Here is a 144,179-nt window from a genome sequence, read left to right on the forward strand (position 1 = left end):
TGGAACAGGCTGCCCAGGGAGGTTGTGGAGTCTCCTTCTCTGGAGATATTCAAGACCCGCCTGGACAAGGTCCTGTGCAGCCTGCTGTAGGTGACCCTGCTTCGGCAGGGGGGTTGGACTAGATGACCCACAGAGGTCCCTTCCAACCCCTACTATTCTGTGATATTCTGTGATATTATCCTGGCTGCTTACCCAGGCACACGTACTGCTAGTTGGATAGATAATCTCGTTGGTCTTACCGCTACTACTTCAAAGAGTGGGATTCGCCTAATCTATTTTCAGCTGCCCTAAAGTGTGGTGTGTAGCTTATGTTCTTCTATAGCCTAGGGCTATTCTCCACGGTCAACGGGGAAAACCAGACTCCTCCAGAGGGAGTGATGAGAAAACCCACTGTACTCAAATGGCTCTGAGCTGAGACGTGTCAAAGAGTATTGGTCTGAAAGGCAGCAAAGTCCAACAGCACTGGACAGACAAGAAAGTACAACTCCACTAAAAGCAGAAGGCAGGCAGATATAGAAATTCATCCCGCATGCACAAGAATAGCTTTACATCAGCTCTTGGAAGGACTAGTTTCTCTCCAGTTACTACAGAGATCTTCAACACTTGCACTGACTAAAAGCTTAGTTTTCAGATGGTTAGAGGCAAGTGAAACAAGTACAGCTTTGAAGATCCAGCATCCACAGTTGTGAAGTTAGCTCTTAATCTGATCCTATATTTTTTTTTTGGAAGACTGTTCATGCAGCTGGGATATAACTTGTTGCTGTAGGTACATCCACTTAAAGGAGAAAAAAATGAGGGGCAAGAGTAAGCACTCTGCTTCCCATTTTTAGTTATATACATTTAAATAAATGTATTCAAAAAGGAGACAGCCCTTGCACAGCTTTACCTTTCTCTATCTGACTCCTAAAATACATAGAGAGAAAATAAAAGGAATTGCCAAGAGAAATCTTCTTGTGGTATAGGACAAAAACAAAAAAAACAACCCAAAAACAATAAAGTATGTAGACGAAAAAACAAACCTGAGTTTTGACTATGTACATTTTTGGTAATGATAAGAGGTACTGTCTGTAAACCCTTCTACTGACATAATAATCTCTTTGTAAGGAAACCCTGGACCAGTGTACAAGAACAAACTCTGTCTACCAAGGAAAGCAGAACAATACAGAAGATTTCTGACAATAAGACAACTGGAGATCAAATGCAGGACTCTCAGCATTACCAATTATGACAAATAATGAGAACCAAATGGAACTGAAGAAAGATATGATTTCCTGGACCAAAACTGCTGAACAAGAATTGTTGTCCAAAAGAACCATGCTGAATATGGCATATTATAATAGATTGGAAAACCAACTGAAGTGGAGATACAATCAATTTTTTAAATAACAGAAACATAAATAAAAGAGCAGCAGTACCATGATACCCATCGGACCTGTATTTTGTTAATGAGGAGTAAAGGATTTCTGCAAAACAGGCTGTTAATGTAAAATCTATAACTGTGCCTAGACGTCAGATAGCTGTCTCTGGAACGATAGCTTCTAGTCTTTCCCTAGCATTGCCAAGAATATAAGAATATAAACTATATCCAGAGTGTAGACAATAAAAACAATGCGCCCTTTTTTTTTTTTATGAACAAAATCTTTTATCAATGGACTTGAATTGCAGGCTTTGCAGGCAAAACTTTCGAAGTACTTTTGGAACCCAGTGGGCGATATACACACTGTTCAGAGGAAAAATATTTACTGCTTCAAATAGAATCCACAACTCCTAAATTAAGGCTCTGGAAGTTTCTCTTAAGTGTGAAAATTATGCTCAAAATATATCAAATTAGATGCTCCAAAATACAGACAATGAAAATTTGCTGCTGTCGGTCAACATATTTTTTTATTACTTCAAAGGCATAATTGTAACTGAAGAACTTTGTGCATGCCCTTTCCATTACCATTTGAACTGAAATGTTTGGAATAGGTGCCCTAGCAGAACAGAAACAATCATATGTGCCTGTCCTAACCAATCATCACAATTGTTTTATCGATATAATTCCTCAACTGTAGACTAAAGAATTCAAAACAGTATTTCTCGGATATCACAGAATCACAGAATCACAGAATGTTTGGGGTTGGAAGGGACCTCTGTGGGTCATCTAGTCCAATCCTCCTGTGAAGCAGGATCACCTACAGCAGGCTGCAGAGGACCTTGTCCAGGAGGGTCTTGAATATCTCCAGAGAAGGACACTCCACAGTCTCCCTGGGCAACCTGTTCCAGGGCTCTGTCACCCTCAGAGGGAAGAAGTTCTTCCTCATGTTCAGACGGAACTTCCTGTGCTTCAGTTTGTGCCCATTGCCCCTTGTCTGGTCACTGGGCACCACGGAAAAGAGTTTGGCCCCATCCTCCTGACACCCACCCTTCAGATATTTATAAACATATATTAGGTCCCCTCTCAGCCTTCTTCAGGCTGAACAAGCCCAGTTCCCTCAGCTTCTCCTCCTAGAAGAGATGCTCCAGTCCCCTTTCTCAGCAGCCAGGGCACACTGCTGGCTCATGGTTAACCTGTCATCCACCAGGACATCCAGGTCTCTCTCCACAGTCTCCAACAGGTCCGCCTCAAGCCTGTACTGATGCATGGGGTTGTTCATCCCCAGGTGCAAGACCCTGCACTTGCCCTTGTTGAACGTCATCAGGTTCCTCTCTGCCCAACTCTCCAGTCTGTCCAGATCACGCTGAATGGCAGCACAGCCTTCTGGTGTATCTACCGCTCCTCCCAGTTTGGTGTCATCAGCAAACTTGCTGAGGGTACATTCTAACTCTTCATCCAGGTCGTTGATGAAGAAGTTAAACAAGACTGGGCCCAGTACTGACCCCTGGGGGACATCACTAGTTACCAGCCTCCAACTAGACTCAGCACCGCTGATGACAACCCTCTGAGTTCTGCCATTCAGCCAGTTCTCAATCCACCTCACTGACCACTCATCCAGCCCACACTTCCTGAGCTTCCCTAAGAGGATGTTATGGGAGACCATGTCGAAAGCCTTGCTGAAGTCTAGGTACACAACATCCACAGCTCTCCCCTCATATACCCAGCCAGTCATGCCATTGTAGAAAGCTATCAGATTGGTCAGGCATGATTTCCCCTTGGTGAATCCATGCTGACTACTCTTGATAACCTTCTTTTCCTCTACTTGCTTGATGCACAAGCTGCTCCATCACCTTTCCTGGGATGGAGGTGAGGCTGACCGGCCTGTAGTTCCCTGGGTCCTCCTTCTTGCCCTTTTTGAAGATTGGAGTGACATTGGCCTTTCTCCAGTCCTCGGGCACCTCTCCTGTCCTCCAGGACCTCTCAAAGATGATGGAGAGTGGCTCAGCAATGACATCCGCCAGCTCCCTCAGCACTCATGGGGGCATTCCATCGGGGCCCATGGATTTGTGGGCCTTTAGATCGCTTAAGCAATCCCTCACACAGTCCTCCTCCACCAAGGGAAAGTCATTCTCTCTGAGGTCTTCTTCTCTTACCTCCGGGGCCTGGGATTCCTGAGGGCCTGCCTTGGCACTGAAGACTGAAGCAAAGAAGTCATTCAGTAGCTCTGCCTTCTCTGCATCCTCTGTCACCAGGACACCCGCCTCATTCAGATATGCTTGAATATCTGTTAACTCTCAGGGAACAAAAATTTGTTAATTGATATAATATTAACAGGAAAAGGGAGATGCAACTGTCCAAAAAAGCATTAAAAAATGCATTGTCCATGCACATTGAGAGCAGGGTGGGGAGCCACAACTCTTACCAGACTAAATTTTCCTGGTGAAGAAAGGCAGAATGGAAGCAACTTCAAAAAAGCAGTACTACAGGGAGATTTACCCCCCAGGGAAGGTAGTGCACTTTCCTAAGTGAAGAGAGAGGTGATTTGTGCAGCACTTCAGAAGAACCTGCAGAAGAACACGGTGGGTGCCTAGCCAGCGAACAACCCACCTTGGGGCCATGGATCACTTTTGTCATCTGAGCTCAGGGGGATTTGTGTGAGTACCTGCTGCAGGTTCATGTCCACACAGTCCACCTGTGAGGGCCTTGCTTCTTTCTTCACCTCTTGCCTGAAAGTTGCACTAGATCAAGCAACTGACTCTGGTCACCACTGTGGAAAGAGGGACCTGCTGTGGACAGGCAGTTTGTGAAGCTCAGCTCAGACATTTCAGAGTCTGAAGAGGAGCATTTTGGTGGGAATGTTTTGGTGGGAACTCATTAATGCTCGGTTATTTCTTTAAAGTGCTTTGCATATGGCACAGCTAGCTGTTGGGTTTCTCTCTCTTAGCCATGGCCAAAATAGCATCTGTTGCACAACTCATTAAACAGCATTGCTGTTTCTCTTGAAACTTGGAAATATGTGGTTTGTCCTAATGATTAGTTCTGACCTGGAAGGCAATGAAAGTTAAAGAATCCAAAACAGAATAAAAAAACCCAACCCAAAACCCAAAACTACTATTCTTTAAACTACACAGTAACAGCACAGACAAAAATGGCTATCTAACTTTTTTTCCTGGAAAGGTTTGAACCTGGAGGTTCAAAAAAAGGAGAGAGAGTACGCATTTTTAGGCCGTGCTCCTCATAGCTATTAAACACCCTAGTCCCGATGCAGTCATTGGCTCAGGAATTCCTTTCACCCCAGTCACTGGGAGGTAAGTCAGGGAAGCCGTGTCTGTCCCTCTGTCTGATGCTTTTTTGTTCTCAGAAGAAAAGGCACAGGCAGGGCAGAACACTAGATTACACGGACCTTTGCTCTCAGCCAATATAGCGACACATATTCATAGACCTGTATCATCCATATATATTATTTACGAAAGAAAAAAAAGAAAAAAAAGTTAGATTGCAGAGAATACAAAGAAACTCCTGGGTCTCAATTTCGTGCTTGTTCTGGTCCCATTTGATGGCTGGCGGGTCTTGGGACAAACACGTATTGCCGAACCAGCGCTTGTAGTGGAAGGCACCCAAACTCAAATACATTTGTGGCTTGAACATAAGTAGGGGAAAAATACAGAAGATAAATGAGAGAACTTGAAAGGTTTATATGAACGTTCATTCCGTATTTGTACAAATGAGTGCCACAACAGCTTTGACCTCTTTTCAGCCCAGTCCTAGTCAATATAACTTGTCCCAGGCATCCTTTACCCACCTTCAGGTTCCATTCATCAACCATCAGCTTTCTCCAGCAAGGAGAGATAGGTCTGTCTCTCTGGCATCTTTCTTTAGGAGGACTTTCAGCCTGTAGTTGTGTCTTCAAGTCACCGTGACTTGAAATTCATGGGGACAAAACTCTGTCCATTCTTTCTTCCCGGCAATGACTCTGTCTGTGTATTGCCCTGATCCGCAATTTAATCTGTCTCCTTGCTGTTAACTTTCTTCTTTTCTCCAGCTTCCTAATATAAGCCAGCTTTTGCAACTGCCCTCAGGAAATGTGACCTTTTTTTATTTTTTTTGAGATTTCCTTGCCTCTCCAGGGAGTTGGATTAATTATCCCCCATGGAGACAGGAGCACAGAAATAAGCACAACAGTGGCAGCACTGATGTGTTCAGTTTTGGGGCCTATTTCTTTTATATGGCCTATTGTAGCTTTGTATAAAGGGCTTCATGGTTTGCAAGCTTCCAGTAGCTTGCATTCGTCACAAACACCGGTTTCTGGGTGGGCTCTCAAAAGCCACCTGTTTTTCACCAGACTTTGCTCTCATTAAGTTTAACAGTCCCCTTGGGTACAGCGAAAGCAGGAATCAAGCAGCATAGGTCACGGGCCACCTCTCCACCAGGGTTTACTGGCTTTCCCAGGTGTATTGCTGCAGCTGATGTTCTGCAGCTTGTGTCTCCCATTTCCTCCAGCGGGTCAGCGAAAAAAACACCTCAGGCAAATTTCTCCGTGATGTCAGCACTTGAAAGGCTGGCACTGGAGGTGGTCAGGAGGAGAGACAGCAATATCAGAACAGCATCCCAAAACTGCGGCAGCACAACTTTCCCACTGCAGCGCTCCCTCCTTCCCCACGGCCGGCGGCCAACGGCGCAGTGCTGGTACACAGAGCATTGCTCTTACGTGCTGCTTCCACCAGTAATGCTTCATTCCCTCTCTCACACACACTCATATGCACACACCTATCCACTTTCATTAGAGTGAAAAGGTTTTGTATAAGTCTGGAGGATTGTGTTTTATTTTTAAAATATTTGCAGTAGTACTTCTGAAGCATCCCTGTCACTTGGCAAAAAAGGGAATTTAATGCAAAACCATATTTCAGTCGCTCTCCCAACACTGCTGCTTCCCCTGCAGAAACCGTTTTATTGAATCTGTTTTTTTTGAAATGAATTTGGTATTCATGAAAGAGCTTGGATTGATAGGTTGGAAAGTGACAGCCAGATTTCCACGCAGAACCCAGATAATACAACTGATTTCAGACCCGCTGCAATGACTGCTTAAAAGCTCAGTTTTTAAAGGGGTTCAGCTGGGGGTTTAGTTCTAATCCAGAGAAACATTTCACCAGTGTGCACAACGCCATGCAAGACAGCGTTCCCTCTGACACCCAGGCTTCTTCCCAGGCTCCTTTCAAAGGCTTGGTGCCTGGATTGGGCTCTGTCGGATAGCAAGCACCTCATCCGGTGCCTATGGGAGGCAGCATAATGACAGTCAGTGACCAATAATATGGTCAAACAGTGAATCAAACAACTGATCCAACATCAAAAAACTGATTTATTACCTGACAGACTCAATCTTCTATTTCATCAGTTTAGTTAGAAAGAGAGGAAATGGTTGTATTTTAACAGTAATATTGAAAAATATGGTACAGATGAAATATGAAATAGAAAACTTTTTCTTTCTTAGAGTGCTGGATAGGACTACACAAAACCTTGCACTAGTGGTTACATCCTCCAAAGGACTTCAAAGTTTGCAGCAGCATTTATATCTATCCAAGAGCTACATTCACATGACCCGATATGCACAGCCACTTTGATATGAGTAAACACAGGTGCAGATATGCATCATTAAAAAAAAAAAAAAAATCTGTGTTATGTTTTTCCAGTAGCTCCCTTTTATTATCTTTTCCATTTCCATCTAGCTTTGTTCCAGTTTCAAAATAACAAGCCTTCACTTCATGCACAGTTGTAATATTTGGCAAACCAGGGGCTGGTATGATACCTTACCAATAAAGATGTTCCCATTAGCTATGCATAAGGAAAAGAGGGTTCCATCTTCTTTTGTCTCATTTATATTGGGGAAAAATTGATTGTGAAGTACTGTAGATTTATTACAAGAACCTCCTAATTGTTATTCACTGCTTTATAGATCATTGTTAAAAGTGTTAATTTCAATTATCTAAATGTTTTTCTGGCTTGTATGTCATTTGCAATAAAATTACGAGGGCCAGATTTACTGGTGTACACCATTTGCTGTGTGCAATTCCAGCCTCGGGTTTACGACTGCTTTGTGTTGCTGGAGTGGTGCACTGAGCCTTCTAATGATTCTGGCTTATTGCCTTTTCCCCACACATTCTATATCAATTTATTATTCAATGGTGGATGGTTATATGCTTTCTGCAATTTACTTTAGAAATAGTATTAAAAATGAAGTTGACATGCATTAAATAATACTTTATTGATTTTCTTGAACTTGCAACACAGGAAAGCACCTCTGCATCTCTAGCCCTAAACCATACATACACACATATGTATGTACAGAAAACCACATATATACCAAGAGAAAGCCAGATGAAAGCCATACTAGTTGAACATAAATACATCTCAAACGACATCTTGAAAAATTGTGAGGGGAAAAACCCCATGGTACTGCACCAGTCTGTGCTTTGTATGTGGGCAGATTCACAACGTGAACGAAATAAAATTTCTCCATGAGCACAGCTCCCAGATGAGCCACGCTGTTACAAAGGCTACACAAACCGCTCACCAACAAGCCCAGGAAGGGGAGACGGCCATGTGCTGCTCCCCCTTGTCCCCTCTGCCCAGGGAAGCTGCTGGGTTTCAGACCGTATTTCAAACACAGTGTTGGTGCAGACATCCATCGTCAAGAGCCAAACAGCGACAAATCAAATCTGCATCTGTAGGACTAGATTGTTTCTGATACCCGATTCGACAGGTTTTTTCTAAAGGAGGAATAAGGGGAGTGTCTGGGCCACCAACGAACCTTTTGACTAACGTGTCATGATTTCATTTCTAAAAGTATCAACTCTGAGCGTGGAGGCTAGGTATTTTATTACCCGCATGTGTCTGCTTTAGATAAAGGCTTTATATTTCCATTTTGGAAAGGATTTTGAAAACAACTTTTTGTTTAAAATATGGGTAAAGGAATAAAAATGGGTCAAGGTGGATTCAACACAAGAGATAATTATTAGCATGAGCTACAGCCTGAAGCATTTTAGAGTACACATGCCACTAGATAAATATGACACTGGTGCAGCACTGTACGCTAGCTTCTAAGCTAGCATGCTTTTCATCATCCAGATGCCTTTGTATGATCTAAAGGAGGGGTGCATAAGGCTTGCAGTCAAATGCAGTGCTGTCAGAAAGGTATGATCAATCATCTCTGTCAAGCTGACAGTACAAGGTCTGATTTATCCTGCCTCTGACTCATATATTTATTGTAAAATCAAAGGAAGCTAGGGTTTAGCATCAGTACAAAGTGTTGGAGTTTTGTTCAATAGAGAGCTGTTGCATGTGGAACAAGCATCAAATCTCCTGGCATTTAATGATTCATTTTAAATATATCTGGCACAAGAATTAGCAAACAGAGCTGTGAAATACTAACAGCAGCCAAAAATAATTTATGAATATTGAATTGCACTGTGCAGTATGTCAAGTAAAAATACAGAAAGATCTCCCTTAAAAGCTTCTTTGCCTGTCCCAGCTTTCTGGTAATCAGAATACCTGAGACAGCTGTGCTGAATGTAATGCTCCAAATTCCAAACCAAAAAAAAAAAAAAGATAAAAAAAGAAAGAAAAATAGAAAACCAACTGAAATTTCTCCCTACAAATGGATAACAGATATTTTTAATGAAGCTGTTGGTAATTGAAAATATGCAAGTAATTAAGTGTACATAGATGGCTAATCATAAAACACGCTGCTGTGCACATAGTCGTTCAGTCTGTCCACATCTAGCGATATCCCCACAGAGTTTTCATAATCTCTAGCAGGGTTTGTCATGTGTCCAAATTTTCTAACGCAAGTTGTCCATGTCAGGACCTCTAATAGGGTGTTGCAGTGCAAGTGCAAGGATTCTATTAAAACACTGCAGCACATCTGAGATACCCTAAGGGAGCTGAGTATTTGATGTGATAAGCTTTACAATCCTCCGATTGCAATCTGCAAAAAAACCTGTATGAGCCTGTAAGGGAGTAGCTGCTTGGAAAGGCTTTAGATCCTTATGTGACCATAACTCATGAACATGTTGTTTTTAAAAGTACTGTTACAGCCTGGAAAACTGGTTTTCTATGACATGACAGTTTTCAGATGAGGAAAAATACAAGGCTTAAAAAAATCAAAAGTGGATGGGCAAGAATAGCACCCAGCTTAAAATTAAATACAGATGTCTCAAAAAGCTGGCTTGCAGAGGAGACACTGAAAGGAAATGCTTTCAGTGAAAAGTTATTTGTAACCTTCAGTCAGGGTGAGTGCAGGAGAGAGCACTAGGGAAATGGTAAGAAGAATCATCTGCCTAGGAATTTGTGTTTATACCTCTAAGATTTTCCTCATTTTCTCCCAGAAAATTTGCCACCTGTGGCAAAACACACACATGTACACAGTCCAAAACACCTCAGACTTTGCACCGACTGTGTCCTGAGCTGTGGTACAAGCCCTTTTGAAAGCCTCCATACACTTTCAGCCAGAGATCCCACCTTGATGTTTTTAAACAGCTTGATACATAGGTACAGTGAAAGCTCAGGTTCTCTTGAAGGCTTATTCATCTGTACAAGTCTGTCTACCATGCTATGCATATTCATTGATTAGTACCCTTAGAAATCAGCTGGATGTCATAATTAAGACAAGCCAGCATTGCTAGCAGCAAATTATACACGTACTTTAGATCCAATTACTCTGTAATGACTGAGTGGCAAAGAGACATTGGCAGCTAAAACTGCATCAAATGGCTTTCTTGAGGCAAAGCCAACAGTACAGGGTAAAATTAGAAAACTGTCCCACAACATTTAAACTTCTTATAACAAACAGGGAGGGAAAAAAAATGAAATCCACCAAAATTCCTAGGTAACAATTTTATAAAACTTTGTACGTATGAGTGGTGATTGCAAAATCTAGCTACTTTATAAAACCCAGGACACCAGCTCGCCTTGAACAGAAGAAGCTCCGGGCTCAGCATGGCGCCTGTCTGCAGCTACAGTCACTTGTTAACATCCAAAGCACCAGCTCTGCATGGTGAGGTGCACCTCAAGGAAGGGACGGTATTTCCCTTTCAAAGGAGATCCAGCTGAATTCCTGGGAACAGAAAAAGGACTGCAAAAAAGCTTAGCAGTGGCAAAGTTTTGTGCCTTGCATTGTGAGAAGAGAATGAGCTACAGAAGCATAAAACTGACTGTAGCAACAGTGCTTTTATTACCATGTTGGATCATCATCAATACGATACTTAGAAAATATCAAAGCTTTGGTTTAAATCACAACACAACACTGTAGACATTCCTGTTAGAGAACGTAAAGGGGATGCAAACTCTCTCTTGATAAAGTCAAGCCTTTGTTGAAAAAGGTGTTGTATCCATTTGGCTCTTTACACTTCAAGGAAAAACATTATTTCAAAAGTTTCTTTGAATACAAAGGAAGCAAGAAAGCAAATGTAAACACAATTGGTGTGTCAATTGTTAGACATGCTCCCCAGCAGTTCCTTGGCAAAAAGACAATAACAGAAATCAAATTAAACATGGACTAACACGCAAGAAAAATATATAGGCTTCTGAAAGCTAGCAGGAAGTTCAGCACGAGTTTGCCAAGTCTCAATGAGTCTCCAACCGGTGTTTAAGGCAATCAAACTTTCCTGAGTTACTCCCGACTCATCACCACAGACAACTGGATAAAAGAGTACAGGGGGGATGGCCCAGGGAAAATAAAAAAATCACCAGTGCCATCTTCTGCGGACAAGAGCTGCTACCTGGGCACAGGGATATCTCAACCCTGCCATCTCCCTTTGGCAGCACCAGCCTTCCCTGGGGGCTGATTCTGCTGGGGGGAGAGTCAGGCTGAGATGAGTCCACAGCCCTTCAGGCAGGGTACAAGCTGGCGTGGGCACAAGCGCACCTTCTGAGGATGGTTGTCCTCAATTAGTGTTATGAGTCTTGCGCAAAAAATATCTTTACAGACTGTATATAGAGTGTGAGTCAGTTTAAGAGTATAAGCCAGTTCAAATGCCTGACAGTCCAGTGAAGTTCCCGAACTGGTGTTTGCTACCGGCCTTACCTGTCCCAGCAGTCCTACGGACACTGCAGTTGCTGCAGAAAAGACTCCAACCTTAGGAAGCAGCCCTGTAACCAAAGAGGGGTTATCACACATTGTTCTGCACGTCCCCCTGACCACTTCTTCCTGGGTTCAAAATGCCAGACTTGGTCATCTGCATCCTTCTCAAACGTATATACACTTCTCACTCTAGATTTCAGTGTGTTGCCTGCTACACGCTCTGCTGCACAAGCCGTCTGTGCTCTGATGGTCATTAAACACAATGTTTGATAGGTAAGTTGGAAAAATGAAATATCTACTTCCTCCTGAAGAAAGATCAACATTTGTTTTTGTAAGACCTTTACTGCTTAAAATCTACCTGGATCCTGATTTTTGTTTAATGCTTGAACCAAAAATTCTGGGGGTACTGAATGTTACGGAACGCCCTTTTCATCTTGTTGCATCAACACAATTAGATACCTACCTTGTGGATATAAGTAAATGCTACCTTTTTCCACAGAATAATATTTGAAAAATATTCTTAAATTGAAGGCTGATTTTCCTCTGAAAATCAAAAAGCAGGAGCATACACACTCAGCCAAATAGTTATAATTATACATACATAATCAAAGGCAGATGAAATTCTTGCAAGAAAAGTTTTTTGATTTGGTTTCAATCCAGATTGGATAATCTGGAAAATGTAGTGTGTTCTAGTCACAAGAAAACTCTATTGCAATTGGAACTGAAAATAAGCAATTCTTAGGGGGTAATTGTGATCCCCAGTATCAATCAGTTTAGAACATAAGGGCTTTTAGTAATTTTATTGTACCTGCTGCAGTAACTTAGGGTTAATTTCACTCCCACTCAGCTGTCTGACACAATAAGCATGCCGAAACTACTCATCCGGTCTCCTCCTTCAAGAAAAAACAGAGCTATGAGCAATTCCAGAGATCAGTTCATCTCACCTACCTTAAATACCTGTCTTGGGATGGGATGCATCACAGCTTGGGGCAGATTAGTTTTGTCAGGCTTGTCTTTCTCTAAGCCAGCTTGGCCCTCAGTTTATGATGTCAATCAGATGCATATTTATATCAAATCAGATTAAATGTCTTTGTTACTGTAGACTAGCAATAAAAGACAACTTTTGAAATGCACAAGTGAGAGTAAAATTTAGTAACAATTTCTGCATAAAGTGAAAAATGTACCAAAAATTTAAAAACATGGCATAGAAGTTATGACAGTAGATTTAATTTGAATGGCATTTCCAAAAGTACTTTTAAGTTTTCTTGTAAAAATATAACTTGAACACATTATGGCAATATACAGAAATACATATACATACGCACTCCTATGAGACACTAGGTGTTTAGCTGCTGAAGCCACAGCTCTGATCCACCTACCTCTCCCCACTGCAGAGAGGCTCCAGAGCCAGCTCCTAAAACACCGTGATTGATGGCGCAGTATTTTAAGGCAGACCAAAATCAATGCAGGTTAACTCCAAACTCTACACAGCGAACTGCTGCAGCCTGGGAGCTGATTGACAAGGGAAGGAGCTGGGGACAGGCATCACTCTAAAGCATCTTTGCTCCTTGGCCACAGCTGGAGGCTGTGGTGTCCATGAGAAGGTGTTGCCCATTGGCAGGGTGTTGGCACTACTGCTTTGCAAACGTCACGCCATCATGACAAAAAGCACCCCTACCACTTTGCAGCTGCCAGTCACATCAAAGACCTCGGTGTACTTTGTCTCATAACAAAAATGTCCATGTACAACGACACAGAAAAGGCACAACACCAGTGAAAAGCTCTGTAGGGTGGATCTGGAAGTATTTCAAACAACATACACAATTCCAATTTTATGAGACCGCAGGCACCTCGTTTAAAAAATGAGGTTCTCTCTCACCTGCTTTGATTCATGTGTATAAAGGAGATTATCTGAAGTAGCAGAAATGAATCGTGAAAACCCTAGGTGCAGACAAGGAATGTATTGCTGATGTAGGGAAAGAAGAGGGGACCCTCTGGCTCCCATCCAATAGGGAAAGAAGAGGGGACCCTCTGGTTCCCATCCAATAGCCCCTCGAAAGCCGAGGCAGACTCCTGCGCTGGGAGGGGATGGCAGGGACAGACCTGCAGCGCTTGGCACCAGAGAAAAGGTCAGCCATGCTGTGCCCATGCAGAGCTAGGAGCAGGCTTCAGAAACCAGAACGTGCCCCTCTGATAGAATCATGCCTTAGGCAACATAGCAGTCCAGATCAGGAGCTGCAAAGATAGGTCAGCATCTTCAGAGGCTTCAGATGCTGAACTGTTTCTCTAAGAGGTGTTGTACTAAATCTCATCTGTATTTACTACTCAGATAAAGTGTTCATTCATGTTGCCTTGGGTGACACTTCTGCCTATACCTCAGAAGAGCAACAAGGTCAAAGAAGAAAAACTGCTGCACCCTCCTAAACAAAAAGAAAGAAATCTTTTGACAGAGTCCAGTTGACAAAAACTTGCGATGGGCAATTAAAAAAAAGATTAAAATTAAGGATCACTAACAGTCTCCACAGAAGTAGTCTCATTGGTATGACTACCACAGGCACTACTAAGAAAAATTATATATAAAGTTTATCTTTTATTCTAGAAGAATTTTCTTCATGACTCTTAAGACAATACTTTAAAAGTCTTCAAAAATAACTCAATGCTTTTTTAAAAAAAATTGTAACCTGCTTTTCCTCCATTTGTGAGGATATGCATCACTTCCATGTGTAGAAGAAGTTCTTAATACGAACTGTTATAATGCAGGGGAAACCCAATTACAACATTGTCTGTTGTGGTTGTACGTGTTAAAGAAACTAAACCTGAAATTAGAATTCCTGTGCATTTTGAAAAAGGTAGGTTTTTATTTTGCAGGTAAAATTTTTTTATTCCCAAAATATATAATTTCATGATTTCCTTTGGAACAAATTAACCCCCCTACATGAAAGAATCCTAGTAAAATGTGGTCATTGAATCAGGCTTCAAAACATTTCTAAGCTTGAAGTCCACGGCAGGAAAATAAAACACCATTCAGTTATATTTAGAGAGCCCATTTATTTCTACAAGTTAACACTGCCCACATTTAAACTTTCAAGTAATGTGGCACAAGAGGAGTGAATACATGGAATGAAAGAGTTGTTGTTCACTGTCAGTGATCAGGAGGTTTTGCTTTGGACTAGCTCCGGTGGGATGCCACGCACCCAGCATCCATTAGCGGAGGAGTATGTTAGGTGTGCTTCTGGAGGGCATCAAGCAGTTTATTTTTATCAGAGAGAAATGCAGTTCATGTACTTTGAAGATGCTCCACAATGACACAGGCCAAACCCTGGTGAACTGGGATGGCGGGAGATAGCCTCGAAAGCAGACTTCTGACCCAAATGTAAATACTAATCAAACACATTCACTGTCAAGATAAAAATCTCTCTCCAAATGTTTGCCTGAAAAAGTTTCAAATAACACTTTAAGTTACCATAAATAGAAAACATTTAAAGAAAAAAATTGTTTCCGAACTGTTTTCTGTCTTAAATTACTGCTCTTCTACACAATCAGTTACTCCCATTTCCCTAGGTCTATGAAATACCACCATAGAAATACAAGAAAGAAAAACATGTATAAATTTAAGACATTTTACTGTACACCCTTAAAATGGTAGATATTTTGGATATGTACAACACATATACAATATACAGTCTCCCTTTACTGTAGTGGTCTGGCTACTAGTTGTGCTTTTCTCCCAATTTAGGAAGTTTAATGTTGCTCAGTTCCATAAAAGTTTTCATGAAACGTATGACTTGCTGACAGCAAACAGCTCAAAAAGTAGTGCATTCAATATTTAAGCTTTATATTCTTAACAGAGTGATAATAAACCTTAATCTTAAGGTTGAGTAGTCTTCAACTAACAATATAAAACTGAATTTCTAACCTTTAAAAAATTTCTTAATCTACAACTATTTAAAAAAAAAGGCAAAGCTTCAGCTCATATTTGAACCACATCTCAGCTCAAACATCATTCTGAAGATGAGTTTCATTTGATTTTATCAGGTTTGATGGTCTTTCTGTGTTTCTGATAAAATAAAAGCAGGAAGAAGACATTGTCAGAGCAACTGTCTCTTGATGTTTCAAAACCCTGTTAATTGGAGAGTACTTGCATGAAAAACCCACAGATTAGGTGCATATCCTACTCAAATCAACAAATCTGTTGTAGCTTGCCTTCTACCTTATTCATAAAAAGGTATTGCATTTATTGCCATGTGTATCCAGTAGTCCCACCAGTGATTATTATTCATTTATTGCCACTGACAACAGTAAAAAGCTTTAAAATACGGTTTGCCTGACTGATAACTGCAGGTCCATATGTTTCCGGATAGAAAATACTCATATAGCAATGGAGGTCGCATTCAAATGTTTTGACTCATTTGAAGATGATTACTCAGTTGTCCTATCTCCTACTCATATGTCCACACAGAAACATCAGTAAAAACAGTAATCATTTTCAGACTGGTAGAAACTTTAACATGTATGAAATAATTGCCTCCAGGCTAAAAATCTTCCTGCCCCACTGGGAGAAATATTAATTCTCAGAAGATATTCCTGTTGGCTATCGTACAACAAGTCTGGAATGAAGAAACCTTGAACTTGCCACCACAAAGGTGTGGAAACCTCTGTGCTTCTGCATCAGTGTGCTGGTGCTCCGAGTGAGCCAGAAGAAGTCAAATCGGGCTGCCAAATGGAGTGACAGGAAGAACATTAGTAAGTGAAACTCAGCAGCTTTATCTCACCCTTTCTCTGGCGAGAGCTGGGTTCTCCAGGGACAGCAATCAGGATACATTCTTCACAGTACACCTGACTGCTACTTACACATTGCTTAAACCTATTTTCAGTGACAACGCAACCAAAATCCTAGCTTGACGAACCTACGATTTGTTAAAATATGACACTGTTACAAAAGAAATAGTGAAGAGATGAGTTCCCTCGTAGCACAAGTTCTTGCTTTCTAGGTATAAACCAACCACCTTAAAAGAAAATTTTGCAACTTAGTAAAATACAGTTCTGGTAACTGACTCGCTCGGTATCCATCTCAGCTATGACTTGTTCCTCCAGTTTGTAGAATGTTAGGTAGGGGGAGAAATCTCCCTACCCTCTTCCTCAGGTTGAAATGAAACACCAAGCCAAAAGTTGTACACGGAGATCATGATTTCTGGTCTTCCTCTGATGGGACGACTTCCAAGAGGATTTGCAATGTTACAGTTACCCTGTCTGCAAAGATAAAAGCATACACATGAGAAATTTTTGTGGGGACAGAGAAGGCAGAAGCAGCCAGGAAAATCATCTCAGCTGCTATACAGCCTACTTGCACTTGTTCACAGCGGTCATATATACCAGGAGCATATACCATTTAAATGTCTTCTTCATATTTTTTGTCTTTTTAACTGTTTTCTTTGCCTCTGATCCAAGGCTATGCATATACAATAATAATGGAAGTGCATGGAGGTATAAACTTGTTCAATAAAGGTCTGCATGCATTTAAAGGCAATCTTAAAGCATGACTGCTCTGCACAACTGCTTAGCTTTAACTAACTTGCAATATTGAAATAAAAGTCTGAAAGAGCTTAAAGAAGTTAATTCAGCAGTGCCAAGATCTGCCTAAGCAAAAATAAAAAATAAAATAAAATGAAAGGAAACAACGAATACAAAGCTTCACAGGTCTAAGAATGTCACACATCCAGAGCAACTTCATGCTGTCTTTTTGTCACTCTGGACATTTATTTCCTTCTGGTGGTTTTATTTTTAGGGTACTGATTCATAAATAGCACAGTTAATTTACCTATAGAATAGTAAAAGAGCATTCTCTCACCACTCCTTTCGCTTGTCACTTTTTTTAGTAACCCATTTTAAACAAGCAGGAGTTGTGAGAGAAAGTTATGATTTTCCTTGTCTAGCACAACTTGCTGGCATTTACACCCGTGTAAAGCGAGGGTAAAAGAGTGCAACTCACAGAAGATATGAACCGAAACTACTTTCCTGCTCTCCTGTCTAAGGCAGACTCTACCATCTTTTGGTCTTCTCTGGAGGTCATCAGTTCAGTGCGAAGCCAGGTTGCACTTAGACTGTAAACTGATGGGGTCAGAGAAGCTGAGGGTCAACAGGGACTGCATTTTCCTCCTGTCTCCCTCCCCTACCCGCAGCGGGGACTTCAGTGCTGGGCTGAGCACAGCCGGGGTGAAGGGCAGGAGGAAAGCCAGCAGCAGGAAGCCAGCAGGGCTTTGCCCCTGCCATCCTGTCCCTGCCAGGTTTGAGGCTGAGCAAAGGAAGAAGAAATAAAACAGTCTTTCTGTCAAGCTGAGCTATGGTGTAATAGCTCTTGGAAAAGGGCACGGCAGCAGACGGAAAGCCCGGGCATCTCATGAGCCAGCTGTGATTTTAACGTCCTGTTCGACAAACTGGGCAGAGCGACCCGCAGCCAGACCTTGCACTCGCTGTGGTGGGCGGTGGCTGCCACTCTTCCATTTTGACAGGGTAGTTTTGCTCTGTGCTGGAACGAAGCCATGGAGAAGCAATCAGACAAGTTGGGGGGGGGGGGGGGGGGGGGGGGGGGAGAGGCTTGAGATGCTTGCTTGGTGTTTTCGGTTGCAATATACTCCAGACAAGACTGTGTAAGGAGTATTTTCCCCAAAAAATCTTCCAGTCTGTCTCCAGTCAGTATCTCTATATTGTCCGCTTTGAGCAGTACCCAGAGTTACAGGACTAGCTTCACATTTGTAACAAGACAGCTTAACACATCATGACAGTAAAGACAACTTCCTCCCACACGCACATTTTAAACCATAATTTTCACTTTCAAGAGGAGAATTCACTGTAAATAGATCCCAGGGGGCAATCTTATGAAAAACACAGAGCTGGTATTTATATAAGCACCCCGTAAAGATTGTGTGAGGAAAGAAAGCAGGAATTTACTGCATATATATAAAACTGGACATGAAATCTGCAACAGCAAAAGTCTGAGATGATTTCCTGCAGATCCCAACATCACAAACTCGATGAAAAGAAGCAAACTGAGCATAGAAGGCTATGTCCTGAGCGAGCAAGTGTCATCCGCTGGTGCTTGTAAATAACCCTGAAAGAGACATTTTGTTATATAAACAGATCTCTTTTCCAGCATGGACTCAGGCTATGAAGAAAGCAGGATTCAACTTTTCAGCTACTTGCAATTCTATGCACCATAAAGAAATAGATGCTCTAAATATGAGTCTAAGATTGGGTTTTCAACTGAGGAAGCCCAAACGGAAGTGCTCTGGTGCTGGTGACGCCTGCTTTTACACACTGATCTGCTTTGTAGGATTTGTAGGATTTTCTAGGCTTGACTCTTTTCATTTTCACATTAGTACTACGAAAAGCAAGAAAGCAGAGGTCAAATGAAGCCTGTTCTAGCTGAAAATTATTTGTCCCAGCACATCTGGTGCTACAGCAAAATTTCTGTGGATGAGGAGAGAACAAAATGTTATTCTCACTGCAAAATACCACCCAGACCCTATTAACCCCACAACTGTGAAGTTACTTTTTGTTCAATACAGCAATTTGGTAAGGAAAATGGGTAATGTAAATGCCATTAGGGACAGTCAAAACGAACAGAACAAAGACATTCAGCCTTGGAGAGGATTTTTTAGGTAATCCATTCAAGGACTCTGCTACTGTAATCAGACTGAAACCCCTTTCGTAAACGTACTCATCTTCAGGCTGGGTCTTATATCCGACTACTCATTCTAGCTGCTCAACATCCCTCTCTGATCCTTACTAAACCTATTCTGCATATCCAGTCGAGTCTTATGCAGGGCTGGTCTGTATCCATGTGATTTTGCCCCAGTGCTGTCCTTTACCTAAATAGCACATGTTCCACATAGGTTTTATGAGGAGCAGTCATCTCTCATCACCAAAGCACGTCTGGGGAGCTGCACAAGACCAGTTCCCCAAGACGATGCCTTTGCAGAGGGGTCAAGAGAGCCCCTCAACATGCTGCTCATGCGCTGAGCTGCGCAGATGAAGCAGCCTGGGAATAGTCTTGTTAGCACGGTGCTGCGTTCGGACTAACCGGCTTTGATTCCCCCTGGGTTACTACACAAAATACTTTGCTGAAGTCTAAGTAGATTGGATCTATCACTCTCCTTCGCCTAGAAAAATCTGTTATCTTCTCAAAAAAAGTTGCCCAGTTAATCTGGAAAAAATCTACCTCTTTAATGACAATCACATTTTTTCATGTTGTTAATTTACTTCATGTCTGGAATTACTCTTTCATGCCTATGTACACCTAATGCATATTGTTTCAAGGTTAGAATATCAAGCTTGCAGCTGCCAAATGACTTGACTTTTCTGTATCTCACAGAGGTACCTTAAGTGAATTTATCCTCATTCAATGCCTTTGAAAAATGCTCTCAGGCTGTACACTGGAGCTCCCTTAACACTCACAGAATAATGCCACCTTAATGACTCCACACAGAAGGTTTGTTGCTGCTTCTGAAGGAAAAAAAAACAAACATCTTTTTATTTAACAAGTAAATCTCCACTCTGCTCCACCCCAAAACTGTCAGCATCAGTTTTCTGTCATTACTGTTGTTCTTTTGGGAATAATAATTACAAAGCAAACTGTTTCACCCACTGACTGGTGTCCACTGCTTTCCCCTCTGAGCCAGTACACCGTGTCCATCCGTAGGTATTACACAGGCACCAGGCCTTCTTTCTAGGAGGAGAATTTTGTGTTATCTGAAAAGCTAGAAGATTCACCTTCATTGTCACAGCTGGCAGGAAAAGCTTCACATCTACCCAGTCTACCTTAAAGAGAATATTTTTTCTCTCACCCAAGTAATGTAGTTCAACACTGGCATCCTGTGGCCAGAGATTCAAGTAACTGTATTTCAAAACCTCTGAGACTCCACAGAAAATGCCAAAAATATCCTGGATTTGATAAGGGAAAATATCCTAGTCCCTATATGTCAAGCCTGAGAAATTACAAACAGACAAAAACCCAACATTTTAATAGAATGTCCTTTTGTATACAACTGTTTTCACTTGCACTGGAGCTTTCTACCCATTCCGAGGACATTGCAAGTAATATATAGCTTTATGGATATAAAATTAAGACGACCAGACTGTGCTAGCCCTAAGCTAACATCTTTTTCTGTTAGTAGTTCCCAGCATGAATTGAGAGGGAAATTCACAGACCCTATAACAGATAGGATAAACCTATAACCTAGATTTAGATAGAGAAAATACATATAAAAGGTTACAGGACAAGAACATTCATATAAAAAACCTATTCTTTTATTGTGAGCAGCTCATTTTAAATCATCCCTTAAGGCTGAGGCACGGAAGACAGTATGTATTTTTATTTAGTACCTATACTGATAAAACATTTTTAGCTGAAAACTTTAATGGGTTGAGTTTTTCTTTTGCAGCAGAAGAGATTTAATTTAGTTTTGCTTAATAAATTATCCTTCATTGCTCACATGTTTTGCCTATATTCTTGTTTCATGTTTTGAAATGGCCTCCAGTTTGGAAACCTCCTATCATGCTCAGTAACAAAAAAAGAGAAGAGTGGGGAGCTGTAGTATATGATATTGACTTCTTACCAACTGAAATACTCCAAATAACCCTTCTACAACATGTCATAACTTCCACAAATGCTTTCAAAAAATTTCAGAAATGGTATAAAAATGATTCTCAGTGTATTTGAGGTGTGAAATACTACAGCCAAGCCACTCAGAAGTTGTTTCTCATGAAGCACAGAAACAATTTCCACAGAGGTGTGTCAGGCACGGTATGTTTTGCTATCATTTTGTTGGGAGCCACCACTAAGGACAATCTCCCCATGCCAAGCCCAACGGACCCTGTCCCATTCCAAATACTCCACAGACACGTGGTCTCAGCAGGGAGCACTGAGCTCATCCTGTCATCACAACTATGATGTTTAAGTTCCCAAACCGGTTGTCCTAGGAGTGAAATTCTTTGTCTATTAGCATAGGCCAACAGCCAGGGGAGGGAGATGGGGGATTTAAAAGGAATCAATGTTTGTAGGGGAGGGAGGGGAGAAGGAGGCAGGGGGAGAGGCATCTAGTCATTTGAAGTCAGTCACTAGCAGAAGAATAGGCTTGCTGTAAACGTATCTCGTTAGTTAACGGACATTGATTGTAGCCAGCAAAGCAATGCTAGAGCATGCACTGAAAAGAAACTTGCATTGTCATCCCCAGCTGAGAGCAGCCGAGAGGATCGATTGGAAGGGTTTCGCAACATGGGGAGCCCTGAGAAATTCCCAGAGTCAGCACAGTGGAGAGGATTCCCACCAGGACTTACACAGGAGCTTTCTGAACCACTTTGGCTTCTTGTCCCATACAATAAAGAGGTAGTAGGCAGGAACTCCAGTCAGGGTTATTGCAAATCCAATCCCTGTATTCACTGGATCAGAGTAAAGTGACAGTGCAACCATGAAGAGGCAGGTGAAGGAAAACAACGCTGGAATAAATAGAGGCACCTGAAATGTAACCACACAAAGAACCATTACTTTACATCAACCTTGTTGTTGAATGACTATTGCATTTAATGTTTCATGAAACGTATATTGGATATAACCCAGCAGTACAGGATAGCTCTGGAGAAATACAGGTGTCTACAACATGTGCATGAAATGTCAGTGACTGCAGAAACCAAGCTACGCAGAGTGCTGTGCAATAAGTACCGTGGAAGTATCTTAATTACACACTAAAACACTACAGTTCTTTATGTCCCTTAAAATGTAAGGGCTGTAAATAAGTTACACTGCAAAAGTCCTTCCTCTAATCCTCAGTAAGCAACACTAACGGCAGTAAAGATTTCCTCTTTGATAATTACCTATTAGAAAACATTTTAAAACACAACCAGGAGCTCAAGTCACCTTTTAAAACTATTAAGAACATATTGATTTCCTTCCTAAGGTAAAAATCAAAATCTGGCAGGAAGAGAGCAAATTAAACACCAATTTGACTAGTGATAAAGATATTTGATAGCATTATGCAACAGATAGGTACTGAAAAAGAACTTTCTGACTGTACGACTGATAGCAATATCAGTGTCACTGTTGAAAGTACAAAAAAAATAACAATATCCAATGAAGTCTCCATTTCCAAGAGCAAAACTACAGTCAGTATGTTAGCACCTCTCCGAATGAAACACCTACAGGCACAGCTTGAGATGCTCAGTGTAATGGAGAATCGGAGAATTCCTTGGAGATTATTCTCTTCCTTTCATGCCTTGAAGCATTACTGTTCCTCTTTTGTGCACTGTCAGAGCAATTTTTTTTAATCAAAGCAAAATAGGTTGTGCTGCTGACCTTCTTATTTACAGATATACCTACAAGAATGCAACAGCGCACATTCTTAGTTCTTCACAAAATAGGCTTCTTGGCAATACACAAATAGGGATATATTCCTCCATTTTTTTCATGATGGATGTTATCTTTCTGTATACTCAATGGCACAACTTACTTTGTAATGTTACTTAAACTAAGCAAGAAGAGTGGCAGAACTAAGGCCAAACCAGCTACTGTTCAATGGGCCAGATTATTAGCATTTTCTTTCTGCTTTCACAATAACTGCGCCTGCAAATCCACTGCAAGACCCAAATATTATAATAATAGCACTAACAACTTATTTGCACACCAAATTGGCACATTTGATATTGGATAGGCAAAGAAATAAATGTTTCATATTAATGCTTACACTTGACATGAACTCCGGTGACAAAATTATTCAGGCCTTTATCAAAGAAGACATTAAACAGAGGACTGGCTGTATATTTGCAGTATGAAGCCTACGTAACTACACAGGACTAGAGATATTTTCACACAGCTTGCATCATGCTGCCTCAACGTGACTGACAGACAAAACTGAGCAAACACCTTCACTTTGGCACAGCAGCTTCCGTCGCTGCCCCCCAGGCACCAGGAACAGGCAAGAATTATCTTTCAGAAGGGGCTGCAGCTTGGGGTAGCGCTGGGGAGCTTGCAGGAAAGCACTCGGAGACCCTACAATGCAAAAAAACTCTTTTCTGTTAACTCTGTGTTTCTTGAAAAAGAGGTTAGCTTTCTACATCAGAAAATGCTCCCTTACCGTCTTACTACACAATAGATAGGAGGCAGAAGGATTCATGTAAAACAGCAGAGAGCAGAGGTTACCTTGAAAGGACGAGGCATATCAGGACGTTTATATCGGAGATAAATCAACCCAGCAACTACTAGTCCAATAAAAAGCCACCTGGCAAAACTGAGGAAATTCAGAAGGCTGTAGAGATCCCCGTTGAATAACATTATCATTGTGAGAGGATGCTGCAAAAGAAATTCAGAGCATAAGAGGGGTTTAGTGAAGTGATCTCTAGTATTTTACAGCAATGATGTCAAATTTTTCCATGGGGACAAGCAACGCAACCTTTCATGGAGGCACCTGAGGGCCACAGAATTCAGGCCTGCCTTTGTCATGCAGTCAGGTGTGTGATCAATGCTTAGCTGTCCCCTGAGATCACGTTCCATCAATATACATCTGTCCCGGGTGGCCACACATGATCAATACGTATCTGTCCTCTGTGACCCAGACAAATACACAGGCACACAGCCTGCTGCATCACCAAAATCCTTCAGCATCCTGGGCACCATTCTCATGGGACCTGACAAATATATCAGCCCACTGCAGTTTTACTCACTCATCACCGATGCAAATGATAAAAGCAATTAAATTCCGGTCACATCTGATCATATGAAAGCAAATGTTTCTAGGTGTTTTGTGGAAAGAACAAGTCTTATAGTCCCCCAGGCTGCAACAGGCGAACTCAGCAGAGAGGGCATGGTAAGGGATAGCTGCACACCATGGGATGCCAGCTGGGCACACCGGGTTGCCACCAGCTTGCATTTGCAGTATGCCTTTCAGGCTTGCAGGGTGTAGACTTACCGCACATCAGAAATGCAAACATTTCTAAGCAGAGCGAAGCATTTAGCTGTCACTCAGGTGGCTACTGAACAGCAAGGAGGAGGGCGGACACTAGCGTAAATACACTTCCTCATTAAAAAGCTGTTCTCAGATACAAGGCAAAGGCAAAAGCTTATGTATCAACTAGAGTGTTGCACCTTGGGTTAGATGATTAGGGTAGGCTACAGGGATCTATTTCAGGGCAGCCTCTGAACAAAAGCAGAATATTTGTAGCTTGGATCAATAAGCTACAGTTGTATGTAATACAACAATAAGCCTACAGTTGTATGTGCACATACAGATCTGCAGCATAGCCCGTGCTTCCCGCGTGAGACACCCTGTGCCTGCGATGACACAGGCCTTGCATTTGGGGATGAAGGAATGAGCCAGCTCCACTGTAGCCCTTACTGTTCAGCGAGAGGGGGATCCTGGCAGCGACAGCCTCTCTGGGTTTATAACGAGGCAACAGGTGAAATCAACCACACATGCAGTAAAACACTGGGCTAAATCTTCATGTGAGGAAAACTAACTTGTATTGGTTATCTAGACTCACAGCCTCTCATTTTTTTTTTTATTTCAAGCAGTGAAGACAGCATGGATTTGAACCAGAAGGATGAATATTTCAAATATGGGTCTCTGGTTCCAACCTCTAATGACTTACAAAGTGCTTGGTTCTTTACACACAGATATTAAGCGAACTCCCTCTCTGTAAAGGCCAAAGGAAATTCTACCACTGAATTATACTGGGCAGGAATTCTTCTATATAGACTCAGTCCTTAACAATTTAAAATCTCAGGTATAAGCATGATAATGCAAGAAAGGGCCACAGACACTGAAGGACAGCTATCAAGCAAAAAAAAAAAAGTAGGGTTACAATCAGATTGCATGATTTCTTGGAGTTCTTACGCACACAGCTTTCAAACACCAGGACACACATACATAAACAGATTTCTTAATTCCTAAAACCACTTTTTTATTTAACAAGCCTCAAACACTGGACATGCTCATTTTCTCTGTTTCGCCTCAGGAGCTCTTTCCCTTCTTACAGTGAGTAGACCTTGGCAGGAGAAATACAACAGGAAAATGCTAAAATGCAGACTGTTGATGCAGAATATACCCTGCAACTACTCTAGTTGCAATAAGGTAAGAAAAAAGATACAATCTCTGAAGGAAAGCCATCTCCATATGAGAATCTGACTTTTTCAAAGGAAATCAATGCTGGTGTAACAGGACCAGATGCAACAACAGAAAACATATTTCAGAAAAAAAAATATGGGAGTACATTATGTGCATTTCATTCCACAGAAAAAAATCAATGCAATTTACCTGAAAGGTATGAATACTTCAGTCCAGAAAAACAAAATGCAAAGGAAACATTTATGTAAAACGAATTCCATTAAAACTTTTCAACATCATCACATTGACTAATTTCCAAAATTTGGATGCCTACAGTTGTATGTGCACATATAGAATTCAACAATTCAGCTGGCACTTCAGAAGTCAGCTTACAGTCATCTATAGCAAAAATTGATTTAAATTCCAGTACAAGCATCTGATCTTACTAGCACACACTCATAGCCGCACACACGTCGTCTGCTGTGGCAAGAACTCCCCACAGATGCAAAGGTCTGTCCAGATAGATTACAGTCAGTGGTCTCAAAAGAGGGGCTGAACACCCACGGTTACAAAGACTGCAAGTTAAGTGGAAATCTTCTGGGCACTATGCAAACTGAGTTTTGAGGTCAGTATTTTGACATTTTGTCCTAACATTTTACCATACAAATTAGTCTGCAATGTAAACACATGGTCAACATTTAGCTCTGCCACTATTTTAGAAGTCAGTAACAGGATTTCTACTATAGTACTGGTGGTTTTTTCCTCAGACAATTCACAGACTATTGCCCAGGCACACATTCTCTCATTTTTTAATCACCACTACACTGCACTGCTGAGGGTTCCTCTTCCATTATCTTAGTGCATAATTGTTGGCATTTTTCACTAGAAGGTGGTATAATGAGCCTTTAGGGTGCTCCCAGACGCTGGTGTTTAGCTGTACTTTCAGTTAAATGAATCCCTTTTTTGTTTGTTTGTTTAACTGGAATTTGTTTCTCTGAAAGGGAACTAGCTCATCACTAGATGATTCTTAGAAATAAAGGGCAAGAAGACATGAATTAGGCTGCACTGATAGGCAGTCAAGTGCTACTGACAAGATAGCAAGGAGATGATAGAATAAGAACAACTCCCAAATCTCATTCCTCTCTTTACTGTCCTTTGCCCTGCCCAAAGCCCACATACACATTAATAAATGAGACTCAAGCAGTGCCCAAATTCTGTTCAAATCCTCCAGAGCAAGCCTGTAATAGGAATTCTTGTGCAGGAACATTTGTTTGTATGATTTACCAAAACAATGACAGCTGGCAGAGGAGTGTGCTTGCGGACATGAATCATGGAGAGAATTTCCGGAAGGTGACCCTCGCGGGATGCAACGAAGAACATCCTGGTGGGAAACAAATGTGGACAGACTTTAAATGTGCTCATTACTGTGACTAGGCAAAGTAGCTCATGAAAGTCACAGAGCACAGCAGCACTTCTTAGGCTTGTTTGAGGTATTCTGAATGAAAAGACTAGCAGAAGCAGCCCATACACAGAATCAAAGTCATCTCTGAAGGTGTCCCCTCCTTACCTTACACTCTGATCAGTGTTTGGAATTAGTTAATATTTTCCCTCCAATTTCCCTCCTTCACATGAAACAAAGCAGCCATTAAGTGCTATGCTCAGAGGGACCCATTTCCAAACCATTCAAAGGGTTTTAACAGTAAGTTACTAAACTCAACAGGAACAAAGTGAGAAAAAGCCCCATACCTGGTAAATATTATACTCATTTTTTATTTGCTGCTAAAGGAATGAATCCTACTCTCCCTTCCTCTTGCTTCCTCACTTTCAGTGTATTTCCCACCCCCTTCACTGCCAGTAATATTAGCAACGCTCACCTGGAGACTGCAAAAACGCCGCCATTCATAGACCCAAAGCAGGAGAGAGCAACAAGTACTGGTACAGCTAAAGAAAAGTTTCCCATTAGTCGTTCCGCAAAGGTCTGTTAGAGGAGAGAGAAATACATAGTGATTTTTCAAAAAACATGAAACTAACTTTACTCTAATAACAAATTACGAATAACTATGGTAAGTTTTATCTATGCCCCTTTCTCTGCATCCTTTACTGAAAGTTGTTCTGTGCATTTGTTACCTCTCATCCTGTGACACCAAGGCTACTGCAGATGAGGTCTCCCAACTTACTCCCAACTGTGCATGGAAGCTCGCCAATTGAGGCAGTGCTGTAGAGGTGGAATCAGGCCCTGGTTTATGTCATTTTAGACCATTATGACTCCATAAAAGAAGACCCAGTCTGCATGGATCAAAGTCTGATCTGCATACCTAATACTTTTTTTTTTTTTTACAGCCTTCATCTTACTTAGCTGATGCTACCCATTCGTATAGTCCATTCATTCACACTTTATTGTTCTAGGTTACCAGAAGAGCCTTAATTGGAGTTTTGGGCACCACAGGAGACATGTACAATTTTCTTTGGGTTTGCAAAATGTTTTGTTTGTAAATCTTCCATGAGCTACAGAATTTGGTCATTTTTCAAATGCCACATAAATTGAGATAGCCACAGGCCATGTCACTACTGGAAAGTAAACGAAAATTTGTATTTTCTCATCACGAGTCAGATACCATAAATATAAAAATCAGCATCATCACCACAATACAGCAAGAACAATCAAAGCAGTATTTCCAAAACAGGTTGCCCTGCAAATCCTTCCCAAATGAACTCCAGTATTGACAGCAACCCCCTTCGTAAGTAACTAGGGACTCACGTTGTGCAGAGACAGCGTTACCACTTCTTGCTACCAAAAAAAAAATAGTTCAGAGCTCTCACTTCCACATATATCTGTGTTTTCTGCTTCCCAGGAGTCTGGCCTACAATTTAGCACAGAATTTTTCAAGCAGATACTTGGCTATAAAGTTTAAGTCCTATTGACTTTGTTATATCAGGTAAATAAATACAGTCTAACACGACATTACAAATGCTATCGATGGCCTTAAATGCAATCCCACTCATCAGTCAAAAATCAGACTAAGTTCACTGGGATGCTAATATGTGGTGTAATAGAGGAGCCATAGAAAAGTCCGACTGGATGCATCCCTCCAATTTTTCCCCCTGGAAATAAGAATGTATCAACAAACACAACTGCAGCAGGGATATAGCTTTGTGTTTTTCTTCTGTAACTTACCACTGCTACAGCTTTTGAAAGCAGCAATTCCCCAGCACTGATTGTAGTGAAATAAGCCACGTTTGTTAACACATAGCCAACTGTGACGATAATCATTGAAATGCATATTGCGAGGGGTATGTTTCTGAAATACACAAGGTAGCTCATTATTTTGCAATCTGGTTGCTATTCCCTGAACATGAAACAAATAACATGAGAAGCAGCCACTAATGAAGGTGAACACACATTTAGTGATCCCAAAATATCATAATTAGAAATTACCAGTAAAAAAGTAACATATCATCTAAACAAAACCATCTACAGAAAGAAAATAGATTTATAATGAAGAGGTTGGAAACCATTTGAGGGACGAGTCTCTTGGGGATGCCAAGAGATTGTGGTCCCCATGCTTCCCATGCAAGAAATATGGCCCATTGGATCTGCCTACCCATATTGACTTTCAAGCTGAGCCCAATTGGAAGGCAGCAACTATCAGTGCTTGGACCAGCAACAAGGCAGATGACAGATGCAGGTGATTCAGCTCTCTAACAGGAGAGCAATCACAGTGGCATCTCCAATATACCTCCTGGCACTCAATGACTGCCCAACTGGAGGTGGTTAGACTTCTTTCCCTGGGTGCCAAAAGGTCTAGGATGTGAGATTCTGCCCTCTCCTCCTCTGCTCAGTTCTTCCCTCGCACACCTTACCATATGCCAATTATCTCTCTCACTATTCAGGGATACATGAGGGCAGAATATGACATAGAAATAGGAACAGTATGAATTTGTACTGTTAGTATAGCACAAATAGTACTGCACAGTACAAAACCCCTGACATCTTAGATAAAAGACCGAATAATAACACACAAATAAATAATAATGCTGAACTTTTATACAGCATGTCCTCCCAGTCAGCAAAGCAGAAAAGCAGAATTATCTCTGTTTTAAAGATGAGGAACGGAGGCACAGTGAATTAATCCAAAACCACACTGCAGGCAAATGTTTCAGTTAGGAACAAAATGCAGACACTTCAAGCGTTACTCTAGCCTCTTTCCACTCGATGTCATTGCTTGATGTTATTGATATCTGCATCACACCAAGAAGAGATTCAGATCTGAAACCAATGTTTGGTCCTTTAATTCCAAGTTTGAAAGCTGCAGTTGGAAAGACACAGTATGTGCTTTTCCTCTGAGAGGATCTGAGAGCTCCTGCTTCATGGCTGGTTCCCTCCAGCTGATAATATTAAGATTGCTTTTGAAGACATGCAAAGGTTTACACTTTTAGAGAACTTTGTTGTGAAGGTCACCCCATCAGGTGGGAGAAAGGAGAGACAGAATGAGGGATTCTGGGGTCCCAGAAGAGACCACAAGCACAGTCTTGAAGGACTATTGCAATCACCTCTAAGGAAAAGGTGTTTTGAAAATCAACACAAAGATTCATTATTTTCTGGGTTTTTTTCCAAAAGAAACACATCTGGGTCAGAACTACCAGCTCTTCTTTCTCAAAGAAATCCTTCAAATCACTATGCTTGTATAGAGCTGAAAATAAGCTCTGAACTGAGACTAAATAAATAAACAAAGTGAGGTGGTATCGCTGTTGCACATATTGCCCGTCACAGAAACCACGGTGTCAAATGGTGCCATTAACCCAGACACACAGGTAGGTAAGAGGATCATGCTGCATTGCCAGCACCAAACATGGGTAGACACGATGCTACTGCATTCACCCACTGCTACCTCACCCGCACTGCCTCAGGTGAAGAAGCTTGCAGGACGCACATGTTGATGGAGAAGACAACAGCAAGGACTAGATCAAACAGCACTGAATGCAAGTGCAGTATTGCCGGAAAACCACAAAATTACTGACTCAAGAAATACCACAGAACTGCATGTTGATAATATGCTCATGCAAGAAACGTTTTTGTAGGTCAGCTGCCAAATATTTTGCATCCAGTTTGGTAAACCTTCTTACCTGACCTGGCTGTAAACTGAATTCCATCGACTCAGCATCTGATTTGAAGTAGGGATACCTGGTTTCAGAGCTTCTCAGAACAGAGATTTTAAATAGATCTTCTGTATCATGGATGAATGTTTCACCCACTAAGCTACTGGATAAACCAGAACTTACCCCAACCTTCAAAAAATGTTTCCAGCCAAAGATAGCAAATCTGTACTATTTTCACAAATACCATTTGAATGACTGAAATCACATTATTAAACTACCTTTGTCCTTTCTAACTCTTACCAAACACTTGCTTGCTGTATTTGCTCCAAATTTAAATCCCAGTCTAATTTGTGGCAGTTCAAAACCAAGAGGAGAAAAAAAATCACGCTTCCAAACATGACCATTTTCTTAGCACTGTGGGTCCTGTCTTGTTATGCTGAAGAGCACTACCCCCCTTGGATAGTAATACCACCAACAATAAAAAAGAACCCTCTCAGGAAAAGAATAAAACCCAAAAAATGAGCCAGAACTAGTCAGCAAGCACCATTCATTAACAAACCTGCAGACAGTAACTCATGGCTGAAGCAGTGTAAGGGATGCTGTGACTCCTGAGCTGCTGCGTCCTCGTCTTCCGAGAGAAGCAAGCGCTCAAGTTGCACCTCCTTTTGTTTCTCGGCAGGAGCAGGCCTTCAGAGGGCTGCCGTACTTTCACATGCAGCCCCTCCGAGTGCTGCTTATTAGGCACAGATTTTGTTGACAGGTTTAGATGAAAATGAAAGGCCAGTTTCAAGATTTTGGGGATGAGTAATACAGTACGTCTCATTTCTCACTGAAACTTCGGTTCACATTTACACTTGGTCCTCAAATCATCTGAAAGCACAGACAGACAGGTATGAACCATATGTAAAATCACTAAGTGGGAGCTTTAATCATGTCTCTTCTATCCATCCAATTTAAGAGGCAGTTCCCAATTTGCAACAGCATCCCATTATCAAACTCTCTGCTATGAGCTACAGTCACTGCACTGGAATAAAAACTGTAATGCCATTAACGTTAAAGATTACCTCCTTTCCTTGGAGGATCACTGTACTAATTTTCTTGTATTTTAGAGATTCTCCTAGACTTGCAAATCTTCTCTCCAAGTCAGGAAAAATCATACCTAAGTTCTATTGTCTGTTAAATTGCCTTTATCAATGCAGATTTCACCTTTTCACTTCTGCATCCTATGAATCAAACACAACATAAGGTGTGAGCACACTGATCGGCCATGTTTCTGGTCTAACGCAAATTCACAACTGCCATATGGCTAGCTGAGAGTTTTGGACTAAAGGCAGTCAGAAATTTCAAGAAAATGATAGTTTTCACTTTAAGACTTTGATTCATTGAAACCAAAAATTTTTATGGGAAACTTGACCATTTCAGTATGACATTTCCTAGGAAAAAATTGTAGAACCAAGGCAAATCTCACCCAACTGGTAAAGACCTCAGAATGGTCAATGGCTTAAAAACCATAGCATTGTGTGTGCTTGTACACAGGAGACTGCAATATTTTATTTACTTAAAGCAGGCCCAGGACTTGCGGCTACAGGTTTCTGTAGGGCAGTGCTTTCTTTTCGCATTTCATCTCAGAGTAAAATCTCAACAGACTTCAGAATCACAAAAAATTCTTTTCAAATCAGCAGCTTTTCTGAGTAGACCTTGAGCTGTTGACAGTAGCCCCAAACCTATACAACGATTTGTGTCTCATTTATTACTGTGAAGACGATATTCAAGCAGGCTACTCCTCGGGTAGAAGGGGAAGATGCTGCCAGGAAAGTCTTTTGGAATATTCATCTCTTCTCACAGAACTTTGAAGAAATCAGTATCAAAAGGAGAAAAAAAAAATCAGAGGGAGCCCTAATCAAGAAAATATTAACAATACAATTAAAGACTTTATCAGATGAGAGACAACTAGAGTAGCTTCTAAGCATCTGAATATTGATTAAAATTTAATTGAATTCCCACACATTTTAAGATTTACCCATCCCTAGCTACTGTTCAAAGAAAAATCTTCCCCTTCTGCCCTATACACAAAGAAATTGTAATGAAGCATCATGACAGCTTAAACGAAGATCACATCTACCTTGCAATTCCCAGAAGAAGAGTCACTGAGGAGTCCACCATTACAGAGAAATTCAGCATTAAGAATACAGCTAGACCAACCTGTGGCTATACAAGGCTGAAATGCATTGCCAAGCTATGCTGTATGCGGCTTGGAAGAAAATTTCCTCCTTCCACAGCCTATAAAGGGCCCTGGAGCTAGGGCACAGTGTTCAGTTAATCAGGATATCCACTGGGTTTTGGATTTGACCTTCAGTGTTGCAGAATCATAGATCTTCTGATAATCTGCTCTGGTACTGCTCTACCTCCTACAAATATTTTTGAGAGAAAAAACACAGAGCAGGCCAAGTAAGAGAGGGGAAGAAAAAGAAAAAAAGGGAAAAAGATAAAGAAAGCCAGAGTGAGAACCTGGGGATAAGAACAATAATGTCAATAAATCAGCCAAGGAACATTCCCAGAAGCCTACAGCTCATATCCCAGCTTAATGATAACTTCTATAAAAACAAACAGTGAGTGCTAAGAGCTGTGACCACATGTGGGCCGTTCTTTCTATGAAATGACAAGCACGCTGTCAAATATGCCCCACTGAGTCAGCTGAGTTCACAAACACGAAACACGTTGTTGCTGCATCCTTTGTTGTTTAGAAGCCATACCAAAATCATTTCCTCGTGTCCATTTCAGACCCAGGTTTTATAAATGTTCAGCCTGAGTGCACTGTTCTGGAAGAAGCTGTGCCAGTGGGACCCAGCCAGGAAACATAAATAAGAAGGTCTAAAAATATCAATTAATTACTGGTAAAGTTAGGTGAGATAAACTATATCTTTACTGTGCTATGGATACTGTGAAAGGCACTTTAAACTAAAAAAAAAAAAAAAAAAAAAAGGAGAGAGGAAAAGTCCTAATTCCTTCACGTGGTTTCCAGGCAAGGATTTGCTATGCTATATTTCTTCAGCTGAAAATTCTCCACCACAGGAGTTTCAAGATTCTTTTCAAAAGTTCCCTTGTGCAATAATTTGCAATCTGTTCAGCAATTTTCCAAATGAGCTGTTTCCAGATTTTGGCACTCTTAAAAAAAATCTAATTATCCATTACACTGCCCATAGGGCCAAAGCTTGGCAGAAGAAGTCGCAAGTGCAAATTTATCCAGATAACCTGACACTGGAAAAAACAACCAAATACAGTACAGAAAGCAGCAAGAGAGCCCTGGTAATTTAGTATTCCCAGGACTTCAGTGCAAGACCAGAAGACTTCTAGGCTTGGCTTAGTAAGTGCCACATTCCAGAGCCCAACCGATATCTCTTGCCACTCCCAGGTAGTCATTCTGTGAGCTTTAGCAATCCCAAAGCCTAGACAGCACAGCAGTACGTTTTGATACAAACTTACATATCTCTGATGCATGTTTTTTATGCAAAAAGCAGCCTACAAGGAAGCCTGTTGCACTGAAGGGATCAAATGTTTCTCACCATGTCAACGTATGAAAAAAATCCAAGCTCACCCATCTCTTCCGAGAAAAGGAGGATACAAAACTTAAAAGGAGGCCACCTCCCAGGACAGAATCAAAGCCAGGAATAGAGAAGCAAAAGGGATGGGAAACATCACAGCACCTCTGAAATCCACATATTTGTAAATGCTAATACAGGTCTCAGCAACAATTGACTTTAGCAACGAGCTATTACTATTTTGTTTATTGTAGCGAAAGTTCTTGTCAGCAGATTACCGCTTCCCCCCCTTCACTGTCTCCCAATATGTTCCAGCCTTATGTTCGAGACCAGAGCCGCTCTTTGTGGGCTTGCGGCTCAGACACTATTAAATTACTTGACTTGTCTTCATCTTCTTTTGATTCTGATTTTCTGGGGGAGAAATGAAAAGAAGGAAAGACTAGCTATTAAGCTGCACTCTCATTTACGCCACGACACGCTCCACGGATGTCACTGCTGGAGCGAGCGTTAAAGGGCTCCCTTCTCCATCTCGATGCATTGGTTCTGTACCTCTGATATCTGCAGAGACACAGCAGCATGACACTGGGATAATAGAGTGGAGAATAAGACCGCAGTCTGTACTTAAAAACCTTCTTGCTTTCGATCACCTAGCAAGAGAAGAAAAGAGCTTCTGCTGTGCCTAATTACTTGCTTTCTTCCTGGTGTTTGACTTCACTGGTTTGGATTATAATTGGTTACAGCTCATAAAAGGGGTCTTCTATGATCAACTGACTTTAAATGGTCAAACTGAGTTACAAGTGTGCTGGGAAGGGCAGTAGATATTAACAACTTCTCAAATGTTTTCCATACCCTTTCCAGCAGGCTTTCCTAAAAAGTGGATTAGCATAAATACTTTCTTAGCTAAAACGTAAGTCCTAGAAAGGTACCAATTGCATGGTGTAACACTGTTCTCCACATCTCCTTCTAGGCAAACTCTCCCAGCTGAAGTCCCAAGCAGAAGCAGATCTGTCAACGGATCTGGAGAGACAGAGGATAATTGTTATGCTCGCAAGGCAATTTGCTTTGCTTTAATAAAGATTTGAACCTGGCTGCAGTCACATTGTGTACCGACTCAGGCTGGCAAGCCAGATCTCACCAGTGTGTCATATTCATTTATGTCATCATCCAAGCCCTAGCTTGTCAAGCCAATGCCTTTTATGAAACACCTTTCTCTGAAGAACAGAATGGATTCCTCTGCCAGCTAGAAACACCTCTCACATTCAAGCAGGATCCTGAATCCTTTTGCATGGAGTGGAAAGCATTTCTGGCATTCCTGAAGAAAAGTAAGCCCAGACAGCAGATATTAAAGATGACAGCTAAATCCACAGAGGACTTTCGAGGTTACAACGGTAAGTATTAGTCATACTGTCTCTGCTTAGCCATGCATGTTTCTTGTACAGCAAGCACGTGAGCACTGTTAGGAGCCAGAAAGAAAGCACAAGAGGCAGTACACAGAGCTGCTGAAACAATACGAAATGCTAATAAAATGGGGGCTTAATTTTTAAAAATATCTCTTTAAAAACAGAAATGGAACACAGATTTGAAACATAAGACATGAATCATCCACTGTGACTTCTCAGCCATTTCTTTGATCAACCATTTCCATATCTCCATCAAGTGCCAGTATCCAACATCTTCATATTACCTCATTTGCAAACTTACTGTACACAGTTTATGACTGTTTCCAAGAGAGGTATGAATAATCCAACCTGGCGTTTCTTTTGCATTGTAAGTTGACCCCCAAGTCACACCCTTCTCAAGGACCTAAAGGTCCCAAGGACCTAAGCTGGCGTTTCTTTCCTGTTGTAATAGTCAGGCCTAGCCAATCCTGCATGGAGCTGGGCTTGCCCTGGAAACTCAGGCGCGCTTGTCCTGAGAGAGCCTGGGAGGCTTAGAGCAAAAAAGTCAGGTGCCTGGAAATGCGGGCAGCAGCTGAGCAGGATCTCTAGCAAAGGATCTGCATTTAGCATTCCAGAACCTAAAATGACAGTGAAAGATGCTTGGATGAAGATGTTCACTTATCTAGGGTATTGCAATTAAGGTGTGGTTTAGGTTGGATCTGTAATTAAAACAGTGTCTGCCACTCTCTTTCACAAAAGCTTGCATTCTAAAAAGCAGTATAGTCTAAATTCAGAGGATTCAAACACAAATATATTGTCACTCTAGGGTTTGATGAATGACTTCCATGCTTCTACTGAACATCAGCATTTTGACGTCTTCCCTTTATTTCTCTTGTGGGAAACTTTCATGTATTCTAGGAAGTTTGTGACCTTTTCTGCCAGAGATGCAAAAATTCAGGTTTGACTTCTACTGCCTAGCTCCCACTCAACCCGGAGATGAAGGAAACATCTCTGCTCTTTCACAAGCTCCGGCATTTTATTTTCTTTTGAGGTCTATTTGCTGGAAGTGCTTACAGCACTGCCAGTAGTTTAGATTATGGTGAGAAGCAATAGTAAATCAAGGTGCTTGCCTGGAGGCAAGGAAGCTATAACCACAAACCTGACATGGGGCTGTAAAAACAAAACACCTGCCTGCAACAAGCTCACGTATGGAAATGCAGGGGAGTGGGGCAGCAGCGCGATTCAAAGCACTTCCTCCAAGCTGCCTTATCTAGCACGTGATCGTTGGTCTAACTTCATCACTGTTCTGCACAGACATGTATCTCACTGCCAGACTCACACGTAAAAAGAAGAGTGTGATGTAATTATGCATTAAAAGTAGTTTTATTTGGTACAGGAGGCTCTCCTAGGAATTCGAAATTATTAATTCCCTGAGCACCTGATTTATGAACAGGGAATTCAGCTCTAGCGCTGAATTTCTTTTCATAGGAAAGACGGAGTCTCCTGCAGCTCCCTGCAGACTTGCAAGCGGGCAGAGCTGCCATCCTGCACGGCCACTTGAAGGCCATGAAGCCCATGAAGCCCAAAGGCAGCAGTCGGCAGAGCACTGGCAGGAGCTGGGAATATTTAGCTGTATAAACAAGGGAACCTGAGGTGGGAAACAAGTGGATCCAGCCTCATAGCTGGGAAATCTAAGCTAGCAGACAGTGGCTACTACACAACAATAATGGCATGGCCAGGAAATGAGAGTATGGTGGTTACAAAAGGAATTCCACGGAAAACCATGCTGCCTGTCACAGCCCCCTTCCCATACTACCACCGTTACTGGAGCATTTGCAGGCAGCAGGGCTGGGGTGGAAGCAGAGCCCTGCCCTAATCTGTATGTACTTCTGTTGTCTATACTGAGGACATAGGTTTCTGATTTATGGCACGGCAAATGGCAAAGCGACACTTTGAGCAAGGCAAGGGAGCGGGCTAGCGAGGCTGCTACCATTCGCAGAATGAGCCGCTCAAGTTCAGAGCCTGGGAATAGAAGCAGCCTGAATACAAAACACCTCGCTCGGCTCTGGTGGAGGATCAGGGGGGATCACCGCCCCCTTGGCCCTGCAGCTGAACTTTTTGGAAGTATCGCTGGTGGCATATTAATGACTCATTGTGGTAACAAGGGAAGACAAATGCTTAGGTGCTTAGAGGGATGGAGGGAAGAGCGTGTGGCTCTGTGTGTGTGTGCATAAAAGGAGTCAGATTTTTCATACCTGTTAAATTCCTTGACATTTAATTTTGAGCAGGAGAGTTTCCACAATGCCAGGGATCATAAAGGAACAATTTGCTGCTGTATGTTACCATTGATGTTTCAGCATGAATGAAAATTGCACCATTCGGTGATGAAAAGAGCAGCTACTTGTAATAAGGAGCACCATGGAAACTGAAATATCATTTACCAGGAAAGGCGGCTCTTCTGAAGGAATTCAAAATGAGAAAAATGGCAACCGCAGGTGCCTTGAAGCATTAGCATCTTAAAAGATATAAAAGGGTTTAAATGAGATTAAAAGGAGATGTCTTAACAGTACTGCTGTGCCATGAAGGGGGATGTCCCACAGATAAATAGTTTTCTCTGCAGAAAGCAAGGAAATGAGGCTTTTGCTAAGGACAGCCTAGCAGACTGGCTACTGGTGTGGGACAGCCCGTATAGCACACTGAAATAACTCTGTAAGAAATGGCTAAGTTCTGAGAGAAATCCAGAAAAGTCCAAGTCTGAGTTGAAATATGCCTTGGTAGCGTGCAGTAACTACAGGCACTGGAATGGAGTTCAAATGGGAATATCAACTTTTCTGTTTTATTACCTTCAGTGCTTTGAGAAAGGAAATATCAGTAAGCTGAAATTCTCTCTCAATAAAATTTAATAATACTTGAACTACAATCACACGCATAGGAGAAGAGCATATCTTGTTTGTTTGGGTTTTTTTTAAGTGATGAAGCAATGTCACAAAATTTTCAAAATCACCAGTAAGGCTGGATTTTCCTTTTTCTGTATCCAAGCTAAGAAATCTTAAACATAACCCTTAGAGAGTTAGTACTGAAACCCTTCTGCAAATCAATTTCCTTCCAGTTTGGATAGTGACATGAAATAGCCAGAATTATTAATCTTTTTCTATGATCTTGGACAGTATGGTCAATAAGACTTAGGATTTTGAGGCTGACTCATCTTTTCAATTGCGCTTTGTTAGCACACCCTCTGTCAATGTTGCGCTACTCTTCCATGGTAAAATCTTAAAATGAAAGGGATAACAATGGCTTATACAGAACTTACTGCACTCTCTATTATTCTGACTCATAATCAACCCATTAAAAACCATGTACCGATGCCATCAAGAAGCCCTACACCCTGGCACTCCATAGCACACCATCCAGTACCAGCCTCCCTGACATCTGCACCTGAAAGTAAGCCTAGAGAAAGCACCATCTCTGTGGACCAGGACAAATTTGTGTGTTAGTTTAGCAAAAGTGCTTGCATGGCTTGTTTTAGTAATCAAAATAAGCACAAAGCAAATGGCAGGATTTAGTCCACTGTGGGAGAAAATATTTTCTTAGGAGCAGAGAAAATATGTAATTCATTATAGTCCAGGGTAGTTCCTCTAGGATACCATCCTGACTCTGAGAAAAGTCAGCACTACGCCCAGGTCGCCTACAGCTGGGACCTACTTTTGCCTGCGTTAGCCTGCAACTAAGAAAAAGACTCTCTGCATGGCCTTCACAAGCACCATGCAAGAATCCTAAAGCGATTCTGCTTATTTTTCACGCCTATAGAAATATTTTGTCCTTAGACCCACAAGAAGCTCATCCTCTAATGAAGTTTTGCCCAAGGAAAACGATTTTCATGGTCTTCTATTCTCTTTGTGGATAAATCTTTAATTTTATCTGGTTTTGCTTAGCAGCAGTTTTGTTCCTGTAATAAACAGGTACGAAAAAATAAGTCATTCCTTCATTGTACGATGAATCTAATTCTTCTTTTCTCTAGAATAACCCCAACACAGAAGTTAAACCCCTTATCAGACTAGAGTGCTCCTATTCTCTATCCATTCTCATGATCTGTGGAGGAGGTCTCTCTGTTGCTGTTGGATCTTTTCAAATTGTGATATCAAAACTAGTCTTCTAAGGGACATTTCATTCCATCATACTTCAAAAAATTAAATACTGTTATTATATAGTCCATTTTTTTTGCAATGAACTAAACATAATGACAAGGTGAAGATGCAAATAACAGTACTTGCTCAACAACAAGTGCTACAAGTGAATGAGGATTGACATAATAGACCACAGCAGTGTAACTTGTAAAATGCAGATTATTGACTTCACAGCTCCTCTGGAGCCATTCTAATCTTATATAAATCCTCTTAGTTTACAGTTCACAGGTATAGGCTATACTGTAATTTAAATGATTGAAAACCCATATGGGCTGTTAGTTAACAACATTCTTTTCTTAAATAAAATATCACTGTCACTGTGTATTTAAAATTCCAACATTCTCACAGACAAATACCAAAGACAAGCTACACTATAAGCAATCCGCTTCCAGAACATCAGTAAACCCATAAGCACACACATAAAACAGCTACCATGTAGGGAAGGGGTGTGCAGAGGAATATGAATTTGAGGACTCAGTGGGTAGGAAGAACCTGTAGCCTCCTCTGATGGAAATTCAGCGATCACACAGAAAGGGATATGTTCATCTACAGGAAAGATGCACAAAGCCAAAGGGTCTGGTTTTGGTACAACTATTACATATCTTAAATACAAGTCAGCAATTTCACTACTTCTTAAAGCTGAACAACCAAGTAAGACAACCTCATTGAATGTCTCATCCGAAAAGACTGTCAAAGTTGAGTAAGTTATTCTGCTAGCTGAACCAAGTGGAATATATTCCTTTTCTTGTGTATCATAATACCGCTGCTATTGATAATTGGACCATGTTTATCTAAAGGATAAGTACTCTTGATGACATGCCACTTGTTAATAACTGTGCACTTGTAAAACTCCAATCTGATGCACATGAGTACAATAAAGAACATGCTAACCTTGCAATTTTAGTAGTTCACTCCTTTATTTGTGTTTTATACTTCTGTTTTGTATTTCATACCAGTAAAAAATGCAACCTCACTGTCTCTGTCAGTTAGTTGCCAGTATCAGCCTAGAGAAGTTTCAGATGGGGCTCTGATAGAAGGTTACTGCTAGTGGCATGCAAGATACTGCTACAGCTTCTGGTGTAACACCACACTCACCTAACACTGGCTTAGCACTCTGCGCTTTGTCATTTTTGAGGCTAAGCATTAAAGGGAAAAGGAAACAAAAGGGGCACAAAAGAGGCTCATCCTCTTCTGTGCCAGGAAAGGATGCACCACGGTACAGATCAGAACATCACACTGAATTAAACTAGCAGTCTCTGCTGTATATGACTGCCCATAAGTAGTGGGTGTTGGCTTGCTTTTACAAATAACAGCAAAAACGGATGTCAGATTCCCCGTTTTACTACACAAAGCATGTAACAGACACTGACAGTACCCATGAGCACAGACTGCTCTACAGCTGTGTAATTTCATAAGGATTTTCTTGGCTTCTGTTGGGTTTACAGTGAGATTTCAGTGCCATTTGAAACTCAGATTTAAATCTCAGACCAAAACATTCAGGCAAGCGCTCAGAATCACCTCTCTCATGGCTAATGCCATTGGTAAATAAGGAAAGAAAGGCACCAGCGTCAGAGAAAACCAGGCTCTGTTTTAAAGCAGGAAGGGAAAAACCCAGGAGAGGTTTGCCTACACTGCAGAGCAACATCAACACCAAAGTTGTACAAACCACGTATGCTTTCTTTCACAAAGCGTATAACCCCCACAGGGCCCTATAACTCCCACAGGGCCCAAGGTGACAAATGCAGAGGCCGTGGGAGCTGCAGTGACTATGCTTGGTATCAAAAGGCAGGCTCTGAGCCATCTCACTTGGGCACACACACTTTGTCACCTTACCCAGCTGTTAGCTCAAAGCATAGTCTGATAGCAGTTATCAGCAAAGTGCAATCAGGGTTTTCAGGCATTGTATTAGCATACTAAGAGACACGACATCACAGTTAAGCAAAAAACTGCCTCTCGAGCCAGTAATTCTTACGTAGACAAAAGGTTTGCTGATTTGGTCCGGTATGTCTTGCATGAAGGACTCCGTGCTGTGGCTGACGTTGTATACGTACAGACACAGCTTTACCTGATCCCTACATTGGACAATTTTTTTTTTATTTTTTTTTTTTTGGCCTCATCTGGTTATAACCGATCTGGTGAGTTTACTCACTTTCCCATCTACCATCAACGCACTGCTATCTTACCGCTTTTCCAGTAAATTCAGTCAGGACATCTGTTTATGAACCACCGAAACAGAATGAAAATGTCTAATGAGAAAACTTCACTGCAGCCAGGAGAAGAGGCAGGTTAGCCATGAGAGACGGATGATCTCTCCAGTGAAATACAGTATGTTTTACAGCTCTGGACCTTTAGCAGTACATCTGTCTTGCAAGGGATTTTTGTTCTTGCAGTGAATATTCTGCTGAGCAGCTCAGGGTTCCCATAAAGAGGATACTGTCACACTTCTGTACAGGTACTGCTATGTCCCTCAGTGCAAGAGAAACAGATGTTAAAATAATCTTGCATGTATTTCAGGTGGTGAAAATTAAGGAAAAGGTAGGGCAGTGGAAATTTCAAAGGTTACTTTGTTTTGTTGTTGCATTAACACGTGTCTGCTGGTAAAGCAGATTAGGATTTTGCCAACTACCTGGGGAGACTGTGAATAAATGTTTGCATTACTTCCTTAGCAAGGCTGATTCATAGTAACAATGATTCACATAAACAAACTAAAAAAAAAAAAAAAGGAAAGCAAACACACCTTGCACTCAGCAGGTTATCGCATCAGCAAGCAAACTCAGCCACAAGGGCTGGAAAGGAGCAATGCAGTGATGCGACGCCATGTGAGGCAGACACAACAGCCATCAGAGAGGCAGCTGGGGTGGCCACCACCCAGGGCTGAAGCCAGCATGCAGGCTCATCGAACCCTTATGCCTTGGGGCCACCAAAGCTCTGTGAAACTCTGAGGTGCTGCATGGCTCCACAATGGCCAGACAGCTCCGCAAACCCTCAGGGTGCTCGGCACCCCGGGGGGACACCTCCACCACTGAGGAGCAGAAGGGAGGGCTGGAAGCTCCAGATGAGTTCCCTGAATTTTGCTTCCTAGAAAGAGGTGCCACAGGCTTGGCAGAGGATGAGAAACCTGGTTGAGGGTTTGCCTCTGAAGCCTCCACTTCCGTGTAGATGTTTGCCTCTTGCGTGTACACTCCAGGCTACAACTTCAGCTGTAGGTGGTCATAACATCTTACCTCATCAGTGTTCAATTGAAAAAGGCAGTCATTTCTGAAAATCAAAATGCTGAAATATCCTCATGCCCTGCAGAAGTTATTAGCTCAGACCCTCTTTCTCCACTACTCTTGGATCAGAAAAAACAAGGCTGTGCATTATGGAAGCCCATGCAACTGCTTGTCCACTCATCCCACCACTCAGCCCAGGGGAACCCTCCCCTCCAGCAGACACCTCTCCCTCAGCAGGAGCCTGCCCGAACAATGCATTTGCAGAACTACAAGAAATCTTCAAAGTTTAAAGTGTTTCCAGAATTCAGAGAGATTTCATTCAGTCTTTTTCAAGTTGTGCTTCTTATCTTCAACCAGAGTCTATGTAAACAGAAACAAACATATCAAAGCAATTTCTTCTGAAGCATTGTCTTAGTGTAGACGCTGCCTTAGCGGGGAGACCGTCGCGCAGGCAGCCTGCTCTCCCACCCTGCCTTACCCTCCTCCCTCCTAACAGCACACACAGGAACAGAACCACTACTAGCGCTGTGTCCTGGCATCTATCAGTGCAGTATTATGGCCACTGCCTTTGCAATTTATCTTTTCCTGCTCCCTTTCTTTCCATCCTCCAGCTATGTTTGGTGAATAACTTTGATTTTTCAGTTAGTTGACTACCTTCTGGATTTCTATGCTGACATCTTTGGAATATGTTTATTACATTCTTGAAACATAAAAGTAATTGAAATCAGATACTATATCAATCAGGAGAAAAAAGAATAGTCACAGCACTATTAATTTCAGTACACTTATCCACAGCTAAAACCCAGTACAGCAATACCGATATAACCCAGCATCTATAGCATTCATTTTTGTTCTTCCATTTTTGCTCTCACTCTTCCTTAAACACCCATGCCAGGCATGTGCTATAAGTTAATTTTGACTATATGGGACAATAAATTTTACTACAAAAATTTAGGTGTGAAATCTGCATTTCCTAGTCCTGAATAATTCTACAGCCATCAGTTCAATTTGTGTGTGAGCAGGAGCATTTTATACAAGGAATATAAATGTTAGAACAGACAATTATACAAGTGACCTTGCCTTTCTTCATTCAATAGTGAATTATTAGTCTCCTCAACTATAATTTTATGAGACGTCCTTATTGTCTTAATTAATGATCAAGGTACAGCTTTGAAACCTTTACAGACGCTGCAGATTACATCAGTCTCTTTTCTAACTTACATGTATTGACTAGCATAAAAGTTTAAACCCTGTCACAGGTAGCTCTTCACTGCAGTCAATTTCTAAACAGAACATCACTTTTTTTTTTTACATTAAAATAGAAAGATAATAAAGTGGAAGTAGGAGATAAAAAGACTGGAAGTCAGCTGAACCAATTCAAATGCTAAATTGGTGTTTAGAAAGCAGCTACAAATGACAAAGATACTGATGCCTGAAAACAGCACCCGAGGATCAGCTGTCTCTCATGGTATGGAATTGCACCACAGGACTCAGCACTGATATAAGAACCAAAAAACACGGGGTGAGAAAAAAATAAAGAAACTGCACAAGAGAAAAGGAAAAACAAAGAATAACATACGTTAAATGTGTGTCATGTACACATTCCTGAACTTTATAGGTTGTGATAGTATCCATTAAGTCAGTCCCTAAAGAAATGCGTAAGGAAAACATGCAATCTCTGTAAAGCAGTGCGCACATACAGCAGCAGCCTCTGACTGTCTGCAGAGGTAAGGTAGGAGAATGGTGCCCAGTGAAGTCTGCAGCCTTTTTGTTGTCCCTGCTGCTGAAGCCTTGCTCTCTGTGATTCCTTTTCCAGATGACAGGTGAATTCATGCAGTGAGTCATCTTCCCAGCCTCTCTGCTCTCTGCATACATTGCTCTGGTGAATTCAAAGCACTGCTCAGACACAAACTGCATGTGTCAAAGGCAAGGTGGAGGATTCAGGTTTGCAGAGTGTCTCTCTGTGTACATCTGGATCACTCTGGACTCAAACTGCATGGCACACCATGTTTTCCAGCTGTGCTCTCCGTTTCCTCCCTCTCTTATGACACAGCACAGCTGTTGAGGAAGACCCGCTGCACCCATGGGGAAAGGGACACCCAGGTGTGACGGGAGGAATTTGTGTTTAACAGCCTAGAAGAGGGTAAATAAGAACTAAAGAACTGAATCTACATCCTCAATTAATGATGAGATATTATATATAGTAGCTAGCATGCTGGAACTCTCAAAATTGCAGGGACAAAGAAAAGTCTGCGCTACAAAGTATGGGGTAACCCACATTATCAAATCCAAAAATCTAGTTCAAAGTAAATGAAGTTAAAAAAAAAAAGAGCACAACTACTTGGATTTTAATTTGGGTTACTAATTTCAACTCCATTCTGACCTTTTCCCTGTTTTAACTCAAGCTGCTAACACAGTTAAAATCACAGTCTCTCTTGCTCACTCTACCTGATTGGAAATATTTAGTGGATTCGGTGACCCTCCTCAAATCCTATCACAGACACGTCCCAAGTATGGCTCACCAGCAAGCTGCAGCCCTTGATACATTTGCGTCTGTCACATGTGGCTCACTTAATTGCATCCATTCTTAGCAGAACCAACAGATTGTCAAAGTCAGGGCATTTACAGCCCATCTTGTGGAAGGTGGGATGGAGAGGGAGAGACAAGGAGAAGCTGGAGCCAGAACTCAGTTGAACCTACCACAGCATCTGCTGCTCCAGCATGGATTTTTCCTTCCAGGTCCTTTTGCTTGTGAGTCTAAATGTTCCACTCACTGACATGCAGGACAGTGCAGCAGCAAAAGCAATATGTCCTGAAGGAAGTCTGGTGGCTTTTTATAAAAGCTTATTATTCCTTATTGATTTACTGGCATCCCCATTAGGAATCTGGAGGCATTGCAAGAAAATCTGACTGCAATACTACTATGTCTAAGCTGAAACCATAGCTGGCCAAAGAGTATCTTCAATACTTCCCTCCCCAGCTTTGCAATTGGTTTTGAATCCAAGCTGCCTTCAACTATCACCAAAAATTAGCTAAGATCAGGTGCAAAATGAAGCAATAATTACTCCTTCCCACCAGCAAGTTTTCTTTATGAAGCATATCATGTCACAGCTAATGCCTGCACTGCCTCCCACATAATATTTTGTCAAGCAATCCTTGGTCTGCTGTTGTACCCATGGTCTTCAAGTGATACGGTTGGGAAAACCTCTGTGTACCAAACTATGGGACAATGAAAGTCTCCCAAACTAGGAGTTTTAGTGAAGAAAGTTTATAAATAAGAGCAAAGCAATTCAGAATATTTGGATCCCACTCATAAGAGAATTTGCAGCTTGCAGCAAAAGAAGGAACAGCATCCGTTAACCCCAAACAATATTTTTTTTTGTGAAATGCAAAAAATTAGTGTTTATACTGGGTTTTCAGAAATCTGAACCTATCAAAAAACATGCATCCAAGACAGAAACACTTAGTTTCAGAAATGAATTATCAGTCATTTATGAAAAACTATAATGAATGGGTTGACGATGTGAGGCATGCAAGCAGTAAGTATTTAATAAGGTTAGGGAGAGAGCAAAAGGAAAGAAAAGTTCATTTTACCATGAAGAGTTTCGTGCTGGTGAGCCCGCTCCCCTGTGAGCTAGTAATTGTGTTTGAGAGGGAGAAATAGACACACAAATACTACGGAATGACATTCTCATCTAAATGCTTTTTCATACAATTTACAAATGGCAAAACCCATGCCTAGTTTTGTTTAAGTATATTTGATCTAATAAATAGGTTTTCTTATTCAGCAGATTCAACTCCTCATTAAAGGATTTTATAGTTCTGAAGACATGATTGTGAATCTATCATTTTATCCCTCACACAGTGCACAATTAAACTGTGAAAAGTGATGCTGGATTCAACAGTGTTTGGACACCTCATCTTCTGAGATGCTTAGCAGATTATGGAGGGAATATAGGTAGCCTACTATGCTGTCAGATGCAGTAAAATTTAGAAAAAAGATTTCTATTGAAGCGACACATAAAAATAGCCGGGGAAGGGCAATTAGAACATCCTCATTCTATAATGCAGAATAAGTATTCAAATAGAAAAAATAATCCAAGACACAATAATATATTGAAAAAAAGATGCCGATGCTCATGTAACTGGCCTGGCTTTCCCTTTAAGGTAATGTGATGAATTCACGTGAGCAAATGGGATTTGCAAAATATTTAAAAGATTAGCAGTTTTCTCTTTTGATTGTCTTCAGATAAAATATCACAATGTAATCCCATAATTTCTGCACTGAATATTGGGCACTGTAGCCTAACAAAGAAAATGAATTGGAGTCAAATGTATCTTTTGTGAGTGGAACAGAATAACACAAGAAAGATTTCAAATTCCAGGTACCAAAGCTATTTCTGCTTATATCTAGGCAGGATAGCTTCATCCAGTGTCAGACAAAAAAGGAAGGAACTGTGTTTACACCCAGCTACTTTGTGAGAAAGGCTTCTCCAAAGCTTATTTAAAAATAAGATTGTATCCCCATGGGGAACACCCCCAGGTGCTAGCTACTCGAGCAGGGACCTACACAGCCTTCCTTCTTCCACTGATACCACATGAGCCTTTACAGGACTGGGACCTACAGAAGCCACAACCAGGGTTTAATAAATCTGCTAAAGCCTTCAGTTCAAGGAGTAGGTGCTTAGATTTTTAAATCCACATAAACTTTTTTTTTGTTTCCTGTAGCCCATGGCTTACCCTCAACCTTGAAAGAACACAAATGCTCCAAAATGAAGCCAGGAGGTGATACTTCCCGCTCCATAAAGGGGGTAAAGAAAGGTGAGAACGGAGGGAGACAGGAGGAGAAGAGATGAAGTAATGCACCCTTCCTTTACACAGCAAGTTTGTGCCTAAGCCAGATCTCTTGAGTTCCAGTTCAGTGCTTCAACTACATTGTCTGTCTTTCCTGACTAAAAAGCAGTAATGAGGTGTGTTTGAAATGATAGACAGCATAGCTACAGGGAGACAAACTTCTGACTTTATTCATTTTCTGGTGCCTAAGATAATCAATATCAATATTAATATTCCTCTTCAGGGTAGAGCTTGTCATTAAATTATAAAATAACAAAAATGAACAAAGAAGCAGAGAGGCAGAAATGGCAAACACTTGCATCCTTTCAAGTAATATTAAAAATAATCTTCATTGTTATTATTACTAGGAATAACTAGTCAGGGTCTAGATTGGTAGTGAGCAACAGTGCAGTTCAAGATTCTGATTGACTTTGGAAGGGGGTGCATCGTAACATGAAGTACCAAAAATCAGCCGGCTACAAACAGCTCCGGAGCTGGAAGAGTTTTAGTGCCTTAGCCACTATTCCCTTGCCATCCATCTGCATCTCTATGGTGCGTAGACACCCTGAAAAAATGCTGTAATACCACATTTCTCTCAGTCTTCAAAGATGCAAAGTCTGACTTTAAACATTAATTAATACAAATAGGTGGTACATATTAGATTAATTAGACATGACACACTATTTAAACCCAATATAAAAACAGATTACATCAAACATTTTGATATCCTGATTTTACACTATGTCTGATGACCTCAAGCTTTGGTGATTTGCTATACAGCTACTGCTTTTTGATTCCTTAGAAAAGAAGGAATAAATGAAGTGAGAAGAACACTGGAAAAATCTAATAGACAAACTGACTAATCTCAGACCCCAAGGTCATAGCAAAGCAATTCATTTCTTGGCTTTTCAACAGCACAAGACATGATTTATCAATCTGAGACCAGGCTTATAAACACTATACATCTCAATAATATGTTCTTTGCACTGTGTAACTTTTTAAACAATGATAGAGTGCCTGGGCTGGACCAAAGTTATTTTACAAACAGAAACAGAATATTTGCAATTAAATGCTCCAATAAGAGAAGGGGAGGGGGGGGAAAAAAAAAAAAAAAAAAAGAGGTAAGGATTATGCCAAATAGCTATACTTAACTGTAGCTGCAAAGGAAAATAACTTTTTGCTGTAAAATACTTTCAGAATCAACATCCTTTAAAAATCTCTTATCTATCATTTTATACAACTGAAATTGAAGACCACTAAAGGAAAAATATTTCCTAAGTTCAACAACACTAAGAAAAACTTCCACTGACAAAAAATAACATGATTTTGAGTTAAAGGAGGACTGTGAATCAATACCTCTAGTTGTCCACTTCTCACAGTCCTGCTTGAAGTCGTTAAGGAATCCAAGTCTTAGTTTCCTTTCCCTCACAGTGAAATAATATTTTCTTTCTCTTCCAACAGCCACCTAATCTTTATAACGTGAAGCATTTGGGCTCATCATCTGCTTATACTGAGGACATAGAACATAATCTTTTTAAAGCAGGATTCTCTCTGGGCAGCGTCTGACACAATCTGGCCCTGACTTTGACGAGGCTCTGAAGACATTGCTGTAATGTAAGAACACTCCTGTGTTAATTTCTCATCTGGAGTCCGTCAAAATTCCTGACAAACCAGAGTGCTGATCCTCGACTCCACTCTGCCTGGGAAGGGAGGAGGGAACTGCTGTTCGGGCATGAACGGCTTTCAAGGTCTTGACTGAAAAAGCTTGGTCTGTTTCTTGAGAGTACAGAGTGGATGCTTAAGAATACAGATGAGCTCAAAGACTATATATAAGAAATAAGTTTGAAAGTTCAACATGCTTGATTTCCAGTCCTCTAAATTTACTGCTCCAGGCAACACGGGTCCTGCCAATTTTCAGGTGACAAATTCTCTCTTAGAGACCCGGCTGTTCCTTCATTCACTTATTATTTAGACAATGCAATACGACCTCAGTTTGAGTAGGGCTGATCCTTATAATGTAAGAAAACCAAAAAGATCAAAGCTGCACGAGACGTGGCTGCATGAGGTTATTTTGGTGAAGCTCTGCTTCAAGGATTATTCAGATATTTCATTTCAAGCAGCAATCGCTATCAACCCAGCACACATATGTGAAGCGTAACGTTCAAAAGTAAAAGAAATTTGTTATTACGCTTCAACGTTGTTCCACATATTCTTGATAATAAAATTATTTCAGGCTCTTTTAAATAAAACTGTACATTAAAGCAACTGAACACTGCAGCCACAGCTCCTTGTAAAACAAACATCAACTTCATGTTGCTTCAGGTCCTACTAATGCTGTATGAGGGAAGGACTTTAACAAAGAAGAATAAAGAAATGAGTCCAGGCTTAAAAATAAGACATCAAAAGGGGCTTTAGCAGGAGACAGAAACAACTACTTTTACATCTTACTATAACTGGGGTTATAATAATGTCCTTTTTCTTACACAAAAGAAGGAACCATGACATTTCCAAAGTGAGAATTCAGCATACTTACAAAAGTCTGTTCAAAAAGTAGTGCCATTCACTTTCAGATTTTTTTTTTCCTTTTTCCATTCTCCCTTCTGTAACTTAAAGGGTGCTTGCTCTCCACTTGGCTCATTTCCACTGCATCTGTGTCAGCTCTCCCTATCTGGCATTTCATATCACCTAGGTATGTCTGTGCCTCGGGCCCGTAGTATTTATCCTATTTATGGACATAATCTACAATTGATTGTGCCTGAGCAGACTGCTGCACCTACACAGACTCCCACAGCCTCCAGGAGCCCTTTCTGCCACTCCGAGGGAGCACAAAGGCGGCTTTCAGCTGGGCAAGGTCACGAGCATCCCCCCTTCCCCTGCCTCTCGCCTATATTTCCAATGGCATTTGCTGGACTTCAGCAAGCCTTCCTGGCACCGCACACACACAGCAAACACAGCAATCCCTATCTGGAAAACTTTATTGTCTAAAAGTAGATGTTTCCTACCTTCCTGTGCACTTGGGGGTATACTCCCGGGCCCCGACCCATCTCTCTCTCCCTCCCCCTCCACAATACCGCAAAGGCAGAGCGGGAGTCCAGGCCTCATCACGTAAAAAGGAGCTCAAAGCCAGGTTTCCATAAATATGGGCCCTTGGCAGCTCCGCTGCAACTCCTTTCTCTGCCAGAGCAACTCTGCATTCCCGTTGCCGGGGTTGCGCTACCCTCCCCACAACTCTTTCGGTACACTTCGCTGCGGGTCTGCAGCAGGCTGGTTGGCGTGGGGACGGCGCTGATCATCCATCTCGGCACCAGCTGTCAGTTACTTGAAAAGCTGCCGCACACCTGGAAATACGTGACTGTGACTGATTCTCAGGCAAACATTTACCTTGGCATGCGCGGTGCAGAAGGCATCACCATGCTCACCTCTGTCGCTGTAGGTAATTTGCATCCCTAACCACTGACAAATATTACAAATTGCATACTTGGAGCTGTTACAGGCTCTAAGTGGTTCAAGCCTCTACTTCCTTCTTCCCTTTCAAAAACAGCTACGTAATACCTCCACAGCACTGTATGCAACCTTTAACATAAAACATACAGTAAGAATGAAAGGAAAGATGGCATTTTAGGTATATTAAAAAAAAAAAAAAGCAGTGGAGTTCTGATAAACACCTACAATAGCAGCACGATTAGCGGCTCACCTAACGCCTGCATTGAGCTTGGTGGGAGCCAAGACACTTGCCCATAGGATTAGTCCACGATATTCCCTCGCCCTGTGTCTTTGGGAACGGTGGTGGACCAGGCCCCTGTTCACCAGGACGTCTTTCCAACAGAGCCATTCACAGGTGGCAACTGGATAAAAAAAATTATTCCACCTGTTTCATTGTTTTGGGGTAACTGAGTCCAGAATCCCCACTTAGGGGTGGTGCAGAGGTCTCTGTCAGCACAGCTGGTAGCAATCCATTCACCCTGTCATCACCTGTCACTTATTTAGCAATGTTTAAAAGCCCTGTCTCTTCTACTGTATACCTGTACCTCTGCATGGAGACTGTGATCCCAGGCACCCTGCTGTAAACACTGAGCATCTTCATCTCAAAGTGCAACCCCAAGAAGAAGAATGATGAACGGAAGCTTTAACAGCTTTACAACAACATTGCACATGCAACATGGAGGTGTTTTTTCCAGAGCCATCCTGGAATACACCGAACCAGCCAGGCTATATGGCTTGCCCCCTGGTCCTGCATCCTGCATTAGCAGCACAATTAACTTCAGCAGCTCTCCAAGGGTAACAAGAATAACAAAGAACCTCTCCCAGGATGAGGGCGGAAAAAAGAGTGTCTCCCTTCCTCGCATCCCAGCTGCAATGAAGAACACAGCTGAACACAGCAGAGGCCAACACGTTCAAAACTATGCACTCCTCTGACTCAAACCACAAGGAAAAAAGTCAACATAAACCAAAATAGCTGTAATGAAAATTACCAATAATTTCAGTTAATCACCATGCAGTTAAGAGGACTGCAGAGGCATATAAGTGTATGAAAATTCCCAAAGGGTGGTAGGCATATGCCTGTTTAAAAATGCCACACAGTATTGCTTGTAACTACATGATAATTTACAAATTATATTGCTTCTAGCAAATGCTTTTGATCACATCAGCAAGACTCGGGCTCCTAATCCATCTCCCCAGAATTTCCTGAAGCGGTAGAAGTCTTGGACTGGAAATACTTCACTCCTTTATGTAGTTTCACATTTCTTTTCAAGTCAGTCTGCCACACAACAGTTTTTCAAATGCAAAAAATGTGGGGTTTTTTTGTTTTTAAATGTCTGCCTCCCCTGACTTTATAAACACACAGATCCCTTGGTAGTTAAACCCAGATTTGTTGCTAGATCATCTAGCCTAAGTTCCTGTGTGTCCCAGCCCTGGGAAGCATTAGCCAGCTGCTGTCCACCAAGCCAAAGGACGTGTTTTACCTAAAGTATGGCTTCTAAAAAAGTGCTCTGAACTGAAGATTAACAGTGAAAAACCCAATTGCACACAGGTATCTGTGCCGATGATTAGTCAACCACCTTGTTAAATATTAATGCTGTATTTTCTACCTGCATTTGTCTGGTTTCAGCTTCCAGTCATACATTCCTTGCTATACATATCCTGATCACATTAAAGAGTCCGTTGACACCCAAGACCCCTCAAAGGCACTGCAACAATCCAAATCTGCCAGTCTTTCTGCCATCCTCCTGGTTTACCTCCAGTTTCTTTATAATTATTTTCAGGTCTCTGAAGAAAATACTGAACCGCACCAGACTTGGTTCAGACATTGAAGAAACCACCTAAAAACCTTCTGCATGCTCCCCTTTGACAGCTGTTTGGGGTTTTTTCTCTTTCTCTACCTGTCTCAGATGTGTAGCTTCATATTCTTTGAGCATACAGTTCTGGGGGTGCTTTTAAATAGTATGTTATTTGGTACCCAGCCAGGTATCTTCTTTAAAAAAACCCAAGAAAATTGTATCTACCCCTTAGTTTTTAGTCAAGTGAATTGTTAATTTCCTCACAGAACAAATTCATTTGACAAGGCATATTTTCTTTAATTTTTAGAAAAGGTTAATATTATTTTACTAATGGCTGCATGTACCAAAACATATCTACCAAAATAGACCTGCCAAATCAAACTCTTCCTAACAGGACAGCTCTTCTTTCCATATTTTACAGACAGGCACTGTGAGAGTATTCGTCTCTGGTTTGAAATAGACTCCCACCTATATCCCCCCGTTTGGCTTAATTGGATTGTATGCTGTGCTGTGTGTATTCAAGATCCTGCAACTGTGAGACATCTAAAACAAGTAGAACTAAGTATTTGATTAATATTTAAACATAGCAAAACTGCCAAATATTGCAGCAGAGAAGTTTTTTGGGCGAGATTTCCCTGACAGGATACCAGTAACTTCCACTAAAAGGAGCCACTGATAGTTACTTGTGTCCTGAGGGGGAGAATCAGAGCCCTGGAGATCTACTTAGTTTTCTGCTTTCTGTGCACATAAAAGCAGAATACATAACAAGGTCACAACAGGCCAAAAACTAGCAAATCTTCAAGCAGTTGCAATTCAAATAGATACCAGATCTGCTGGAAAGCACACAACTTGACCAGCATGCAGAGTTTCTGAAGATCACTACTTTTATAACATTTTAAATTTTACAGATGTTTTTCAAAAGTCAAGAAAAACATTAGGTACATACTTTTCAGGGTTTTCCACTTCTTCAGTAACAAAATTGAGGTAAAACCTAGAAAAGAGTTATAAAATGTATTATAAGGGCTTGGTAGATATTGATTCTGTATTTCTTTCCCAAAGAACTAACAAGACGCCTTTAGTCAAGCACTGCTGTTAACTATAGTAGACTTTGCAGACCCATGTTTGGATTAAGGAGAGTGTGAGATTTAACCTTCCCTCATCCCCACACTAAGGAAAGGAATGCTTAGAAAAGACAGGAAAGCAGAAAAAAAACCAAAAGCTATTCAATGTCGGTGTGGAATTAAATTAATTTTTTTTCCCCAGCATACTAGGCAAAATATGGTTTACCCTAATCCTATACATAAACACACACACACCCTCAAGCCTCATATTCTATTTGTGGCTGTAGTCTTTTACAATTTCAGGTTATATTGGCAAAAATTCTCATCAGGGTACTCAGCAAGGACTTCTTAAAAATAAAAATAAATGAAGCCTCAAAAAACCCATCCTAAAACTAGGATTTTGACACTAGTGTCATATACGGTCACAAACCCAGGCTGCTAATCCTGCATGTTCTTGCACATCCTCCAGTACAGGTTGCACTCTGGTCATATTCCAGCAGATGCAAGAGACAGATACATACAGGAATTCATAGGAACTACTCACTGAGCACAGCCCTGTTTACAAAGGAACCGTAAGCCTCACAGTCACTGAATCCTCTGTTCTGCATTTGTTAGCACTGGGTCTGTGCATCGCTGGATCACACAGATGTGCCTGGCTCAGATATGGGCACAAAGTCACATCTTGGCTAATTAAACAGAGCAGTCAATACAGTGTTTATGCTGGCTTTCTACTTTTATACAGGAAGACAAATTATATCTGACGCAACAGTGCTACAGTGAATAAACAAATGGTACCTGATCTGGCAGAAAGTCTGGGAATCTTTCTCCATCACAAGCCTTGGACCAGATTTGGGTTAGCAGAATGAGTTAGTGCTGGCTCACAGTTTTAAAAAAGGTGATTTTGTGACCAAGCATGAAATTCTGTAAAACTAGATTTGCCATCTTATACAACCTCAGTACTTGTTTCTAAACTTGATGGTGCACAGAGCACAAAAGAAGAGGTTGGGGTAGTTCAAAGGAGAGATGGCTTCTGATGAGTAAGACGTTCAGCTACTTCTTTCTGTTCTTAGCCCTGCTTCTAGACAGAAGTAATTTGACAGCGCTGCACCAGTCCTTTTATTGACACAAAGACATGCTTCCTTGCACTCTTTTCTCTACTCGTCCTTTTTCACCCAGCGTTTTATTTACCCAATAGCCTACACTTGCTCCTCACAGGATGAACCTACACATACAAAAGATATTACCTTCGTTTTGTTTTTTAAAGCTGTACCATTAAAAGTTAATAGTCTCATAGGCTATGCATAAAATTCTGCCTGCATCCTGGGACACAATACCAACACTTGCAACACTCCTTCACATTCAGCTTATTGGACTGATTTAGCCCCATGAAACTGATAGTGCAAGGGTATTGACACTTCACTTAATGGTCTGCTCTTCTGTGCTCTGAGGCAATCAATTTGAGCTGGTGACAAATAGGCAGCTGGGAAGAACCACTAGCCAAATTGGGTCTTTTCCTGCTAATTTCTTTTATAAGTGTCAAATAAGGACCCCAAAATAAAAGTCAGAAGGTGTAACAGAAAAACAGAGATTATTTTTATTGTAGGGGTTTGGAATGTTAGGTGAAAAATGGAAAGAAATGGGAAAGAAGAAACAGAATAACAGTATTTTTGACGTAGAATTTTACAGTAAACAAACTCTATCTCAGTGATGAATAATATTAAAGAGCTTTTAAAATTGCCTTCATAGAAAAATGTACAGTTAGGTTAATATTTTAAAAGTGAGAAACCATCACACATATGGATATGTGAGACAGAGGCAGTTATACGAGAGAGGGGGAAGAAGGTAGAGACTGTCTGCATAATGAGTTCCACTTCTTTGAGGCTTCAAAATGCCAGGCTCTTTTCTTATATATCTATCACAGATAAAGGCTTTGACTCTCTTGGGTGCCCCCCCCCCCCCCAACTTCTGTTCAGTACTTCACTGTGCATGTTTTTAATGCTCCTGCAACCGGGGACTTACAGACAGGCAGAGAACTCAAATGCTCGGCCCATTGTCCCTCTGAATTAAATAAATAAAACCCTTATCTCTCAGCCCTCGCCTTTCATGCAGGGTAAAGAACTAGGCTGCCTGTGAGGCTGTGGAAGGGAAAGGGAAGACTGCAGACAAAGTTATCTCAAAATAAGCCCACTCTGTGCATTGTAGTCCTTTTTTCCCCATACACACACTGCTGCTTGAAAAGCACATTGGCGCTGTGCGATGTGGAGCCCTCCCTAAGCATGAATAAATAGTAAGGCACATTCAAAGAGTGGCGGCACCTTTCAAATCAGCTGCTGTGTACTTTGGTGGAGGAGAGGGAAAGAACTTGAAAGAAAGTTCTTGTACTTGAAGGCAGATTCTCACACCTTTGCTCACAGTCAATAGTACTTGACTTCTATGGAAGCCAGTTGCACTTCTTGTTAAGTGAGGTCCTATTCTTTTGGAGCAATAGGCATAAGAATCTAGGGTTTTTATCTCGTTTTGTGGTCTATACAGATGTTATCATGGTTCGTTTATTATTCTTCAAATACTGCTCTTACAAAGCAAAGGCTGAGGTCCACACAACTTTGTAACAGTTCATAGATTTGCTTTTCATGTAATTACTGGCTTGTTCAACAAAAATTAAACTTTCATTATCCTTTTTGTCCTTTCTTCAACATACCTAACGAAATTTTCAGAACATTTCTTTCTTGTTGCCTTTATTTCTAGTCTTAAGAACAGAAATAAAAGTTTGATTTTTTTAGTGTTCAGTATGTGTTTATCTATTGTACACTGGAGAAGAAAAATCTTTCCATTGTAGAGCTGCTTGCAGAATAATTACTGAGCATATCGGACAGTGGTGAGATCTACCCTTAATACATGATGTAGTTTGGCAAAAGATGTAGACCATGCTGCTCATTTCTTCATACAAACAAATGTCTTTTTTAGAGCATATTAGTGTCTGTTTTCAGGACAAATAATTCAAGGTTTCAAGAACTTACCAGCCTGAATAGGCATACATCCCTGAATAGAAAGCAAGTGGTAACCCCAGAACACTGGCATCATTCCCCGCAAAGGCATTTTTAAAGTGCTGTGTTTCTCCTGCAACATCAACAAAAACAACATTGAAAAATAAGCTCTTCGGTCACCTACTACTTTAAAACAAATAAATATATCACACCATGGAACATTTAATCACTCAACAGTTCACTGACTTCAAGTTCTGCTCTTGACCTTAATTTCTGACCCAACCCTTGCAGCTGTAGTCTGCCAGCAATTGTAAAAGGTTTTGTGGCATCCCTAGTCATGCAATAGCAGAATTTGACCTATCAGTTTGTTTCAAAGCATTCTGAGCTTGCTGACACTCACTGCACTGTCATGTCCAGTGGGGACTTACATGAAAGAGCAGAATGAGCTCCATAGTGTTTGCTGTGGAAAATTTCACTTGTTTAACATTTTAATCAGAAGGAACTTTGCTAGCATGTCACTCACAAGCAACATTTTTAAGGCAAACAAACCCAATATCTTAAACATTTCTACCACTGAAAAATTCAGTTACTCCCTACTACATTATAGTCAGTACTGTATTAATGTTACACTGAGTAAGAATTACATATCTATAAATGCAAACATGTAAGAATTGTGTTATGCTTTTATTCATTGAGCATGCAAGGTGCTCTATGGTTTGTAAGACCTTCCTACAACATCCTGAATTTCCTGAGAAGCAATGATCCTCCACAGAAAAGGAGCAGGAAGAAGCAGAATTTAAATCTCTACTCTTTCCTCATTTTTTACTGAGCCCTCAGTCAAAATTCCCACTGAAGCAGAGGCTTTTTGGGTAAGGGAAGAGCTGTGGCCAGAGGAAGGCGGCAGTGGGGAAGCAGGGACGCTCTCTGAGCTACTTAAGGGCAGCAAACCCCATCCAAACCTGGGTCTGGCCTGCTCCAAAGGTCTAGGAAAAATGGGGCGGATGGGAACAGAGGGAAATTTTGCACATGAAAGGAGTTGAGGGAAGAGGCATTGCAACTGCCAGAAAGGAAGTGAAAAGCATGAAAACAGAAATAGTGAATCAGCAGAGTGCTAAACAGGAAAACTTTTATTTCAGAGTCTTTTGCTAACCACAGAGCCCCGCCTGTCCCTGAGAAACTGAGCTCGCTGCAGAGCCTAATGCTGTGCTGTCGACCCAGATGGGAGGCTTTGTGAAGCGTCATAAAAGAGCAACCCCAGGGACAGAGCCAACAACCGTGGTAATTTTTGTTAGATAAAATCAGCCACGGATTCGTTAAAAAGTGCTCCCCGTTCTGACCCTCTGCGCTGAATGGCTCCTTGTGCTTTGTGTAGCTATTGTCTAGCGTTATTGTAAGGAGACTGAGCCGGGGCTTGTCACCATCGCCCGCCCGCTGCCGATAGGGCTGGAATGGAAAAAGCCTCTTCAGGTAGCTGAGCATGTCAGTGAAAAGAGTTTCTATGCCAGCGTGGCTTTGCCCGAATGACTTCCAGAGAGCCAAGGAAAGGCCTGCGCAGCCATGTCCGTGCTGGGTGCTGCTGGGGAGAACAAAGGTGTGTTTTCACACTCCTTGATTATGCAGCAACATTGATAAAGCCTGTAGCCTAATTCCAGCCCTCTAAACACTTCTGCTTTCCTTTCCTGCACCTGGGTTAGCCCCAGACTATTGCCTTTAGCTGTATGCTTTGATTTTTCACTTGGAAGAAGTAAAGCATGCACACAGCATGAGCATCCAGTACTACAGCTATAGTTTCTCTTGGCAGTACAGCATCTTTAACTTCAAATTTTGCATCACCAAAGTGGTAGAACAGCATCCATGGTGCTGTTTCTTTTATATATTCCCCAACTCCGAGTCCCCTCTGCCACCGCATACCCAGAACTGAACAGGACTAGACACTAGCCCAGTTAAAGAACACATAGTCTGCCTGGACTAGGCATGTGCTTTAGGGAGGGGTATGCCCATCTGTTATAAAATCCATCCTGCCCCTTTCACAAGTTCACCCAAAAGGCAAATTACAGAGAAAAGCAATCCTGTCGCTCATTTGAAAACTGAGTCTGATCTGAATAGACTCATTGGCATGCTGAAGGAAATACCAGTTCATCCCAGTGCAGTTCCACTTCTAATCAATTACATGACAGTACAGAGCTTCAGTTAAACAAGCACAGACTAATTAAGAGATTTTGCTGCTATAAGCATTATTTGGTGGAGGCAGGTGGGGAAAGAGTGAGGAGGGTAAAGATAAAAGCACTTTAAAAGCATTTACTTTTCATTTCATACCTTTAATTAGCTGGATAACTCCAGGGACTATAATTATCAGAATTGCTACAAGCTTGCAAAAGGTAAGGAAAATCTGAATGCGGGCACTCCAGCTGACACTCGTGCTGTTCAGGACCATCACCAGAGCTGCAAAGGGAAAAAACAAAGTCAGAAAGAAATACTCATGCCGCTGAAATCACCGCAAAACCCTTTACAGCAGAGAGGCCACACACACAATAGGTACTGATGCATTAAAGGAAATACATCCCAATAACCTCCTTCAGCTGCTGCCCTCCCACTTCTCACATTCCTCTTTCAGACACCTCACGAAATGCTTGAGCTGTGCCCCTCTGTCTGACCCACTGCATGGCCCATCCGTCTCTCTGCTCTCTGCCTGGCTCCCTCCACACCAAATTACAGCCTCATTTACCCAGAATTGTTAGCTGTTGGTAGACAACGGGCTGGCAGGACCCTGCCTTGGATGAAAGAAATTGATTGCCCAGCCCTTATCACTCCAGTTTCTGTATCAGTACCCGTTTGAGTAGAGATTTGCATTTTCAGAGAACAATTCGTAATCATATTAAACTTCCTCACCTCCATTTAGACCCCGCATAAATTTGTCACTCACTACCTTATTTACCCTCATTTCTCCTTTCCACTCCTCCTCCTCCCTTAATGACACACCATCAGAGATGCTGGAGGGCTAGAGCGCAAGTAACGTGCCTGCCCTTGTTGGGAATGGTGAAGAAACAGAGACCTTTTACTTCCTGAAAACAAAGCCCAGGTCTGTGCCTCACCAACACAGAGAGAGATAACTCAGAAGGGCTTTAACGTCCTGCCTGCTCGGCTTGCGTCTCCTTCTGGGCCAGGGAGGACATCTTCTGGCCTTTACTGCAGCACTGGCTGGCAGGAGGATGGTAGGCCTTCTCATTTGAGTGCAAGTGATTCTAGCTTATTTAAATAATTACCCTGGCAAAACCGAATCAATAAAGGAGTTTAGCTATTAAAAAAAAAAAACAAAAACCTAATGAAATGAAAATGTGAGTCGTTTCATTAGATAAAAAGTCCCTTTTCCCCCTCTGCTGCAGGGAAAGGTAAATGCAGTCAAAAAAGCCTGCTCACTCATCTTCTCTTTCTTGCCATCACATGGAGCTAATGAATTAGCCCCTCATCACAGTCCTCCCAAATTTGAACTCTCTCAAGAGCATCGGTTTGTCGCTATCAACAGCCATACCACACATCACGGGACACACAAAAACACAAGTTGCTGTCTCCCGCCAGAGTCTGGGACCTAGTTTGTACGCACTAGCATTGTAAATCTGGCATGGTACAAGCTTTATGGCAGCAAAACCCACTGATTTACCACAAGTCTTTTATACAGATTCTGTTCACTGGCCAGGCCAAAAAAAGATATCATAAAAAAATCTTCTCAGTTTAAACAAAAAGAAGTTTTAGTTTAATGGAGAAGGGAGAAAATTCCAAGTAATCTGAATTCCAATGAGTTTTTTAGATATTTAAAAAAAAAATAAAAATTGCAGGGAAAAAAAAAGGTATTTTCTGGAATTTTTATCTGAGAAAGAGAGGGCCCCACTCTCAGATGAATAATTTACCAAAGTCAGCATAAAGTCACAACACTTCTTAATGTGAATTTTTCACCAAAAGTAGGTCAAAATATTTTTCCAGTTCTGCATTTCACCATATTTCAGACTGGGGCACTCTTTTCTAAGTCACAAAGAAACCACTTGGACTTCTGTAAAGTATCACTTGAGATCCAAATACTTACTTTTGGTGTATTACTTCGTGTATACCTATACTTGGCAGGCAACAGAAAATCCCAGGGGTCTGATTCATTACTCTGCTGTCGCAATACTACCCTGACATGTCTTCATTTATTTAAATGTTGAAAGATCCCTTAAGGTTGCTCCTGAGTATTAGCACGGATTAAGGCTCTCTCTTTTCCTAGGGCTTGATTACCAGGAAGGTTTACAGCTGTCATTTAGGTAAAATGTATTTTAAATGTTCATTTGACCAACAGTGTTTAAGTTATAAAGAAATCCAGAGCCATAAACAAGCACCGGCTTCTTTCAGTTTTCCTAGAAAGCTCAGGGTATCTCACTTTTCTTTCCCAGAAGATGAAGCCCAGGCACACGGACCAAGCCACAAGAAAGTGTCAAGGAAGAGTTTTATGTGTAAGAAAGTATCTGCAGTTTGACATCCAACTTATTTGGAGTTCAAGCTGACTGCAGCAATTGGTCTGTTACCTTACACGGGTCAGAACAGGTAGTGTGAGCATCCTCCCTGCAGAGAGCCTTCCTCGAGGTTTTCTAATGCATCAGTTTCACCTTCCCGATACACATATAAGAATGTCACTGGATGGTAAACTAGTATGAACACTAACGTCAACTCAAACAGAAACTCATAACCTTCCTTGCTGGCCAGCCATACACAAATCACAAGTCCCAGATCTGCATAAGAGCTACACTGGCTTGAAACGGAAAAGTGCAGGCTGGTATTTTCATGAAGACAAACTGCTTGTGAGCAGGCTGTGTTAAAAGCTTCTCCACCCCTAAATGTGAGTTCAAGCCATCAGATATTTCATCTGAGGATTTCTAATTAAATAGCAAAAGCAAAATGGACACAGCAAGGACCTTCCTTTAATCAGGAAGCTGAAAAGACACTACACCTGCGGTCAGTCCGGTGCACGTGCCGTTAGTTTTGATGGTCCTCTGTAAGCGTAAGTCCCTTGCAGAGTTGCATGACTGCACAAATGTAGTAGTTCAGGTCTCAGTGCTGAGGCTTAAGTTCTTAGAAGATTTGAGACCAATTTGGTGTTTTGGGGGATTTCATTTTGCTAGATTTAATAGGCTATAAGAATTTACAGTTGTCTTATAATTTTAGTCTTAGCAGTTCTATGTACATAACAGACATATGCTGGGATGAGGGGCTTATCCTGCTGTCACGTATCAGCATCACGCTAGTTGTGTTAGCAACTGGAGTGAAAGGCAACAGAGGAGTCATGAAGAAATCTGCTAAAGAGCAGGAAAAGAATATGACAGCAGTGCCAGGATTCAAGAAGGAAATTCTATATCTTCGGACTATGGTCATTATTCAGCACCTCTCTTCTATGAATAAGGGCCTTATGGGCATACTTCAAGAAACTGATTGCAGATGCTTTGATACAGGATCACAGCAAAGATCAGAAGGAAGCAGCAACTGCGCAGACAAAAGGACAGAGAAAGGACTCATCATCTCTAACTTTGCTAACTAAAAGCCAGACATCTAGTGTGGCTGCGCCCTCAATGAAGAGACAGCTGCCTCCAGAGGATGAATAATAACACCTCTTTCAGATGCCAATCTCAGATGAGATGTGTTGCCTGCAGGAAGTGTTTCTTTCCCTCTTCGTCCACTAACTCTATGGGGAGCATAGACAATTACCTTAAGCTAAACACTTAACTAAAAGCGAGATGAATCCTAACAGAGGAGAGTTTGGAGGGAGAACAAAATGGGGTTCACGAACAATGAAACAGTGGTAACTCCAATCATGTTGCTTTTCACCACCCCTTTCCCTCACATAGCCACAGCTACAGAAGGAGAACAAAACCTAATGGGAGAAGCAGCAGTAAGTATTACACTCTGGCCTACTTTTCAAGAATATATGTAACCATTGCCTCAGCCGGAAACCTAGGAAACTGCCCTCCCCTGACTTGTCAGGCTTTTAGGGTCAAGGCATTCACGCAAAGTAAAATACCCCCAATTTGCAGGTTGTAATGTGTCAATTAAAATGAAGTCACAGGAGGCACAAAAGCACCCATCAGAGGAGTTTTTGCTATCCCTGCAAGCCAAGAGATGTCTTAATTTAAAGTGTTTGCCTGAAAACTATCAGCGGTAGAGAGCAACATCTGTAACATCTGTAATGATGGGAAAAAAAAAAAGGAACTAGCTTTAAAGTCATATACACACACCAAATTTATGTCAATAAATCTTTGGGCTGGAGTATTTGCCAGCAAGCACTGATAGATCTCTACAGCTGACCTTGGTTTTCAACCATAATATTGCCTCTAACAGTCATAGCTTGGGGTATTTGAGGTTTTTTTGGCAGACCTTCAAAAAAGGGGGAAGTTAGACATTATTGCAGCATAAAATGCCCAAAATACACAGGAATGAGTGTAAAAACTTTAAAAACATGTGTGAGCTGGTAACCTGCTTTCAATCTCACGGTTTTTAATAGCCGAAACCCATTTATCTTCTTTCTGATATGGAGGCCAAGTGAAAAGATTAGAACAAGGTCAGCTACGATTGCATATCTATTCAGGTTACATGTTGATAGTACAGTTCAATACCTTTTCACAGTATAATTTATCCCTTCCTGTTACCAGTATATTTAAATTTACCCTTAGAAGAAGAATTAAAAATACAAATAAAGCAACAAATAAATCAAGGCGGGGAGTTGCACTGTCTATCACCATGCTTCGCAATGGTGTTTCCTTCATGGGAAGAAACAATAAATATGGAGGAGTCTACCAGCTTTCATTTAATTCAAGAAATGAATTTTTAACTCTTTCTCCTGAAAAGACCATTGTCAGCATCAGAACAAAGGAAGATGGTGTCCCTTCTGCTTTGTGTCCTGAGGTTGCTGTGTCCAAGAGAAATTGGGAATTTAGGCCTCATCTCCTGTTTTCATTTTCTTCAGCTGTCCTTCCCTGTGCTGGGGCACATCCAGGTTCTCTCTCCTCTGCCTGGCAACTTATTTGCATAAAAATTGTAGTAAATGGATATCTTTGAGATGCCTTCTCTTCTCTCAGGTACAGTTAAATTGACTGACTTTAGAAAAAGTTCATGGCAGACTGACAGATACACTGAGATATGCATATCCGGCGTTTGTCTAGGTTTTTCTCCTCACGGAGATTCGCTTGAGAAATACCAAGCAAATTAAAGCAATTTCTAAGTTTGAAAAGAACAGGCAGCCTTTGCTTCAGAGGTTGAGAAAGCTGGCGTATCTGATTAGAATCTCCACTCAAAGCATCTTTCTCTCTACCGAGCCATTAAAATGTTTGGACTTTTCCATTGGTTATTCTTACTTAAAAATAAATAAACAAATTTCTTTAAAAAAATTACAGTGCCATATTTTGGAACAGAAAATTTTCTTCTACAGATTGTTCAAAATTGCTCAGAACAAATGTGACTTCAAAGGGAATATTGTGCCCAGCACATGCTTTTTTCCCATAAATAATAAACCAAGAATGAAGGTTTTTTTAAAGGTCACCATCTCCAGTAGTTCCATTTCAGTTGTCATCTGATCTACATCTTCTCTGCAGCACCATCGTTCCTTTTTCATCACAGAGGCACTGAGGTGGAACGGTGGGGAGCAGAAGAGGCTGTTGCCCCTCTATGAGAAGTACTTGTCTGCAGCTGTTAGAGGAGGAACAGTATTTGCCAGTCCCCACGACAACTCTGGTTGTATGTGTCTCAGACAACCTTTTAATAATAGGCTTAAATTGTATAAAAGAAGGTTGAGGCAGAGAAAAAATGAGAAAAACTGTCTTCTGACAAGGACAGAAAAAAACTGGGCTACAGTATTAGGTGATGCTTTAGAAACTCCCTCACTGGAGGTTTTAAGAGCAATTTAGACAAACATACATCAGAAATTGTTTAGATACGCTGTATGTATTTTGGGGCCGTGGATCACCTGGAGATTTTTCAAAATCTCTTCCTGCCCTTTCTAGTATGATCAGAAACGACAGGGTAAAACTACAGAACAAAGTCTCACCCAAGGACAGAGTTTAACAGTGCTTCCCATTACCTATCCCTCTGGGCGATAAAGACAGATATGCAGTGAGCACTGTCGTGTGGCACAGGAGGGAGAAGGGACCAGGAGTGGATAAGAAAACAAAAGGCACATCAGTTCACTTTCTGATTAACTTAAAACTTTCAATGGAAGCAGACACTACCTTTGGCATCATTAAATTGGATTATAAGATCTTCAGGGCTCCAATGTGTCTGTTCAGCTCAACACCACCTTAATCTTACCTATCACTCTGACTACATGAACAATACAAAAAATTCATAACAATTACCACCACAACAGCTAATTCTTACCGTACAAGAATAATAGTCATACACTCAGGGATCCCTGAGCTTAAGTGTAGCATGTGATCAAAAACTACTACAAAAGAAACTCCACTGTAGAACATACTACAAAGAATAAAGATAAAGGCCCAGACTGACACGTTGCTGTTCTCCTCAGCATTGTCCCGTTCACCATTACAAACTTTCTACAAGAATCCCTTCTTTCAGTGAAACAACAGCTCATCCCACCTGCGCTGTAGGGACCCTCACTCACCGTAGGAGCAGTCTGCTGTGAACTCCTCTCTCCCTTTAGGCTGTAATTATTTCAGCACAACTCCACCCTCCCTGCAATGCTACTTCTTTGTTTAATTACTTTGCAAAGCCCTGGCTTATCACACAGATTTTCAATTAAATTAAAAGCAATAAAAACCCATTTCAAATTGTTCACGTATTGTGCTTGAATCACATGCACTTAACAAAATGCTTTGATGGAGTCCTCACTTAACATTCCTTCTGTCTCAGTGACCTTGAAGTTACCGAACATCTGTTTCACCCTTATCTTGCACTGAAATATTCTAGACAGATGTAGCTATAAAAAGTCATTGACCTCAAATTTCAGCCCTTAATCCAATTATTGCTATGAAACCTATAGTTTGTGCATAATTAAGTTAGAAATAAATGCGGTCACATGCTGATTTTTTTAACACTCCTGGCAGAAGGGAACTCTTATCAAGAGAGCTCCTACAAAAAGCCACAGTAACCTGGAGACTGGAAATTTCAATGTCAATTGAACTCCCTACACCAAAGAAAGAAAAAGTCATCTGAACCTATTATTGTGCAAAACTGAAGGGGTCTCCTGTGTGCCTTTGATCATTTTGCATGTCTTAATTCCTTTTTTCAGTCCTTTTGTTTCTGATATGTGCACTGACCAAATTGAAAGGAACAATCTGTTACTAATTACTCAGGTCTACTCCGCACTCTCCTGCCAGCACAGCTGAATGCGAATGTTCGTGCACTTGTGCAAGGACCATCATCCCCAGTGACCGAACAGAACTGGAAACAAGCCTCTAGCCCTGCAGGCACACGGCTTCAGAGTCCCACTCCCATCACAATTTGTGCCTTCCTGTTTCATGTAGCCTCCTACACCAGCCCAGGTACACTGTAAAGCTCCTGGTCTCAGGGTAGCCTCCCTCCTTCCACTGGCAATTATTGGTTCTCTGTAACCCTGAACGGTCCCTTTTACACTAATTGCAAAGTTAGCAGGAGTAGGACAAGCTGCTGGCAACAGACACATATTTTCACCAAGCTGTACACTCTGCTCCCAAAGTCATCAGTTGGGTTCCTGCTTCCTGAACCGCAAGTGCCTCAAGAAGTTTTATTGCGACAAAGGACAGAGTGGGACGAGGGAAGATGATCTCATGTTGCCTGTGCTCCACTCAAGAGAACTACATTTCTTCATAGCATCATACTTGGCACTCAATTGCCTCCTAGAACAGAGGTAGAGTAAAGCACTTAAAATCAGGTAATCATTCTTCTATATCTCTGGCACTGGCTCACCATCTCTTAGGGGCTGAAATTGCTTCCACAAAAGTAATGAGAGTTCTGCCATTAATTCAAGTGCCACAGAATCAGCCTTGGCAATAGATTTTCCCTGCCATTAATAAAGGCTGCTATTCTTTTCACTGCTGCATATGTTCACAAACTCACATATCCAGGCAAAAAGTCACTCTGATGCTCTTGGCATTAGATACACAGTTATTTTGTACCAATTCACATCAAAGGACTACCTGTTCAGTGTACAATTACCTTTTTTTTTCAGTTTACATCATCTTTACCCTTCCCTGAAACCTAAAATTGGATACTTACTTATGCCAACAGCTGTAATAAGTTTAACTGCAAGTTCTGGGATTTCACAGTTCATAAAGAAAGGCTCCAAAATGTAACGTCCAAATGCCAACGATATCACTGCTGTGGCAGCAGGGCTAGGGCATAAACAACAACAACAAAAAAAAAAAAAATCACAAAATTAATTTGCAATAGTACATAGACAATATTCTTATGAGATCATGCTGCAAATTTACCATCACAGAACTGTTAACCGTGCTTAATTTTGGTGCTTGCTTGTAACTATGCTGCCATGTACCATGATTTCTGAATGTACCAGAAAACCACAAGCAATCTAGCTTTGCTCAGCGGTCCTGATCTTGACAGCGACACTGCTTACCAGGATCGCTCTTACAACTTCCTTGTTGTGAAGCAGTCGTAAGCAGAAATGAAAGGTATCAACAGAAATCTTCATTCACTTGCTTGAAGTAAACATGGCCAGAATTAGATGACATGGGCAAAACACAGAGTAAAAGTCATTGAGGACTGAATTTTAGTGGCCAGGTATATCTCACCCCTCAGAGACACATGGGAATTAATTTCAATCAAGCTGAGAATTCTGTTTTACAAAGTATCCAAAACCTACCCAAGCCTCTTATTAAAATCTGAGACAATGCAAAACTGAATGAAAATGGAACTTGTTCTTTTTATCGACTAACAACTTCCTATCACTGCAAGTGAGACCAAAAATCCTCAAAGTACAGAAAGCACCTACCATGAAACTGAGAAATGTGAAGAAACGTTGTATTTACAGATTTGAAATACTCGTAATATTCACACAGCCCTTCTCTTTGAGACAAGCTAAATACCAGGAGCCTTAACACTGACATATATTAACAGCAAATTACCCTGTGCCTCAGATCAGACACTGTCTGCATATTAGTTCCACTGATCTGTTCACTTTTGGTTTGGGAGGATGCTTTCACCCTTCTTAGGACAGCTGATGGCATCTGTGCTTCATCACACACTCACACGTAATAAGGACAAAAGGGCATACGATTCTGCTTCAAAGGATTTTTGAGTTAAACAAGAGTCCACGCAAATTTCTTGTGAAAAAATCTACAGCATTTAATAAAATAATTCCTCAGCACACAGAATATTAATAAAAATATAATTGCTAAAAATGCTGTGGAACAGTGTAAAAATTCTGCAGAAAAGTTATTATTCTCCATTGAACGATACAGGAATTTTCCACAAGAGAGTTTGACCCTTGAAACAAAACCCACTTTCTAAAGTGTTATGACTCTACCAAAATGTCACACATTGCATTGGGCCAAACTGCAGAGCAGCAAAGAACAGATGTATCTTCCTCAGAGTTTCTGCGTGCACAAGTGAGGGCAGCTGCTGCTCGTGCATCCCCCACGCACGAGGACTGTTCCTCTCACTGGCCAACAACTAGCTTTGCAAATTTTGCCTTCACTCAGGAACCGAATGTCCTCTGCACTGGATTTACACAGACATTTACTGACTTCACGTCAGTGCAATATTTCTAATCTACGTAAGCAGATCACCAGGCTTCCGGCCTTTAAACACTGCAGCCTGTCAAAAGTAGTTTGAAGAGTCCTAGATCAGATTAAAGATCAGATCATTTGAGCTTTCCAAGACTTGTTTCCCTCTCTTTTTATGCAAAGCCTTTTTTAAAGTGGCAGTCGCCGCTAGCCACCCCATTATGTTTTTAAAAACATAGCTCCTAAACTATGCCTCTAATAAAAAGCTGTCTCTCTCATATTCCCGTGTCTGAGGGGAGATGCTGCTGGCAGCGTAGCCAACAAATTGAGGTGGAAGTTGAAGGAATGGGGAACTGATTGCAGTCAATTCCTTTTTACTGCAATCCTAAGGAAGGACTGGCAGCCCCCTAACAGCTGTGTGTTCAGGAGTGGACAGAAAGTGCATCAGCAGCTGTCATTGAAGGGCCAGGAGCTCAAAAAGCCACTGGGAATGGAGCAGGTACAGTGCGCCAGCACACACCACAGGCGAGTGACTCACTCAGCAGCACTCTCACCCAAATTGTGTTTAGCAATCACCATACTTCAGCACTACAGAGAATGCATTCACACAGCCATCTTCACCTGTCTGAAAACGATCTTCTTTTTAAAACAAGCGTGTAATAGGCCCACAACCTGACTTTTGGGAAGGAAAAAAGTTCCTACTCATACTGGATGAGGAGCAGCACAGCGTAAGGCACATGTAAACAGTAGGTGATGCTGGCACAGATTAATCAGTATGTGAGCAGAGTTTAAGTGCGTCCTAGACTGTAAAATAGTGGCTGAAACGATAGAAGAGAGCAGGAAATATTTACTTTAGTTGTGGCTGCTTCACCAGCCCGTGGGTGTGATAACCCAGCAATATTTCAGAGGGAAAAACAGCTTAGCTGAGAAGTGTGTCTTCATCTACTGAAGAAAACCTAGATACATATTAGGTCTCAACTTCTTTGATAGCAGCAGCCAATTAGTTTACCAATGCAGGAGTTGGCTATAAAACTCTACACACAGTTTCGGCAGCGCGGCTCTGATCATCACAAGTTATAACAAGTATGCCTCCCTTGCTGCCTCTCAGATTTGAAGATTAAAGAATTCAATGATGTTCCTTCCCATGCAGGATTATTATTTTCTGGGTGTGGGGCAAATCACGATGACTAAGAGCGTTTCCATGACGCTCCTGGGATACTGTCATACGTCAAAACATAATGCTATTGCGAGGAGAGGAATTTATGAAGCCTAGTTTCTTGTAGATATTTGTGCCCAGGCTAATAAGGTTCCCCTGCATAGTAAGGTGCATAAGGGAGATTTCAAACACTACTCTCTCTTGTTGGTTCTGTGATGTGCAACGATACAGCTACGTTCACAGTGCTTCTCACAGTGAAAACATAGGTCTGTTTCCTCTGTCTGGTTTTCCTTTTTGGCAAAAAATTAATACAGTTAAGACATCTGCTCTTTCATCAGGTTTGATGGAAATTACGCAGTTAATTCAAAGGTTAGGTATGGGTGGGGACGATGTAAGGAACCATCTGATATACACAATGATTTCCTCTGGAAACAAGATAAGAATTTACGGATTCTTAATGACCCAGCACCGTCAGTGCTTTTAAGCTCAACAGTCTGTGCTTAAACTTGTCAACATTATGTAAACATAGTTGTGATTTGAAACCAGACTTGTGCTTTTGTCACTGATTCGCTGATTGCAGAAGAGAGGGGAAAGGAGTGCTAGGTAGCCTGAGGCAGGAATGGAGCATACCTGAATTAATTTTGCATTTTGCCCTGTTCTACATGTAACAAGCTTTCCAGCCTCAGCAATACCTTAAAAAAAAAACAACAGCAAAACTAAAATTTCAAAGGGCCACATCTGAGTTTGATACAAAGATCAATTTATATTACGGAACTATATTTTATATGGTTTAATGATTCCGCATCTTCATATTGTAATTCACCTATACAATGTCATGGACTGCATGAGTCACAGGCTTACACACCAAAACAATACTTTGGATTTTTTATATGTAAGGACTTTGCATGGCTTTATTTGGCCAGTTTGTGCTTTTCATAGTAATCAAGATTCGAGTTCTTCAACACCCCACAAAAACGAAAAATGGGGACCTGAATTGATACATAAAGAATACATGATGCCCTCAAATCTGAAAACTACCGGGTAATAGCTTCACCAGGAGTTACTCCTGTATCCACAGACAACAGCTACCGCTCCAAAAGCTAGTGCCAAGACTGAGAAAATGCAAAGGTGATTTCCACTGTACTCTACATAGGCATGGGTATTAGCATTACTAGTGACATTAATGGATACAGTCAGCATAGTAAAATTAAAGAAAGTAGCTGAATTTGTGTGGCAGACAGTTTTTTTAGAATTGGTTTTTTCCCCTCGTACATGTACGTATGACTTCTTGAATGTTTCAATGCTGATGAGCAAAATAGCTTTGTAAAATTTTCTGAAGCAACCATACTAAAAGAACATAACTCATTGATCAAGATACATTTGATTTGTTTTGCCCATCACATATTGGAGATCCTTCTTTATGACTGAAAAGTGTGTTGCCATCAGAAAAGAAATACAGAAAAGCCACAATACACTTACCGAATGACGAGTAATTCAACCCAGACTCTCACAAAAGCAGGTAATGGGCCAAAGGCCTCCAGGATATAGGTGTAGTGACCACCAGATTTCCTAATGCATGTTCCTAGCTCAGCATAGCAGAGTGCACCTGTGAGAATTAAACTGTGGCATCACAAGAGATATCTGGAAATACCTTCAAAACATTTATAAGATAAAAATGGAGCTGCCGTGGTATCATAGATACTTCTGATGTATTTCAATCATTTCTTTCAATACATTTTGTAAGTTTAATTCACTCACTGAGACTTACAGTTAACCCAACTGTTCATATATCCAGTTACATTTACACGTCAAGCCACTGATCCAACTATCTTCTATCAACACGTTTCATTACTCAGCTGTATTTCATGAAGAGGGACAACAAATTGCTGCATCATGCCAGCTACCCGGGCTCCCCAGACAGCCTGACTGCACCTCCTAGTGAAAGCCTTCTGACACATTTGCTTGTTATCAAACAATGATCAGCTCCTTTCAGCCTTAGAGATGCCTGGCTCAGCCTCTGAAGAAAAGCCTGGTAACTGTATTATCTCTCCTCAGCCATGGGTGAAGCAATCAACTGGCCAAAATTTGGAAGCAGGAATTGCAGATTAAGAATTTTCCTCAACAGTACTCCCAACATCTTATATACAAAATTTGGGGGATAGCTTAGCCCTGACTTTTCAACGCTGGTGCCGTGTTGCTGTGTACTACTAATGCAATTAAATCTCAGTTAATTTCCGCATTGCCTTAAATATAGACCACATTTTCATAGCAGGAGGCTCATTTCATCAGTTGGTGCATTTACACCGACTAAAATTAAACCCAAATCATCATCACTTTGCTGCATTAGTTCATGGAGAAGTGGTTCAGGCCCCTTTGGAGCAAGTGCTAGTGGCATTCCCAGCAAGCAGCAGCTCTCAGAGAGCTCTCCGAGGCTGCTGTCAGCACAACACACGGCCTCTGCCATTATGCAGCAGGCAACAGCATGCTGCAACTACGAGGACCTGCATGAAGCCTTCTTCATGCATGCACCATCTGCTGCTGTCGCTTAATGAGCCATCACCCAGTCACAAAACCAATGGATTCTCAGCTCCATGGGTGGACCACGAGCAGTGTACCACGTCCAATAAATGTATGCAGCCCTTTCATAAGAGTCTGAGAAGGCAGATGAAAATAGTAATATAGTTTGTAATCACCACGTCACACAGAGCTAAGATCAGCAACACATATGTACTCATTTTGGCTTTGTTCCCTGCATGCTTTTATGAAGCTTTAAGATGAAAACTACAGTTGTCAAAACCACATAACATGTACAAGCCCACTAAGGCTGTATCACATTATGACAAATTCCATCCTTGTTCCTTTGCTTTGTTTGGGGCTTTGCAAAAATGTGGCAGCTTTTATCTGCTGTTCTTCAGCTTACCTGAAAACGTACTTAAAGAAATTCTTACAGCCACATTAAAAAAAGAAAAAAAGCTATTGATGGGTTGTCTCTTGCCAGCCTCTTCTGTTGAGGTTCAGGATGAAATGTAATTTTGTTTCAATACATGTTATGCACACAGCCTCGGCAAGAACTTAAGTGATCTTTGCATGTGATTTTACTATAATTAAGTCATGCGCGGAATTAAAAATAAGAACATGAAAAACAGGTCCATTCAGAGAAAGAGATAGTATCTTTTGCTGGGCCAAATTACACAGTTCTTCATATCTTGAGATCTGGAAAATTACCTAGAAAATCTTTCTGACAAAAGAGAATTTTTTTTTTAAGACTTCACAGCCAGAAAATTACTACTATGAAAGTTAAAGCCAAAAATGCAATGTTTAAGCAAATTCTGTTTTGCCTAACTCTAAAGGCCAAGGTCTTCTGACAGAGTTACAAATTGTATTTGAGGTTTTCATTCTAGGGTAATTTTGGTTCCAGGCAGGACTTCCACATTTGTACAACAGATTATGCTGCACATTGTACTAATAGATTTAACATTTGATCAAAACAGGTCTTAACTTGCTTGCACTGTCTGTTCGGCTTAGGTGGGCTTAGCCTCTGAACAGTTCATGTTTCTTTTAAGCTCAGAGCCAATTTACACAGGGTGACATTTTCATGTTCCACCTACTAAGCAGACACGTGTTAGTCCATGTTTGCCCTCCTTACCTCCTGCCAGAAAACAAGTTGCTTCTGTTTTAAATAAAGCAAATATTCATGTTAGTTCTTCACCTTCTTTGAGATTAACTCATTAAGCGGGTCAATGGACCCTCTGTCCCGCAGAGGCCAGGGTGGGATTTTCCACTCTGAATGGGGGTTTTGTGTACACAACAAATAAAGTGGCATTCTTCAGAATTTAATACTCTTCAAAAATACACAAAAATAGTAAAAACTGTCACGATAGGCAGGTCAGCAATAAAACTCGCATTACAAATTTGTTTCCATCACACTGTTTTTTGCAGTGCAATCTTTCAAAGCAACATCGTGAGCGAGGAATGAAGTAGAGAGCCGTAATACAAGACTGGGGAAAGGGGTTATTAGTGTTGTTATTTTGCTCCCTTTCATGCCAATACAGCTTGCGTCCAGTGGGAATTATTCCTCTCAGACTTTGCTTTATCCTCTACAGAACAAAGTCAAGCTGTCTAAACATTTTGCCGGTGTTCAAGCAGAGTGACCCGCAGCCCCAGCTGCCGGCACCCTTACAAGCAAACCATAAACTACCTCTTACAGCCAGAAGAAAAACATTATACGTATGGCACATTATATAGCGTAAAATGAACTTTTACTTTTCTTTTACTTTAGGGACCCCCAAGAAACAATAATTTACACTTCCCATCTTTAACTAACCAGGCACTGGGGGGACAGGAGCTGTGTACTTCTGTGCCCTCCACGCAACCTATCATGCAGCAAAAACCTTCTGTAGCCCCATTGGTCCTCAAGCTCCACACTGTGCCTTGCTATCCAATGGCAAAATCCGACAAATAACAGCAATAAGCCACCCGCCGCCCCTCTGGGCCAACTGGAACGTTTTAAGTGACTTACCGAAGAGCGAGAGGACACCGCACGCTGTCCAGACAGTCAAGGACATGCCCACGCTGCCCGTGTTCTTCAGGATGCCTTTGGGAGAGATGAAGATGCCAGCCCCAATGATAGTGCCAATTATGATGGATATCCCCCTCAAAAGCGTCACTTTCTTCTTCAGCACAACTTTTCCCTCCTGGGCTGGCTGTCCGCTGTCCATAGAGGGCAACCTGCCATTAGCTTGCCCCTGCAAGTAGCTTCCATTAGAGACAGTGGTCACAGCAGCTTTCCTAAACATGCTACAGTGCCACCAGCACACCGACGGCAAGCACAGGCAAAAAAGTTTGCAGCAGAAACTCAAGGTTTTTTTCCTCTCTGTGTAGCCAACTTCTTAGTCTCTTTCTCTGCCCTCTCTTATCTTTCCAGCTGCTCCTACGCACAGGTAGCAAGCTCCCGAAGTGTAGTGGAGCCTTTACTGTGATCTGCGCGCTGCTCAGGAACACCTGCGCTTTCACACTGCAAGCTGGTACTGCCCTATCATTGGAAACCAGCTCAGCTTCCGCGTGGACTTGTATTTAAGCTCTTGTCATACCAAGTTACTCCAGCTGAATGATGATGCAAATTCTCCAGGTTTGCATCAGCCATTTGAGAAACCTCTGGCATTACTCAGCATTTCTCCCCCCCCCTTTTATTTTTTTCTTTTTAAACGGTAGGGGCATGTTGCACAACTGACCTGAGGGTGGTGGGAAGAACAAAGCATTCGCAAACAAACTGAGCCAAGCAAGCTAAGCACATCACCCTCGACACCCCGAGACACACTCCCAAATTTTTTTAAAGCAACTCAGAGCCAGAAACAAAAGCCTGCCTAAACACAAAGCTCGTCAGAGCGCAAGGGGAAAAGAAATCAAACAGGATACGTCATCCCTGGGTCTAATCCAATTTCTTCCTTGAAAAACTCCTCTTAACGAAAGTTAAGGTTGCGGGGCTGAACTTCTTGCTTTGCAGTTGATCAGCCTCTTTCACATCTATGCTGCTTACCTGGAAATCTCTACAGGGACATATACTTACCTAAAGAATACACACAACCCCCTTGTTACCCCAAGTTGCCTAGCAACACACCCAAATCAGCCTAATGAAAACCCAGGGTGATTTCCACGGTACAGTAATTTTCATACACGCTGTGTGTTTCTGGGATGTTGGTAAGCAACGCCGCAACAACACTTCCCTTTAAGAAGTACTATTAACCTTTACAGACACCTCACGCATGTGATCTGGCAAGAGGACAACAGAGCACGGGATCTCCAGTGGCTTAGGAATCAGAAAAGGATTTTTGTGCTATCATAGAGCTTTCCTGACCAGATAAACAGATGCACAAATACTTCTGTTGCATGACCCGGTCATTCAAATTCAAACCTGAGAAATGAAGCTGTTAAAAAGAGAAGTATTCTCATAAAACTGAGCAAAAATCGATAGCTTTCAAGCACTTGTAACCTCATTGAGGGGCAGCCTGTGTAATACATGCCAAAGGGGAAAAATCCTTCGTGGCATAACTATTGCAGCTGCTCATGGCTTCAGATTAGATCAGTGCAAAGAGAAATGATTGCTGCAGTTACTGCTCTTACAATTACAGCTTAATTAGGACCTAGGATTGAGAGGAAAAAAAATATAGTAGTTAAAACATTTTATCATTTGAAAAGCAGGCACTGAGCTCAAAGCACTATTGTACTTTCAAATCTATGTGAGAAAGAGGAGATCCTGGAGTATCAACACACTGCAGCTGTAAAACATCAGTCTTTCTAAAGCTTCATATTTTCAGTTATAACTCACCTGTAATAATTTGCACTGAGATAAAAGAAGGCATAAAAAAAGCTTATCTGGTTTAAATGCACACAGGTAAAAATCAAAGCGATTGCAGCTTGTGACTAGGCGCTGTAGCGCTTGCCTGTTTTCTGAACACATCCTACTTCTCCCTCCATCTGCTGCTGTGTGCAGCAGCTAATGCCTCACTTCTCTGTGAAGCTCAAACTCCCGTTGCCACCGCACCACGTGCCTGACTTTTTGGGGAAGCGATCGCCCCTCCAGCACGTGCCATAGCTGACTGCACGGCTCGACTGCGGGCAGGACCTCCCCCGGTTGCCGCGCAGTCCAAACCAAGTCGGATTTTCGCAGCACCAGTTACATGCAAAGCCACGAGTAGGTGGCGTGCTACGCAGAATTGCTTTCCCCGATGTACATTTCATAGGCTGCCCCCCAATAAGATTATAAATGCCTGAAGTAAGTAACTAGATCCAATCAAACCCGGAAAAAGCATTAACCACACAGCTGGGTTGGGCTGATGACCTGTATTTTAATTTACAAAGGCTGTTTAATGGAGAAACACATGACATCTTAAAACATCTAATACTTTAAGGTAATCATTCTTAACTAATGCTTACCCTTTATTTACACAGGAAGATGGTTCCAAGATCAAACCAAAAGCTCAGTAACCTCCCAGACGATCCCAAGGCAGCTCCCAGCAATCCAGCTGCCTGCACCAGCTATTCAGTAAAAACACTGGACACTATAATGACTTTCAAACTTCATTTGACCACTAGCCAGAAGACTGCATATTTGCCCCTTGGACATAGCCATTGACGCTCTCCCACGCAGGAAACAAAGGGTGCTTGCTGCTTCTGTGGTACAGGGATAACATGCATGCAAGGCTCAAGGACCATGTGAAATTTCTAAGGCGTGAACTAAGGAAGGCTGGATGTAGAAAACTCTTTTTCCTAAATACTGGCAGCTTGCTAGTGATCATGTTGTTTGTAGACTTCCCAGTGAGTACTGTTGTGTACACTGCTTCTCAATGTTATCCACTAAAACTAAACAAAAAAACCAGGAGCCTTACTTCCAATTAGCAGTTCCACCCAGGATAGGGAATACTTCTTCGGTGTTGAGGTATTATTTGTTATATTCTGAAAATTTCATGAGAATTCTCCATCACCTAAGCCCAGACCTGAGGAGGGCATAAAGCTGGAAAAGGCCTGTTACTGTCTGCTGCCCCCTGTTCTACACTATACTCACAAAATCTGTTCCAATTATTTGTAGCCCACCAGCCACTTTCATTTGAATTATTCATCACAGAGTAAGGACCGTGGTATCACTATGCAACAGCAACACACAACACTCAGTGTCTTTACAGAGAGCTCTTCTGAAAGCATAGGGCTTAACCCGCCCAACACTCCGAACAGCCCTGTTCTTCCATAAAAATCCACTCTGAAAACACAACAAAAAGGTATAAGGTGCAATTTTCTTTAGACTGAGGAAATTATTTGAAGCAATATTTCTAAAAACGATGCTCTGAAAATAAACCTTCAACCTCTACTGGCAGCTGGCATTGTGCACAGCCTTTTACTCTTTCTCTCTGGTTGTTTTTTTTTTCCACAATTCATAGACATTTTCTCCTGAACAAACATTTTAAGGCACATCCAAGACCATCACTGTGAAATGGTTTCCTTTTGAATCTCACCATCAGCCCTGAACTAGCTGTCCACTGTCTGTTTCAAACAGAAATCCTTATCAGCCGAGCCCACGAGTCCTCCTATGCCTACCCCCTGCAAAGAGCTGAGCCACTAGCTGAAGGAGTCAGCTCCCCTTGCTGTTGCCTGCTGCCATCGGTGGGCTCTGGTGACCAGGACCGGCTGCACCGCTGGAACCTTTCAGGGTGTGTATAACATCACCTTTCTGTCCGCTGCACTGCACTACTCCAGCAAATGAAATACTCCAGCAACACAGGGAATAATGGCACTACAGTGTTTCACAGGCTGACTATGACTGATACAGGGGCACCCCCGTTTTTCACTCTAGTAGAGCTTGTGCCAAATACCTGGACACAGCCGTATCCCTGATTTCAAAGAAGCTACAGTTTTGATATTTCTCCTGGGGAATGCTACAAAACACATGCACAGAGCGTGTGTTTATGGGAACACTACAACACACAAACAGCAAAGTGAAGGACCTAAAATTCAAGCCTGGACTTGAGTTTCCACTTCTCGAGCCCACAAAAACTCCTTAATTTCTAGGTGTAGTGAGCATAGCATGACAATCCTTCCGGGCAGCTGTATATCAGCTCATTGCATCCAGTAAATTCAAAGAGTCACAAGCCAAGCCCGCAGGCCACTCATTGCCACACTGACTGGAGACACGGCAATAAAAAAGGAAGTATACCAAGACTGAAGAAGCAAGGAAAGCCCCAGACTCTTTGGTGTGGGTGGCATGGCATGAAAGAGTTGTTTAGGAAACTGAGCTGAGTCTTCTTTGTATAATGCCGAACTGTTTGTGAGCCTCAGAAAGTAGCCGTGTAGGAAGGCGGGAGTCTGGTTTCAAATGTCAAAGGAGGGCAAAATACCTACAAGTATTTGGTTCATGTAGATAATCTAGCATTGAAAAGTTTTGACTGGGGATTTTCTGCTCCTTTTGCAGTGTTGAAAAATAGTTTAACTAGCGTTGGTGGAAAAAAAAAATATCTGTAAACACTTTAAGAACTAAAGTGTCATTGGGAATTAAGCGAGAATAGTATTGTCATGAAGTGTACAAAAATCTCAGTAGATTGGGACAAGCATTTAAATTACAATGCAAATCTAGGATTGTGAAAACACTAAACTAATTTATTATTGTCTCTACTACAGGTCAAAGCTTTAGTTAAAAACGGAATTACTGAGAATGTTGGGAGAAGTGTTATTTTGTAGCCAGAGACTCACAAACTTTTAAATTCTTTTGCATTCCACTTTGTGCCAGATACAAAGAAGATATTTAGAAGAAACATAAAAAATTCAAAGGAATGAAATACACATCCAGCTCAGAGGCTGTAAAAATGAGACAAAATCCTATAAGAAATCCAAAAGTAATTCAAATGTTATTTCTCGTGTTCTCAGTAAAAAACTTCCGACAATATGCCTATGCAGTCAGCAAATAGAAATCTAGTTCCAAGAAGACTGCAGACAATGATAGCTGTCTAGAAGGCAAATACTTCTGAAACTTTCCCTGTCTCCAACTTGTTGAGAGCTGCCAGTCAATTTTCAGATAGAAAAAAAAAAATTAAAAGAATTTCAGAAATCTTTCCTATTTTTCTCACTATTAAAACTGTATTTCAAAAGGCATGATGATTTCGGTTGAAGGGTTTGGCATTTTAATGATTTTTTTTTTTTTTTTTTTTTTTTTAAGTAGACAAGAATCATTAGTGCCTGGTACCAAGCAAGAAATCTTCACATGAGAGAAAGCCAAAGCCAATTCTTACTGAAGCCCCATGTATTTGAAAACGTGATTGTGTTTTACACCATCTCATTTTTCATATTCAGGATATATGCAAATATAACCTAAGCAATTCTGTACATAAGTATTATACTTAAGTTTTCTGTGTTTGCATTTCTCATCAGAAGAATGAGACAACAGTTTTCAGACTTACTATGTTATTGTTGATCAGCTTTTGGATGCAAACATTGAGATACCCCATGGCTTTCAAGAAATCAAGACCTCAGGGTAAATTTCCATCAAGACTGCATGTGCCAGATACCTGGCACAATGGCAAGATTGCTGTCGGCTTCACGGAGCCAGGATTTTACTTGAGCTGTCTCAGGCTAGGCTGGGTATGTGAACAGAATTAATCAGCACTTCTGAAAAAAAATTAGGATTTCTAAAGAAATCAAGATAGAGACAGAATTAGCACCGAGAATGTTCTTTTTCCTAGTTCATTTCTCCATTTTCCTGATGCGAATTTTTCACACTAGTTAAAAAGCTTATAACATGAAGAAATCGTGCAACAGCTGCCTAGATTATCAGATTTAGACTTGGCTATTTAATTAGTCCCTATTAGCTTTTATTGTATTTTTCATACAATTTATACAGTATCATGTATACAAGAAACAGCATCCCGGGGCATTTGCCTTATTCCTCTGTTTGGTCAGGTGTTATACTTTATGCAGATTGTGTTTTTCCACTCAGAATGAAATCTTTCTTTTTTTAAAAGGATTAATGATACTTAGTTCACAAGTGTGACAGACAGATTCAGCCACTGAATTCTCTTACAAAAATAATCCATCCAAAATCTTGGAAAGGGGAATTTCAAGAACTTAAGAAAAGCTTTGATTTAATGACCACCCTATGGGGAAATCTTTCAGATCACTTGTCTTAATTTGAACTCCAGTTCCTTCTTCTCACCCTTAACAGGAGGTCACCTTTCTTTCCTGTCAGGTTTAGCAAGCTCATTCCCGTACTGTTGCACACAACTTCGACTAGATACAGCATATATTCAAAGTTATCTGATTTTTCTGAAACAGAAAACTACTCTCTTACCAAGAATAATTGCAATGGGATTTTCAGTTCCCTTCTCATTCCTCTCTCAATTGCCAGATGCAGCAATAGTTGCATCTATGGATTTCTCTTTTGGTTCATTTCATGTAGCGTTTTGTCTGGAGACCAAACAAATCTCGGCTGCAGCCTCTTACAGGTCATGCAAGCAATAAGGTCAGGCTCCAGTCAATAAACTGCCAGGTGGTCAAGGCTTCTTTAGTATCAGCAGCAACGGCACAACATGTGCATTGAGAGAGACGGACAGAAGCATCTCAACCATGGGTTGAAGTGGTAACATAGTTTAACACAAGAAGGGATTGAACCATAGAAAAGCAAAAGCACGTGTGTGCAGAAATGCTTCACTGGTGATTGATGGTCAATCATTCACACTGTCATCATAATTTAGCATTGAAATGTGGCCTATGGACCCTACAGGGAAACATTTTATTGGCATCTAAATGTGCATACTATGTCTTCTTGAAGTATTAAAAACTCCATCAGAAAGAGCACTCGTTTGGAGTACTGCCAAGGCGCTTCAGCAGTTTGTACTAGTGCGAGTCCATATATTATTCCCACATTTCAATAGAGAGGAGCATCTTACTGCTGAGGTCAGCCTCTGTTTCTTCTTTGGAAGTGAAGCTCCTCTTTTCCACAATTACAGTACGCTCTTCAGAGACACTGTCTATTCAAGCGTACTGATTTTATCATGTTTTGTGACAATAGTAAGAAGTGTATGAAGTCAATGTAAAGCAGATGTGTGCAGTGTGTGGGCGTGATGAGGCTATCTCCGTCTTTTCTACCCTAGAATTTAAAATTCTGTGTGGATCAGCTACCACGTCAGAAATCTGCCCTCTTCCCCCTCACCACTTTTGCAGGGTGGTACAGGTTATCCAGAACCTTCAGAGTCAAATCTCCAGGACAACAAAAAGTAGTGCATGGACTTCTAAGTAGATTTCAAATTCATGCTTTGCACATAAGCTCACAAACAACCAACAGCTCAGCAGCCCCCATGTATCACGTACCAATTCTAGCCTTTTTCCATCCCTACCATGTTTAATCTAGTCCAAAGATTAAAAGAAAAAGCTAATCTGCCAAATTCCTGAACTTTTACAAAAAAACAGACACTAATTTCATCATTTTTTCTTCTTCGTTAGTATCTCGTTTGCACTTCAAGGAGAAGAGTTGAGAGGAATCTATACGAGCACACTTTGAGGACTCCTGCCTGAGAATGAATTGATAAAACCAATATTGCTCACATTTTTCCAGAGGGTCCAGTACGCTCACAGACAGGGTTTCAAAGGGACAAAAGACTCCCACTCCTCTCACACACATGCAACTGAAATTTGGAGCCAATACACACAACAGAAAATTGAGACCCTCTGGAAGGAAACAGGAGCCTGATTACCTCGGATATAGGTAAGGCTGAGGTGCTCAGTGACTTTTTTGCCTCAGTCTTCACTGGCAAGTGCTCCAGCCACACCATTGAAGTCACAGATGGCAAAGGCAGGGACTGGTAGAATGAAAAACCAATCATAGAAGATCATGTTCAAGACCATCTAAGGAACCTGAAGGTGTCCAAGTCCATGAGACCTGATGAAGTGCATGCACGGGTCCTGAGGGAACTAGTGGATGAAGTTGCTAAGGCACTATCCATCATATTTGAGAAGTCATGGCAGACCAGTGAAGTTCCTAGCGACTGGATAAGGGGAAATATAACACCCATTTTTAAAAAGAGAAAAAAGGAGCCCTCAGCACAGGAAAGACATGGACCTGCTGGAACAGGTCCAGAGGAGAGCAACAAAAATCATCCGAGGGCTGGAACACCTCTCCTAGGAGGAAAGGCTGAGAGAGTTGGTGCTGTCCAGCCCAGAGAAGAGAAGGCTCTGGGGAGACCTTATAGCAGCCTTCCAGTACCTGAAGGGGCCTACAAGAGAGCTGGAGAGGGATGTTTTACAAGGGTATGGAGTTACAGGACACGGGGTAATGGCTTTGAACTGAAAGAGGGTAGGTTTAGATTAGATAACAGAACAAAATTCTTAACTATGAGGGTGGTGAGGTACTGGAGCAGGATGCCCAGAGCAGTTGTAGATGTCCCCTCCCTGGAAGTGTTCAAGGCCAGCTTGGATGGGGCTTTGAGCAACCTGGTCTAGTGGAAGGTGTCCCTGCTCATGGCAAGGGATTTGGAACTAGATGATCTTTAAGGCCCCTTCCAAACCAAACTATTCTCTGATTCCATGAAAATGTGTATAGTCAGTCATCTCTACAGCAAAAGCAAATCCTACCCACTGCATAACCTATAACACACAGAAAGGATCTTCCTCTTAAAAATACAAACCTGAGTATATAGACATCTCCATTACAGGGCACCCCATCAGCTTTATAAGTCATAGCACAAATTGTACTTGAATAAAAACAGTACGTGAAGTTAACTATGGTCATTTTCAAGGAGCACAATACCTCCCTGTAAAAGGTACTCCTTCTGCATACAGAAGGCTTGAAGAGGGAGTACAGAAAGATGCTGCACTATAAATCATGTGAACATTTACCAGACAATAGGTCAAATTAGCACAGAAATTTAAGTCAGGGGAAACTTGACCTGCCCCTGTATCAATTTCTATTCAGGTTACACAATGCAGGCTTTCATTTATTCTTATTTGAAACAAAAAACTGGAATAAATGTTTATTTGGACAGGAGTGTAGTCTAAGCAGAGAAATCATGCTAATCATCTGAGCATATTTTTTATTAATAATTAATTAACTTCCATTTATAAAACCCTTTCAGAGAAACTAGACAAAGTATCCCAATCCAGTTTTCTAAAAACAACATAGATTTAAAGGCCCCTCCTGAAACATGACAGTAATTAGTTTGGTATATGAGGGATATCTTGCCCCTAGTTGTTACTTTACTTCCGTTTTTCAGTTTTATTTCTCATGTTTTCTCCCACACTTAAAGTACACACCCGAATTTCTCAGCTAAAATAGGAACCATTCAGAATTTCCTCTTATTGTTCCGTATTTTTCCATGCCCCTTTCCAGGGGGCAATGAATGCCCAAGTTTCAGTGAATCTTAGTGAATAATTCACTCTTTGATCCAGCTACCCATCATTCTCCTAGACAGATCAGTTAAGCCTGTACCAAGCAAAGCATTTTATTCCAGAGCTTTTTACTGTCCTGCCTGCGCCTCAGGCTATGCCAGCCTTGCACACTGGAGGACTTGACCAGCCAGCTGAGCCAGCGTTGCGTGTTCACAGTAGTGCACAACCAAGCAGAAACCTCAGTGGGTAAACAGCAGTTAGCAGATTGCCTTTTGGCGCTGGTGCCATTTTTTAAGCTAGTCTCGGGGCTGACACATCTGCTTCTCTCCAGTGCAGAGTCAACTTGACTCCAGGTACAAAGAGGGGAATTTCTGTTTTTCTCTAGAAAACACAGCAAGAACAAGAAATATCATTAAAACAGAAACTACTCTACCACAGGTAGTTTGGAAGTAATTCCACTGGTCCTCCCCTTCCAAATGGGAAAGGCTTCATTGCTCCTTTATCATCAAGGAGGAAGAGAAGAGGCACTAACAGTCAAAATGCCAAAAAGTGCCAACAGATCCTATAGCAGAGATTTTTTTGATGGGCTCTCCTCTTCATAAGGACAGCCTTGCTAATCTTCATAGAATGCAGTATATCACCATGAAGCACAGTGAAAAGGACTGAAAGGTCAAAGTAGTAAAGAATTTTATCTTATGGAATGTATTTCGCATTATATTCCTAATATTGCTTCTCCTGACAAAAGCTATTCTGAACGCATTGAGTGACAGAACAGAAACTCAACCTTCTATTACTCTGTCAGAGAACTGAAAATGAGAAACGCTGCTCTGAGCCACTGTCCATCTTCCTAGCTCTCCCTTCATCTCCCCATGAAGGGTACAAAGTCTAGTTTTCCTGGAAGAGTTCCCTTTCCTCATCTTCTGCACAGCATGTATACGCGACCATGTATTTGGGAACCTATGCACCAGCACAGTGGAGCCATAGCAACTGATGAATCTCTCCAAGATCTGGGAGAGCTTTTTACGTACCCTGTTTTAGTTTTACCTTGTGAGCTTATCCTACCCCAGCCTTATCTATCTAGAAATACAAAATCCACCTCTGTGAGGTTCAGGACGTCCTAATAAGTGAAACCATCTTGTTCAATCTGAAAATGAAGTAATCTTCCCACTCCAAACAGTCCAATGTATCTTCTGCTTAGTCAGTAAATTTTCTTTGGATTTAAACAAACAATACAAATACAATTTTCAATCACTTCAGCTATAGATTGAAGCTAAAACTCCTCACCTCACATACGCCAGGGGCACAACTTCTTCCATCACCTCTTCTGCTACGCTGAGCACAATAAACTCAAATGACATGAAATCACAATATGTCTTGTCAGAAAGAAAGCAGCAGCTCCTTGGGGTAAAAGACCCGTGCATTATTATTTCCTCTCGCATGGCCTTGCATTTAATTCTTCTTCTCCACTTCTGATAATTACTGACTTGGGAGGGCGGCGATCAGAGAGAAAGGTGAGTAGAAAAGCCAGGAACTGTGCCAACCTCTGGTTTGAAAAAGTTGTTTTCTTCTTTATTTTGGCATTAAAATTTTGCATTATTTTTCTTGCATTCCATAACTGTAGCTATCACTGACTCAGTTTATAAGGAGAAATTGTCAGAGTATGCAAAAGTAATCCCAAAGCTAAAAAGCAGGAATGCTTCACCCTCTGTGTTCTGGATTTTCATATGTCTGTTGGCAGTTTCTGTAATTGAAACAGCAGATTCAAAACTCAGCACCACGAAATATATAACGAGGTGTAACAGTACAAAAGTTTACTGGGTTAAAAGGAAAACCGTAACTATTTTGTTCATCAAATAAAGTCTGAAAGTAAAAAAAAAATCTGGCAACAAAACCAAATATGCATCAGTTTGTTTTTTCCTTGAAAATAAATGCCCAGGTGCCTAGCTATCACCCAGAGAGTGAACTTACCAGCACGCCAGGGATTATGCAAGCACAAATGAAGGGATTTTTGGCTTCTTTCTCTGCAACCAGTTGACAGGGTACTTTCTGTGTGTATTCTAACAGAGCCTAGGGATTATATGCCTTTGTCACTGTTCAGATATGAAAAGAGCCAGCCATACCTGAGGCACTGCTATGAGGACTGCAAGACAGAAACAGAAGCTAAAATGGCAGGCAGGTATCAGCACCACTCCAGCATGATCAGTGTAGAAGTAAAAAACAAAAATAAAAAAATTCTATTTCAGTGATCACCTCGTTGTGCAGCCTATCAGCTTCAGGTTCAGAATCTGTGCCTGCATAAACATTGACCTACTGGCAATATCTATCATGCTGAGAAAGGGACACTTCTTTCCCCCAGACAAGATAGATGGGCAGTTAAAACCTCTCGGTTATCAAAATCTGCTTCCTACCCAGCGGCCAGCTAAACTAGTCAGCTTTACACGATAACCTGATAGCATGCAGTGCAGTACAACATCTCTGGTATATAGAATTAAGGTGCTGCTTACAGTTTTGCTTAGTACTTAACTTTATCTGCATGGCTTTTCTGTTTCTATACTCCTCTTCTGATTTGAAATTACAGAAATTTATTTGCATTCAGGACTCCTCAATATACTCTTTTTAGTCCCTTTTCTGTTCAACAGAAGAATATTTTCATCTCTAGAGTCTGACACCATCCTGAAGAGCAAAACATTACAAACAGATTACAAGCAGCGTGCATTCAAATAAATTACATGTTTAAATGCGTCAGTTAAATTATAATGCTCAATTAGACAGCTAATTATGTTGAAAATGCAGTTGTGTGCATAAATTGATGGCCACTCCCCCAGCCCGCCTGGCTGCTTCCATTCATAGATTGTCCCTTTACAAGTTTTATGTCTCAAATATCAGCTGACAGAAGGTTTGTCTAAGGGCAGTCACACACTGCTTTACTGTTACTTCATTTTTAAAAAATCATTTCAAATACAATTCAACACTTGCACTGAGTTTTACTACCTGCCATAAGAATTTTAGTGGCAGTAGGATTTGTGGACCAGGTTCACAGACTTCTTGGGGTCATATTCCCAAAGGGCTTTCCCTTTTTTTACGATGTCTCTGTTTCCAGGATGCTTTTTAATCACTCTCACTGCATCATTTTACAAGAAAAAATAAATTTCTTTTAAATTTACTTGCACATGTGAATTTTACAGGTGGCCTTTTGAGTTAACAAAGAAGGTGTACATGAAACCGTGACACACTTATATTTACAAAACACAGTATTAAAATTGCTATTGCACTCATTAATACTAGCTAGGACCTGGAAACCAAGTAGGAAGTAGAGTCTGTCAGTGTCAATTAATCAAAATTTGATTTAAGGATATTACCTTGGTATGACAAAATGCATGTTCGTAGCAATTCATGACATCTCATCCCACAATCATCATGCAAATTAGGTCTTTTCAGATATATTCTCCATGTTTCACCATTCTTTCAGTTTCTATAGGTGTACAATATTTATTGGCAACCAAACTGAAGCATTTATACACAGCAAAATCCGAGCTCGCATAATTGACAAGATCTGTGAAGAGCTAAATGACTTGTTTGGTGTTTCCAGACAGTTACATATCTTATTTCTTATAATATGAAAGGAATCATCAGTAAAGTTCATCAGTATCACTGTGCTAAAAATTTAGGCAAAATATAAAGTATGATACCACCAAAGAGATAAAAATAAACTCCACCCTATCTCAGCATTCAGAAGCATTTCAGGCAGTCAGCTGTTCTTTTCAGTCCTTTGGCTTAGATAATACAGAGAAACTAATAGTGGGGGGAAAAAAACTCCAGACTTGAACATTTTTTTTTTATTCTCTAGCTTTTTGGTCTTTCTTATGGATTGTCAAAGGCCAAAGTTTTATTTTAAGGCCTTCACCTATTGTCATAGAGTTTCTCCATACTGTCAGGCCATGTGAGCCACAATTATCTGTGAAAGTGTTCTCAGTAACTCCTTTATTTCTGCTAATCATTTAAGATACATTAATCAGTAATGAAAAGACAACTGAAGTAACCCCATGTCTGTAGCTCTGGGCATATATGGTAGTAAAATCCAGCTTCTTGAGACATCTAAAATAAATCTGGATAAGTACTGCAAATGACGATGTATGAACCTGTTCCAACTTTGACAACACAAGAGACAAAATGATCTATTGTACTAGATTTTTTTTTTTTTTTTTTTAATTACCTCTATGGTCATTCAAGAGGGAAAGGTTTCATAATTATGCTCCTCTTTGTCCTTTCAGGATATGTAGTAGCTCCTCTGAAATACCTTGACAACTGAAATCAGGGAATTCCAGGGTATGTGTTTTATGGCTTATACTACAAATTATTAAATTCCACTCTGAAAATAAAATTCTGTTTAAGTCTCTTTTCAAAAATGATATTAAAATCCACACATCACTTTCTGATGTCATTTTGAACCACTAGTCATGGTACAACAGACTATTTGAAATATATAGCAGCAGGGTTAGTATTTGTCATTTGGTCCTAGGTCTCTGAGCAGTGCCAGTCTGCCAGCCTACAGAGTCAGAGAGTCACACTGAGAGGGGTTAGGAATTGCTTAGAGATTTTTAAAGGTTCTTATGACCGTCACTAAGCTCGCTGCTCCACAACAGAATTAAAAAGGTAAGAGGTTTTCCAGCTGAAGTCACGTGAGTGTTAAAGAGGATTAACATGAACAGCCAACTAGAAAATGCCAGTTTCTTTCTTCCCATTTTTTTAATCCTCCTTTCTTTCTATCCTGCAATAAAACCTTTTATATTTTTTTTCCCCCCTCCTAGTCTATATATTTTCCCCTTTTGGAACAATGCATAAAGAAAGCTCGAAGTCATTTAACAGATGTATCTAGCACAATGAAATTCTGCTCTACAGACTCTGAGGATGCAGACTGCATAGTAAATCTCATTCAAAGCAGAGAGTATTAAATGACAGAACCACTGGAACAACTCAGGATCACAACTGTTCATTTACACAATTCAGTTGTTGCACGCTTATCTCTGCATTCTCTCCTGTGTGTATATCAACAAAACCTGTTCAGTCAGAAAAACACATCTGGGTTAGCATCCAAAGCCATTGCAGACAGAAATAAAATGCTTTGGGTGAATCACACCAAAAGGCAGCCTTCAGAGTGACACCTCCACCAAGGCAGAATGCAGCACCACTGCTTCTGGACATAGTGCAGCCTCATCCCATCAGCTGGCCAGCTTTCACCTTTATCTACATCTCCAAAACATTAATGACCTCACAGTTTGGCCCAGTGTTACAATTGCTATTCACATGCAGTAGGTTGTCTGAGTATGGCAATAAAATTGGAGAAACAAACATTGTAACTAACAGATCTCACCACTTTCCAGGTTTGAAAAGTTTAATGAATTCCATGACAACCTGACGTGTTCCCTTGGTTCACTCTCAAGAAAAAGTTAAGGGAAAGAAAAAAATAAAAAGGTATTTTTCTAGTGGGAAAAAAGTGATATCAGAGGTCTGGGGTTAATACTGACCCAGTATTATTCACCTTTCTCTTCTCGAATCATTTCTTTTCACAACAAAGAAGTAATTTCTGGTTACCTCACTAACTGCTGTATAGTAGCTCAATGCCACCACCACAGCAGCTCTTCAAGGCCTAGCAAACTGGGTTCCCCAACAAACACCGTCTGCCTGCAGGCCACGCAGAGCTGCCTGCAGCTGCAGTTCCAAGATTTCTTGACACAAAAGTTCCATCTGAATTATCACTATTTTAATTGCCAGAACACATCTCCACTATGAATTTGCATATGCCCTTTTCAGACACACTTCAAGAAATTTTTTCTTTTGTTTTAGACCATCTACTCATATTAAAACTACCCCACACTGTGCTCTTTAAATTCCTTGCTTTCAATTTGAAGGGAAGTTTTCTGAGACATATTTTTCAACAACTTTAAGTAAACATATGAAAAAAAAATCCAGAAATCTTGATCTTCTCTAATTTCTATTATAGGATTTTTTTTTTATATTAACATAGTTGAATGAATATCATTCACAAAGAAATTTGACATCTGTATGCACTTAAACGATGAACATCTCAACATTTCCCTTTTAAATTCCTCAGGAAGTAGAGGTCAGAATTAAATGCCGAAGATGAGGAACATAAATTTCTGAATGGGACCCCTGAGACACAGATTATAGCACTTTGTGACTATTACATTAAGTTTTCTCCGGGTGGAAAAAAAGCCAAAGGTAAAGGAGACCCCTGGGTCTCTTACACTGTTCATTTGGGTTAGAAGCTTTGTAGTGTTTAAATATTTCAAACCGATTCCCCCAGAAAAACCTCAGACAAGTAGTATTTCACTTTTTTTAGTAAAACTCTCTTGAAGTACAAAGTTAGCTAAGTCAATCTGAGCCATAGGTAGGAAGAAGCGGTATGTTAGTACAGCGAGAGACTGATCTCACTATACTTATAAACCAACAGACCAACGCTTTACTGAAATATCTTCCTCTCATGCCCTTGTGTGTGTGAACTTGATTTGGGCCAACTCTGCCCTTAGATATGGCTCCAAAAACAGGGTAATTTGGATGTCAGAATAAAATAAGCAGGATTTTTTCCACTGTAGTTATTTCGTTTCTTATATATTCTTCATTCAATTACCTTACACTGGAGAGTCTATGTTTCAGATCTTAATGAGCACATAATACCCTTCAAGAGATACCTGCTTGATGTGTTTAAGGCATTAACTATTTGAATGCTACTCATTTCTCACAGATATCTTAAACTGCTCCTTCTTCAGGTAGAAGTTTTCTTTCTAGATATAAGCACCACTTCAGCAGATTATCAGCCAATATATATCCAGTAGCAAATTTAAAAACAAAAAAAATATTCAGAGAGATTTCATGGCTCAACGTAAGTTTGGCAGATCCTCATTTTGAAGCAAATAACATTTGTACACTGAAATTGGTGTTACTCTACTGTTACTCCCAGTATGCAGGTTACATGTGAAAAACAGAGAAACTAAATCAAAAGGAAGAGAAATTCAGCTTCATGTTGTCCTGGGAGGAGACAGGGAAGAAGGTCCATAAACAGCTTCTTGCGTCCAGTTGTTCAAAGAAATGTGCACTGACTGCGCAACCACCTCTGTCACCAACCATCAAGAAAATCCTGAGCCTTATGATATGAACCACACCCACTGCGAAAGTAACTCTACTAGCTGGCAGTAGTTATCAGGAACACAGGAAATTTATTTATCATACTACACAAGCTGTGTGAAAGAAAAAGGGAAGCAACAGTTACACTTGCTTTATGCACAGCAGTGCATAAAGGAATGCATGGCCAAGTCTATGTGATTTAACTGCTCTTATTCCAGAACCTCGTCCAATGAAATAATCACTGACTAATCTTAGCATGTAACTGCAGAGACACGGATGGTACTAATCATTTCATTTTTACATGGCTATCAAGCAATTTGTTTTGTTTTAAATAGAAAGAAGTCCACCCTCCTTTGTCTGTTGGGTTCATTATACCCATTATCAATATTTAATTTTTTTCTGTTGCCTTTTTCATGACTTTCATCATGATCTTGTGCTTGTGGCATCACTGTTTGCTGTGAAAATCATTACAGGTTAGTGAATTATAAACAGCAAAATTATCTCATTTTAGAGTACATGTCAGATTTTCTTATATAAAATTTTGCTAATTTTCTCAAAACTTCCCCCATCCGAGTAACAAACAAGAGGGAATTTTTCACTCTGTTTTTAAAATAAAGAAAACAATTTATAGTCTCCAAATGACTGTGGACTATGAGAGGATCCTGGGACTTCCGTTTTCACTGCCTGCAACTTCCTATTTCTTGTATTCACAGCTAGCATAACAAGTCCCATTGTGTACCCAGTGACTCCTAAGCTTAACTTTAATCTGCTAAGTAGTGCCATGTATTTCAGTAGGATTTAGGCTGTAAACCCCTTAAGACAGGATTAGTCTTTAATTTACAAATGTAAACCATCCTTCACAACAGAAATTCCTCAGACGACTCTGGACATGGGCACAAGTTGGCTTCTTCTCACCCTGGGTATTCATGCTACTCAGGTGCCACTGTTCATCCACACTGCTTCATTGGTGTAGCAGGCACCTTTCCCATCTGTACTACAGACACATCAACCAGATTTGGTCAGTACTCAAAACCCAGCTGGACCCAATGCTATGGAAAATAAAGCCACACGGTACAACATGCTTCCTTGTCCAGCTCCACTGATGGACTAGAACCAAGGACTTCCTCATAATGCAGGAAGCTAAGCAAGATCATCATGGCTTCACTAAAATTGTTGCAATCATCAGCTATGTAAAGACAGGTGACTACCAATGCCAGTGTTAGTCTCTGTCTCTTCCCCCAAAGATTGTTAGATGTGCAAAAGCAGCTCTTTAGACTGCTGTAATTCCTACATGTTTGAGAGGAATTCCTATTCTTTTGAGAGGACACTGTCTATACTGCAAGGTTTGTCATTACAACTACACCCTTTGGCAGTGGAGAGAAGAATAAATCACTTTGTCAACCCAAATAAAGACAGCAAAAACCCTGGTGTAGAAACAGATTCACTAACAGCTGAGTACTTTTGCAGGCCTAGGTTAAGTCATTTGTCATTTTTTTGTACTATGCAAATACTCTGCACCTCTGCAAGACAGCATCTCCACCTTGACCATGTTAACATCGTGACATATGCTAACGTATGTTACTATAGCCATTGCAGTGCTGGCAAGGTCAGCATGCATGCTCAGTAACTCTGACATTTTTAATTTTTATTTGTGTCTTTTCTATGAGGGCTAGAAACACTGCCTGGAGAAGGTGGATTCGTTACAATAATTCTCGTTTTCTTCTTTCGGGTGTGGGTCATCGGAGGCAGACAGAGGTTAGACTGGGCTCATAAAAAGACACAGAACATGCAGAGCGTGCTGCAAGAACTGTCTCATTTTCACTCCTTGCCCTGTTCTAAGTTAATATGAAAACTATGCGTGATTAATTTTTTAAAAATTGGAAAAGATGATGCCTAAGGCATCTCTAATAAGCTTGCTGGCGAGGTACATAGAATTCTGCTGCAGTCCTGCATGGCAAATAAGCTACACAGAATTTTAATACAGCAATTACCGCCTGCCACTTCAAGATAATGATTACCTACCAATCCATTTAAGATGTGTGTATGTGTATCAACAAGCGGGATAAATTGCAAGCTCCTTCAGAAGAGAAGGTGGCAGAATTAAGTTTTTCCCAGATGAACTACCCCATAACATTCAAGGAGGGTAAAAGGAGTCATCAAGGTGAGGTAAACTTACAGCAGAGTATATCTGCTACAAGGCCCCTTTACAACACTCCAGGGTCAGACAATGGCCAGTGGCAGCATAACAACAAGCAACAGGACCACCCATCTGTGTAACAACAACTAGCATTACAGTAAAGCCAGTAGTCTGCCAAACATACTGGCATGGACTTATCTCTGGGCAGAGAAAATGTTGATAACTGAGAAAACAACACTGGGAAAAGTGGAAAACAGGGTTTGGAGGGCACACCTACTACAGAAAAAAGAGGAACTTGAAAAAATGGCTTCATTTCCCCCTTCTGTGCTTGTCTTTCTGACCTGTCCCTGAGCTCCTCTGCTTTTCAGACACATCCATATAATCCTTCTGGGTCATAAAAGGCTCTCACAACAAAAGGTGGTGTAGTTCCTCTGCTTATCTAGCATTACACAACCCAGCTTTAAACCAAGTGCAGCCAGATGAAGAGTCAGAGGTCACTGGTTATTTTTAAGCTCCATCTCTCTAGGAAAAGCTTTTCCCATAGATGTTAACTATCAGTTGAAGGAACTGTGTGTACTGCAGTCTATGTCAAGACATTATTACACTAGATCCAATCTACAGCAAGCTTCTGTCTAGCTACACAAAAGCAACACTCTGTATTATTATGAATAGATCTGGACAAAATTTGGCAGAAAAATCTCAAGAAAAATATAAGAAGCTGGCCTTGGATGGCAAAAAATATTATATCGTTACCTATATAAGCATGGCTAGGCAAAATTTGCTCATACTTGAGACCAGCAGACCCTGTGAACATAAAAGGAATCACAGAAGAAACAACTTATTGCTGCTTGCCTCCACCCCAGTCAAGCAAGGAGCAGCTAGCTTTGAAAAACAGCCCAGCTTTCTAATAAGTTTCACAATAGTGCATAGATGTATTCAGAAAAACAAGAGGTGACAGCAAGAAACATTGTAATGTATCAGTAAACTGCAGGGGGTTTACCCCTGTGGGGAGATGCTGAGATAATAAATTTGTTGCAGTTAGTCTCCTCTGTGTTTTGCTTTTAGAGTACGAACCCAACACATGCAGAAATTCTACCAGAACGTTTTATTCTTGGTACTTTATACAGGATATATATGTGTATGTATAAACACACAACTCTATGATACCTAAGATTAGTAGGATGACAACCATTTGAGCTGTAGATAGCGTAAAAATGCCTACACAAGAATTTTCACTAGAAATTTCTGCTCTCAGCAGCCCATTTCCCTCAGGGCATGCCACCAATCACCTTGCAAGTCAATTCAAATGTCACTGACTTTGGAGGAGTTACACACACATGATCTGAGACAACAGCCATATGTGGACAGCAAGTAGCACTTAAACCAACCTCTTGACCATTTTGACCATAGAACACAGCACATCTGCTTGAGTCATGTCACTTGTGCAAGGCTAGCAGGATTTTATGTGGACTTCTGTTTCATTTTCCCCTAAGGACGGCACATATGACTCCGAATACCTAACAGAAGCTGAGACAACTCTAGCACTTTATTCCTCAGGTTTTTACAGAATGACTTTGCAGAATCGATCTTCTCCTTAAAGCTTGGTTCTTCCTGTGTTTAAAGTCACTTCAACAACAACACATAAAAAGGCCAGCATACAAGGTTTTCCATTTAGAGTCTACAGTTCAATGCAGAGCTTCTGTACTGCCCCTCTGCTGAAAACTCTCTGTATGCAGAAGTGTGGGAGACAGACATATTATAAGGTTAGAGCATAACACGATACACACCTCCATTCCTCACTCTCCCCTGACAACTGCCTCATATTCAGGTCTTCTTTCCAGAAATTGCATATTACTACTTGTCATGAGTGTCAGGTCAAAAAGATTTGAGGTCCATGAGGAAGCATTTCTACCTGTTCCGACTTTGCTTTTAGCGCTTCTTAGTGCATCACTCACTCAAGCATACTCAAAATCAAAATGAAGATGTTATGGAATTATTCATCATCTTTATAGGTAACTAAACATTACTGTACATGGGTTTTTAGTTTCTTCTACGCTTCATGTTAAGATTAATATTTTCTTCTTCATAGAAATATCTTCACTATTTTATAGCATAGCAGGAGGAAAACTTAAAGACATTTAATCATCACTGTCACATTCCCCCCTCTTGAACTTTTGGAACTTAAAAATGTCTCCCTGAACTCAGTAGTATGCCAAAAGAAGAGGAAAATAGTATCAGAATAGAATGCAAAGAAAGATGATAAGCTTAGGCTGCAAATGAGGTCAAAACATTGAGTAAGTCTAAAATTGTAATAACTACAGTAAGAAAATATATGGAAAAATCCATCATGCAAGGGACTCCTTAGCAACACACGAACGACCAGAGCAAAAGGCTAAGCTGTGCGGTCACCTTGCTGCTATGGCGGGGGTGCCAATGCTAGGTTTTTTGCTGAAAAGGAAACTGCTAAAGCACAGCCTTTGCGATGAGGACATAGCAGTAAGTACTTCTAATCTTGAGTCCTGTGGATACCTTTTGACAATGAAGTCTCCAATATACTTGGCTGTGCTTTTTTATTATTATTTTTTAAATTATTTTTACTATGGGATGCAGTGATTTTCTGTGTTAACAGTGATATCAGTCAATACTGGCACCAATATTTCTAGATGTAAGACAACGAAAGACTGTAAAGCCATTTACGTTTTGCTTCAATATAGTGTTGAGATTAGTGCTAGACAGTTGACACCAGCAGCAGATTCAAAGCCAAATAATTCTACAGTTAGCTTTCCTCTAAAATACATTCCATAGCTGCTATAACCTGTTAATAACTTTCTGCAATGTGTGAAGTATCTCTGAAAGTCACACACTCGCCAAAATATGTCTGGTATCCCTTTAATCCCACTGATAATTTTCCAAAATGATGTTCTAGTTCAATTACATTGTTCTTCTGGTAATGTAACAGGAGATGGAGGTGGATATTAAGACATTACTTACGTCTGCAGTTGCACTTCAGTTATAACATGCTTTTTCAGCACTGATGCAAGGGAAAGATGGTGTCACTTAATATACAACAGAGAAAGAAGGAAAAATTCCAATTATTCCCAAATGCACAAAAATACAGGAGGCTGTACAGGTCTGATGTTTCTATTTCTATTCTACGTCTAGCAGGCTTACAATAGAAGACAAAATTTTTTAAAAATGATAAAATTAATGTAGCTTTATTTGAATAAAAATTACTGCATAAATAGAACAAAATCTCTGTGGAGAATAAGAATTATCCTAAAACAAAGGTCTCTCACTGGTCTAAATAGATGTGCTAGTCTCATACCTGCAGAAAAAAAGCAACTTCCATGTATATTCATTGAAGGGTTGTTTTAACAAGTGAATCTCCTAAAGTTTTCATCCCCTAGAGCGCCCAAAGATGGTAATTTGGACCCAGCAAGACTGCTGCTCTTACCGTGAAACTGAAAGCCTGTTGAACAAGTATGCACGCCTTCGTTCATTTTGCAAGGTCGCGAACATGCTGATTGCAGCATAGGAACAATCTTTAAAAAAATACTGCCTGAACACCTGAGGGATGTGGTGAGCAAAGAGATAACCTTCCTGCGTTCACCTAACCCATTGTAGAGTTACCAGCAACATCTCTTCGCTATCACAGAGGCAGTTGTCTACCACGAAAATAAGAGAAAGAACGGTGTCTCATTAAGACAGAAAACTGAAGCCGTCTATTGCCTACACAGACGATCCGAGATCATCAGATGCTTTAGAAGCATTTACCCATTCCAAAACCACCACCCAGCCTTATTCCACACAGCACATCACAGGCACTGCATAAAATAGCTGGTCTTTCAAAGGAACAAAAAGTTCAGAGTCCAGTTAGTATCAATAAAGATTGGGTAGCAACTTTATAAAATCAGCTGCAACAGTGACAGCGCCCTAATTAAATTTCTGCCCGGCTAATTGTGGTTCAAAGACCAGCAGCTCCTGCGGGCCCCCTGCTCCCCTCACTTCCTAGCTTCTCCATTTCCTCTGTGAAACTTGCCAGTGCAGTCACTCCCTCTTAAGAGACTACTGCATTTCAGGGGCAGTCAAAGTTAACTTTGTATAGCTCAGCCTTTCCATATGCTGTGGAGACTCAGTAAGTTAAAATAAGCACACCAACATAATGTTTCTCCTCTCAGAAGACACTGTAAACACTTGAAGGAATGACTTTATTATCTTTAGACTGTCCTGGGGACAACTTTTCTCTTTCTAAATTCAAAACTTCTCAGTAAAAGAAGAAAAATTCCCAATAGGACTATTTGCATCAAATTTTACTGTACGTTTTTCTTAATATTGCCTGTCTTATTTTACACATAGCCTTTCTTGGGCTTATGAGCTCCTAGCACATGCCAGTTCCAGTGGGCTTCACAGATTATTTATGTCTGCACATCCCCTTCTATCTAGCAACTAAACAACATCATAGACACACTAAAGAAAGGTACATAAAGTGAAGACCTTTACTCGTAGCACCTCAATTCCAGGCTCACTGATACTCATTTGTTCTGCAGCTGCTTTCTTTCAGCTGCTGCTTTCTTTGTATTATATTTATTGTGGTCTACACAAGAGGCAAAAGTCCTTTCCTACATCAAAGTTATTCCGAAGTGAATCCACAGAAACCTGTGTGGACATAGCACCTCCTGATCTGAAATCAGACTTAGGCCTAAAGTCAGGATTTATGAACCTGGTGGTAAAATTTATGGCAGCACTTAAAAATGACACAGATTAATTAAAATGAGAGATGGTAGGGTGGATTTTTTTTTTTTTTTTTTTTTTGCTTTTTATAGTTTTGTGGCCAGACTGCTGCGGTAACTGACGACTCATTATTATGATCTTCATCATAATTATTTTTCTTTGTTTAATGTTCAGACAAAGTTTTTTTTCCATCTTCCATTTCATTTTACAGATTTTGATCTCACTAGCAGCCCGGAGAGCCTTGTTTAATTCTCCTACATGTTAGGACCAAAGAAGAGAACTAATTAAAAAGAAAAACTGTGAAGTACAAAGAAGGTTCTTGTGGGGCCAAGCACAACAATAATTGCCAATAAATGCACACCTAATCAGCAAGCAGAATTATTGAGGTATTATTCCAAGTAGTATTCTCTTACCTGAGTAAGTCTGCCTTTCCTTACTAGGTCTGGAAGTGCATTTCTAACAGTATTTTCATGAGGCCCTTGCACATTTAAATTCCCTGCGTGATGACTTTAGGCCACATTGTGCCTTACGGGAGTTCTCTCAATAAGAGTTTGTCCAAAACCAGGAATTATTTATGTCACAGATTCTCCTCTTTCCCCCATTTTCACTGAAAAATTTCACCCAGCTTTACAGAGTCTTGCAAGACTAAATCCTTGTAATTTAACGCACTGCTGGAAATCAAGTGATGCATGAGCAGCTCACTTCTCCCATTCATTTATATATATTCATCTTCTCCTAAGAGAGAAAATGAAGATGTATATAGAGAAGCAATATGTTTGCTATTTTTATTTCAATATAAAATAATTAATTTGAAAATAAGCATAAATTTACTTTTTTTATTCTGAAAATAAAATTATTTGCTTTGACTACACAAAGACATAGATGATCGTGTTGGCCATGCACTTGAACTACTACCCCTCTGTAGCAGACAGTAGTTCTTGGTCAGTAGTTAACTATTGTATAGGTACTACGGTAACTTATGACCTTTTCTCTGTACCATAGCTGTTATATTTTCATCAGCTGTAGCAGCTGTCATTTTGTAAGGCAGATTTGATATATCATGGAACCAAAGAGGTGCTTGTTTAAGCAACTTCCGGAAACTCTACTGAGATGTTTTGCTATTTATTCACTCATGTTAAGAAAAGCCCCAGAACAATTTAAAGAGCACCCAGCCTCTCTTTGTGAATTGAAAACCAATACAACACAAAAATCTTCTATTTATTGCAGAACTTATGAGTTCTGAGTATGAATTTTGCTGCAGTTAAAATGTGTCAACCCAGCTATCCTTCCCTTACAATGGCCCCAAATTTGGCCTTGCTGACTTTTTAAAACAAGCGTTAGCAGACATAAAGCAGAAGAGGTGATGAGAACTGGTTGTACTAAGGAGCTTAATAAATTAGAAGAAGGGTCTGGAGGTCATTGTTAAATTCTCACCACTTTGAGATTAATTCACATGCCTAGACACTGATGTCTAGTCCCTTTGTAATGCTTTCAGGTATCCTCCTGCCTCAGCTGATGTTCCAGCTGGGCACAGGTATCCCCTAGATGCCGTACCACGTCTGCCAACCATACAGAGATTATCTCAGCAGGTATAGGTGCCTACTGCAGTTAAGAACCTGAGTCACTTGTCTTTTATCTGTCCTTCGCTGCCTGCAAACTGTAAGCTTGCAAAAACATTCCTCATAGCAGTACTACTCCTGATACTGCATCGTCCATCACAGTCCATTGGCACTGGGACACTCAATATTTTCTCTTAGAAAAAGGCCAGATTTCTTCTTCTTGCACTTGGATAATGCAATATACCGAAAAGGCATGCAGCATTTAAGCAGGTGGAAGTTAGACCACCCTTTAGACCAAGTACACTTAGTTCTTAAAATTTATGTATCAAATGGACAAGACTGGGACAGATCACTTTGCAAGGCATTTCAGAACAAGGCATAATTTAAAGTATCAGATTGCAGTTTCCATGCCCATGCCCACAGTCCAGCTGCACCCCAGCTTCACCAAAAGGAAATCCAGGCACCCAGACAGGCTAGAAGCTGTGGCACATTCCCCCAGGCATCTCGAAAGGGGATCTGTGACTCCATGGCACACTGCAGAGTTCCTCTGCAAGTTACCTAGATGCCACTGCTTATCACATTCAAACTGCATTTCCTCTCTAAAACTAATTCTGACTCCTGTGTTCAGGAGGAGTAAGAAGAAAGAAGTATTTTAATTTAGAAAATAAACAGAATTATTCTCCCTAACTATTGGGGTTTCAGGAGACTCTGGCAGAAATTACCAGCAAAGACACTTGCTTTGAATTACAAAGAGCAACAGGGAGACAGACTTGTTAAGCTTTCAAAATTGCTTTCATTCCATTTATACCAAAGAAATCACACAGTGCTCAACACTTCTAATTTTCAGTCACAGCTAGCCAACCTTGATCCCATGGTCTCTTATTAATTTTTCCTTCTCACAGTCCCAAGCAGCTATATTAGTTCACCATTTTAACGTGCTTTCATCCTGCATGATTAAGATTCCAATGGCCAAACTGAGAACTTCTATTACAGGTATCACATAAATTGGATGAAGGGCTTCAGACTACTTCTGGTAAAAGAGAAGAGATGAATGTTTATTAGTGATATGATTTTAGCTTGTATGTGAAACACTGCTGCTGTTTTGCACCTAAGAGACAACTCAGCATCTTTAACATTTCCCAGAGCCAAAAGGTCAATACATAAGAGCTGCACTATAACGTAAATATCACACAGATGCAAAACTTATTCCACAGACACATCCTGAAACAGACTACCCCTCAGCCTTTTTCTTTAGGTGGAGCTGTTTATGACCAATTCCATATACACACTTTCAAAGAAAGTGAAGGGAAAGAGCTACCAAATACTCTTTACTGAATAATGGTACATTCAGAAACAGCTATTGCAGTAATTAATATCCTACTGTCCTCTGGGTACAGACAGCAACACACATGAAAATCAGAGTTAATAAGTCAGGTTTTGTATCGTTATCTTTAATGACCAGTGCAAAGAGAGTAAGACTTGCCATACCTTGATGGTCTATTTCTTATGAGGCTATGGCTGCAGGCCTGGTTTGCCTTATGGAGAGCGCAAAATCATTTGCAATTAAAAAGCAGTATTTTTATACCTTACAAGATGGTAAACTGAGAAAGGCCAACATTTTGAAGCAAGCCTTGACCTAAAGTAGGTAAATATTCATATTCACAGTTTTCTGCTCCTCAGGCTACTACTTCTCCTGGGTTTATGACCCCATTCTGAATTTCCCCAAAGCATATATTTAACAGCCAACATTTACGTTTAGATGACTAATCTTGACAGGTCGCATAAGGTAGGCTTCATAACATTCAATGGTAGATTGCACCATAGGGTGCAATCTCTGACAGCAGAGAAAAAGGCATTTTTAGGGGAAGGGTCTTCTGACCTGTTTCACACATCTGCCTTCTGAACGAGATCATTCGTGCCCCAAGCATTCTTCCTTTCTTCCATTGACTGCAAGTGGAATCTAGCAGCTTCCTCAGATGGAGACACACCATAGAGGTCTACATTTGAGCAAATGAAACCCAGTCAAAGAGGCAAAGGGCAAACTCCCACTGCCCGTGAAGAGCTGGGTGGAGATCCCTGAGCCAGTATATGGACAAACAGCGGCAGAGAGCCACGCAGCAGAATTAGTCTGGATCCAGAAGCGGCAGAGTGCTGCACTTAGGACAGCACAACCTGCCTTCTCGACAGCTCTGCTTGCAAAGCCAACTTCACAAGGAATGCTCCTCTGTATCAGGAAATAGTATCTTATTCGTGTCTGTTGAATATAAACAATCCGACACTATTCAGCTCCAAGTGAGTCCCACTAATGCACAATATATAATGACTACTTGCAGTCAGAATGCTTTCAGGCATATATTCAATGTTCAATCATATTTTACATATCTAGAAAAAAGATATTATGCATAACACTAGAAAAGATGTGAAAAGGTAAATAAGTGCCCCTTGTACTACAGAACTGGACTTTTTAAAAACCGGTGCAAAGTCTGCATTTGAGTATCTCTAGATAGTTAAGGGTAAACAACAGTTTCATTTTAAATGTCTAATGCTTGACAGCTTGTTAAATTCATAGTTATAGATCCTTATACCTCACTTCTAAAATAGAGGTCTGCAATCCTACATATCACTGTGAAAACACAGGTTAGTTTACAAGACCTCACATTTAAAGTTTTCTGGAAGTGAATAAAAGCAATAAAATTAAATCCTATCAAAAAACTCAGCAACTAAAAGCTTTCCTGCAATAAATGTCCCTATAAACAATTATTGGAAAACAGCGTATCACCTTCTAACAGTACACAATTAAATTCTTTCAAATAAAGAAAGATTACTTAATCTATTGAGAAAGAGACTGCTCTTAGGCTTGGATGTGCTTTAGAAGTGAAACATTTTGCAACTTGTGAATTTAACAGAAAAGGTTTTGCTGACCTTCTCTCTCCGGCACTTGCGAGCTTCATTTCTATCTGCTTTAGGTAGTAACAATAGTTAAGAACGACTTACTTGAGACTTCTTACTGGAGCAGCATGTGTTTTTCTTTTTAAAAAAGTACATGAGTTTTGAAGTAAAAGTTATTAATAACTGACGAATAAAAAGTCCATTCTCTGTATTTGTTTCCTCTCGTTAGAGTGTGTCCATTTTCAGGGAGTATGTTTTGGATGTGACATCATGTAAAATCTGGATGGCATTTACTTTAGGAATGTCTCCAAACTGTAACAAGTTCATTGCAAGTTAAAATCTCTTCAGAAGTTACTTAATGGCTCTAGCAGTTATGTTGAGACTTTACTCAGAAAATTAACTTCAGAAACGGTTGAGCTAGAGATCCAAGTCAGCAGTTTCCAGACCAAGTCTGATCACTCCACAAACAGCACTACATCTATAGCAACTGTCAGTGCTATAAATTTAGCCTTGGGCATTAGAACTCCAACATAAGTGTCATGTGTTTTGTTCCCATCACAACACCAAAAAAAAAAAAAAAAAAAAGGACTTCATGTGCCCATTGTCTCCTGAGAAAGAACAGAATCACGCTCCCATTTTACACCCTCAAGGTCTGAGACCTCAGATTGGCATATAATGCTTCACCCTTTGGACGCCATTAGGATTAACTACTCATATGTGTAAGGATTAAATTTCAAGGAGTAGTGAGAAATAAGACTGAGAACAATGAGATGAAATGGAAAACAGGAAAATGCATTAAACTTCTTGCCCATGGCCCACGTGCTCAAGGTTGACTTCTTCATTTTGACGAGTGTCTTCTGCTCTCCACAGTTACAGACTTGCAGGCTCTATTGGAAGCTTGAACCCTTAAGATATTAAATAGTATAACAAAGTATAACATTTGCCCTGGAAAACAATCCTCACCTGGCAGAAGGAGTAATTTTACTGTTTTATAGACCTCTTGCACTTAGAATTACCAGAGTTATAGGAAACTTACGCAAGTTACCCAACATGTCAATGCTTAGCAAAACACTTTGGGCCAGGAACATTATAAACAAATAAATAAATAGTTCTACAGCAGCTTTAGCTCAGCTACTTTAGAATTAATGAGATATTAGTCATTTGTTTTTGCTGACTAGTCAGTCCTGGCCTTCTGAGGACAGAGTAATTCAGTTTTGCCCACATTTCTATGGGCATCACAAGGAGAGGAACTGGAAGAGTATCTTCTGCAGAAAAATTAAGCTCATTTAAAACCCAAAATTTTTTTTAGATTACAAAAATTCACTGTGTTGCAACTGTTTAACACCTGAGGTTTTCTTTCCTACATGAACAATGTATGATAGAATAGTTTCCCTTAAAATTAATAAAGAAATCACTGCTGCCCACTTTTCTATGCTCATCTCCATTTCTTTGAAATATAAATGATCAGCCTAAGATGTATTTCAAAATGTGCAACCTATGGACCATATCTTGTAACAGGATCCATTCAAACCAAGTAAAACATTTTTTAGAAAAGATAGCAAATGCTCATCTCTTTTTGTTGCTTTTATCCTAATTTCCTGAATTTACCTTTGAAGATTTATGTACATAAAAGGTGAATAGCTAGAAAATTCAGCAGGTGACAATTGGAATTTTTCATTATTAAAATCGGAAATATGCCACAGCAAGTCAAGCATTAAGCACTTTCGGGATTTTCTTTCTCCCTGGGGTTGCCTTGCTCTGGAATACACGAAGGATTGTGGTTTTCTCTTACTTAAAAAGAGTAATGAATTCTGCTGTTTGGATCACTGATGGCATATTACTAAATTTTATCATTTTGTTATTATTTGTACATCTGTTATTTGTCCACCAATATCTTCAAGCAAAGAGAGTTTAAATAATTTTACCTGTTACTTTAAAAGAGGGCAAAAAAGGTGGTTGCCCAATCAGGACTACATAGATAGAAACATCTCGGTGAAAAATTTCCAAGCTTCCAAAAAAGAGTTAGCTAAGTTTGAAGGGTGATCAAAGTTTTGACATAATTCTCCTTTTACCAGTCTGACCACAATAAGGAATATATCCAGACTGCCACCTGAACAACATATTTTTGAGCTGGGCACAATACCTGCATGCAGAGAAAACTCTCAGTCTCTGAGTGACAGCAGCTAGTGCAGCCACTCATCCTTAATACATATTTTCTGTTAATACCTGCAAGTGCTCTGCTAAAAGGAATTTCCAAAATCTGGATTATATTGGCTTCAACATGCTTTATTGATCTATTTTATTCCTCTATTGGAGTGTGGCTAGAAGCAAGATGATCTGTTTTATATAACGTCCTGACCTTCCCCTAAGCTTGGCAAAATCTCAGGCATAGCTGAAAGTATGGATGTCATGTAAAAAATAGGTTTTGAAAAGGCTTTTGAAAAATCATTCTCCAGCTAAAGGTCACTGAACACTAGTTAAATTATATAAGGGGACTGGGAATTAAGATTATGCACCCTTGGCTGTTTTCCTGCTTGACAGAATGTGAGAACAATTAATAATGCAAAGAGCTTAGAGTATTTAATGATGCAGAGTGCTTAGCAGAAATACCCATACTATTTCCAAGACACCACAACAGAAACTGAATCGTCTGAAGAAGGTATGCTTTTCTGCCTGCACAGAATATCGTCTTACTCCTTTACAATCTCTGAAAGCTCTACCCCACACACAACTTCTTTCCAGAAGAAAAGACAAACGGAATCCAGATTTCTCCTGTTTAATTAACTTAGAATCATAGAATAGTACAGGTTGGAAGGGACCTTTAGTGGTCATCTAGCCCAACACCCCCGCAGCGAGCAGGGACACCTTCCACTAGATCAGGTTGCTCTGAGCCCCTCCTACCTGGCCTTGAATGTTTCCAGGGATGGGGCTTCTACCACCTCTCTGGGCAGCTTGTTCCAGTGTTTCACCACCCTCATCGTAAAAGTTTTATTCCTTATATCTGGTCTAAGTCTTTTCGTTTAAAGCCATTGCCCTTTGTGTTATCACTACAGGCCCTACTAAAAAGTCTGTCCCCATGTTTCTTTTAAGTACTGAAAGACTGCAATAAGGTCTCCCTGGAGCCTTCTTTTCTCCAGGCTCAACAGCCTCAACTGTGTCAGCCTTTCCTCGCAGGAGAGGTGTTCCAACTCTCTGATCATTTTTGTGGCTCTCCTCTGGACCCAAAGGTCTACATTCTGTCTTCAATTACACCAGAACTTCCAGTTAACTTCAAAAAAAAAAAAAAGTGGCCAGGAAAGAAGGGAACATCCCTTCCTGGATTAAAAACCAGTTAAAAGACAGGAAAAGAAAGGGCCAGTTTTTGCTGCAGAGGTGGGCTACCAGCAGGGTCTGTGGTACACCCCATTCTGCATCCTCAGCATCTGCATGAATCAATAATCTGAGAAGACAGCAAAGTGCCAAACTGTCTGTGACACAAAATCCTTCAGGTGAATCAAACCTAAACTGGCTACAAAGAATGGCAAAAAATTGCATGTCAACATATTATTGCTTGATAATTACTGTATGGGCAAGTGCCCTGTGGCACATTTGGAAACAGTAACCCTCAACATGCGCGCGCAGGTGCGGCTCTACACTAGGTAGTACTACTAGGGCACCCTGAAGTCATTGTAGAAAATGCTGGCTTAGCATGACAGGATAGAGAAAACATTTGAAACTAGGAATTATTAGGAAGGAAACTGAAAACATGATGGAAAAGGCCGCCCAGGACGGGAGGTGAGGCAGAGGTGTGAAGGCAGCAATTCAGCACTGCCCGCGCCCTGGGCTCCAACAAGGAGACTTGCAAGCAGGCTTTAGCAGACATGGTTAGAAGTCAAAGAGTGGAACCCAGCTCAATAGCCATCGGTGTGACAGCTCCGTGCACCCTGCCTGGGTCTCAAACTCGTGGATGTGCTTGTTAGAGAAAGAAGTGAGGTGGGGGCTGCAGCAGAAGTCACTATGATATTTTAACACTTCCCTGAGGGACACACTCAGAATAACAGATTTGAGTGAGAAAAATGATGGAGCGTAAGAAATAGCAAAGCCTCAAAGGTGATGATGAAAACATTTGGTTGACAATTTCACTTACATCCCCTCAGTAGCAGTTCCTACAGTGGAAGCTAAAAAAACGTCAAGCTGAACATACGAAAACAGGAGTTGGGAAGACTGGCTAGGAGGAAGAGAGCCAGAAATGCCAGGCACTTCAGGACTTGGACAGGCAACACCCTCCCTCTTCCCCACTGTCCTTCCAAGGCAGGTCATAGTTGTGGATTTTAATCCCTCACTAAAGTGCAATTAGACATGTTGGGACGCGCTGCGTAGCAAGGGCTACATGGAAAAGAGGTTTTGGAGAGTCTGCTAGGGGTCTAGTGTAGGTCTGTCTGTGGCTGTGGTGCCTTTTCCACCCTAAAACGTATGCAAGCCCACGGGAGACACCATCTGGTTTAGTTACCTTCATCCATTAAGTTGAGGCAGAAGAGAGAGACCCTGACTGGAAGGAAAGGAGCAAGGAAAGCAATGGAAGCAGTAAGAATGCACCCAACAACATACCTGGCTAATGACACACTAGCACTCACTTCAGAGAGACAGAAACAGATTAAATATCTGATGACCTTTATTCACATCTTGCCTTTTGTACTAAAAAGAAAAAAAAATCTAAAATAAAATTTGGCACAAACCCATGCCAACTCCCACATTAAACAGATACTTTCCTGAGGTATACATATCTACCTGATCAAATCTTTCTTACTCCCTCTAGAAGCAGAATAATTCAATAAACTTGGGATAATGAAATAATCTAGGTAATAGTTTTAATTAACTGAAAACAAACAATCCCTCATTCATTTAGGGGGTTTGCAAAAGGAAGAACAGAAAATGAGCAGATGAAAATATAGAAGGGGGATGTTTTGTTTCAGAGAACTAGCAGCTTCTTTGGGGGCTTTTGAACAGATTTTTCCGAACTATCATGCAATGTATTTAGTGTATAACTAATCTGAATCTAGCACTGCACTTCTACAAAGCCAAGTCAACTTTGTCTCACTATCAGCGGACTAAAAATGAGTGAAGAGATACATTAGGCCTAATATTTTCCTATTCTAACTTATATATCTGATTCAGCATCTCAGAAGAATAATAATCTCTTAAGCGTAAAATAATGGGATGTGAACTGGCTATAGGAAAAGCATGGGGCTTTTGGCAGAACAAAGTTTTGGCGAGTACAAGGATGTGTTTCACTGCGACTACTTATTCCCTCCCCCGCTCCCCCCTGTTCTGGGCATCTGCATTTTTATTTTTTCAGTGCTCAACGTAAATGGGAGTTGAGGGGAGCCCCACTCCAGCTTTTATACTTTGGCAGGGGCTGAGCACCAACAGTACTATTCCTGTGTTTTTCACTAATACACTATGTGCATAAGAGGCAACGGCTGGAAAACAACTAAAATAAATTATGAAGAGAACCAAGGAGACAACTTTCAGTTTCTGATGAAACCTTTCATGACATGGCTTCTCTTGCTTGCCCATATATCCTCTGCTTTCTGATATTCTCCCTCCTTATTCCTCTCTGCTGAGTAAGTAGTGCCAGAACATCTAACATTGAGGTTCCTTCTGTCAGCACTGCTTCCAATGCAACTAATTTCTTCAGCATAAAAGACAAGAACAAGTGCCCATCTTTTCTTTTTAATGGATTTCATGGCAGGAAGAAAGGCAGTACTATTTAGCAATGCTATTTTTGTCATTATAAGCAGAAACAGAAGAGGTTTGAGCTACATCTGTATGACCAGACTTGGCATCCACTCGACTCCAAGGCAGGAGTGCATACCCTCTCCCAGTTCTGCATCTGCATGTGTCCCAAGACATCTTTTACTCCAGAAATCTAGCTTCTATACAGAGAACACCTGGATACGCCATAGTTAACCCCAGTATATAGTCTACATGTATCTTGGTAAAGTCCTGGAGTATGCCACTACATAGATTTCATCAGGCAAATCACCTCCTTCCATTTTACTTGCATTCAGGAGGTTGGTCAAGAAAACACAAGCATAATTGACAGCTTTCAGCAACTTCTATTTTACTAATAAAGACCTTGGCTGTGACTGAAATTTCACAGAGGCTGGCAGGACTTTTCAGACAATCAGCATTTCTCAGCCTGTGGCCTGCAAGACATCAGGAAATGGTTCATAAATGACAGTTATCATTTTTAATAGAACTACATAAAGACTCCTACAGATAAAAGCAAGCCACGAAACAAAGGAGAAAAAAATCCAAATTACACACAAATTTTTAAAGTCAACTATTCTGGCTACAATGTCCAGGACTGACCATGGATTTTTGTCCGTGATAGGTGGTCCTTAACTTGAGAACAACTGGGACACCCTACAAGAGAGTACGCTGTTGACCAGGATAACCCTGTGGTATTTGGACGGCCAACTCCTGCCTGCAGCTGAATGAGCATTGTCTTTAAGGGCTGAACAGGGAAAAGATTTCCTGAAACACGTTAGAAAACCATAGTGCAAGGTAAGGAAAGAAAATAACTGAGCTGTGTAAAATTAAGTGCAGGTATTGACAAATCCTGTAAGGTGGAGAAGATGTCAGAAAAGCTGAAAAAGCAGGAGAAAAAGGCAGCTGATGAAGTTTCAAACTGCAGTCCTCATCCTCCCTCTCCCTGTGCTAAGGGATGGAGAAAGCATCGCACAGCTCAGGTTCATCTGGTAGGAAGAGCTCACTTTTGCAATAGGCCTGTGGCCATATGTCAAGCAAAGCCAGAACCTTTGATCCTGTAAACCTCAATCCCATTGAGAACAATGAGCTCTCAGCCTGGGAAGGACATTTTAATCAAGGGCAACCTGTGACCGCAGGGCTCCGGTAGACGTGCAGCAGCAGATGAAAATTGGACAGCTGAAGCTGCTACCACTCCCTACCTTCCTTCCCACCTGCCTAACAGATGCTGCTGCCCCCAAGGCAGGGATGTCTGATCCACTCGTAAATCAAGTCCTAACTCACCCCACTTTTCAGCCTGACATTTTAAGGTTACCTGACATCAAAGTCGGTTTGCCACCGGCAGGTGGAGCAAGCAGCCACGGGCAGTAAGAGCTTTAGCCATCTGAAGCAAATTCACTGCTGTGTTCTCGACAAAGCTGCCATCCCTGCTGAGCGGCCAGCTGTGCCTAAGGACCACAATGGTGGAGGTCCTACCTAGAAGCAAGCCCCAGCAGAGGGAGATGGTTCGGCTCTCTGCCCAAGGACCAGCTTGTGTATTATGGGCAAATCTGCTCCAGGCTTCAAAAAAGACAGCAGTTTGGGGAAGGATTCACAAGAGCAGGGAGGTTGAAGCTCCACACAGATGCTGAGCCCTTGCTTTAAGCAAACACTCAACCCTAAACATGTCCTTTTATGCTATAATTCAGTGTTTCAGTGAGTTTCTAAGAGTAACCAGATACAAGAAATTTAATGCTTACTGATCCATATCCACACATCAATTGAGGCCCAACAAGCATCTTCTAGAGATGTATATTTTTGTATATTATTTCTACTATAACTTCACAAGTTATTTAAATTATTATTAGACTATTTAAAATAACTAATTCAGTGCGGGCGTTTTTTTTTCAATTTGCATTTGCGTGTATGTACACATGAGGTCTTCTTGAGAAGTATGAGACCTTGGGCAAATTTTGCACAGTAAGAAGCCTTGGAAGAAAAGGGAAACAAGTGAGGGAAGAACATCATGCTCATTTGCTCTGCCTATACTGACCACTATCTCCTCCTTCAGCATGGACACTTTATTCAGAGTCTTTCCTCTCAAATCCTTGCCCCTGGAGATAGGTTTCTAACTAGCTCCCTTCAGAAGCCAGTCTGGACTGTTAGAGACAGGATACTTCCAGAAAAATAGTCAGTAATAAAATGTAATTAAATTGGCAGTCAGGATGCTTTATCTTTAGATCTAATTGACAAACTGAAAACACAAAGACAAAGGTTTGGGGATGTGGATCCAACAGTCTCCATGTAAATCCCAAATAGATCCTTACATCAGTGTGAAGATACACCCAACAGACAACAAAGTGTAGAAAACAGCTAATGAGAAGCTGTGCTTCATCTCTGGAAAAGCTATCCAGGGTGGTTTTTGCAACATTTTCTCTGAGCCCTTTGACACTGGTAGCTCTTGGGACACCACCCTGGGTTAGGCTGACCACTGCCTGGTGAAACCTTTCAACACCTGAAACAGAGTTGATGTAGGAACAAACAACTTCTTCACTTCTTTCCTGCCTGAAAACTGCCTGCGCTCTTCAGCGGGTAGGCTGGTACCATTTGCCCAGATTTTTTGATCCCATGTCCGAGGAGGTGGTAAGAGCTGCTTGCTTGGCAGGAAAAGGCTGGGCTTCCACATAACTTCACTCACAAAATAATATCATTTACACATAAAACTACAAGAGTTACTTTATACTTTGTTCTTCTACCAAAACCACTGAAAAATAGTTTTGTAGCTATCCCAGGCACTGTTATTGCTGCTTAACTCTAAAACGAATATTTTGAAGGCAATATTTTATCTTTTTCTATATCTATCTGAACCAGGACCAAAGAAGTAACCCTAGAAAACACAGCCATCCCCAAAAAAGGAAGTAAACCTTTTCAGCGGTAAAAATCCAAACACAATAAGGATATGGAAGTATGTAGAACTTCAACACAGGCAGCAAAAACCCGTGCATGCTGAACTCAAATGCCACTTCTTAAAGAGTTCCAGATCTGTTTCCCTGAGGGCACAATACTAAGGACAATATTATTTACAACATATAATAAAAGCACAACTTTAGGTCCTTTTAAAAAGTTAGTGATATTGATCTTAGGTTCTTTATACAAGACAATATCTGTTACTTTCCTAAACATTTACTGGGTTACAGCTAAATTTATATTTTCTTATAAAATTAAAGTGTGTCTGGCACAATTTACTTTGTTTCTTTACAATGTCATATTAAATCAGTCCAGAGACATGGACAACAGAGCGGTAAATATTTGAGATTATATCTTCTTTCCTACAACATTATTCTTTTCCTTCTCTATCAGATTTACTGCCAAATAACTCAGTTCCTCCTTTTATTCTCACTCTTTAAATACTCTCAGCATCTCAGTTTACACTAACTTCATCAGATTTCATTGGAAAAATGACCAGACATCAAAAGTCTGAGAGAGTACTTAGGGCATGGTCCAAAGTTATTGAAGTCAACAAGAAACACTGCCTTCTGTTAGACTGGTTCAACATTAAGCTCCAAATGTTTATTGCCACTTCTAGTGATCATATGCCAGAGCCTTCAATAATATTCATTACAATGAAGTGTTTATGGGAAAATGGCAACAGGAGATGAGTGAAAATATGTCCAGATAGAAAATTTAATATTCATAACCCTTCTCCTACCTAGGGTTTGCTAGAAGAGCAAAACAAGTATTTCTTCCTATTTCTCCATCTAAGAAAAAGACTCACAAACGAATCACAGAATGTCTGGGGTTGGAAGGGACCTCTGTGGGTCATCTAGTCCAACAACAAAGCTCAGGGGAAGCATTAGGAAAGTAATATCATCCAGCAGAGCTAGGATAATCCTGCAATTATTATGCTGATCTGGAATTCCCACCAGGTTGACAGCTACCTTGCAAGAAACACTGGCGAACATCAGGCAGTCATACACTTCCTATGGAAAGAAAGCAAACCTCAATCAACCAGTTATGCCTAGATACAACCGCTCAAGACAAATGCCAGCTGCCATCCACAAACATTTCTCCACAACAAACATTTGTGTTTGCATTTCTCTGATCACATGATGAGTCAAGAAGGGGGTTGTGTTGGTCAGTTCGTTGGTTATGGGCTCCTACCGCTCTTTTGTTTCTCCCAGATCATGGACTTACCTTGTTTTAAATTCTGATGCAAACTACAGCACCAAGGCAAAGCTCAAAATTTCAGGGATCTGCCTTTAGCCATAATTATAGGCTCACCTTTGTGCTCTGCACTTTCAAGGGTGGCAGCTGCTATAAATTACCACAGGTAGAAAAAAACCTCACAAAACAACAACAGCAGCATTCTTGAAGGGGCACCAAACAAGCTACAAGTTTGTCCACTGACATTTTCCTCCTGGATAACTCAGGCCAGGAGGTCAAAACAATGGCTGACTAACAAGACAGCATGCAGGGAAAAGGTTACCATTAATAATGCAACGGAAGAGCACTGTGTGGACAAGTAATGTAGGAAAAACATACCAAAATGACCAGTAGGATACAGAGGGGTCACACGAGAAATAACTAGATGCTAGTCAGAGAAATAGTTTTCTGAAACGGATGCAATGTCGTTAGCTAAACGTCCTTCCAAGTTTTCAGTAACTTCTGCTCCCTATGTATTTTCCTTCAGAGGTAGAAAATACAGAACTACTACTGTTCTTACTTTGTTATTAACAGAAGTCAGTGGTTTGATGCTCTTGCTAGGTGACTTTCCGTAAGGACCCCTGACTTACACAGTCACAACAGACAGCTCAAGAAAAAGGAAAACAGAAAAGGAAGGGGAGCACGTGAATGGTGCCATTCAGGCAGATATGGAGTAGAGGATTCCCTGTCCATGGCAACAACAGCAAAAGCCATGGCGGGTCAGTCAGATGATGCCACCCGTCCCATACAATCATCCCTAATAGTTCCTCCAATCTTACACATTAATTCAATCTTTGGTCTAACAGATAGATGCTGAGATTACCAAAAAGATTCATGAAGATTTCTGAAGGAAGCTAATGTCCACTAACCAAGTCAGCTTCAGAAGTAGCTGAGAAAAGACTCCATATCCCACCATTTCCAGACCCTTGAAGAATCGAGTCCTGTACAAAACACATACAACTTCACAGCAGCATTCTCATAAGCAATATTAGGCCAAAATGACTTTGCTTCTAATTTGGATATTGCCTGCACATCTAGGCTTCCTTTCTATAAACACTGGGGTGAAAACCTTGGTAGTAAAAATCCAAAAGCTCCAAAAGCAAGCAGTACAGGCTGGAAAAATAGATGTACTCTTCTCCAGACGTCATTCACTTCAGATCCAATGTGGCAGAGACTTGGAAGCTTACCATTTGAAGGGTGTAGAGTCCTGATTTCCGAAACAAATTCCATTAGCAGCATTCTGATGAAGAAAATGCCTTCCTACAAGAAGCACATAATTTTAAGGTTCCAGGAATGCATAATACAGAATCACAGAATCACACAATAGTAGGGGTTGGAAGGGACCTCTGTGGGTCATCTAGTCCAACCCTCCTGCTGAAGCACGGTCACCTACAGCAGGCTGCACAGGACCTTGTCCAGGCGGGTCTTGAATATCTCCAGAGAAGGAGACTCCACAACCTCCCTGGGCAGCCTGTTCCAGTGCTCCGTCACCCTCAGAGGGAAGAAGTTCTTCCTCATGTTCAGACGGAACTTCCTGTGCCTCAGTTTGTGCCCATTGCCCCTTGTCCTGTCACTGGGCACCCCTGAAAAGAGCTTGGCCCCATCCTCCTGACACCCACCCTTCAGATATTTATAAGCATTTATTAGGTCCCCTCGCAGCCTTCTCTTCTTCAGGCTGAACAAGCCCAGCTCCCTCAGCCTCTCCTCGTAGGGGAGATGTTCCAGTCCCCTCATCATCCTTGTAGCCCTCCGCTGGACTCTCTCCAGTAGCTCTTCATCTTTCTTGAACTGGGGAGCCCAGAACTGGACACAGTACTCCAGATGGGGCCTCACCAGGGCAGTGTAGAGGGGAAGGAGAACCTCCCTCGTCCTGCTGGCCACACTCTTCTTGATGCACCCCAGGATTCCATTGGCTTTCTTGGCAGCCAGGGCACACTGCTGGCTCATGGTTAACCTGTCGTCCACCAGGACACCCAGGTCCCTCTCCGCAGAGCTGCTCTCCAGCAGGTCCACCCCAAGCCTGTATTGGTGCATGAGGTTGTTCCTCCCCAGGTGCAGGACCCTGCATTTGCCTTTGTTGAACCTCATCAGGTTCCTCTCTGCCCGGCTTTCCAGCCTATCCAGGTCACGCTGAATGGCAGCACAGCCTTCTGGTGTGTCTACCACACCTCCCAGTTTGGTGTCATCAGCAAACTTGCTGAGGGTACATTCTAACTCTTCATCCAGGTCGTTGATGAAGAAGTTAAACAAGACTGGGCCCAGTACTGACCCCTGGGGGACACCACTTGTTACCAGCCTCCAACTAGACTCAGCGCCTCTGATGACAACCCTCTGAGTTCTGCCATTCAGCCAGTTCTCTATCCACTTCACCGACCACTCATCCAGCCCACACTTCCTCAGCTTCCCTAGGAGGATATCATGGGAGACTGTGTCGAAAGCCTTGCTGAAGTCGAGGTAGACAACATCCACGGCTCTCCCTTCATCTACCCAGCCAGTCATGTCATCGTAGAAAGCTATTAGATTGGTCAGGCATGATTTCCCCTTGGTGAATCCATGCTGACTACTCCTGATAACCTTCTTTTCTTCCACTTGTTTGATGATGGCCTCCAGGATAAGCTGCTCCATCACCTTTCCCGGGATGGAGGTGAGGCTGACCGGCCTGTAGTTCCCTGGGTCCTCCTTCTTGCCCTTTTTGAAGATTGGAGTGACATTGGCCTTTCTCCAGTCCTCGGGCACCTCTCCTGTCCTCCAGGACCTCTCAAAGATGATGGAGAGTGGATCAGCAATGACATCCGCCAGCTCTCTCAGCACTCGTGGTTGCATTCCATCGGGGCCCATGGATTTGTGGACGTCCAGATCACTTAAGCGATCCCTCACACAGTCCTCCTCGACCAAGGGAAAGTCGTCCTCTTTGTAGGCTTCTTCTCTTACCTCCGGGGCCTGGGATTCCTGAGGGCCAGTCTTAGCACTGAAGACTGAAGCAAAGAAGGCATTCAGTAGCTCTGCCTTCTCCGCATCCTCCGTCACCAGGACACCCGCCTCATTCAGCAGCGGCCCCACATTGTCCCTAGCCTTTCTTTTGCTGCTGATGTAGTTGAAGAAGCCCTTCTTGTTGTTTTTGACATCCCTTGCCAGCTTCAATTCCAGGTGGGCCTTGGCCTTCCTCGTCGCATCCCTGCATGTTCTCACCACGTTTCTGTACTCTTCCCAAGTGGCCTGCCCCTCTTTCCACATTCCATGGACCTTTCTCTTCTGCCTGATCTCTGCTAGAAGCTCCTTGTTTAACCATGCAGGTCTCCTGCCTCCTTTGCTAGATTTCTTTCTGAGGGGGATGCATTGCTCCTGTGCATGGAAGAAGTGTTGTTTAAAGAGCGACCAGCACTCATGGACCCCCCTGCCTTCGAGAGCCCTGGCCCACGGGATTCCTCCCAGTAGCTCCTTGAAGAGGGCAAAGTCAGCCCTCCTGAGGTCCAGGGTTTTGATCCTGCTTCCTCCACGCAAGATCCTGGTATTAGTGAAATGCAAGCCTGCTCTATTTTCTTAAAGCTAAGTATTCTCAGACTCTTCTCTTACAGTACTGTAAACCAGGAATAACTTCAGTGAATTCCCGTGTGTTACAGCAGTCTAAGGCTCATGTAAGGGGGAAGAGAATCGTGCTGTCTATGCTCTATAACCTACAAGCAGGGTGAAGAGTTTACGTAATGGGTTTATAAACAAAAGCCCTTCATCTCTGTAATCCATGACCAGGGAATAAATCTGTCCTGCATAAAAAAGGAATGAAGACCCACCTTACAACCCCTCCTATGAATAGTAAACTTGAGGTGCAAGCCAGTGATTGATACAAAGGAATTACAAGATAAGACATGAATATTGTTTTCCTTTCTTACAATAGGTTTGGAAGTGGTTTTGCAGTTTATTTGTATGCAGATAGTTCTTCTGGACAAGATGGTGTGTGTCTAAGTGTGTAATTGTAGTGAGAAGATAGAGACTGTGTAGGCAAGTTGCCTGTTCAGTAATCTTTATTGCTACCAATGGCAAAATGGAAAGTAGTTTCAGAGTGCATTGTCTTTTGCCTGCTTAACAAAATATACTTGCAAACAGGCTTTCCATCACTGTCTTCAAATACAATACTATAAAAATTATTTCAGAAATGCTTTGAGTGAGATAAGTAGGCAAAGCAGCCCCAGCATGGTATCCTTCCCCTGTGAGCTCTGTACAAGTGAGGGAGATAACAAAAATTTGTTTCCTAATACTCTTTCTAATTCTGATCCCAGACTTGTGATTGTTGATCATCATTGCGGATTAATGAAATAAAGACTTAATCGAACTATGAGTGGGGCTTTCTAAAAATAGCTAAGTGTTACCTATTTCATCAAGAACTAGCACATATGCTGTAGTAGGTCAGAAGCCTATCCTGGCTCTAATTGACGATGTCTGGAGGAACAAATGAAGTTTATTCACTGCAATGTGTCTGAGGTGTAAGCATGAAAGCTGAAGAGTGGAACTGAAACAGCTTTTTAAAGATAAACAAATTAGAAACAACTATACTTATTTTAAGGATATTATCACTTCAAAAATGACAACAGATTAATGTGAATAGGACAAGATGCACAAATCAGTAAACTGTTCTACTGCGTTCTCTGCAACATCCCTCAGTCAATATGAAGAACAAGCTTTCCTGCATTTTGTATTACTTCTCTGAAACATCAAACATTTTCCTCAGAAGGACAAAGGCTATACTACAGATACCAACAAGAAGACAGATTTACACTCCTGTCCCAACTGATTCATTTCTAAAAGAATTCAGCCATATCCTGAGACCTTCAGGAACCTCTAACAGCCTATGCGCCTCATTGGTTTTATACATAGCCATAAACCACTGTATGTTAAACCACAAAATCAAAATTATCATCTGAACTAAGTGTTCTCAACTGGTGATACTCCCACTGTGCTCCCTCTTCTGACAGGGCAGTATATGAGGAGAAAAGATGAACAAAGAGATGCTGCCAGCCAAAGAGCTGAACAACACTAATCCACCAGCCTTCAAGGAGAAGGAGTAGTTCTGTGTAAAGCTGAGCCTCTTTCTAATCATGTGGATATCTAATCTCTATATCAGAGACATATTAATGAGCACAAATGAGGGTACAAAGACAATGAGCTTTGCTAGACTTTGAGTCTACTACAACTATCTTTGGGTTAGAAATCCAAAGCAATGGTGAAGCCAAGGCGTGGGCAAGAAAAAATGGTTTTCCCGTGACTTAAACACTCCCTGAAAAGTACACAGAGACACAGAGGCAACAGAGCCTCCAAATGACTGCAAACACGACAATCTGATTTTGGACTGGTATGCTCTTTTCATCTTAATTTAATGAACCAGTGAATTCGAACTAGTGTTAAAGTACACTGTTCGTGCCTCAAGTGCTCTGTTACACCGTCAGATTTTATTCACACCACCTGAATAATAAAGCCAACAGAAATCAAAGTTTGAGCATAAACAAGGAAATGAGATGATGCCAACTTGTGTGGCAATTGTAACGGGGCCAGTTGTCCATTTCCCCTTCTCATACAAGCTGATATCCTTAAAAAAGAAAAAAAGACATGCAGAGAGGATGAGCCAGAGAGAATGAATACTGAGGCACCTACCTTTAAAGCACCTAACCCAAACAAAGAGTGTGACAGCTTACAAAGGAGGCCTGCACTGCTTCACAAGCGCACATCTGTGCAAGCCAATGTGAGCAGCTGTTCTGTGCTGGGGATCAGGGAGTAGTGGGGGTAATTGGGGAAGGGTTTGGTTCACATGGCAGCAGCCCTTAGGGCTCTTCAGGAAGAAGGAGGGCAGGCCAGGAACAGCCTCAGCTGCCATCCTGACGCACTTCTCTATGAGGATTAAGCCTCCAGCTGGACTAAAGTAAAACACCACCAGCACCAGCCTCTATAAAACTTGCAGCAGTGCCAGCAGTGGCTGATGGTGCCTGGACAACCTGCACTGCCAGCAGTGCTGCACATCTGGCAGCCTGGTTCTCCCGCCCTGACATGAGAGCTCATTTCCTCTCTGTCCATCAACCACCAAACTGAAACAAAACTCTTGTAAAACGACGGACATGATGAGAATGGAGCAACTGAAGTGACAAAGAGGATGAGATCAAAGGAAACAAGTGTTTATTACAGAAAGAGTTCTCATCTCCCCTTTGACAAAGAGGAGAAGATACTGCTCATTTTGCAAACAGTTATCCACCAGGGACAAACAGGCACTGAAGAAAATTCAGCTCCTGTCTCTTCCAGTCTGCTTCTCTGCACTAACACATTCCTGCTCAAGTTTTACAAACTGGTAGACGAGATACAAGGATCAGAAGAGTCTATGGTCATGCCCAACACTGTTTTATACAATAGCCAACACCGAATCAGCCAAGACTTCTGCAAACCTCACATCTCACACTTCAGCAAGAATTTTCTTTGAAAGGGAAGAAACTTTGCATAAGTGACTGATCAAAGAGGCACACCGAGTTCTTGTTCATATGACACCTCCTTTTGTTAAGGTGACCTCCAAATGAAACGTGGGTCCTCAACTGGGTGATCAGAACACCCAGCACACTGCTGAGAGTGTAATGATTCAGAACCTAAATGCATCTATTTAATATCTGAAAGATTATCTTGCTTTATAACACAGGAACAATCAGAGGATCAGAGTAATTGTTTCGCAAGCACAGGCGCTTTTTGTTCCTGTAATCCACTAACCAGGAAGAGGGTCTGACTTGCACAACAAACAGAGCAGATTAAATTGTTAGCTGTCACACACAAGATAAAAAAGTCGTTTCTGTGCCTCCAGTGGCACAGGCTGAATTCAGTTCCAGAACACAGACAATCTTGCCAATTCCTGGTATTATAAATCCATTAGTCAGCCTTTACCCCTCCTGAAACAATCCCCTTCCTCAAATGCCTTTTAAAAATGCCTTTCTCATGATGGATCCCTTTGTCTTGTGGTGTCTGGACACAGAGAAGGAATTAAGCTCGTATTTTCAGGCTTTTCCCTGCAGAACAGCTGAGCCAAGAGAACTAAAATGCAGTCGTCTTTTTCTACGAAAAATTAGGGTCTCCCCTTCCAGAAGTCAAGGCTTCCAGAAACCTGCACTCTGATGAAATGTTGGCACTCATCAACAGATCATATTCTTCTCTGACAAAGAAAGAAGCCAGTGGTGAAGCTAATTTTGACACAAGAGTATCATTATGAATGAAATTTACAATAAGCATTACATTAACTTATAGTTTTGTAAAGTTTTTATATGAATCCATGACACCATTAAAACATAAGAAATTGATTTTTTTTTTTTTATGTATGATAAAGTAGAGAATTGTAGACAACTGCATCTTCAAAAGAATCTGGTATAAGCTAGTAAGAGCCAGCCACAACAGATTTAATACCAAAGTAGGTGCCTCTAGTTCAAGCGTAAACTATTGGGCTCACTCTAGGCACAAATGGCAAATCTCTGTGGCCTGAAATATCAGTTTTATAAATACAAAAACACTGATTTATGTTTTCCATTTATACTAGCTCAGGAAGTTCCAGCACTGATACAGTATTTCAGCAGAGCTGCCTGTTCTACTTTTTTTTTTAAAAAAAGAAGATAATTCTATAGCTCACAAATTAATAGGCAAGGAACTACTCTGAACCTGTACTTTGCAACTGAGCAAACCCAAAATAACATAGAAAATCTGGCCCACACATAGAAAATAAAGTTGAAGAATAAACTTGCAGGATTTCATTTGGGCCTAAGCCATTTTTTTATGCATTAAAGAACTTGTACGTGTGTACAGAAGCAGCACTTCATTAAGAAACAGCAGAAGCCGAGGTAAATGTGTTTGAAAACTTCAATTTCAAATTAAATACTAGGGGAAACTATTTGTTTACCTATCCATTTAGATGATCTTAGTTCCTCCAAAATCAGTTTTATAAAAGCTCTCCTCCTCTACTCTGCCCTCCTATATTAGCGAAAGAAAGCGCTTCATGAAATACGCATGGACAACACCCACTGAAAATGTCAATTACTATACATAAATGCATCATATACCTCCATCTGGTATCCCATGCCCTCCTAGACTTCCGTTAGAGTCACTGGAAATGAACAGGGCACAGGTCAGAAGGAACGTAAAAATGGGTTGGGGGAACCATGTACTAAAAATGCATGCTTCTCTCCTTTGACTACACAAGAAGTTTAGGGTAATTGCCTCTGATTCAGGCGTCAACCCCAGAGACTTCTGAAGTCAGGTGAGATGAATCCCAGCACAACCAGTTTGCTAAAAGCACCTGTATGCGCTCCATAAGCAGTGACCTCATGTGACTGAGAGGAGGGACAGATAAACAGCTGAAGGAGAACCTTGCCAGAAGGTATTGCTGAAATCCAGACTTCTTTATACAATCACAAATGTACACATGAAGAATATAAAACAATAGAAAAAATAAGAATTACCAGACAGAATAGTCTTGCTGAGAGCTTTGTCAGCTACCACTTCACTCAAAAGACGACTCCCTTTTTTTTTTCCATAAATGGTGTATTATATTTACATTATATTTAGATTTTGGAGGGACAGGCTCCATTACTAATCAAGTTTATTTTGCTTGTTCTCCAGCTAAGATGTCTTTCCTTCATAAACCTATGCATATAATTTACTCCATTTTTCAATGCAAAGTCAGTCCAAACATGTCATTGAAATTCCACATGCTTATTTTAATTGGAGGATATGTGTTATATATATATCATTCTTAATGACATCTATGCTAAACTGCATCTATAGAATAATCTCACTTAATTCGATATCCAACTAGCAATCTAGAAGGTATCTTAAATGCCCTATCTAAAAATGCATTTCAAACTCAGAAGAGTATATAAATTGTGAGTAGCTACTAAAGTGTTATGCAAATGTCTTTGGAGGATGGGGACTTTAAACTCTAAAGAAAGACAGCAGTGATTCTATTCTCCTAGGGATTTGTTACAAAAAAAACCCACACATATAATTAGATAATATTCAAGAACTGCATACTTTTCTAAGCTATTCAGAATCCAGGTTTCTCAGAGAATACAGAAAACTTCACATTTGTTCTAATCACCACTACAGAATCTATTTCCTAATAATTTCCTATAAAGAAACAGAGAGTAATTAAAGACAACCTTTAACATGGGGAAAGAAGAAAATTTAGCAAAAGGTAAGCATTCTGAATGAACACTGAAAAGGCAAGAACAAACTTTTCTTCTATTTTAATGTAATTAAAAATTTTTTTGCCTTTTCCTTAAAAAAGTGAAAGAAAAGAAAAAATAGTTCGAAAAATTGTTGCTTGAACTATGCTTAGTTATAATTAAAATCCATCCGAAATCACAATGTAGTATTCAGAAAGCTACGTTTCAGGTAGAGGCTGTTCAGCTGGAGATTTATCATACCTAAAACTAAACCCCTGAAAACTGACAATAGAATGCATTTCACTGATTTGCCTAGAGTGAAAGACTAGTTATTAGTTCTAGCCCAGTCATTTCTGTGATCTCATAACAAATTCCTGAAAGAAAAACATACTTTTTTTCAGTGCTGAATGCGCTCTTCCTTGTCATAGGGCATTCATCTTCTGTTGCTGCTACTGCTGTTGTCTACTGGAATGGTTTTCACACAGGTGGTGTGAGTATTACCAAGCACGGGTCTGGCAGCCGTTTGACATGTAGGATAGGTATTTCCTATACCTTTCCTTCTTCATTATGAAAGAGCTGTGAGAAGGTTTGTTCCCACACTATGAATTATGTGATCTAGAAAGCCAAGAAGTTTAGCTGTAGGTTTGGGATGGCCCTAAATCACTCTTTAAAAGAAAATCTCTATTTTAAAAGGCTACTCATGGGACTGTCCAGCTTCTTATTTCAATCTCATGAAATTCCCATTCCACTCTCATGCTCCAGGCTGTATCCCCTCACAGTAACACATCCTCCCATTTCCTCCCTCCTGAAATGGGAGGGTGTATAAATCTAATCTTAGCACATTAAATCTTCCAGCTATTTTATCTTCAACAGGCCTTAACTCTATTTTCAGTCATTCAAAACACATTTTTCCTAATGAAGACCCAGCCCCCTGGGAAAAGAGGCCCAAATTTGCCCATCACAACTGTCATTCACTCCGGCCCTCAGCACATACCATCACCTGAGACAGGTCCAGGTCATGAAGTAGAAGTACAGAGCACAGCCTGTAGGTGCCAATTAGTGTTCAGATTCAAGCTGACTCAGCTTCTGTGGCAAGACGCTGTCCAAATTTTTTGTGTACCAGCAATTTTCTGCTTTCTTGTGCCTATTCTCTAGCTATTACTGTGCTTCACTATTAAGATCTTTTTTCTTCCTCAACTCCAAATATAGCTACTGCTTCCTTAGTCTCTTGCCTTTTCTTAGTTTTTGTATTACAGGCTAATGATCTGTCAACTAATATTAAATTATTTGCTCTCCTAATTGCCTATTTTCAAATAATAGATTGTAGAGTAAGGTGGCTACCTTAGCACTTTCCCCTGTACATTTCAAAAGAAGAAAGAATTGATACATTAGAAATGAAAGGCTCAAACCCCAAGAGAATCCTAATCCTACTTATTACTCACAAAAATATTTCATCCACATTATTAAAATATTTTACAAAATTTCTACAGTATTTATTTTTTCATCCCCCTCCAGTGTCAGTTACTTTCATTTGGAAGCCTATGAGGTTTTCCCATTTTCAGATCAAACATTCAAATCAACCTGAAAATTTAATAACACCCTAATGCTCTATTTTAAAACGGACAGAAGAAAATACAGTTGAATCCACCGATGCTTTTTCCACCTTCTAAGAATTCTTCCAGTATGCCAATAAAAAAGAAAATCCAAACCACAGACAGCTGACCAGGTTACCAGTTTGAGATCAGTTCTGTTATATGACATGGGGGCTACACAGTCAATATACTCAAGAACTCAAACTTTCCAGAAGTTAAAGACTCAGCTGATGAGGCTCTCCCTTTACAGCATGGAAAATACAAGAAAGCAGAGGTGCCAATGGGATGCACACATACAAGAAACACGGTCCACCACCTGTCTCCTCTAAATCCTGTAATTATTTTTCTCGGATGGACTTTTGCTCATTTTTTCTTCAACTCTTCCTGGACTCTACAACGAATCAACTACACTCTGGTTACCCTGAACCTCAGAACAGACTGAAGGTAGAGAAAGACATGGAAAAACACTGACTAAAGACCTGCTGACAACTCATTAGAGACACATTGGAGGAAGCCAAAATAAAGCTCCTCTCTTTCAGACCTTTCAGATTCACAAAACAAATTTGCTCCAACACTCCACTGAGAGCTTTGTCCTCATTTCGCGAATGTGCTGCAGCCTGACAGAAAAAAATGTGTGGGTTTGAAGAAGGAAAAACAAAACCTTGTATCATCACAGGGCACTGGCAGAGGCAGTGAGGAAATGGTATAACGTTAGTTATAGTAAAATTGCAGTATTAAAACCATTCACAACAGTGTTGCTTCCTTTTTGCTCAATCTTTAGCTCTGAACTCATGTGCTTTATCAAGTAAGCTGTCTCAACAGACAAGAAAAATCAAGATTGCATGACACCGAGTTAAACCTAGTAACATCAAATATTTATGGTTTATTCAAGGCGATTATGAAACTCCATAAAACCTGTTCACAGATTATTAGTACAGACTGATAGTTTTACCAAAAGTGTCCTCCTAGCAAAAAATCAAATTCACTTTAAAGGCTAACAGAGCAGATGGATTAATGTGGAACACTGCTTAGCTTTCAACCACTTATTTTAATTATTATACACTAAAAAAATCTGTAAAGATTCAAAGTATGCTCAAGGTCCTTGGCAATGTGCGACATTAAACACAGAAAGATTAAGAAGTTTACAGCTATGCCTAATATTTATTTCTCAAGATAGGCAGAAAAATAAAATACAAAATAGCAAGCTAGACCTTAAGCCAATGTAGGTAACCTAAAACCTTTAATGACTGAAAATAGAATCATAAAATAACTTTCACATTAAAAAAATAGATAACTGTATATTTCCTTTTGAATGACAGTTAATTACTAACAAAAACAATTAACAGTAGCCAAATATAACTTCTCAAAAGCGTAATCATAAGATAGTTCATCTATAACCTATTGACATAATCCAGAGATGATGGAGACACTCTTCCGTAAACCAGCCGTTTTGTCCTTGAATCCACAAGTGCGACAGATGATCACCACTACAGATCACACAAGTGGCAAAAGAGGCTTTGACAGTACAGGTGCAAAGTTACGAGACGTGGCACAATTTCTTTGGTGTGACATCCAGCGCCAGGTCAGGGTTTGTCATCTGCAAGGAAAAAGAATGCCTCTGTTGCTCCTTCATAAACATTTCGTTTTCACGATTTTCCTTTTGGGGCATTTTTTTGATTGTTTTTTACACACTTATAATCATGAAGAGTAAGATCTCACCATAGTTGCTAACAGCGCTGTTGGCCTCTTTGCATAAAGTTTGTGGGAGGAAAAGCCACGCAAATATGCATTGCTATATGCTTGCATTCCAGTAGCATATAGAACTTCCCTAATCAGTGAAAGTGACCTATGGTCATATCTCATGGCTTCAGTCTGAATCATGGCCTTCTGGCTCTTCCACAGTACCTACTGTGAGTGAAACCATTAGTGAAAAAGAAGCGCATATTACTAGACAATTACTTGCTCACATGCTTAGACTCACATTTTCTAAGTAACTAACAATAAAAACAATTAGAACCAGCATCAAGATTTCAAATGCTACCTATTAAACTGAGAAAAGCATCTCCCGTTCTGTTGGAAACTCCAGATTTGCTCTAGTTACAGGGAGGTCACAAAATCCGAGATGCCAGTGGGAAAATCAGTTCCCTGTCCATCTCCTCCAGCTCCCTTAGTCTGGGGGGTTTTTTTCATAGATTTCTTCCCTCCACACAAGCATTCTCATCCATATTCTACACAGTTTTGAGGGATCACCCTTTTAGAGCACGCTTCCTTTTAAGTAGTAAAGAGCTTGAAAATACAGTTCTTCAAAACAGAGGAAGGTAATGTACAAAGGCAGTGGCTAAAAATTATTTAAAAATTAATTCCGTCCAACCTCCCTGAATAGAGTGAGAATTTCACTAGGAATTAAGTGGCTCCAATATGAATTCAAGTTATTGTGTTGTCTGTAAAAGGGGATGCCCATTCTGCTTGTGCATGTCATCAAAAAAAAAAAAAAAATTTAGTTGTCTTCCTTTTCAATGTGGGGACAGAGAAGAAAACTTCCTGCGTTATTCTCCATAGCTGACTGCAAGTAATAGCAATACCCTCAGGAATTTCAAACACCTCAGAGAGGCCTGACCACTTGTACAACTCACTGTGCCAAAGCAGACCAGCCATGCTGTGAGACCACCGGCCAGCGGGCAGGGTTGGGATCCAGCTGAGCAGATCAGCCGCCTTCTTACCAAGAACGCTGGGCAGAGTGCCAGGGAGTCATGAAAAGCAGTAGGCCACCACTCTCTCTCACCACAAATAAAAAAAACCACAACTATTTTTGCAACAGTTTTTCAAGTCACTTCATTCTTTCCCTGCAAGCCAAAGCCAGATGTAATACTCTTTTTACTGCCATGGAGAATAATAAAAGAGATGCCATTAGTCTTTAATTTAAGGTTTACGACACAGAAAATTTTAATGGGAGTTAAATTAACTATTGACATTTATCACAATAATTTGTTCTGTAGCCTCTGACCTGCAAGACAATAGCAGGATAATAAAGGCTTTAGGACATGACTGAGCTGGGAGAAGAAATCATCAGTTATCAGATGCAAGTAAGGAGCCTGTCAAATGTGAGACTTCTTGTTTTACAGACGAAGAAAATCCAGTGGTGACTATTTTACCTTTGAGATAAGTTCATACCCAAGCAATCATATCAATTTTCATATCCATATATTTCACAAGTATGTGCAAAATGAGATCCAGAAAAGTCTTTGTAGAAGAAGAAAGCTAAATTGCTACTGACCATCATGGCATATGAAACAGCCAGCGTGACATCATCAAGAGAAAAATGCTTAAAAACTTCAACGTTTCAAACAAATTTTAGGCAGGATAATACAAAAGAGGTCTAAGACAATAGGAGACAGTCTTTTTCACTTAATGGTTTATTCCGAGTATATTGTGAAAAACTGGAATATTGTGGCTTTCCTTTCAAAATCATTTTTTAATACTAGCTATTAAGAACACATTGCAGGCAGGCAGGTCTATATTCATCCAATGTAATTTCACTAGATTTTGCATCATGGGTAGGTAATTGTAAATGTGTTTTTTTATATTAATAAAAGGATAATACCACAGCATATCACTCCATTCTGGAATTTTCTATTTAAAATCTTGATATTATATCAACATGACAGAGCTTGTGCTGCCCAGGAGCAAAAATACGCCAATAAATATTCTCCTCTTACCATACACCTCTGTGTATTTGCATTCCTACTGGAAGCCTCATCTATTAGCATGACTCTACACAGGACTTTGTCCCCGTATACTTGCTCAAAACTGTTCTGTAAAAGTAGGGCTCCTCGAAGCTATCAGCCTAAACTGGCCTTAACATCACAGGGCAGGATAACCACGGTATGTCAAGCCAAGTGCTAGCTGAAATTTTTGCAAGAAAATTTTCCCAAAGAATGGAAGCAAAAGAGACAGATTTTAGCAATAAATCCTATGTTTCGGCACTGAGGAGTATTTATTTAAATATACTTTTTGCTAATTATACAATCATGTGCAGAGGGCAGAATGATGAAGCCAGTCACTCAGGCCCTAATTAGACCAAATGCTACTGAATTTAAGAGACATTTTGCCTCTTTAAGAACTCAAGGTTCAGATATTTCTTCTTGCACCCAGCAGTTAATCATTATTTTTCCCTTGAAGCCTGATTAATTGCTCATATAATATAACGTTTTTCCTGGCTTGTGTAACTAAACTCCTTTTCATGTGTCTCTCATCATTTTTATTACTGAACTGAGCTATTGGTAACAGCATCATCCTGCCTCAGCAGTTTCTATAGATTAAATAAATGTTGCATGAAAATGTGTTTCTCTTTATCTGTTTTAGATTTGTTCCCTTTTAATTTCAATATCCCTTTGTTCTTTTGTTATGAGAAAGAGTAAATGCTAAGAATTTGATTGAGTTTCTCCATACCAGTTCATATTTCATACACCACTAACATCTTTTATTGTGTCCTCCTTCCTTAACTAGGTCAGGCAAGCCTTGTAAATATCTCTCTGCTTGGTAGCCCCTTTCCCTTTAATAATTTCCATTGCCCTCTGAATCTGTTCTATTTCTGCTGTGTCCTTCTACTGTAATGCAACTAGAACTGAACTTAGCATTCAAGGTTAGGAGAAAGAGACCCTTCTGTTTAGATAACACCAGTTAAATATCTCCTGTGTTCTTTTGTGTCACTGCCTCATATATCCCACTACTTCACTTGCTCTGATTGCTACTGTAAACCCTGTTCCCACTCCTACTGAACTGACCTTAAGTGCCTCATAACCCTATGTCACGCGTCCATAATTCAACATATTTTAGTGAATTCAGTCATGAGATGAAAACTTAAAAAAAAACCACTCCAGCTCAGACTGTCTTCTACAGCTTATTTTTTATCACTCCACCCACAGAGAGCCCATGGCTCTGGCTGTGGTCCCTACGCATCACCATACAGAGAACAGCAACTACTTCACCATGGAGCCACTGCAGACCCAGACCCTGCCCAGTCAAGTGCTTCTACACATGCATGTTCACAAGAATAAAGTTACCCCTGTGTCCAGAAGCCTGCTAGGGTGAGGGTCATATTTACTTCTGTTCCACAGTTTTGAGCTAACTATTCCTATGCTCAGTATGTGGCATCTGGCCTATCTGCATCACTTCCTAAGGTACTGGTCATTTCTATTATGTGGGTGCCCATTTCTCTGAACATACAGGTTATCTTTTTTATGCTAACAAGACAAAAATGTTACCTACAATTACAGCTTCTCTGTCATAAATTATTTATCACTCTCAAGAGCCTGTTGACTTTGAGGGTAGGGGAAAAGGGTTTTTTACCCAATGAAGCAGCAGCCTGGGATCATGTGAGTAGTTTTCAACACAGATTTGTATAAAAAAATTCCAATACTCTTACATTATTGGAAAATGAAGAAGCATTTATAGTTTTATTTAGGAGTGTTTACATTTAGGTTAAGACACTGTTTTCTCAAGGTGCTTGAATTTTTTATTTGTTTTTGATTCATATCTTGTTTCCCACAATGCAGTAGATTAATGCAGAAATATATATAGTATGCTATGTTTAACTCCTTTGCTGCCCTCTGCTAAACATATAACGATATAGTATTTACATTCAGCACATCACTGCCCTTAAACCTGCTCCAGAGTTTAACACACAGCCTGAAGGGCCAGTAAGGCCTCTCTCATATTGACCTGTAGCAGCAAGCCCAGCACTAAACATGAGGATGGAAAAGACGCCAGCAGTAGCAGCTGCGCCCCAGCCAGCTCACTGGATTCACGGCTGGTCTCATCTGGTATGTGTGGACTTGAAGTTCCTTGAGACTGGCCAGTTCTCAAAATAGCAGAAGATTTTCTAAGCAATATTACAATAAAATGGTTACATACAAATATATATTTTAAAATTTGTATTTTTTATTTAATTCCTGTCTTCAGGAGGGGCTTTGGGAGGGATTTGTGGGGTGGGATTACTCTGGTATTTTTGCTCATAAATAAAAGCATCTAATCCACTGCACTTCAGACACACCATCATATATCTCAGAGATCTCACAGCTAGAGATGATCAGATGTTCATCATCTGATGACAGATCATTTGCAAAAGCAGGACCTTAGCTATGGAGCAATATGACAAGAGAGATCACACTTGGCTTTACTGCACTACATTCTCAGATACCAAATTCCACACATTGTTTTTGAGGAAACATTCTCTAGAAATAGGAAGCTGAATATAACAAGAAAAAAAGATAAAAGGAAGTGCAAAGTCATTGACCTCATTCCAGTATTACTTCTCATGGCCCTTCCTCTCATCTAGTTTTGTAAGGCATTTCAAATGCTTCAGTGAGAAATTCTTTTGAAATATCATAGACTGACTTGGATTTGTAATATGTGATGAAAAATGAAAGGCAGATACCTAAAAAGAAGAAAATGCAATTAGGCACAGGTGCCCAGCAGCTATCTGAGGAGTGAGTGGATATATAACTGGGGCAGCAGACAGCAAAACAGCATCTAAGCCCCTCCATCAGGGTGAGATGTCAATGGCTTACTGTACCAAACAGATGCGTTTTTCTCTCTCTTACTCCCTCACTTCACTCAGGTTTCAGGGACAGGAAATCAAGGCACTTGGATTAGGAAGGAGCAGTGGCACTCCCTGGCCAGACTGGCAATGCACATGGTCAGGAAAGAGATAGAGATTTCAGAGTGCACTGGGGATCCACCATTTACCTTTATTTTCCTCCTCCCTTACATTACCTACAGTTTTGTTGTAGGCTAAGGTACTTGAAGGGTAGAGCTAGGTATGCGTCTAAGGCTACAGATCTCCAGCAACAAAAGGATGAACAATCCCCTGAGAAGCAGCTCAGTGAGCAAGGACCAGAGTAAAGGGGAACCTAAGAAACAGCAGGCAGGTGCGTATAGGGCCACTTTCTTTACAGAAAAAAAACCACATTGAAAAGCAGCATTTTTGGCTGCCTTCAAAAAATATGAAAGAGTGAAACTAAACCATTATTAAAGGAACTGGTGGAATTCTTGATTTTTTTGTTTGTTTTACTAACTTATATTGGTTTTATGCAGAACTGTTCCAACACCTGTTCTGAAAAAAATACTCAGATTATTTTTTTTAACAAATTTGTTTTAAAATAAAAAAGAAACTTTTCAAACTCATAGACCCTTCTTTCCTTTCGGAAAAAAATAATTGTGTTGACTGGACAGGAATGAAACAGAAGTCTTTTTGTGGTTTTATACCTGCTGACTGTTGCTGGTTTTCTTTCATAAATACTCACAATCCACTAAAGTCCTCTTTGTAGATCTAAGAGAGGCATTCTGGGGTTTGTGTGTGGAAAAAATATATTTGGATACTATTAAGAACAGAAGAATCCTACCAGAGCTGCTGTCATCTTCAGTTTTGTTTCCGGAAAAGAAAAAAAGACATTTGCCTTTTGTGGAAATAAACATACAAGTTGCCATCCAGAAACAAGCAGGTATCAAACTGATGAAACCTAGCTTTCTGGGGTAAGTTCACACTGTATTGCATTACAGACATCCAGACAAGTGCCAAGTAACTTCGTGCACCAAAGGTCACAGCTGTATAGAGGTTTCCTTAAAATCGTACAAGCATAGTGAAATGCTGTTGATGAGTTGAATTTCTGGTTCAGCACTAGGCATCACATCTATGGTTCTTCAAGGGAACTCTGCTCAGCGGTGAATCACATGAGGTCATCACTTCCTAGGAAAGTGTTTTTGGGAGAAGCTGCACTAGCATGATTTACCAGGCAGTTTAACTGTTCCCGCCAGCGCCACGATGGGAGCTTCATCACTGGTTTCAGCGGCAGCCAGCTTACACCAATACTTGCAGCTTTTAATCTGCCCACCCTACAGATACAAACACGTAGGACCAAACACTCTCAGTGTGAGCAAATAAAAATTTAAAAATAAATAGGAGATGGGAAGGGCAGCTCCAGCTCAGCCACCCTGTAGGTAGGAAAAACGAGGCAGGACATTTGTTTGAACAAACATTTGCAGTCATTTGGAAGATGAGATTTCATGTTGGCTGTCAAGAAGGTAATCTCCTCTATACAGCAGGCACTGGGAATACCCTCCAATTTGCTTTATTCACTGTCAAGCAGAGAAAGTTCACAGCCTGTCATCAGGCTGGTTGCCATGTAAGAGATGCTGTGCAGGATGACCAGAAACTAGAAGTCAAGATACACAGATAGGTAAGAAAGCAAAAGCAAGAGAGAAAGCCAGCTCAGGAACCCAGAAGAGACAGAGTCCACTAAGCTTTCTCTGATCCTTGAACACTACAAAAACATACAACCTAAAGAGGCAAGACGGTAATATATTTCTTCACACCACCCTGTGGAGCAGGTAGCCTGATTTGCTGAATGACATAGTGGAAATGGAAAGTCTTAGGCCCTCTACCTTTACAAACGCAAATCAGTCAGTCTATAGCCCAAAGAGAATACAAAAAGTAATGGTGCAGTAATCAGTTCTGCACAAACACCCCCATAGCAAAACAGATAAATCTATATAATTCATTTGAACTAACAGGAGAGAAGAGTATCTGACAACCTCATTGTAAGAAAACATTGTCATACAATCAATGTCTCCCTGCTTTGCAATCAATAATTTTGCTCTGCTTTGTTTTTTCTGAACTGGCAGGAGACCATTACCTTGTGATAGCATTCTTCTATTTACATCTCACCTATTTAGAAACTGTAGAAACACTCCATTGGCCAGATTTTACCAGCAAATATTGATTTAAGATGAAAAAAATAAAAGCCCAGTAGCCATCATCATTTAAGCCATCTAACTTCAGCAGAAGCATACTTCTTGAAAGAGACTTACTTTAATGAAGAACTGTATGACAGAGAAAAAAAATCTTTTGTAGATTTAAAGCATGCCTGCTGCTAAATAGCCTCTTTGTATAATTAGGATTTGCAAAGTGGCAAAACACAATCCAATTAAGTGAGTTAGGGTCATGTGATTAACATCAGACTGGCAGTATTGCTCTCATAGTTCATCAGTAGCTTTACTAATTACGACATAGCTAAGCAGAGACATCTGACCTTGCCTCAGCCAGTTCAGATTACGGTTTCCTCTTCTGAAACTTGCATCAGCCTCACTGCTTGCATTTTTCCTTACGGGTGGACACTTTACTGTGATGTTCTGTTCCTGTGAAAGACGCCCTACAAGTCATCAACCATCATCAGGTAATGAGTGCCTCTCTGCTCATTGACTGAAGAACAAAAAAAACTGTAAAAAGAGACAAGAGCTTTCAACAGGGATATTTTTCTGCTCATACTCCGAATTCACTACAATATTAAAATTAGCACAGGCTGAGTAGAAAAGCAGCCAGGAAGAAATTTTAAGTTTCAAGTAGCAAAAACTGGAAATTATCTTTGCTCGCCAAATAGTAACCACAAGCGCAAACGGTGTCGAGTGGAAATGGTGTCACAAGTGTTGCTCGACAGCAGCTCAGTAATCAGAACAGAGAGGTTACCACAGGGGAAACAGTATCTGTGATTCCAGTCTTGGCAGCATCCCTGACCCATGACAAAAAGACCAGCCGCAGTCACTGATTGCTTTGCTTCAACTCCTGCTGCAGGCAGCTCCCTTTCCTGTGCCGCTGTGGGTATGACTGCAGCGCTTGCTATCAAGGGCCAATTATTTCTGCTAAGTAGAAAAACAGAAAGATGATTTTCAGATACTGTCTTACACATTACAGCTTTGTGGTTAAGTGCCATTAAAATGACAGCAAACAGAATAAAAGAGTTTGGAAAGTACACTCAACTTTGAATGGTGATGAAGCAGTAACTGATAAGTATAATATAGAAAGTCTAAGTGTCAAGAGAAAGTATTATAAATCTAAATTTTCTCTAAAGCAATTCAGCAGATCACATGGTATGTATCAAACAGAATTGCTTCATAATGTATAGAACTCGTAATTTTTAGAGCACAAAGAACTTCTGTTGGAACCAGTTTTTCCATTTGACATCAGAATTCTTCTCTATATACTTCCTAGAATGACTGCCATGCTACAGAAATAAAAGTACTGCATAAAAATTAACTGTAGATCTTAGAGGATAAATCCCAGCAGCCCAATGCCAGTTACAACTAAAATGTACCTTGATATTATAAAGGTTGTAATAACTGTGTTAGCGACAGTGAGACAAACAATGAATTAAGCATATTAGTTGAAAAAAAGAAACCTCTAAATACAAAAGAAAACTAATTATGGGATTAGTAAGTATTAAGTGACAGAGCCTGTGATGACAGGGAACTTTGACTGACAGTCCACGAGATCCCTTTTTGCCCTGCATTTCCAATCTTTCCAGCAAAGGTTCCAGCAAATTTCACTGCTGTATAGATCTCTCAGCAGTCTGTCTAGTTTCTCATCTAACCAAACTGTTTTACCGCTGACACAAATAATTTTCCAAAGAAAGTACAAGCAGTGTACCATGCTCTCCATTCCTTCCTCCGCGTTACTCTCCTGTGCTTCACCTTCTCCTTGGCCTACATCACTTTAGCTATTAGAAACGCAAATGCCAAGGATGCTAAACCTTGCATAGACCTTGTAGCTTAGTTCCTGACTAACCTGAAGCCAGTGTGTTTCCTTGACCAAGGCATATTTTCAGATACTATGGCAGTGCCTCAGAATATTGTTGCCCTAGTGAAGCTTATCAGAAAGCCTCTGTAAAAGGTAAAAGTAATGCAGAGGAAAGTTCAAAAGCAGACCTGCACTACAGGGTTAGCTGGGAGAACCTAACACAATGTAACCTACCATTCTGAAATTTTCCCTAATTCCACTGATGACCAGAGTATCTTCACTTATTACATCAGCGTAATCCTAGCCTTGCAAAGACTGAGCTCAACCACTTGAAAAACACCATAGGTTTTCCTAGTGCGTTTATCACTTCTGTTAAATCATCAGGGATACAATACTACTCCCCAGAAAATAATAAACCGAGCTGTCCTGTCAAATTTTTATTTAGGCGGCCAGCAGGACTGTGCCATAAGATCTTAACAGGATTTGAAAGTGTCCTCTCAGCAGGCTGCCATAAACATTTTGATTCACTTTGAGAAAGCTGACTGGTATAGTTTATACTAGCTAAGTCACACCAGCCCATTCAAGGACAGGTCTTCGATGGACTGGATTCCAGAGAGGAGTATAGGCTCTGGAACTGGAGCCTTGCCAATTTGAACACTATTAGAAAAAAAATCAAAAAACCATAACTCACCACTTTACCTTCTTCTTTCAAACATTGATTTAGCACTTTCAATGATTCTTTCAGTGACCCAAAACATACACTAAAACCCAAGAAATAGCTAAAAAGTACACCAAAAGGATAGAAGTCTTGGAAGTATTAGACAAATATCTTTCCATACACAACACATTTTTCCATAGAAATGAAGGGATGTGATCTGAAGAGAAATGCTACAGTCAGCACGATGTATCTGTGTATTTTCTAAATCTCGAAGAACAGTATCAGCACTCCAGTTCAAAAAAAAAGGAAAATGAAAAAAGGTCATCCAGTTCTACAGAAAAAGATCAAACTGAGGGAGGTAGGAGGGGGGCTGGGGCAGGGGGAGAAGGGGAGATACAATGTCTTTTGCAAAAAACAGAAAAGATTAATAGCCATCTTCAGCATTCCAAGCTCTTTAGCTTCTAAGAACAAGCAGTAGAAAGAAAAATATTTTGCTGTTTAATTGCTGGGCAACTTAAAAAACAGAGTCGCTGGAATTGCTTTTTTCCTAATTAACAACAAGAAAAAGAGAGATTCTTCTAAGGCAGCATTAGCATCTTGATATGCAAGACAAAACAAAAGACATACTTGTTCCAGAAATTAGGAAACTTCAAAATTATTACAATGAGCATAAGAGAGAGTGCCATGCACTGAAACTTCTGTGTGAAAGTTTTGACAATAACAACAAACATTTTTTCATGTGATCTTTTGGTAGCCTAATTTTCACAGCTTGACACTGAACACGCTGCAGTCTCCAAGCACATTCAATGCAGAAGCGAGATTTTCTTTGGAGAAAGGTTGGACTGTGTCCCTCAGCACCCAGCACTGTCCTCTGGAGTCTGCCTTTGCACAATAGTCACATCCCTGGACCACTTTGGGTTGGCATCTAGGCTAGGACTCACGTGACTTGGGGGTAATGGGAAAAAATCACCCAAGAAAGAACTAGTTAGTGGGGGTGTCAGTACATCGGAATGGCCAACATCACCTTGAGCACATACAATTTGGGAATACTAAGATTGCAGAGGAATGATGTAATATTTGCATTAGGAAGTGGAACGATTACTGCTGAGTTGGTATGCGTGTTGGTAACATCAATCTGCAGAGTTAGTTTACAGACTAAAGAGGATAATAATTTTATCACCTCGTAATAAAAGCAAACCTGAACGCTCCTTCCCTATCAATATTAAAAGTTTCAGATTTTACCACTTCAGATGAATTTAACTTTGTTACTCTAAGAGTGAAATGACAGTATTGTTTAGAAAACGCACCTCATTTACACGATAGAAAACAATCTGTTTTTTTTCAAAAGATGAAGTTTTAATAGTGACACTGGAACAGTACATAAAATACAATAAGAAGTCCCAGTTTTGTTACCCTTTCTCCTTTTGTTGTGTTTTCCATCATGCTCCATTTGAGGCACAGGAAGTTCCGTCTGAACATGAGGAAGAACTTCTTCCCTCTGAGGGTGACGGAGCACTGGAACAGGCTGCCCAGGGAGGTTGTGGAGTCTCCTTCTCTGGAGATATTCAAGACCCGCCTGGACAAGGTCCTGTGCAGCCTGCTGTAGGTGTCCCTGCTTCGGCAGGAGGGTTGGACTAGATGACCCACAGAGGTCCCTTCCAACCCCTACCATTCTGTGATTCTGTGATTCTGTACAGGGTCCACTTGAACAAGAAGGCAGTACTGAGCAGGAAAGGGAGCAAGTGGAAGGACCCATACCAAAATCCGAATTTCTGCCCTTCCCAGGCCACTGACCTTATGTGATGCTGCGTGCGCGAGCATTTAACCTTTTAACATCTTGTGAATGAATTAAATATCATTAATGGCTTTATAAACATCTTTGTCCTCATACATTTTATTCAGTGCATAGTCATTGCTGACAGACTAGCTTGTGGCTTGTTTTGGTTTTTAGCATGAAAAAACATCATGAAGAAACGGAACATGTCACAGGTGATAGGAGTGACAATCACTTAATTATTTTCTTAAGTTCCATATTGCATCACTTCTATCTTTCAGTTTAGTACTCCCCTCAAACACCCACTAAGGCTTTTCTGCTTCCTATTTCATTTATTTTGAGGACGATAAAGAACTATTGAAGCTTCCAGGAAGCTCATAATTTTGAGCACCTCTACAACCATACTTTTTTAAGCAACTTTCCCCCTTGAAGTTTGCTCTTTAAAGGCAGAAAGACTATATAACCTATTAGAATATAAAGCAGGGAATAAACTGTATAGAATAACTGTCAGCTAGAGTATTTCAGGGATTAAATAAGATTAAAATGTTTCTTTCTGAATTCCTTTCAAGTTAATTCTGTGCAGCAGAAAGAATTCAAAATAGAATGCATTTGTTGAGCATTCTGCTAGCTGTCATCTAACAAGTTTGTAAATCTTTATAAATTTGTCAGTTAAAAGGAATGTGTAGTTTATATTTGACACTGGCAGAGTTCCAGGTACTATTAAACAGGCAATCCATAACACTTGGGGAAAAAAAAAACAACACAAAAAAACATACAAACACCAAAACAAAAAAAAAACCAGAACAAATTATGCCCAGGTTTGCATTGTTTAAAAGAAGATTTAACTAGCATTTGTACGCACAAGTATAACCTGCTCTGCTTTTACTAATGTAATATAATCTTTGTACAAAATACAATCTAAGTAATAATTACTGCACAATAACTACTCAATCTGTACCCTTCCCCTACATTTCATCCTCTGCACATGAACCAGTGTCCTCTAAGCCTTCAAACAAAAAAAAAAAAAAGAAACTTTAGTAGACACCACTTACGGAAAAATTTTGGACTAGCCAATTTGGTTGCTTTCAGCAGAATTAGCAATAATAAATACTCTGCTCCCCTAGGTCACCACCAATGTGTATCTCCCTGGCATATCCCACATGATGAGCGTCCAGCCTTTCCGTCACAAAGCTTGTGATGCTTACACTGCTCCCAGGATAACCTACAGAAAGCACTTGTATCACATAACATGGCTGACAGCACCCACCACGCAAAACACTGTAGAAGATGACACCCAGATACACCACTGGATAGCAGAAGTTTCTGAACAAGTTTCCAGCGTGCTGCAAAAATGCTACAACCTGAAGTCTGACACAGTGCCAAATGCCATCAGACAGCTGTTTCAGATGCTGCTGTCAAGCTATGCTGGAGTAGCAGCCAAATCCTGAGAAACAGGTCTTGGTTAACTTCACAACATCCTCGTTCTTAGCATCCTTCCTTTTTTAGGGGGTGGGGAAGGGTTCGAGATGTGCAGGTCCAAAAAAGCACCAAAAGACAAATAGAAATTATCAAAACTTTCCATCATTAAAAGAGTTAATCTACCCTTATACTCCCTTACACAAGAACCACAGGATATGTTTACGGCAAGATCCTTCTTCTTCAACCTTCCTTCTGTTTCTAAAACATACCCATGACTCTGAATCACCGCCCACTCTGTAAAGTCCTCATGATTCCACACCATTACTGTACCACCATGTGAACTACCAAGCGTGTTTGTACACAGTTCAGGCAGAACCCAGAGTTATTACACCACACTAAAGAGAACCTTGACCTGTGAAGCAGAAACAATTTGGCAGGAGGCAGCAGAGGGAGGGCAGCAAACGTTTCCTCCTGCCACCCCCATTTGCGTACTATGACTGCATCACTCCCTGTGATGTATATGAAAATATAACATCTCCTCCCAAACTGATTTTGCCTTATGATTTTAATAAGGAAACTTCTATTTTCAGAGCAGATATAGTATACTCTGTAATATATATATACATTCTGGAATAAACAACCATTTTCTTCAAGACAAAAATATTTCAAATATTTGCAAGGAGAGGGGAATCTTAGGAAAACGTAGCTAAACTTCAAGGGAAGACGCTTAAAAGTAACATGACTTCATACCACTAACTATGGCCGTTAGCTTTAATAATCATTTGTCTATTCATTTACACGGGGGGGGGGGGTGTCTGTGCTTGTGTCTGTGTTCATATTTCTTCATTAAAAAAGTGACAGTGCTAATAGTCTAGGAAAACTTTATATTCTTTTTTTAGGGTATACCTTTTTCCATCATTAACTCTGAATGTTTGTGGGACAAGTTTCTGATATTGTTCACCTTCAAAATAGCGTAATTACAACAGATCTCAAACGTTTCTGAATTTTTAAGGCAAGTGGATGATTCAAACCCATCTCAGCTTTTACTTTTCTCTGGTTGAATAACGGTTTTTGGGAGCATACAGCACTTTCTTATGGGCTTCCAACAATAAAACAATGAAAATAAGTGACTGTTATTTGCTATGGACAAGCTGTGTTTCTTGAAAGCTATACAAAGCTCAGAGAGCTTGGAAGTGCATTACAGAAGCTGGTGGCACTCTCCAGCGATGGATCTCAAGGTCACATTTGGCTCTGTGCCTCAGAGGACTGCCCAAGAAAGGCTGAGAAGATTGCCTTAGAAGTATACAATTAAGTGATAACATCATTGCCCCCGTGTTCTGCAAAGCAGTAGTCCAATTCACTTGTGATAAACTACTTGTTCTCCAGTCTCATAACTCAACCACTGAACATTCAATTATTGTATCATAAAACAAATGGGCAATGATGTTATTGTTGTTATAATTCCTAGACCAAGAAAACAGTTAAACTTGCTAAGTGAAAACAGCTAACTACCCCTCAACTCATGTTAAAATGGTAGCAGGTAAGCAGATGAATGTCATTTGAGCCAAGTACCTTGGAAACAGGTGGCAGTCTTAGTGATATATACTTCAATAAACTATTGTGTAATTTACAGAAAATAATAAAAATCATCACTTTTCAAAGCTTTCTTGAGCTTTCTTCCAGCAGAAATTGGGCCACTCGGAAGAAAATACTCCCACACCAGCTTTTCTGCATCCCTAGGAGCACCTCATTTAACCGGGCCTGAGCAAAATTGCACAGCTTCTGGTGAGACTGTGGCTACATTGCCTCAACTTTGCCCTTCTAAATAAAATACAACAACAGCCTGACACAACTTAGAGCAGGGTCACAACAACAAAATTTTAATTGGAACAGAGGGAAAAGGCAAATGTCCTTCAAGATGGCACCATCTGATCTTTGTCCCCACATTATCTTCCTAAGGTTCTCCTTTTGTAAGAAGGACACACGTGCTTCCCATACATATCTAGGGTATCATTTCTTTACTATTTCTAGATATTTATCTGGCAGTCTGGTGGTACTGAAATTCTCAATACATAAAATATAAAATGATGCACAAACTACTAACACTGATGGTACCATCACCTCAGCAGTCTTGTCTCAGTGTCCCAAGCTGTGTAACATGAATAAATCTGTGTGTCCTGAGAGAAGGAGGGACTACATTTGGGCGGTCTCCTACGAAAGTGAAGAACAAGGATGGTAGTCCAGTGCCATAGTGTGGTCCAGCTGCCAATTAAGAATTAAACCTTTCCAACTTTCATTCTCAGCCCCTACTTGTGAGACTGGGTTATTTAAGGAGTAAGAAGTAAAGAAGAGCACAGAGAAATTCCCAGTTCCACCCCAAACAACAGACTTGATATTTGTCCTAAAGCTTTTATAGTCTCATTGTGCTACTTGCTAGTACCATAGCTCTTTTATTTTCCATATCACTATCATGAAAAACCACCTTAAGAGTCCTAGCAGAGCTGATCTCATCTTCTTGAGTTCAACATGTGAAGCAACCTAAGCTTTCACAGATCCAAAGCTATATGTAGATCCTGAATTTTCTCTCATAACTCCAAAATTGCTCTGATCAATGGCAGTGTGAGGCTGGGGTATGAAATTTGCCTTATGTGGGCCAACATAGTTTGCAGCCTATAAAATCGCACAAGAATCTTAATGACAGAAACTGATGTGGTCCTTTATTTCCTACATAAAGCAAGGAGAACAATTTCTGCAGTAGGTTTCCCTGAGAGTTATGTGAGGATAATATTCAATACCCTAAAAACGTACAACAGCTTCCACTGAACTGTCAGGAGACAGCTTGCCTTCCCCTGCAGCAATGTGGGCTCCGCAGAAGTCCTGACCCGCAGGCTACAGTCCTACTGCTCACTCCCACACCGAGGTCCTCCCCTCAGCTGTGCCACCCTTCGTAACTCTTTGGTGGATCACACAGTTACCTGAATCCCTAATCTCAGCCCTTTTGGTATCATTACCTTGGGTCTTGGGCAGTTTTCTGGTCTGGATCTCCACAGGTGGTCTCACAAATTATTGTGTTTGTGCACAAGCTGTGAGAGCCCCCAGATGGGAAAAGCAAAAAATGGGTTTGAAAAAAAGGTATATAAATCTCCACCATGGTTACCTCTCTTTCAAGAAGCTGGGCATTACATAGCGGTTTTTCAGCACAACTCTGATCTCATCAGAACAGAGACAATGTCAGTGAATTCTAAGTAAATATTTAGCACATTTCTCATCAAGTTCTAAATGTTTAAAACAAAGTTCTTTACAGTTGGCGATATTCCTCAGAGTAAAATCTGATACATTCCAAAAGTGCCTATGTACTTAGGCACCGGAATCTGACACAGAAAATTAGTTGCTGGCCCTTTATAGTGGTGTTTATTCTAAATTTTCTTTAAATGGATAATTACTTGGGTGAAAAAATCCTACCAAAATGAGACAACTTACCTTTCAAACACATTTTCTCTTGTTGGTTTGGACATTTTGCATTTGTTTTAAAATTTGAATGCAAAGCAGTAACACAGAGGTGAAAAAACACCCCGTGCCTCTGTATGTTACATCACACTGACTTTGTGGAACAATACAAATAACACACTAATGTTTCATTCTTGTTGCAGGCAGAGATCTAAAAATAGCTAATGCCTCTATGTGGTTTACAAACCAGGAAAGATTTATGCAAAGTATGGGCTGTGAAAGAAGTATTTCTTCAGAATAACAGTGTTCGGACAAATTTTTACCTTACTGATAGCTAGAAATAGAACAAGAATTGCCATATGCAATTCATGAACACACATGGAAAAGCACAACAAATTCCTAAGCTCAGCCCTTCTTTGGATGATACTTACAAATTAATTCATTGTTATGACTAATAAAGGTCACAGCACATCCATTTCTATCATTTCAGCCCTCACTTGGTCTGTGAAGATTTGTCGCCACAACACAGGTTTTACAACCAGAGATTTACATGTGAACACTCCCAAATTCAGAGCAAGCCAGCATAACTATATTTTCGCATGTTTTCAGTCAGCAGTATCATCTTCTTAAAAGCCACAAGCCCTCAGCTAACAGGCAGCTATCATGAAAACCTCACTGCAGTCACAACTGCTTGTCTGTACCATGTAGCAGATGAACTCTGTGGTAGGCTCTGCAGTCCTACTTTGCCTGTCACTAGAGCAACCAGAGCCACTGGATATGACTGGAGAGTGCCATGACTCCTTGCCCATCCACTAGCCCACGTTTCATTCCCAAGAAAACCACGGCACAGCGAGGGGAACACAGTCAAGTCCCACATAAGGTGTAGGTGTTTGGAAACAATACTGCAGCTCCGCACTTCAGCTACAGGCTCTATATTTTGCATTGAAGGCCAGCTTCACCCTGGGTTTGACCCCATAACACCCACACTTTCACAGTGGTTCATGATGTCAAACCCTGCTGGCCAAGTCTTCTGCACTGGGGCTGAGGTGGGAGAGAGATGGCACAGGATCTTAGCAAGAAAGCCTGGCAACAGACGGCTTAATAAAATAGTTGGTTTGATAAGCTTGAACCAAAAAAGTAATATAGACAGCAAGTAAACCTTGTGACCCTTCACAACGTGCATTTGTGCAGCATCTGACAGACCCTGGATGGATTTTCCCAGGGAACAGATGTCATTTGTGGAGAAAGGTTCCTCCTTTTTGGTCATTTGAGCTACTATATAATTTTCTTACAAGAAAACAACCCTCTTCATCATTTCTGCTGTCAAACAGAAAGGATGTTGGCTTGAAAACCCACTGCTGCACAGTTAGATAAAGGCAAGGCCAGGCAGGCAGCTCTGCACAGGAGCTGCCTGCAGGCTCCTCTGCTGCTGTGGCGACACCGCGACACAGGGGTCCATGCAGCATGGCACAGCCTGATGGACAGGCTGGACAGACAGCACAATGCAGCACCGCCACGGCCTGTGCCTACCCAGGGTAGCAGCCACGTCTGCCACTGACCCCTGGACATACGATGGTCCCCCCCCATGAGGATCACTACTCCAGTCCAGGTCCCCACCACCTCTGCAGCTCCCACACAGCGCCAAACCCTGAGGGTGATTTTAAACAAAATAGGTAATAGTGTCATAGAACCATTTAGGTTGTAAAAGACCCTTAAAACCATTGAGTGCAATTGTAAACCTAATACTGCCAAGTCCATCAATGCTCCATCCAAAGAAAAAATACCACCTACTTTTTATCCTCCTACGTGGAGGAGAGAAAGAAAAGAAATCCAAGGGGGCCTCAGCATTGGTAGGGGATTAGAGGCAGGTGAGGACAGCTCGAGCCCAGCTGCGGGGAAGAAAAGGACAACAGCACTTCTGAAGACATCTTGGGGAGGGCTGAGAGCCATGCACTTCAACAGGGCCAATCAGTGGCTTCCAAGAGGTCTCTGAAGCCGACCTGCCACAAGAGAAGGCCACACAGCAAAACATCAGGAGCCAGCCCAGTGATTTTCCCTTTCATACTCTGGGGCAAACTACCCCCACTCTGCTCCATACCACTGATGTTTCGTGTGAACTGGACAACATGCGCTTTCAAGTACACAGCAAGGAAGAGAAAGGAGATGCCAAGAGTGATGTCAACCCATCTGAGAGCACCCAGACCTCTTAGAAACACCACAGGACCTCAAGCATGCAAGTCACAAGGAACAGTCAGGAAAGAGACTGATTTCAGAGATGCTCATTTTTCTTCACTTTGATGCCCCTTCTTATTTGAAAATTCTCTCCAATTTCTGATGTTTTTCATGTCACAAACATGAGATTACTCATATTAGATAAATCCAGAGCCATTAGGCATTATTTTAACTGTAACCTATCAGAAAGTCTTTTCAATGCAAAGCATTTTAGAAGAAAAAAAAAGGTGACTTACTATACTATGAAAAAGAAGAAGGAGAGAAGAAACAAATAACTCTTTGTAAGGGTTTGGGTGCCTGCTGATAGGAGAGAATGAAGCATACAAGGAGCTGTGAGATTTACCCTTTGCAAAAATTCTGGGCTGCACTGAGGAGTGGAAAAGGCAAAAACATGGCCTGTTTTTCTTTAGTATTCCTGATTCTTTCCCACTAATTGTACAACACACTGCTTGAGTGTCCCATGACATGTTGCACCAAAAGACGGAAAGGAGGTCTTTGCTTTTTCTATGTAAAGAATACATCAGCTTCAACTGCTACAGCAATCGACTGCAAGGAGATATGCAATCAACATTAGCATTCTGATGTCGCTGCGTCCCCAGAGTACGTGTGTGTTAACAGTTATTCGATAACAAAACTTAGAGCAGCATGGTTTTGCAGTGCAGATCTACGTTTGATGAACAATTCTGATGACTTCTGTAGGACCTAAAGAGGAAAGTACTCAGCACAAGCGAGCATGCAGCTTAAGATTTAACATAAGTAACAACTGGAAGTCATAATGCGGTAGGTAAAACCAAATTATTGCGCAATGACTATCCATCATAGAAAATATTAAAGTACAATGTTAAAAACCAGCACGGTTTGCCTCTTGACAAAGGACACTTGTACATTTGCAGGAAAAATAGTAGCTGAAAACTGAATCCCATCCACATTTCTGCTTATGGGTGTAAGTGCTGCATCCTCCTTTTCTACTGAAGAAGAGAAGAACAAAATTCAAATCACCAAGTCACTTAAAATATGCTGGCTCCTATATCCTTCCTCCTTTGAAGCTTTCATCTGCAGGGGCATCAAAGGACGCATCTTTCCTTTTTCTTTTGTGGCAGATCTAACAAATTCTGTTCTTCTGAAA

At 40.8% G+C, this 144,179-nt stretch overlaps 1 protein-coding gene across 1 annotated transcript; it reads right to left on the bottom strand.

Moving 5' to 3' along the window:
• Positions 1-16,525: 16,525 nt before the first annotated feature.
• On the bottom strand, positions 16,526-74,814 carry SLC7A11 (solute carrier family 7 member 11). Its single transcript, XM_009942553.2, has 12 exons — positions 74,459-74,814; positions 71,419-71,545; positions 67,318-67,433; positions 59,407-59,532; positions 57,124-57,223; positions 53,992-54,036; positions 28,698-28,821; positions 27,397-27,500; positions 26,807-26,903; positions 23,623-23,772; positions 21,768-21,945; positions 16,526-16,682 (listed from the first exon to the last, which is right to left on the bottom strand). The coding sequence occupies exons 1-12, from the start codon at positions 74,733-74,735 to the stop codon at positions 16,615-16,617; spliced, it is 1,512 nt and encodes a 503-aa protein (XP_009940855.1). The 5' UTR covers positions 74,736-74,814; the 3' UTR covers positions 16,526-16,614.
• Positions 74,815-144,179: the final 69,365 nt, after the last annotated feature.

This window comes from Opisthocomus hoazin, chromosome 5 (assembly GCF_030867145.1).
Source record: "Opisthocomus hoazin isolate bOpiHoa1 chromosome 5, bOpiHoa1.hap1, whole genome shotgun sequence".
NCBI classification, from domain to species: Eukaryota; Metazoa; Chordata; class Aves; order Opisthocomiformes; family Opisthocomidae; genus Opisthocomus; species Opisthocomus hoazin.

Excerpts from the sequence above, each read along its gene's own strand:
- SLC7A11 (XM_009942553.2), bottom strand. The coding sequence starts at position 74,735 with ATGTTTAGGAAAGCTGCTGTGACCACTGTCTCTAATGGAAGCTACTTG. Across the intron at positions 57,224-59,406 it reads AGTTATCCAGCTAATTAAAG|GAGAAACACAGCACTTTAAA; the intron begins GTATGAAATGAA and ends TTGATGTTGCAG. Across the intron at positions 21,946-23,622 it reads ATATGCCTCGTCCTTTCAAG|GTGCCTCTATTTATTCCAGC; the intron begins GTAACCTCTGCT and ends GTTACATTTCAG.